Source organism: Carettochelys insculpta, chromosome 23 (genome assembly GCF_033958435.1).
Source record: "Carettochelys insculpta isolate YL-2023 chromosome 23, ASM3395843v1, whole genome shotgun sequence".
Taxonomy (NCBI): Eukaryota; Metazoa; Chordata; order Testudines; family Carettochelyidae; genus Carettochelys; species Carettochelys insculpta.
This window is the reverse complement of record NC_134159.1, coordinates 9,556,479-9,700,657: the sequence shown is the minus strand read 5'-3', so window position 1 is coordinate 9,700,657 and position 144,179 is coordinate 9,556,479. Positions and strand designations below refer to the sequence as shown.

The following is a 144,179-nucleotide window of genomic DNA, read 5'->3' as shown; positions in this document are numbered from 1 at the left end:
TGCACTCAAGCTTGAGTATTCAGATGTTTCCGAAAATGGCAGGCGGTGCCAAGATAACACATTTTAAGAGAAGTTCCAGATTACAAATAATAATAAAAACTTCCAGAGAGAATTGAACCAGTTCTGTTCTGCTAAGCAATACCTGTCTACAGTACTATTAGTAGCATAACACCTGAACAATGGTAAGTCTCAAGACAAACTGGAAAAAAAACAGTTAGCCCCTCTTGAAAACTTGTATGAACATTAGCTCTTTATAAATCTGGCAGATTTACTCAAGAAAAGAATATTCCTGATGCAGCTTTAGTGACTGATTCCCTCTTACTCACAAACTAGAACAATTAGAACCTGTATCTGCGGATAGATTTGAAATCATGGTTTTTTGACCCAATGTGACATTACCAAGGATACAGTCTAGAGCAGGGAATAACTGCATTCCCTCAGTCCTCCACCTGGGTTATCTTTTACACTGCATTGCTGGGATGATTACTACTCCTGGTTTACTCACACACAACCTTCAGCATGTAAGTTACTCCCAGTTGTATTGTATGAGTGCTATGGCCAGCCACTGATATATTACACTGCAATGCAACATGAGCAAAATTCACATTCCCAGGTTTTCCCACAAAATATATGTCATGTACTGCCCAGCTCACTCCTGGACAGTACAAGCTCATATAAAGACTGTCATTTTATTAATAGAAAATTATATGTACAAAGCTTGTTATTCCAAGTGCAGTTTCCCAAACACTTCAGTCTAAACACTTTGGTTTAGACAAAACAATGAAACATTTATTAACTACAAAAATAGATTTTAAGTGACTCCATGTAATGAGGCACAAAAGTCAAAATTGGTTACAAGGAAATAAAAGTGGAATGCAACAAATACCGAACTTAACAACTTAAACAAATTCAGAGATAAAGTTGTTCTCATTCCATGTTTGAGCAATCTTAGGCTACGTCAACACCGAAAAGTTATTTCAAGATAACAGCCATTATTCTGAAATAACTTTGTTAATGTCTACACTATGCAACCACTATTTTGAAATAAATAAATACATTCAAAATAGTAGGTGTGTTCTTTCAAACTCAGTAAACCTCACTGCAGGGGGGATAGTTGCTATTTCAAAATAGATATTTTGAAATAAGTGCTGATAGGAATAGCATTTAGTTTGAAATAGCTGGTTTGAAATAAGAGCTATTCCCTGTCTTAACAGCACCTATTTTGAAATAGATATTTCAAGATATAGGGAGGCCACACACAAAAATATAATTTGAAATAGCACTTAGCTATTTTGAAATACATAGTCTGCACACATAGGTCACACCTACACTACCCCTCCCTTTTGGAAGGGGTATGTAAATGCTGTGGATCAGAAATGCTAATGAGGTGCTGATATGAATATTCATTGTCTCATTTGCCTAAGGGCGGCCACCTGGAGTGTCAAAAGTGCTGCTTTCAAATTGAAAATTAGCTGTGTAGATGGGATTCCTTCAAAAGGAAACCCTAATTTCAAAAGCACCCTTCTTCCCCCACATAAAAAATTGGGAAGAAGGGTGCTTTTGAAATTGGGGTTTCCTTTCGAAGGAACCCCATGTACACAGCTAATTTTCGATACAAAAGCAGCATTTTTGATGCTCTGGGTGGCCACCATTATGCTAATATGAGCTGAATATTCATATCAGTGCCTCATTAGTATTTCCAATCCTCAGCATTTACATACCCCTTCCAAAAGGGAGGGGTAGTGTAGGTGTGACCTATGTGTGCAGACTATGTATTTCGAAATAGCTAAGTGCTATTTCAAATTATATTTTTGTGTGTGGCCTCCCTATTTCAAAAGAGCTATTAGAGAATAGCTTATTTCTGTTTACTCACAAGGCCAAGGCTGGATGGGATCATGGGATTCGCTTCAACACAGAGCCAGTCAGGGATATCTGTACTTTATTGGGCTTGGCTACTCCCAGTTGCAGCAAATTATTCACAAGGTACACATTAACAAGCTTAAGCCCGACAGGATGTATATATCTGGACAAGAAGCTATTTGGCATGTTTACATCCTTTTCTGCCACAAGGAGTTCCAGTCATAAAGTGCCTCACATCAGGGCTGTGGCAGATGTTGCTCCAGCTGGGGGAACAGCTGAGGCACCCCTGAGGTAGACAGTCTGCAATGAAACTCAGCTAGGGACAGGACCTTACAGGGATTTTATCCCTTAGCTGTTTTCTGGGTGCGCTCATACTGGCTTAGCACCATTTTTTAACATTCTCACAGGGCGGAAGCCAAGGTTGCCCTGGTTATTGGTCTCTCTAGGTTCCCACATCTAAACACAGGTGTCAGAAGATGATACGGCTATCTCATGTTTTTGTTTGCAGGGTCCTACCACAGGAATGGAAGTTCCCACTCTTGTTCTCTGAGGCCTGAGGGCTGCTCCTTAAGGTGTGTTACACGACAATTTCTAAATAGACGTAGCCTTACTGTCTGAATTATTTCAATCAGGATCCCTCCCTCATTCCAATGCTTATTTTTTAAGAGTTGTTGATACCATATATGGAAAGGGAGGAAGAATACTCTCCCTTCTTGTAGTTCTTTCTCTTCTTTGAGCAGCATCTCCAGCTGAGGTTCAGGAGACAGAAACACTGTTTCTTTGTCAAAACACAGTCTTCTGCTCACACCCTCTCTCCTGCCAATAAATAGCCTTTTAGTCAGGTGATGGTCCATTTGATTTTGTTAATACGTGGCTGAGACATCGGCTAGCCTTTTGTCTCTGGAGAACTGATCTGTGGCTATTTCCCCAGATTTTGAATATTTTAAGTGACATCATATAACAGAATCTTCTGATTCTCCATACAATGTTGCCATACATATTTTACCATATCAACAATAAGTAGCAAGTTATGACTTTTCAAATGATACTTCAGTAGACATGCTTTGCACAAAATTTGTCATAGTCCTGTAAAAAGGATGACCGTAGTGGTACAGACTATCATATCCTGACTGTGGCATGGAGTCTTTGGTAGCCTTATTCTAGGCAGCCTTATTCTATCTGAGGCCAACATATTTAAAAATGACTGGTGATTTTGGGTGCCTATATTTTGAGTGTCTATGTAAGAGACCTTAAAAGGTGCTTCGCTTTCAGAGGGAGTTTCCCATTCAGCGCCCAAAAATGGAGGCATCCAGATTCACTTGTTGCTTTAGAAATTGTAGGCCCAGGCATTGATGTTTCAGAGAGTTCCAAGGTTGCCCCTTTTTTCTAACACAAATAAATGATCACAAATGATCACAAATAATAATTCCCTGCCACCATTAGTTACAATTTTGTCAAATCAACCAGCCAATTGGGTTCAGGTGGAGTCGGTACTTGCATAGAGAGTGGCTTACTGGAGGCTTGGCAGGCGTTAAAGAACCAGCTCCATCCCAGACTCCACCATACCCTGCCCCTTCCTGCCCCCTGATGCTGAGTGTGTGTCATCCCCATATGCCCATCCTGACAGAATCTCCTGCTGGTTGTGGCAGACCATACTTGCTAGAGGAACAGGGAGAAGTTAATTTGTTGAGCTACTGGCCACTGCTAAGTTTACCTGCTATTTTTACAGGGGAGCACCAGGCACAGAGAAGCCACAGAGTTGGCACCTGTGAGTACTTAGATGGGGACTGTCAAGAAACACCAAGGAGAAGTCCCAGTTTATTAGTAGATAATATTCTGTCTGAGTCAGTATGTCCCAGTCTTGTGCTAGTGCTCGTTGCTCTGTTGGAGATGCTTCTTTTAAATACACAGAGCTCAAAGCAGGACACCTAGTAGGGAGTGGAACATTTCAAATTTGTGCAGAGTGCAAGCTGCTTTAGAAGTAAATATACATGAGTACGACTTCAGTGGGGCTTTGCCCAGGTGCAGGGATCTTCCACAAAGCATCAAATGAAGAACAAGGACCTAAATATCTGAGTTTTAGAGTCTGTTTGCAGTGTTGTTGTAGTTGTGCTGGTTCCAGGGTACAAGAGAGACAAAATAGGTGTGGTAATATCTTTTAGTGGACAAAAAAATGTTTCATTTGCTCCATACTCATGAGAAAAGCCAAGAAATAGATGATGGTACCTGAAAACTATACTATAGAAATTGCCAATCCAAGAGAAAGATATTTAATTTCACAAACTTTCTGCCAGATGAAAATTTAGAGTTTTGCCATTTTTGTGGATACTTTGCTGTTTGAAAATATAATTACCTGCTTCTTCTTGTTCTTGGAGGTCACTCCATAACAAGTAGGATGTCCTCATGTCACCCTCCTCTTTGTGAGTCCATTGATGGCTGATCAGCCCAGTTCTGGAGCTGCAGATCTTATCACAGAAAGGGTAGGTGTTAGTAGCTGTTGGAGGGGCACAGGGAGTTTTTGACACTGTTTTTTCTCCACTTGTCCTCATCTGCATTGTGGTGGAACCTCTCAAATTGCACCACCCCCATGGATTACTGTTCTCCGCTGAGGACAGTCTTCAGCAAGGTTCTCCCAAGTGTCAATACTGATGCTGCACTTTTTCATGTGCGCCTTCAGCATGTCCTTATATCGTTTCTGCTGGCCTCCATCACTCCTCTCTCCTTCCTCCAATTTGGAAAACAGAATCTGTTTTGGGAGGTGTTGATCAAACATCTGAACCACATGACCAGTCCAGTGAAGTTGTTGTTGAATGATAATGGCTTCAATGCTGGTCATGTTTGACTCTTCCAGGATGCTAGTATTCATGCATCTAACCTCCCAAGAGATATTTAAGATTCTATTTACCCCCTGCTTTTTTTTAAAAAAAAAAAAAAGTAACAATAAAAAGGCATGAAAGTAGTAAATTGAGATACGACAAAAGACATATAGACAAACACCCTAGGACTCCCTTTAGAATCTACTAGTTTTAGTAATGTATATGTGCAAGATGTCACCAAGCACTAACAAAATGCTACTGATGAGTACTAGTTCAGTACCACAAAATACTAGTATAGTACTACTGAGTAATGGTACAGTAACATCAAGTAGATTAATATAGTACTTCTGACAAATTCTAGATGAGCACTACTAACAGATGTTAATGTAGCATCGCCAAGTGTATGTGTAGCATCCCTGTAGAGGATATTATGCAAAATTCCTGAATACAAGGGTGCTACTACTGATTACTAGATACTTGGGTAAGTATTCACTGTAACAATTATGAAACCTGGCAATTTTAGCCTTTACAAAGGGGTAACAAAACATTTTAAAAGCAAATCCAGAGGAAGGATTAGAACTCCAAATAGTCCGCTTTTGGGGATTGCTGCATTCAGTGATGTAATTTCTCTTGACATTTCACCCATCTTATTAAGAAGGCGAGTGAAATGTCAGAAAGCATTAAGTCAGAATATGTGGTGTTCCCTGAGGGGTGCTATATTTTTGTGGAGCCAGAGAAACTTGTTCAGAGCACAGAGGGATCATCATTGTGTGAACATACTTGAGTGATTGGCACAGAATGCTGTGCATTGGACAGCTTATAAATTTCAAACTAACCCTAATTAATATTGTCCCCACTCAGCAAACATTCAGATCCTTTCCCCTACACTGGCTATATAGTTCATTTGGTTTCCCTACAACTCTACTCATGTGAGCAAAGTCTGTTTGTTTGGTTATGGATTTATAGAAGCACATCCTAGTCGAGCCAAGTGAGCAATTGATTTGCTTGGTTTGTGGCAAGAAAAAATTCATTTTGTTTCAAAGTAAAACTGATCTTTTTCCCCTTTTTTTTAATTAAAATAGAAAAACTGAAAATTTTGTTTGGCTCAAAGGAATCATTATTTTAAAATGGAAGGTGGATTTAAAACGACAATTTGAAACAAAACAGTGTGTTCTGAAACAAAATGGCAGAAGTGTTCATTTTAACATTCTGGAAAATTTCCCGTGCTTTTTATTTGGCTAAAATGATTTGCTGTATTCAGCCCGATGAGCAAATAATTTCAGTTACCCTGAAACTCCATTTTTCTATGAATTGTACTATTTTCCCCAAAAAATGGCCTATGAGTGATCCACCACTCAGAAAATCAATCACTCCCATGGTCATGAAGGGTCATAAGGGAGAAAATAATGCAAAGAGAAGGGTCTGATGAAAAAAATGACCTTGGAAGTTCATGTCAGGTTAGTGGTCACCAATCCTTTCATCAAATCTATCCAGCCTTACTTCACCATTGGAAGAAGTTCATCCCTGTGTAGAATGCACAAGCCTAGTCATCACTTAATTCCAAATGTGCAGACAGAGGGGAGCAAAGAAGGCAGTTGCCTTGGGATCTGAGGTGTTGGGCTCCCAGACACTGCTACTGCAACCAGAACCATAGGCCCTTTAAATTGCTGCCAGAGCATCAAGGTGAGGGAGGGAGTGGTTCTGGGCCCCAGAAGGAGTGAAGCCTCAGGTGGAAGGGGCAGGGCTGTGGCTAGCCTCCCCCCAGCCAGCTCTTCAGTGCCACCTGGCATGCACTGCCTGGGTTCCAATGGTAATTTAAAGGGCTCAAGGTTCCAGCTGCTGCCATTTTTTTGTAGCAACAGCCAGAAGCCCCAGGACATTTTAAATCACCAGGCCCCAAAGCAGTGACCCCCTTCGCCTTCCTGGTCACCATACATGTTGCCAGCTATCCCTGCATGCACCAGGATCTGTACTATAACTATGGTCTCATACGATTATACAAATTCAGTTATTGGCAGTAATACTGTACTTGATTAAGTGGTTATTTCTGCTGTATTACATAGCACCTGCAGCTCTGATAAGGAATCCAACAGTGTGCCTACAGCACCTGGCTGCAAATCCAAGGCCCAGGTTAGTGCCAGCAATATCCTTCGTAGCTCATCTATAAAGACAGAGATAAAGTTGGCTAGTTGTTTAGTTTTGTTGATGCAGGCACAGAGAAAGTTGTTCTCACTCTTCACATTCCTTCCTCTTTGGAGCTGTCAGTATACAGTTGGTAATAGTATTCCCCATCGTAATAGTTACACTGATTTGCAGTATCTTGTGTATTTATCATTCCTCTCCTTTTTTTTTAAATTTAATTGTATAATTCCAAGTCTATCAGGGAGTTGCGAGGGAAGTTTTTCAAGTGATAGAGTGCTTTCGCACTGTTAAAACATTCTTTTCACTGAGATCCTTAATCCACCGCTTTATGCTAATTTCATGAGGAATTTTGAGATTTTGTCCTACCTGGTCTCTGCTTAATTTCCAACAATCAATATATATTAGATTAGTGTTATCATTTTCACTATTGCATAGTTCTTTGGCTCAAAAACTTTAGTCTAACTCCAGGAGGATGACTGTAAGAATGACAGGCATTTCTCTGGCTGGTGTCCATATTACAGACAGGTATAGTCATGAAAGCACTATATGCAATATGAAATGCCTGTACGTGGATACAATCTAGTTTTATCCAATTTATTTTCATTACTGCCCTTATAACAGCTGGCTCTCACAGCCACACTCAGTCAATGGTCTGAGTTGTATGCTGTATAAATCATTATTTCTTATCTGCTCCACTGGGGGTGCCAGATTTACTGTTAATTAAAACAATTCTTGCTTTGCACTTATTCTGGTATATGATATATTCAATATGGTCCTTCTAGGTCAGAGTTTCTTAAACTGTGTTCTGCAGAACACTGGTGGTCTGTGAACAGCTCTCAGGTGTGCTGCAAGCATTTGGAAAAAAATTCAAAGTTTTTGATATCATACACTGATATTTTCTGTTACTAAAACCAGATGCAATGTTACTTCTTCATTGCTATGACACCTAATTAAATTACTTCATTTTGTTTTTGCTGTATATGTTGCTGCAGGTGGGGGGGTCAGGATTCAGTCTGACAATTTTTTTAAAGAAAATTTTCATAGGTGTTTCTCATTAAAAATATTATTGTTAGGTGTTCCTTAGTCTCAAAGGCTACATCCACTTTAGCATGTGTTTTCAAAAAAGCCGTGGCTCTCTCAAATAATCCCGTGGAGCATCTTCATATAAAATGCTTCTTTCGATATTAAATCGGAAGAATGCAGCACTTTTTCTGGTGGCCTTTTTCCTCTCCCAGATGAGAAAGAGGGTCATTTTCCAAAAGACTCTCTCAGAAAAAAACATGTGTAGACACTTTGGAGTCCTTTTTTTTTTTTTTTTGAAAGACCAGTCCTCATGGCACTGGATATTTCGATCCCTGGAGCATTCATTCAAAAGAGCGGAGGCTGTGCGAACGCTCTCTATTGAAAGAGCGGACTGATTTTTTCAATCTGCTTTTTTGTGCATGGACATGCTCTTTCAAAAGGAGTGTTTTCAGAAGAGATCTTCCGGAAGAACTTCTTTTGAAGGATCTTGGTAGAGCAGACGTAACCAAAAAGTTTAAGGAACGCTGCTCTAAGTGACATTGTTATTACATAACACAGCTAAGACTTTGTACTTTTTCACAATACTTATCTTATGTTCTGAGATTATGGGTATATAGATATAAGTAGTTTTATCTCTTTTTTTTTGTTTATCTTCTGTGTTGTGAAGTTCATTCTCTTAGTTTTGTCATTGGACAACCTGTAGCTCCCACTTGCCTCTCCATTCTGCATGCTTTTGAAGTGAGTCTTTTGTTGGCACTTTCCAGGTTTCTGCTTTTGGGCCATATTTGGACAGTCATCAGAAAATAATATGGTACCTATTTTTGCACTAATTTCCTTTGGAAGCTCATGTCATCCTAATGTTTAAAAATGGGTGAGTTAAGGACATTCCATTTGCAATGGAATATGGAGTAGAAAAGCTTTTCCTTGCCCTTTTGCCTAGGAACTCCCTTATTCATCTACACATTCTTCCTAGAATACTCAGAGTTGTTACTTTATATAATGGTCCCCTTCTCCATTGCAAGTCATGGGTTTTTGCTACATCCAGGAAGATTTTTGTCATGAGTATTTTGGTGCTCAGGCTTTTTTGTGCTTGTGTTCCTATATATACAACATGGTCAGTTATGCTCCTGCCTCTTCTGACCACACTTTTTGTTCCATCTGTGAGCCTGTTTCTTTCTGGGGCTATGTCTACATTACAGAGGTCCTTTGAAAGAGGTTCTTTCAAAAGATCTCTTCCAAAAAACTTCTTCTGAAAGATTGCAACCACACACAAATAAAGCAGATCAAACAATCAATCCACTCTTTCTATAAAGAGCAGCCACAACCCGGCTGCTATTTTGAAAGAATGGACGAGAAAACACCACGGATCAAAAAATCCGGTGCCCTGGGGAACTGCTCTTTCGAAAAAAGGCCCCAACGCAGCTATGCACTTCTTTTCTGAAAGAATCTTTCAGAAAAAGGTGGTCTTCCTCATCCGGAAGTGGAAGAGGGCCACTGGAAAAAGTGTGCATTCTTCCGATTCAATATCAAAAGAACACTGCAGCATTTTTCAAAAGAGCCCTGGGTTTTTCGAAAAAACTCACCAGAGCAGATGTAGCCTTAGTGTGCTGTTAACTCTTCTCTTACCAGTTCTTCCATAGTTTTACTTAAACATTCAGAGAGCAACTGGCCTGCATGCCTCAGGTGCAGAGTGAATTTTGCCTGGTTTCTTCAGTTCCATGCTAATCACATGTTTCCAGTCCTTATGCTTTTCCCCTTTTCGCCATCCGGTACTGTATAATTTTATTATTCTCAGGCTTTTGTCACTTAGCGTTTGGGCATTTCAAAGCTTATTTCATTGTTCTCGGGGGGCTGTGTTTTTCTACCTTATTAGGAGTTTCCTTATACTGAAAACAATCCCTTTCTCCTTTCAGCTTCCTCTCTTTATTGTTCTGTTCCAGAGCTTCCACAGCTTAATTTCATCCTCCGTCAACTTCAACTCCCCTTCCAGGTGCATTCTGGTATATTGGCCTCAGAGGCCATCATTAATCATTTTGGAACCTGTGTAGGGAATACATTTCATCAAACTGTTCTAAATTACTATGCAGTGTCATTTGTTAAATAGCTGCTGTGTTCCACCCCAGAGGTGGATGCATTTTGATGGTGGATAAAGCTAGTGTCTATGTACAGGGTCAAGGTTTTAAAAATAACCTCTGAGGTAGCAGACATACATTGGAGAAGTGTATGCCTGCCTTACCAGTGTGTGCAAACTAAGTGTGCAATTTGGAGGGTGCAGTTTCGGAGGCCAAATATGGTGTGTCATTTTGCTAGTCTGTTAGGCCTGAGCTACACCTAAAACTTTGATCCACTTAGCTATATGGCTCCGGGGTGTGAATTTTTCATACCTCGTGTGAGATGGAGTCAAGCTACCCTAAGCTCCACTATAGACAATGCTACAGAAGAACTATTCTTTTGACTAAAAACATGTCTACATTTGCCACTTAAAGTGGGAAAAGTCTGTTTTTTGTGCAAAAACTGTGAAAGCATCTATACTTGCCAATGACTTTTTCAGGGGAAACTCAGAAGTTCTGCCACAAAAAGACAATCACCTTCATGAGACGCGTACAGCTCTTACTGGTAGTGCTGTTGCATTGATGTGCAAGAGAAGACGTGTTCTTGCTGTATACAGCACGTATAGCTTCCAGAGTATATCTCATCCTTTCTAGGTGATCTCTCTAGCCAGCACCTCTGCTACTCTGATGCCAGGTAAGCAGATGTCCCAACCCCCTCTGTAAAGCCCTGGGAACTTTGAAACTCCCCTTCCCATTATCTTGGCAAATGCTCACCTGGGCAGATAGCAATGCCTGTTTCATAGAGCAAACAATTCCCTGCTTGCAGCAGTGCTGAGCTACTGGAGCTGATCTGTGTTGTGGGAGACGAGGCTCTGCATTGACTCAGGATGCTTTCTGGTTACCCCACCCTGGTCCAATGAGAGCTTCACCGTGGGACAGCTGCCCTCAGGGCACTGCTCTCATCTGTAGTGGAAGTGGTGTAAACACTGATGCCAGTGGCAATAAGTGAATACACAAACCAAGGACTGGTTCCTCATCACCGGTGAAAATGGCAGTGCAAGTGCAGAAATAGCTTAAGCTACCCCCTTATTACAATTGCAGCAGATCACCTTGTGTCATGGTAGTGAGTGTTCACACTGCAGTGGCAGCAGTGTGGCACTTTCACCGTGCCACCCTAACACTTGTAGTGTAGGCATAGCCTTGGTGAAGCTTGCAAAGCCCCCCTGGTGAGAGCCACTGGAGGAACGCAAGGTGATTATTCTCATTAAGTCTCTCAGTCCTCTCATGCATGGGATCCCCACGGACACAAAAAGGCCTCATGCATGTGGAACCAGTGAAGAGTACACACTGGTGAGTCATGTGGTGGATGGGAGAAGAGACTCAGGCTCACAGATTGCTTTCTTCATTTCTATTTACTGGAAGAACCACACTCTTTGCTTATGGTTGTGATTAGGTTGCACCACATCAAATAAGGTGATTTCACATGGCAAAATGTAGCATCTCAGAATGTCTTGTGTTAATGAAGGCCCTTTCTTGCAGCCGAGAGAACTGCCCAAGAACAGCTAAAAAGACCTTGACTTCCAGGTAATTTTCCTGTGTCCTCATTTTGCCTGCAAATATTTTTTTTTCTAGCTGGGCATATAATGCGGCACGTCCTTGCACAAAACCACTACCTTAGTGCACTATCTCCTTCAGTCTTCAAAATGCATTTCAATCCATTAAAATTACAGCATTCAGAGCAAAGTGAATTCAAGCCCTTCGGAAATAAGTTGGAGCCTCTGTGTCAGTGCTATGCTGATTTAAAAGACTGTACATCCTTGGTGATCACAAAGTATAAAGGACTTGCATTTAACCCCAGCAATCATAACATCCACAATCTTCACCCAGCTCAGGGTCTGGGGTTGTGCTCTGCAACCATTTTGTATTCCTCCTTCCTGTGTCAATTGTGCAACTTGTTTGTGCAACTGGATCAGCATCGTTCTGGATCCACTAACCCAGGGGTGTCCAACACATGTCCCATGGGCCAGAATCCAGCCCAGGAAGCCTTTTCATCTGATTTGCAGAGCCAGCAGAGGCACCATTGTGAAAGCCGGCTGAGTGGTTCTGAGCCTCACGTGGCTCTTTAAGGAGCCATTTGTGGCTCCTACTGCTGCCACTGCTCACTCCTTCTCTGGTTCCCTGCCTTGCCACACTGAAAGAGTAAAACTCAATTTAGTTGATTTAACGGCCAGCAGGAGGGATGCAGCTATTAAACCACTTAAATCGAGTCCCATAGTTTCAGCACAGCATTTTAGAGAGCCGTACACGCTGAAGATGGGGAAGGGAGTAGGAGAGCTGGGGGGAGCTATGCAGCTGCAGTGAGGAGGAGATGTTGGCCCAGTGAAGGAGCAGCAGGTGGCAGCAGCATTTGGAGCTCCTGTGTAATCCTGGGTTTGGAGCTATGAGGGGTTTAAGCCTGAGGGAGGATTTGGAGCTGAGAGAGGTTAAGCCTGGGAGCCGGGGGGCAGTTTGGGGCTGTGAGGGGTTTAAGCCTGGGGCAGAGGGTGGTAGATTGGGTCTGCAAGGCATTTAAGCCTGGGGGTGGGCTTGGGGCTGCGAGCGGTTAAGACTGGGGATGGAGTAGGGTGGGTTTGGGGCTATTTTGTGTTCAGCCCCCCGAACATGTAAAAAATTGCCATGTGGCTCCCAATGAAAAAAAGGTTGGACACCCTGCACTAGCCAATAGCTGGGTCTGCCTCCAACATTATCCTCTCTGTAGGCTCTTTCAGGGCCAGGAAGAAGTTCACCGAGAGGCCAACAAGTCCAACCTCCTGCCCCAATGGCAGGACCAAGTACTGTCTAAACCATCCCTGATAGACATCTATCTAACCTGTTCTTAAATAACTCCAGCAATGGAGATTCCACAACCTCCCTTGGCAATTTTTCCACTGTTTGACCACCTGACAGTTAGGAACATTTTCCTAATGTCCAACCTAAACCTCCCTTGCTGCAGTTTAAATCCATTGCCTCTAGTTCTATCCTCTTAGAGGCCACAAAGAACAAGTTTTCTCCTTCCTCCTTATGACACCCTTTTAGATACCTGAAAACCGCTATCATGTCGCCCCTCAATCTTCTCTTTTCCAAACTAAACAAGCCCAATTCTTTCAGCCTTTCTTCATAGATCACATTCTCGAGACCTTTAATCATTCTTGGCACTCTTTTCTGGACCCTCTCTAATTTCTCCACATCTTTCTTGGACTGCGGTGCCCAGAACTGGACACAATACTCCAGCTGAGGCTTAACCAGCTCAGAGTAGAGCAGAAGAATGACTTCTCGTGTCCTGTTCACAACACACCTGTTAATGCATCCCAGAATCATGTTTGCTTTTTTTTTGCAACAGCATCACACTGTTGACTCATATTTAGCTTGTGGTCCACTATAACCCCTAGATCCCTTTCTGCTGAAGTCATTCCTAGACAGTCTCTCCCCATTCTGTATGTGTGAAACTGATTGTTCCTTCCCAAGTGGAGCACTTTGCATTTGTCCTTATTAAACTTCATCCTGTTTACCTCAGACCATTTCTCCAATTATCCAGATCATTTTGAATTATGACCCTATCCTCCAAAGCAGTTGCAACTCCTCCCAGCTTGGTATCATCTGCAAACATAATAAGCATAGTTTCCATGCCAATATCTAAATCGTTGATGAAGATACTGAACAGAACTGGTCCTAAAACAGACCCCTGCAGAACCCCACTTGTTATACTTTTCCAGCAGGATTGAGAACCATTAAGAACTACTCTCTGAGTATGGTTATCCAGCCAGTTATGCACCCACCTTATAGTAGCCTCATCTAAATTGTATTTGCCTATTTTTTTAATGAAAATATCATGTGAGACCATATCAAATGCTTTACTAAAGTCTAGGTGTACCACATCTACCCCCTATCCACAAGGCTCCTTATTCTATCAAAGAAAGCCGTCAGATTGGTTTGACATGATTTGTTCTTTACAAATCCTTGCTGGCTGTTCCCTATCACCTTACCACCTTCCGAGTGCTTGCAGATGATTTCTTCAATTACCTGCTCCATTATCTTTCCTGGCACAGAAATTAAGCTGACTGGCCTGTAGTTTCCTAGGTTATTTTTATTCCCTTTTTTATAGATGGGCACTATATTTGCCCTTTTCCAGTATTCTGGAATCTCTCCTGTCTCCCATGATTTTCCAAAGATGATAGATAAAGGCTCAGATACCTCCTCTATCAGCTCCTTGAGTATTCTTGGGTGCATTTCATCAGGCTCTGGTGACTTGCAGACATCTAATTTTTCTAAGTGATTTTTAATTTCTTCTTTTTTTATTTCAACTTCTAACTCTACCCCTTTCCCACTAGCATTCACTGTTAGCCATTCCTTCATCAGACTTCTTGGTGAAGACCGAAACAAAGAAGTCATTAAGCATCTCTGCCATTTCCAAGTTCCCTGTTAGTGTTTCTCCCTCCTCACTGAGCAATGGCCCTACCCTGTCCCTGGTCTTCGTCTTGTTTCTAATATATTTATAAAAAGCCTTCTTGTTTCCCTTTATGCCTGTAGCTAGTTTGAGCTCATTTTGTGCCTTAGCCTTTCTAATCTTGCTCCTGCATTCTTGTGTTGTTTGCCTATATTCACCCTCTGTAATTTGTCCTTGTTTCCATATTTTATATGATTCCTTTTTTATTTTGAGATAATGCAAGATCTCCTGGTTAAGCCAAGGTGGTCTTTTGCCATATTTTCTATCTTTCCTATGCAGCGGGATAGTTTCCTTTTGGGCCCTTAATAAAGTCCTTTTGAAAAACTGCCAACTCTCCTCAGTTGTTTTTCCCCTCAGTTTTGGTTCCCATGGGACCTTACCTAACAGCTCTCTGAGTTTACCAAAATCTGCTCTCCTGAAATCCATTATCTCTATTTTGCTGTTTTCCCTTCTTCCCTTCCTTAGAATTGTGAACTCTTTGATTTCATGATCACTTTTACCCCAGCTGCCTTCCACTTTCAAGTTCTCTACCAATTCCTCCCTATTTGTTAAAATCAAATCTAGAACAGCTTCCCCCCGGTAGTTTTTCAACCTTCTGGAATAAAAAATTGTCTCCAGTGCAATCCAAGAACTTACTGGATAGTCTGTGCCCTGCTGTATTAGTTTCCCAACATATATCTGGATAGTTAAAGTCCCTCATCGCCATCAAATACGGGGCCCTGCATGACTTTGTTAGTTGTTTAAAAAAAGCCTCATCCACCTCTTCCACCTGGGTAGGTGGCCTGTAGTAGACTCCTAGCAGGACATCACCCTTGTTTTTTACCCCTCTTAGTCTAACCCAGAGACTCTCAACACGTCCATCTCCTACGTTCATATCCACCTCAGTCCAAGTATGTACATTTTTATTATATAAGGCAATACCTCCCCGCTTTCTTCCCTGTCTATCCTTGCTAAGCAGGCTGTACCCTTCAATACCAACATTCCAATCATGTGTATTATCCCACCAAGTTTCCGTGATGCCAACGATGTCATAGTTGTATTTATTTATTAGCGCTTCCAGTTCTTCCTGATTTTTAGTGTCTAGCAAATTTACAAATTTAAGCTCCTGAGCATTGGGAAGGTTTCCTTTGAGCATAAGAATGGATATTTCAAATACAGAGTGATCTCTTGGTGAAAAGTTTACACCTACAAGTGACAGTATGACAAGTTTCAGAGGGGTAACTGTGTTAGTTTGTTTCAGCAAAAACTATGAGGAGTCCTGTGGCACCTTAAAAACTAACTAATTTATTAGGGCATAAGCTTATGATTCTTATTATATTATGCCTTAAATAATTTGATAGTTTTTAGGTGCCACATGACTCCTCATTTTTTTTAAGTGATAGAATTTTTTTTCTCAAATTTTCCTGTGTGAATTCCTGCCTGAGTGTAGCAATTGTCTGGTTTTACCCACTTAGTTGTTGTTGGGGCATTCAATATGTGGATGCTGTATGTTGTCAGGGCACTCACAGCATGGGACGGGTGTCTGTTCGTAGAAAAACACCTTTCCATAAATTCAAATGCGTAAGCAACTAAGTGAAGGGATTCCAGTCTGCATTGATCTTAGCCTCCATTGAGTCAAGGCCCAGTGGCCTACCCAGAGTGTTTTATAAATTGCTCAAAGAGATGATAAACATGAGATATCATCCCCTTGCACAACACAGATTCACTTCCCAAAGCTGTCAGATTCATTTCTTGTTTTCCTTTCTCCAAGAGATTTTTTTGCTGCCTCTGGTTCTCTGAACATAAATGAATTGTCATACTCCATTACTCTCAGCTCGGACGGATTGCAGAGTGACACAGCTGGACTTTGAATGTGTCTAGGAAGTCTTTTGAGATGACTCTTGACAGAAAGGTTAGGCAGAATGAATGAGGAGTTGGAAAGAAACAATTTTACAAAGTCCTTCCAATGCTGTCACTTGGAGCAAACATGATACATTTATATTGGCAACAATGGGTTCAGGTCACCTTTCATTTAGCTTTAAACTAAGTAGCAAGAAACTCAGTGGTTTGGCTTCCTAGGGTTCAGTCGAACTTTTTCTTTTTCATTTTGCTTCTCAACAGTACTCTTCACTTCAGCTTCTCGTCAAGTTTCAGGTTCAAACAAGCCTTACAACTTCAGCAACACTCAACCAGTGTTATCTCTTTTTTTTCACCCAGAAGCAGAATAAATTTTGTTATGTGCACCAAGGCATATGTAGATGTGCACCACCAGTAGAAATACATGCTGCTGGATGTGGGCAGCTGTGGCCTCTCTGTTAATCAGTTGTGTGGCACCTGATTCTATCTTGGATGGCTCCCCAAGCATTCAGCTTAAAGGGAACAATGCACTTGACCCAAGCTGCTGCTTAAAAAACAGTGAGACTGGTATGTTTTCCACTGAAAATAATAAATCACGTTAGAGTCACTCAAAAATTTATCCCCAGCAAGCTCAGAACTCAGGTTTGCTCCAGGTCTTTCATATCTTTATCAGCCCTTCAGTAGGCCCTAATAGCAATTTATAGTTTGTGAAGAAACTTAAAATTGGACTATCAAAGTTTTGCACAGCTTGGTTTTTAATTTCAACAGCAGCTGAGAGACCCAATGCTTAGTTGCAAGCTATTTTTAGTGTCACCCTTTGAGAACTGGTTTTCTCCTTTGTACAGCACAGATCTGAATGGGATCTGTTGATGCTATTACACTATAAAATATAATAATGGAAATTCACTTGAAACAAACAGATTTATCCATACATGTACACTTCACAGTGAAAGTAACTCAGATGTTCAAAGTTAAACATTTATCAATAGCAAAGAAAAATATGCCATTTGTTGCTTTAAAAGAAGCTAACCCAGCTATGTCCATAAGGCAATTTAACATCGTTAGCTAGAAATCAGCTGGAATAGGCAGAGAGCTAAGTTATAAACTGAGCCTTTCTTAGAGCTCTGACAACTTGTCAGCAGACATTTGAATGTACAGGTGGTGGACAAAAGTAAGATTTGCCTTACAAGTTTTGTTTGGAGAAATTGGGTCAGGCAAAACAGAAACTCCTTCCCACCCTAACCTTTTGGTTGTTTTGAGAGTGGAGCCCCAAACCTCAAACTTCATTGAAGGAGGAGGGAGAATAATTATTCTCCTTAACCTCTGAGGATAGAACAAGGAGCAACAGGCTTAAGTGACACCAGAGGAAGTTCAGGTTGGACATTAGGAAAAGCTTCCTTACAATCAGGGTGGTTAAATACTGAAATAAATTCTCTAGGGAGATTGTGGAATCTTCGTCATTGGAGATATTTAAGAGCAGGTTAGATAGACATCTGTCAGAGATGGTCTAGCAGCTGGTGCTTGGTCCTGCCATGAGGGTGGGGGACTGGAGTCAATGATCTCTCGAGGTCTGTTCTAGTGTTCTATGATTCTAAAATATTTAGTCCCCTCCTCTTCCATTATTTGGAATAGTTGCGGTTCTCCATACCTCCCAGTTATGTCCAGGACTACGTAGGGATGCATCATGATCCTCCAAGAAAGCCTCTTCTTGCCATATTCCCAACTTAACTAGATGCTATGTGCTTCAAATCTCATGAGAAGGCCTCTTCTCTTGAGGCAGACTACAGGCATGGTCCTAACTACACGTCCAAACCAATCCTGGAGGTAAGTGATCTTTTTAAAGCTGGAATCCTTAATTTTTCCTCATAGTGCAAAACATCTTTTAATGCAGGGTGTTTCAGAGATACCTTCCCTCTTGCTTGCTATCGTGTGGGTCTTCTCTTTCAGTCACAGTGCCATAGCATCTCTGCAGCAACTGCACTGGAAAAGTCAGAGCAGGACATGTTTAATGTATTTTTAACTATCTCCTAATGCACTTGGGTAGCTGGAAATAAGAAAGAAAGCCTGTCAGCTTTCTTCAGCCACCACATCTTGAGAACTAGTGTTTTGAAGTTCATGCAATCTTTGGGGACCCCATGACAGGCTTTGTATTCAGCCACTGGCAGGCTGGGAAGTTTTGGGAGAGCTGTATGGTTACCTGTGCAGAACGTCATGCACAGTAAAGCTGATAATTCTGTACCTCACAGATTTAATTAACTCTGAGGAATCAGAGGCAAAACAGCTCATTCCTCACAGCGCAGCAGGGACACACATTCATTCCTGTTAGATAATGAGACAATATTTCCCAGGAATGGGCAAGATGCCACTTTTAGGGCACATCCACCCTATGGGGAAGGCCAAATTAAGGTCCCTAATTTCAGCTACATTATTTATGTAGCTTAAGTCAACACACCTTAATTCGGGCTTTTGTGCTGTCTCCATTAAGGGAGGTAGACAGGAACCTGCTCTCCCATAGATTTCCCTTACTTCTAATGGAGTCCAAGAGTACTGTGGTTGCTGGGTGGCACCCTCTGAATTCAATTTAGCACATCACTACTAAACACGCTAAATTGAACTCTGAAAGATCAGCTGCAGTGGGGTTGATCTTCCCTGTAGTGTAGATGTACCTCTAGTTGCCTTTCATTCCCCTTAACCAACAAAAAACAACAAGAAGTTCTGCAGCACCTTATAAACTAACAGATATTTTGGAGCATAAACTTTCATGGGCAAAGACCCGGTCCGTAAGGGTTAACAAGGTTATTGTTATCTGATGAAGCAGGTCTTTGCCCACGAAAGTTTATGCTCCAAAATATATGATAGTCTATAAGGTGCCACAGGACTTCTTGTTGTTTTTGAAGATACAGACTAACACAGCTACCTCTCTGATACTTTCATTCCTCTTGAAACCCTTGTGATACTGGCCCAGCATGTCAAATCACCTTCTACTGCATGTGACAGAGGCTGGCAGTTGTGTACCAACACCTCTCTGTAAGAGAGAAACAATTTACAAGGCCCTTTGCTCTGCGAGTGGTTGTGTAGTTTTTAAAGGACTTGCTAATAACATAGTCACCACATGCCCCTCTAGCCCACATTCCCTGGGGAGCAGATGATGGAATCATTCTGATGTAGATCACTGGACTCATTTGGCTGCTGAACTGCAGTGTCTAAAGTTTTCAGATTCAATCATTGCTACTCTGAAGTTGATTAATTCTGAGCTGTTTTGTCTCCCAGTGGAGCAGCAGTCAAAGCAAGGAAGAACTCTGGGCAGGTACAACGCAAGCTTCAGAACCCTTCACAGTTTCTGACATTCCTTAGAAATGAAGAAGTTTCCCTTTCCCCACCTTTTCTTCTTTCATGTTTTCCTAGGTGTGAGATCAAAAGAAAAATGACCAGTGGTGCTCATGCTAACACAAAGCATTCCTGGCCAGAACTGTTCCACACATTTGTCCTTAGAAGAAAGACTCTGCATCAAAATGTTAGGCAGCTAAATAACAGATTTTCAGAGGTGTGAGCACTTGCAAATACCATTATTTCAAGGCTGAATTAACTAACTGATTAAATAGTGACAAAGAGGTCACTGTGTTAGTCTGTATTCTATTAAAAGGAACAAGCAGTCATGTACACTTTAAAGATCAACAAAATAATTTATTAGGTGATGAGCTTTCCTGGGACAGACCCACTTTTTCAGATCATAGCCTTACCAGAACAGATTCAATGTATAAACCACAGAGGTCCAAAAATTGTTATCAAGGTTGACACATCGGGAAATTTTATCAAGGTTGGCAAATCAGAAGAGCAGAGGGACGGGAGTTTGAGTGGGGGAGGTTAAGAGTTAGATAAAACATAGGAATATTTAAAAGTCGAAGTCCTTATAATGGGTCAGGTAATTGCTGTCCCTGTTCAAACCATGTGTTAATGGCTACGTCTACACGTGAAGCCAACATCGAAATAGCTTATTTCGATGTAGCAACGTCTACACGTCCTCCAGGGCTGGCAACGTCGATGTTCAACTTCGACGTTGCGCGGCACCACATCGAAATAGGTGCTGCGAGGGAACGTCTACATGCCAAAGTAGCACACATCGAAATAAGGGTGCCAGGCACAGCTGCAGACAGGGTCACAGGGCGGACTCAACAGCAAGCCGCTCCCTTAAAGGGCCCCTCCCAGACACAGTTGCACTAAACAACACAAGATCCACAGAGCCGACAACTGGTTGCAGACTCTGTGCCTGCAGCATGGATCCCCAGCTGCCGCAGCAGCAGCCAGAAGCCCTGGGCTAAGGGCTGCTGCCCACGGTGACCATAGAGCCCCGCAGGGGCTGGAGAGAGAGCATCTCTCAGCCCCCCAGCTGATGGCCGCCATGGAGGACCTGGCAATTTCGACATTGCGGGACGCGGATCGTCTACACGGTCCCTACTTCGACGTTGAACGTCGAAGTAGGGCGCTATTCCGATCCCCTCATGAGGTTAGCGATTTCGACGTCTCGCCGCCTAACATCGAAGTTAACTTCGAAATAGCGCCCGACGCGTGTAGCCGCGACAGGCGCTATTTTGAAGTTAGTGCCGCTACTTCGAAGTAGCGTGCACGTGTAGACACAGCTAATGTGTCAGATTTGAATATGAATGTTAGTTCTGAGCATTCTCTCTGTAGCCAGTTGTTACAGTCCCTTTTCAGTAGAACATAAACTCTCAGGTCTGTAACAGAATGGCCCACTCCATGAAAGTGCTGGCAGACAGGTTTGTGTCTTTGGAGATTTCTGAGGTCTGTTCTATGTCCTTCTATATTCTTTGTCAAAGAGTGTTTGCAGTCTGTCCTATATACACCTTAACTTAGAGCATCAAAGTTTGAACATTTGTGCCCCGGCACATGTTGCTGATGGATGATCGTGAAGAGGAAGGGTGCTTGTGATCCTCAAATGCACCTAGTACAGCCGCTCCAGGGCCTGACCCATACCTTAACCCAAAAAACATACGCCAGGAATAACAGCATCTTTTAAAATGATTGCTCCATTAACTTTTTGCAGACTTCAGTTAGGATGGGCAGCTCCCTGCTTCAGTACATAATGGTCTCTTGGTTGAAATATCTGTTCCCCTCAGGCATTTCTGAGACATGGCTGCACTTGCTCTTCGAGTTACTGTAATTGTTTGGGTCTATCCTGGACCTTCCAGGCATAGTCGCTTGTCAGGGGAAGTGAAGCAGCAGAACACAGATAATGTGCTGCCTTCCTGAGGAATGCACAAGTCACTCCTTTCTCTCTGGGGGGCAGTGAAGAAAGGGTATAACATTAGCAGTATCCACATGGATATTTTGCTACTGATTTCATGCAGGAGGAGACAATCCAGGAATGGGGATGGGCAGCAGTCTGAAAGCTCAAGACAGACCAATGGGATAGAAGACAATATAGCATTGGGATAGACTGGTCTGGATAGTCCCTTGCATGGAAAGCAGATTTGCACTCAGGGCCTTATACAAGACCTGCCATGGTGCCAAGCCAGTGCAAGTGGGTGGTGAGGGGTGCTCCTTGTGCCTTCCTTTACTTAGGCACCATATTCCCCTTAATTGTTTTGGAATGCCAGCCCTGGGAACTACACTTGCATGGTGCAGTGCGAGTTTATCACCCCCTGGTATGCTGTACAAAGGCTAATTATATGATGGTAGTGCCTAGAGGTCCCAGTCAGGGATCAGGACCCCACTGTACCAGGTGCTATACTAATGAGTAAAACGAAGACAAACCCTGGCTCAGAGAGCTCTAAGCACAGGACTTTACTGTGGTAACAGTGTCTGTGGTGACCTCTAGACACCCTGCAAGCCCCATCTTTCCCCCTCAACATTTGGCAAGCTTCAGAATGGGTCTCATGGGAAGACATTGAAATGTGATTTGGGGCAGGAGAAGTCTCACCATGTTGTCAAGAGGAATAGCTTGGGACATGTACCTAACTGGAAAATCGGTGGTTTTTCTTTCAAACTTGGATGAACGGAAGTGTGGCCCTGGAAATGTGAGATTTCTAAGGGTGTGACATTGCCTGTTGGCAGGTGCTGGGCAGGCTCACCAATGAGTGGAGGGTTGGGGTAACTGCATAGCGGCCTGGTGCTCATGGCCATTGTCACTGCTGCAGTAGTAGCGGTGTTGGCCAGGAGATTCAGGCGCCTGTGTAATGCTGCAGGAGCATCACCCCGCCACCTTGGATGGCTTCGGAGGACAGTGCCATGCTTTGAACAGCACTAAGGGCTGACTGCTCTTGGCCCCACCCCATCTACCCAAGGCTCTGCCCCTACCAGGGCATGCAACTGGGGCCCCTGATACCTGGCCCCCAAACCTGCAGTGGCTCTCAGCCCCGCTAGTCCTGGGTGGGCACGAGTGAACTTGAAAATAGAACTGACCCGTTACACTCTGAAGAATCATGGAATAGTCATTGATGGACCAATTTTATAGTGTCCTAATTACTGGAAGAAATGCCCAAGAGAGTTATTGAACTAGTCACAGTGGACCAAAGGGAAACCTGGTGTGGATCCAACTCCTTGACTTCAGGGACTGGAGCTGCGCTGTTTTACAGTCAGCCTGAAGTTTAGCTCCTTGTCCTCAGAGCCAGGCTGCTGACAGGGAAGTAGAAGCTGTCATGTACAGGAGACCTTTACTCCCCATCCTGCACAAGTCTGTAAGTGAGATCCAGCTTGTGCACAGGCCATCTCACTGGAGAAATTATGCATTGGCAGGTTAGCTATTTTAGTGTGTTCATCTGCCTGATTATAGCTCCTCCAAAACAGGCAGTTGAAAAGGACACAATTAAATCCCATAGTTCCCTTTTGTAGTGTGTTTTTGGAAGGCGGAAGGAAGAAACCGAGCTCAGAATATAAACTGCACATTAGACTCAAGACCAAGTGTAATATAGGGATATAATTAACTATATAATGGCCAGTGACATATAGATCACAAGAGGGTGGTATTTACTTAGGAGAAAGCTGGCTGCACTCACCATGTAACTAACACAAGGTAACTATGTCTGCATGATATAAATAAAGGACCAGATCAGTTGCTGTCATAACTGTGTCTTGCTGGATTATTAGCTAATTCTGCTGCATCTCTGTCCCCATACCAGGTTTCCTGAGAACGTTTTGGAAAAAAATATTAATGATGAATGAAGTTTCCGTCGAAGGTGAGAGAGACTTTTGGTTCTGAGAGATGGGTGAGATGCAGCAACAGCCAAGGAACGAATGGGGCAAAGCAACAAAACGAAGAGACGCAGAAAGTTTAAAAACAGGTCAGGAGGAAACCAGTAAAAATCAAGGAGATTCAAAGGAGTACAGGAGAGATCACAGACTAGGACTCAAGAAACACAACATCTGCTCCTGTACAACTGAAGAGCGAGTTAGTTATACTCAGGCTTTCTTTGGTTTGGTTGTAAGTTCACTGGGACAGAGGCTGCCAGCTACCCAGTTGCACCACACGAGAACAAGCCACCACACCACAATGTGATCCAATGCCCGATTGCAGTCTCTTGGCCCCTGCTTTCTTTTGCAGACTGAATCTTGTCTTGGACGTGAAATCTGCCTTCAGGCCACACGGCAATCTCATACCCCCTTTTTGTGCATGAGGTACAGAATGAGAAGCTAAGGAAATCTTCTTTAGCCACTGGCAACACCTTCTATGGTAAGTAAAGGAAGTTCTTGATTTACTGACCATCGGCCTGCTAACAATGGGGATAGGCAGAAGGGCCAGTTCCCTGGGGCCTGGCAATTCACAAGAGCCCAGTGCTCCCAGCTGCCACCTGCGTCACTGCAGCAGCAGCAACAGCCAGAGCCTCAGGCACTTTAAATTGCCACTGGGGAGCCCAGCAGTGTGATGCTGAAGGACTGACGGGGGAGGGGGGGGAGTCTAGCCCAGCCCACATCACCATCCCAACCACGTGAGGCCCCTCCCTTCCAGGAGTGCGCAGCCAGCTTCCTCACCTTGCCAGGAGTTCCCAGCAATTTTTTCAGCCCTGCCGAGTGACCGCCAGGGAAGTCTCTTTAGGTGACAGGTCTGTGGAGGGACCTAGGAGAAAGGAGTTCTGTTCCTGGTCCTCTGTTCTTATAAATGTCAGTCTGTACTGGAAATGAGATTGATCTGATGAAGTGAGTCTGTCCCACAAAAGCTCATCACCAAATAAATCATTTTGTCAGTCTTTAAAGTGCTACATTTCTGCTGTTTTGTTTTGCTGGAATACAGACTAACACGGAGACCTCTCTGTTACTATTTCTGCTGGTAATGTACTCTCTGGTAAGTCAGGAGTTAATGTCTCCAAGTTTCCCCTTTGGAAAATACTAATATTACTGAGCTTTCTTTTGAATGAAAAGCATTATGGCTGTGATTTTTCCACTATACAAGTCATATTGACATCAGTGACCACAGGAACAACCTCTGTGTAATGAAATTAATTATTATTACTTACTTTCAGGGACTACATGACCAGGTGTTATTTCAGCTCTGTCTTCTGTACCTGAAGGGAACAGAACAGTATCAGCTCTGACCTAAGCCCATGTGTTGGGCTAAATAGAGAGAGGTACCTATACCTCCCAGGGGGATGACTGACAGCAACTGTTTGCAAGACCGGGCATTTAAAGGTTAAAAGCCTGAAACTCTGCATAAGAAAACATCAGTTGTCGTTACTTTGTGATGTTGATTGTGGATGAATTCCAGGCCAGAATGAATGCGCATTCTGTGGCAAGTAAGCAGCTCTCCCTTTGTGTGTTAATTTGCTTATGGAATTTTTAAAGCCCAGTTTGTTGGACTTCTCTCTGTCTTTAGTGATTGAAAGAAATAACTGAGCCTACTTCACTCTGGGTGGCTTTATCAAGGAAGCTCTAAGGATCAGCCATGAGTGATGGAATAGTTGAGAGGGTGCTACAATGGCTGGGGAGTAGGAATTGCGATAATAGAGGATGTGGTACCTTGACCTTCATTTTTCTGCTCTTCCTTCTTGCAGTTCGGTCTCTCTCCCTATGACCCCTTCATAGGAATAGCCTTTCCCATCTGCAAGGGAGCAGGAGTGGCTCATACAGGAGTCAGCAACCAAAATAGCAAGAAAAGCCATTTTTTCCAGTACAGCAAAAGACCCAATAATTCAAGAGCCGCAATGCCTGGAAATACAAGACAGTCCTTAATAAATAACATCAAACCATACTTTTTGTAACCCCTTTTTAAAGAATAGAGCACACACAATGTGATACATGTTTACTGCAGGACATTCACAAACTTTTTACATATTCTATTTCCTCACACTTTATGTGTGTGTTTGTACCACTTTCTTCCTGACTTTCTCTCCCAAACTTTCTTTCTCTCTGCTAGGGGGAGTTATCCAACATTTCGAGATCACATATTGTTTGCTATTTAGATATGAGCTGGTCATTTTGAGGCTTTTAGTTGTTCATGGTTTATAGAAAATAATTAGGAATTTTGTTGTTGTTGTTGTTGTTGTTGTTGTTGTTTTTTTTTTTTTTTACTTTGCAGTTATAGCGGCGGAAGCCACAAAGAAATCCTTGAAGAGCTGCATGCGGCTCTGGAGCTGCTAGCAGTAGACCGCTGGGTTTGTACCTTCCATTTCCTGGGGCCACTGGGGACCGATATGGCCCCTCATGTGGTCTGGAGCAGCCCAAAATGCCCTAGTTGCACCCTTGCTGTAATAGACACTGAGTAGTTCATATTCAGGAATAGCCAGTGGCTGTGTCTACACTAGCACCTCCTTCGAAGGAAGGATGGTCATTAGGGTGTTGGGAGTTTACTAATGAAGTGCTGCGCTGCATAGGCAGCACTTCGTTAAGCAAATTCCCCTCCCCACCCCACCCCCCGCGGCACCTTCAAAGTTTTAAACTTCAAAGTACCAGCTCGCACCTAGCCCCGGCTCACCCGCCGGGACTTCGAAGTGCTGGGGCAACTTCCAAGTCCCTTTACTTCTAATTTTGAGGAGTAAAGGGACTTTGATGATGCCCTGGAACTTCGAAGTACCAGCGGGTGAGCCGCGGCTAGATGAGAGCTGGTACTTCGAAGTTGAAAACTTTGAAGTTGCCATGGGGGGTGGGAATTTGCTTAATGAAGTGCTGCGTATGCACGGCAGCACTTCATTAGTAAACTCCCAACACTCTAATTACCATCCTTCCTTCAGAGGAGGGTGGTAGTGTAGACAAGCCCAATGTGTTGGGATGTCCAACTCAAGCCCCCTCTCTCCCACAGCCCACCCTTTTCCTGCCCCCAACACTCCTGCTGCATGGATGCACCTGGGGATTGGTGCAAAGCTGCCTGCATGGTCCTCGTTCCCGCCAGAAACATCCCCTTTGCTGAGATATTCTCAAGGCAGGAGAGGCTTTACAGCTGCTTTGCAATCTCATTCACACCAGCTATTCTTGCTTACCAGGACTATTTGACCAGCATAGATTCTCTTCTAGTGCCTTACCCTGACCTCCTTCAAATTTTTGTGGTAAACTCACTTTCTCTGCACTGGTGCACTCAACACCAGCTCTGCTCTCTCAACACAACAGCTAGGGAAAAAAAATCAGAGCTGGCAGAAGTGATATGAAACAAGACAAACCTCCACAATAGGTCAGTGCATCTGTATTATCCATTTGTTGTTGTAAACACCTCATATCATAACCCAAAGCACCTCTCCTCTGCAGCATCCACTAGACAGATCGAGAGGGGCATCACAGAATCCTGCTGCTAGATATTTCACTCTATCTCTTGTACACCAATAACTGGGGAGCCAACAGTCTCCCCAGGTCCCTGGGCAAAGTGGAGGCGGGGGGGGTGGGCGGTGCAGCTGTGCTCCCAGAAGGGGCGTGGCCTTGTGTGGGAGGGATGGGGACAGACTAGCCAGCCCTCAGCACTACCTAGACCATGGCACAAGAGCTGGCCAGGGCCTGCCATGCGGTCTGCCAGTAGCAATTTAAAGGGCCCACAACTCTGGGTGCTGCCAGGAGCCCCAGACCCTTTTAGATTGCCCCCTTTGTCCCCTCCCAGGCCTTCCAGTAACAGTGAGAACTTACATAATAATGCAGAATATGGGAAAACAGAATACTCAAAAACAGCGGGGTGCCTGGAGCAGTGCCAGCTTCGGGTGGTCCTACACAGCGACGTTTTCTTAACTTAAAGGATGGGGGTGTGTACTTGTATAGGACCAGGAGCACAGCCCTGGCAAATACAGATGCTGACACCCACCACCCCACAACTCTGCTCTCCCTGGTCAGGTGCGGCTCTAAGCATCTCACAGGAAGAGACTTACTTCGAGAGAAGGGCCACATGGGCAGCCCGGGGAGGGTAATGACAATGCCAAGAACGTATCTATAATGTGGTGATAGTTGCCAGCTCCCCAGGAGTTTACGGAGAGACTTTCAGAGGCAAAACTGCCATTTAGATGTCCAATTCTGAGCGCGCTCCTGTGGGAGTTAGGTGCCGAATGATCAGTCGTGCTTTTGGCATGTCTCCCCTTTCGCCTTTCAACTGATGATCTAGTGTCGAAGCTACAAACTGGCCTGCTCGTAGGACGCATTGTGCTCCCTGCAGCCAGAGAAGAAGGTGTCTCCTTTGGTGAGCGAAGCTGGGAAAATTGCCAGGAAGACACACATGCTGCTATACAAAGACATGTCTGCTGGGGGGTGGGGATGGGGTGCCTGAGATATTACAAAACCCCTGAGGCCAAATCTCCAGCTCATGTAAATCTGTGTAGCTGCACTGCCTCCAGTTTACTCCAGCAGAGGATCTGGCCCCCAAGCTATGTTTGTATCTGGCCTACTGGAGATGCGACCAGCGCAACATTAAAAAGTCCTCACTGTGGATCACAAAAAAGTAGCTATGTAAAACTCCTAACAGATCCAGTGGCCCTTCTTGCATTAATGGTTTCTGTTCCCTTTGTGGAAAGTAGATTGTATTTAACTGACATTACCCTTGAGCTGAACCAGAAGAAGCCAGACCTCTTAGGACAGGCATGTGGGTAAGACACAGGTTCACTGCCCCAGCTGGTCTTTGCCAGGGAAAAGAAAGGAGACCTCAGCACTACTGATTCCCTCCCGCTCCCCTGCCTGGCTGTCTTTTGGGCTCTGAACACTTAGAACCAAGGACACAGCACAACGTGGGCAGAAAAAAATAACTGGCTTCCTTAGGTTCCATTCTATTCACTGCTAGTCAGACATCAACTGGTTAACTGTTAACTGCTGATTGCAGAGCCACAGCGAGCAGATTTCCCTTTGGCTGGAATAAGCTGTGCACAGGCTGCTTGCTGCCTTTAACCTGAAAAAAACAAAGGAGTCCTTGAAAGCTCATCCCTTCGCCCTGTCATCTCTCTCTTCCCTGCATTCTACAGCTTTATAAATCCCCGACAGTGTAAATCCTCACATTTACCCCCCTCCCTCCCTCCCTCAGTCACACCCTCCCCACTCCCCTTTCCTCCCTAGTTTGCTGCTATCTGATCTATGATGATATGTGATCTCTTGGATACAACCACATGCACACACACAACCGGGCATTGCTACCCAGCTGAGCAAAATGTCTTTCTCCTAGCAGTGGGGCTCAGCATAGCTCTCCAATCCTTGACGATGTGGCCATGCTTTCCTCTCTGCCTTCTACTTTCGCTCTATTTCTGCCTGCTCTTCTTACCTTTGGGGCATCTTTGCCCTCCTCTCTGTAGCTGTATGGACTACCACACTGTAGACTGCAGGGATCAAGGACTCCCGACTGTTCCTAATCCCTTCCCACTGGACGTACGGAAACTCCTCATAGCTGACAACAACATTCAGGCTATACCGGCTGATTTTTTTATATTTTATGGAGATCTAGTCTACTTGGACTTCAGGAATAACTCGATCACCTCCTTAGAAGAGGGCACGTTCAGCAGTTCCACCAAGCTGGTGTTTTTAGACCTAAGCTACAATAATTTAACACAGCTTGATGCCGGGATATTCAAATCGGCCGAGAAGCTGATAAAATTAAGTCTTGGGAACAATAACCTGGTGGATGTGGATGAAGCTGCATTTGAGAACCTGGAGCAGCTTCAAGTGCTGGAACTGAATGACAATAACTTGCAAAGCCTCAGCGTGGCTGCCCTGGATGCACTTCCATCCCTTCGGACTATACGGCTAGAGGGTAACCCTTGGGTCTGTGACTGTGACTTTGCCAGTCTCTTCAGTTGGATACAAGAGAATGCGTCCAAGCTTCAGAAAGGTAAAGCTAAATGACTTGCAAGCAAGCTTTTTTGTGTGTGTTGTGTGTGTGTGTGTGTGCGCGCGCACACGCTTCCACTGTTCCAGCTGATCAGATTGTCTCTCTGGGTGTACAGCCTGCAATGATCCAAACTGTGAATTTTGCTCCTGCCACAATTGCACAGTTGAATCAGGCAGTTCCTTAAAATGAAGCTTGTGACCTTTAGTAGCACCATCCCTTCCCAGTAAATGTGATATATTGGTCCTGAGATTAAACCTATCCAGGCTGAAAAGAGCTTTTCAAACTGGGTAACCCAGCACTGATTCTCCTCCAGGCGTTGGTGACCTTAATAAGCCCTTTGAATGGCTGTATATCCCCATTTTGTGCCAGTGACTGGGGGAATTTGATTTTATCCTGCCTTGATTTTCTGGGAAGCAGCACACAGAGCTCAAGTTGCAAAATCTGAACTCCCTGAAATTACAAAGCACTTGGTTCCAGGTTTTGCTGGTTATTTTAAGACGTGCATTGAAATAACCTTAAAGGTGCCATGTGAAACACCTGCCCAAAGCTCTACTTAATCGTACCAAGCTTTAGCTGAAGATCAACCACAGTTCATGGTTCCCACAAGCATGGGGTCAAATTCATACTACTGAGCCCCCAAGATGCACATGGAAGACAAATTGCTAGGAGTGCAGGTGCTAACAGTGCTACTGAGAGCACACAAAGTAATGCCCCTAATAAGATCATGGCTGCCTAGTCTGCTTCTGAGCAGAACTGTGTTTTACTTAGGGATCGGGGAGTGGGAGGGAGAAGGCTGAGGGCTGATTGCGATTGCCAGGGAGAAGGAGACGAGATGGAGAAAGACAGAGAATCCATTCTCTAAAGAGCATCTCTGGTCTTTCATGCAGTGTCAGAGGCAAAGGGAAGAAAACCCAAAAAGAGCCAACAATTCCCATACCCCTGCTTCCTGTTTCTCACCAGAGAGGCTGTAATTACTTGTGCAAATTCTGCCTGTGCCCGTGACCTTGGGTGGCCTTTCTGAGACATTTTGCTTGCCCTAAATCAGGGGTCTGCAACCTGCAGCTCCAGAGCTACATGCATCTCTTTACAGCCTTCTTTGTGGCTCCTGACACTATAATTGAAAAGTAAAACCAAAAAAAACAAAAACCTCCTGATTATTTTTGATAAACAGTGAATGTCTAAAATCCCAAAAATGAACAACTCAGATCTAAATAGTAAACTAGAAGTGATCTCAAAAGGTTGGATAAATCTCCCTAATATCCTCCAGACAGAGAAAGTTAGGGAGTGAAAGTCAGGAAGACCATGGTACAAACACGCATGTAAAGTGTGAGGAAATAGAATATGTCAAAAGCTTAGGAATGTCCTGCAGTAAACAGGTATCACATTACAAATCATTGTGTGTGCACTGGTCTTAAAATAGGGGTTATAAAAAGGATGGCTTGACATTTATTAAGGACTGTCTTGTATTCACATGCGCTACAGCTCTTGAAATATTGAGCTTTTTATGGAATTGGACAAAATGGGTGATCTTGCCATTTTGGTTGCCAACCCCTGCCCTAGATGCTCAAGGATATAATGAAACCATCTCCTATCAGAGGTGAGTGAAGTGATTGGGGGAGGAAAAACATTGGTCTCCTCACCCCTGCCGGGTTTGAGCCAAATCTCGACCTACTTCTCCCACGATGCCTGAGCCAGCTTTAGCTTGTCTCGGAGCTGAGTGCTGGCCCCCTTCTCCTGCACTACATGAGCCTGTCTCTTAACCAAGGCAAATCCTCATCCCACTGCCCTTCCAACTGAACCTTCTCCCTTTTCTCCCAACAGCTTGTCTGAACAGCATTTTAATTTTTGGCTCCCAATCTTTAACTGATCTCCTCCCCCTCAACCAACTCTTTATTGGAGTCAGCACTTTATTCTTCATTTCCACCCCTTTTTCGTAGCCAGTATTTCACCATCCCCTCCCCCAACCCTTAACCCAACCCAATCCGTTCCATCTTCAACAATACTCCAATAATGAGACCCGGCTTCCCTTCCCCAATCTGCCCCCCAAGTTCCCAGCACATCTACCTCCCTCCTTATGCCCTCCCTGCTCCTGGCTTTCAACCTCCCGTTGCTCCTCTGCCTGCTCCTAAGTTTACCTGTGTTTCTTTCACCTGCAAATCTCTAGAGATCTAGTTTTCGTTCAGGATTACCCCGTACGTCCTGGGCTGAGCCAGGCTAGGAACAATTTGTCACAGTATTTTGTTTCATAGAATCATAGACTCCTAGGGCTGGAAGGGGCCTCAGGAAGTCATTGGGTCCAGCCCCCTGCCTGTTTCCACTGTTTCAGCTATTTCCAAGATGAACCCAAGACTATTGATACATTTGTACTGAGGTCCAGAAGGACAGGAAGGGAAGATCACTTGGAAGTCTCCAGCTCTGGGTAACAATAAAATAGGTAAATAAAAGTGGTAACATCATGGTAGGGATCTACTATGGACCACCAAATTAGAAAGAGGAGGTGGAAGAGTCATTTCTAGAACAGATAACAGACATATACAAAGCATAAGACCTAGAAGTAATGGAGGACTTTAGCTATGCAGACATCTGTTGGAAAAGTAATACAATAAAAGACAAAATTCCCAGTGAGTGGTTGGAATGTATTAGGGACAATTTGTTTGTTTCAGAAAGTAGAAGAAGTAGCCAGACGGTGGCCATTTTTCATTTGATTCTGAATCTCAAGGTGGAAGGAATTTGGGTGAAAGTGGTCATGAAAGCATTGGTTTGTGAAGTAGGGATGCTGTGTTTCCCCCCCAGGTTTTGCACCTAGATCCTCATGCCCAGTTGCTGGCCTTGCTGTTCATCCACTGCTAGCTCAGCCATTCCCATGTCCTGGCCTCCAGGTGGCCTCTCTGGGGTCCAACTGATCCCACCACCCTCAGGTTCCTGCTGACCACTGGCACCTCAGGTGCTACAGCTTGCCAGCCCTGGGTTCTAGGCCATTGGACCCAGAGGCTCTGCTACTGCTCAGGGTCCCACTGTCAGCCTGGGGCTCTGCAGCCACCTCTCGTTGAGGCTCGAATTGTCAACTCTCCCAGAGTGGACAGACCAGATGCCATTTGTAGAAATGTCATCTGGTTCATCTGGTCCTGGAAAGCTGGCAGCTCAATGTGTGACCCCAGCTTGGGGTGGTGAGGCAAACAAGGATAACAGGGGTACAGCTCAGTGGCCCCACCCTAAAAATAGGTCTAGCGCTGCTGCCTGAAATGATAGATATCATTATTCTAAGGCATGGAAGGCATAATATCACCAGACTAAGGATAATGGACTTCTGAAAAGCACACTTTAATAAAGTAAGAGAAGTGGGAAGTAAGATCCCATGCAGAAAAATTCTAAAGGAAAATGGAGTTCAGGAAACATGGGAGTCTTTCAAGGACATAATATTGAAGGCAAAACTACCAACTAGTTCAGCACGAAGGAAAGATAAAAAATATGGCTCCATCTTTAATGGTCTGAAAATCAAGAAGGAATTCTACAAAAAGTGGAAACATGGGCAGATTGCAAGAGAGGAGTACAGAAAGCAGCACAGGCCCATAGGGACAAAATTAGAAAGGCTAAGCAAGGCAAAAAGTGAGTTACACCTATCAAGGGAAGGAAAAGACAAGAAAAGGTTCTCTAACTGCATTAGGAGCTACAGAAAGAAAGGAAAGTGTAGGTCCCCTACTTAACAGTGAAGAAATGCCAATAACTGATGATATCAAGAGGGCTGAAGTATTTAGTGCCTATTTTGCTACAGTTTTCATGAAAATGGAAAACTGACCAGATACATACCATAATTAACATTAACATGAGGAGGGGGGCAAAGCCAAAATAGGGAAAGAACAGTTTGAAGAATATGTTAGGTGTATTCAGGTCAGCAGGATCTGATGGAATTCATTGTAGAGTACTTAAGGAACTAGCTGAAGCAAGTTTGAAACCATTTGCAATTATCTTTGAGAACTCAGGGACCATGGGATCAATAGAACAGCCAGGGTTATGCCTGGAAACAGTTTGGAAAGGAAAGACCAGCACAAATTGTGGAGATTTCAAGGGAGAGATTTAAGTTCAGCAGCACACTTTTCTTTGTCACCTCTATCACAATTGCAGTGTTTGTCTATCACAGTACAGGCTCAAGATCTCTCATCCAGCACCCTCGGACCTGACTGGTCCTGAACGAGAGAATTTGCCAGACCACAGGAGAACAATATTGTCTAGCAGCATTACCAACACTTCCACTGCCTACTAGGTTCTCAGAAGACATTTAGGTATAAATTGCAGCTACATAAGGGCATGTTACACTGAGAGCCGCAGAGAACACTGGTGGCTGAAAACAACTTTGTGGGACAATGAGAAACTTGGCCACGCCCATAATAAGTGGTCATCCGGCCAACTAAAACCATGCCAGATTACAGATGGTGCCAGATGAGAGAGTGCAGACTAGAGAGGTATATCTTACTGGAGAAAGCTGAAAGGGGTGGAAGTGCAAGATTTAAGGGTGGAGGGACTGATTCCTCATTCCCCTTTGCACCATCTATAATGCCCCATTCAATGCACTGGACCCTTGGCAGGCTCAGAGCTGGTTCAGGGTATTAGGGTGGATTGAGAGGAGACAGCCAGCAAGCCCATTCCTGCCATTCTGTAGCAGCTTCTATCGCAACCACAGTGGTATCCTGAGGCCCAAGACTTCAGCTTTCAGATACTACTGTGAACTATGGTGCCTGCGAGGATTAGAGACGAGTAAAAAGGAACAGAAACTAACTGGCCGAGAGACAAAACCTTCAGGATGTGGTACATTTGTCTGGATTGTGATCTTAAAGTGAGACTGTTGAAAATGCAGTGTAGTGTGCTCTGCCTCTCTGGTAGAGCAGAGAATGAGCCAAATTGGAACTGTGTGTTGAATACATCAACCAATGGGGCTGAGAGACTCGTTGGGCCCCTGGGCAAGAAGTGGGTGGGGGTAGAGGGCTCTGTGACCTGGGAAGGGGTGGGGCTTCAGACACAAAGAGTGGGACTGGGTCTAGCCTCCCTCAGGCATCTGTCAGCTCTGCCTTGAGCATGCTACGTTTACCCTAGGCAGCCCTCAGCATGCACCTGAAGCACACCTGAGGCTCCAGTGGCAATGTAAAGGGCCTGGGGGTTCTGGCCACTGCTGCTGTGGCAGTAATATCATCACAACCAAGAGCCCTGGGTCCTTTTGAAAGACAGAGCCTGGGGGGCAGTTGCCCTCTTTCTCCCCGCCAATCTGTGACCCTGCCACAAACCTCCCCCCCCGCACCACTTGAACTTTGGGCATTTCCTGAAAATGGGATCCTGACCCAACAGTGCCTCTAGGGCTTTGACTTTACCAAATAGACACCCAGCTGATGAAGTTCAACCCTTGGTTGATGAGGTTTGAAAAAAACACCAAACCACCCTGCAGCATCAGCCACCAGAGTAGAAATTCCATTCTGCTGCGTCAGATGGGGCCAAACCCCAGAACAATTCACCCCCAAAACCCTTCCTTCACCTACAATTCAAACATTTGGGTCAGTCAGTGACCCCGAAGTGAACCACAATTCAGCCCATGAAGTTTTGCAAAACCTATATCCATTGTGCCTGATTTCTAATTAGTGGAGCAACTACTGGAAAATGCCTGTGACATTACTCTTTCTGCTGATCTGGTTCTGCTTTTGTCCATTAATTCTCTTCCCAGCTGTGTGACTGCTGCCTATGTGGCTCTGTTGCTTCATACAAACAGCTGGCATTTGCTTTCTTCTACAGATCTCACCTTGTATGCACCCAGCCTTTATTTCTAAAGAAAGCATTGCTCAGCATAAGGTGCTGCTTCTCACACCCTAAGTTGGAGGCAGACCTATTACAAAAGTTGCATGCAGTGTTTTGCACTCAAAATGAAGGGCTGCTGATTGCTTTACCAATGTTATGGAAGGCAAGTATATTTTTTAAAAAGGTAAAATGTTGAATTTTCATCTCAATCCAAAACAAAGGGCAATTTTTTTCTTCTCCTAATTGTTCCACTTTTAGTGAACGCTGAATTTGTGTGGTGTCTCAAGCTGTGCAAAGAAGTGAGGATCACTGTAATAATAATATTTGGATTGTATATAGGAGGGGTTCTCCACCATTTTCTTTCTGAGCTGACCCTTCATGTCTTGTTATAAAAACTCCATGGCCCACCTGTGCCACAACAACTGGTTTTCTGTATATAAAAGCCAGGACAGGTGTTAAGGAGTAGCAAACAGGGCAAGTGCCTGGGGCCTCATGCCACAAGGGGTCCTGTGAAGCTTTGGCTGCTGCCCCAGGGGTTTCAGCCCCATGTGGTAGGGTTTTGGTTTTCTGCCTTTAGCTCCAAAAAGTCTATCCCTGGCCCTGCTTAACAGCCCCCGAAATCCTGCTGGCAGCCCCCCTGGCGGCCTCGGACCCTGATTGAGATGCATTGGTAGATAACATCTTTTACCTGAAGGGATCCAAAAAGGGCTCTCCAAAGTATGAATGAAACTCATCCTGATGTGTCACTTTTGTGCAGTCTGTCTGCACCAGCACTGGCGGTGAGCAAGTGGGGTTGAATTTTATTGTATATGCCTGCAGCACAACTGACTTGTAACAACCAGATGGATGAAGACCACACAGAATGCTAAGAACAGTGGGGGAAGGAAACCAGAGTAAAGGACTTCTCATAAAAAAGCACCCATGAGAGCTGTAGAATCCATTAAGAGTCTCTCTTGAAAGGCACCTCCATTCACACATACACTGAAATACATGAGCCAACAGCTGAATAGGCTTGGCCAGAATTTGACCCTGTGGTTTGAGGGAGTCAGGTAAGGTCACGCTTGAGGCTTATACAAGTTGAACCTCTCTACTCTGGCACTCTGGGACCTGACTGGTGGTGGACAAGAGAGTTTGCCTGACCACAGGAGGTCAATATTGTCTAACATATAACCAACACTTCCATTGTTAAATTATTTTGTTAGTCTTTAAAGTGCTACTAGACTTTTTTTTTTTTTGGTTGTTTAGTGGGCTCTTAGAAGGCATTTAGGAGTAAATTACAGCTATATAACAGAGAACACTGAGAGCCAGGACTGGTGTCAGTAAACAAACTTTATGGGACCATGAGAAATATGACCACTCCCATGGTAAGCGGTCATCCAGCTAACTAAAATCCTGCCGGATTACGGATGTTGCCAAACAAGAGAATTCTGGACTAGAGAAGTTCAACCTGTACCATTATGGCATTTCTTCTGCTTCAGTCTAGTGACTCCATAACATATTTTGTTTTTTGCTTGCTGGGTTTTACCAGTGGCGATTGACAAGGTCCAGATTCACCAAAGTGGACCCTTTAAGAGGGAAGGAGCAGAAATGTAGCATTTTAAAGACTAACAAAATGATTTATTCAGTTATGAGCTTTCGTGGGACAGACCCACTTCTTCAAATCAATTTCATTTCCAATACAGACACGGTGATCTGAAGAAGTGGGTCTGTCCCACGAAAGCTCATCACTAAATAAATTATTTTGTTAGTCTTTAAAATGCTACATTTCTGCTGCTTTATTTTGTTGGAGTACAAACTAACATGGCGACCTCTCTGTTACCTTTAAGAGGGAAGCAGCTCACATGGGCTCCTTTAAGGAATCTGAGAGAAGTAGGGCAAGAAAAGGGCTACTAAAAAGTAGGAACTAACACATGGCATTTGGAGTGTTGGTGTGAATGAGTTGCAGAGGCCTGTTCAAACCATTCATGTCTGGTGGATTTGCAGGGCTGGTCTAGAAAGCTCTTGCAACTTGGATGAAATCTTGACACAGCTAAAGTCAAAGGAAATTTTGCCTTAGACCAAGATTTCATCCTTCGTCTCATGAGATTTTTGGCATTTGCAGCTTCATATAGATCTAGGAATATCATGCGGGGGAAAAAACAAAAAAAAATGCTGCTGCTCCTGTGAGCTGCAACAACCTTTCTGTATCTCCAGACCTCGTCTGCTCTCTCCTGGCCCAGCTCAGCTGAAAATGCACATTTCCTCCCTCGCCTAAATGGCTTAATTTCACTCTTCGGTGCTATTACTTATTCCTGCAGGTCCTGACACTGCAATTTGCTGCTTCAAGTGCACCAGGAACTGCAGATTGGGGCTGGAATCTGCCACTTCATCATTTAGACCTGTAAAGCCTTTTGGGCCCGCAGCTTGGATGAAAGAAGCTATTTTAAAAATTAAATGCTGTAAAAGGACCCCGTTGATTCTCCCTATGTGCATGCAAAAGCTGGGTTCACATGTAGCACAGGCTCTGACAGGAATTCAAGCACCCTGGGTCACCTATATTTAATTAAGTGCTTTGTAGAGGTGTCTCTTGCTATTTTATACCTTTCATGGGCATGCTTTGGGTAGCAGTGAGCATTACCTTGTTTACTAATGGCTAATGCATTTTTAACGTGACTTTTAATTAGAGATTAAGTAGTTCTTGAAGTGTGACTATGGTGTCTCCTTTCTGTCGTCTTAGCCTGTTTTTATCCCCCCTCTTACCATGACTTAGAAAAAGCATTCAGGAAGGGTGAGAAAGTTGCTCTGCTATATTGGCCTTGCAAAGAGCAAGCACGGTGCCATTCAAATTAGTGTCAACAGCACTGGTGTTCTCCTCCTGTAGCTGTTTAATGCCTATCCCACTTAAACTCCCCGCTGTGCTTTAAGGGAACAGAAGTTTTGGTGGTTTTATTTGCTAACCTACTGCAGCTGTGGAACTATGTGAAGGATTTGCATCCATTGAAACAGTAGGTAGAGACTGTGAATAACTATGAACAAAGCAACAAGGTGTTAGATAATCCATGTGATGCACCATGTCCTTTCCTGGGACAAGTTGCCCACTGTGTTGGCCACTCACAAGCAGTGTTCCTGGAGAGGTGAACACTTAGGTGGCCACCCAGGAGAGATTGTAGGTGCCACCCCACTGATGAGCAGAGCGCCCATAGCCACCCCCAGGGATCCCCATGTATTTTGTGGATGGTGCACATCCACACATATCTTGGTGCATATAATAAAATTTATTATACCCACAGATGGAAAAAATAGAGCAAACACTGCTCACAGGCTGCCTAACAAATTTTCAGTGGTTATAAATTTAGGAAATTGATGGTTTGGACATTTAGCCAACAGAGGAAGCTCGAGGGCAGATAGGGAACTAGTTTTCCATGTTGTACTATTGATCACTGTTTTGAACACAGTTCAATGGGACAGTGGTTTAAATAATTACACTAGTGCTTCAATGAATGGCCCCACCAATGAGACCTGCTCCAGTAGTAGAGCAACAGTGGGAGATTTCCTGCGTAAGCCTAGTAGAGACACAGGCACATCTCCTGTGTTGAAGTAACCATAGAACCATGTTCCTTTTGAAAATTTTTGGGAGGGACTTCACCAGGGGCATATGAAAATACAAAAGGCCATTGCAAGAGCAATGTCATTCTCTTGTTTGCCAGTAACAGAGAGGTAGCCGTGTTAGTCTGTATTCTAACAAAACAAAACAGCAGTCATGTAGCACTTTAAAGACTAACAAAATGATTTATTAGGTGATGAACTTTCCTGAGACAGACCCACTTTTTCAGATCTATAGCAGTTCCAGTCCAGACCCAGCTACACCATACAGAAGCCCAAAAAACTTGCAATAAAAACTGACAAATCAAATACATGAACTGAAGGCGGGGGTGAAGGCTGGGGGATGTTAAGTGTCTTGCATGAGATCATTACAAACATCAAAGGAAGGGAAGTGTTACCTAGAGGTTTTTAAGTCCTGGCTTTGCAAAGCCCTGACTGGAATGATTTAGTTGGGATTGCTCCTGCTTTGAGCAGGGGTTGGACTTGATGATTCCGGAAGGTCTCTTCCAACCCTATGATTCTAGGATTCGACATCAGCTTAGTACATAATATCGAAGGCCAGGAATGGAACTCGCGCATTCAGCATCTTTTAGTCTGTTCACACAGAATCTCCTAACAGAAATAAGATTCCTCCCAAGCCCCCTGCACTGGGTTGAAACTCTCTCAGCCAACAGTCTTGGGACCTGACTGGTGCTGGATGAGAGAATTTGCCAGATGACAGGAGGTCAATATTTTCCAGTGCATTACCAACATGTCCATGGCTTACTGGGCTCTTAGAAGACATTTAGGGGTAAATTAGAGTTAAATAACAGCACAGAACACTGAGACCCAGGACTGGTGGCTGTAAAAAAAACTTTATGGGACCACAGGAAACTTGGCCACACCCCTAATAAGTGGTTGTCCAGCTGACTAAAATCATGCTGATTTACGGAGTTTGCTGGATGAGAGAGTGCCCGGATTAGAAAAGTTCAACCTGTAGCGCTATTCCGTGTCTCAACTGCGCCTATTTTGAAATAGCATGTTGAAATAGGGGTTATTCCTTCTGCAATGATGATTACAAAATTCAAAATAACGAACCTGCTATTTATTTCAAATTTATTTTAAAATAGTGTATGCACAGTGTAGATGCTTCCAGAGTTATTTTGAAATAACGGCTGTAATTAAAATAGTGTATGCACAGTGTAGATGCTTCCAGAGTTATTTTGAAATAACGGCTGTTATTTCAGAATAACTTTGCTGTGTAGATGTAGTGTAACTGTGGAATTAGGAGCCTAACTGTTGGCACCCAGATTTGAATTTTTTGCCTTTCCTTTTTGGTAGCAAGAGGCAGCAGCCGAAAGGCATTTCAAATCTCTACAGAGCAGAAGTCCCCCTCACTACAGCTAAGACATTAATGACAGTCTTAAGGCAGAAGGAATGGATATATAACTAGAGGCAAAATACCATACAAGGCATACAATGCCACATTTAAACATTTCAAGGCATTTAAACCTCACTAACATCAGCAAACTGTTAAAATGTTACCCAACATGACAAATACCAATTTTACTTTTTTTCTAGAGAAGTTTGGAATATTCAAGTGCTTTTCATTACTCCCTCATTCAGATTAAAGTAGATCTGAGGAAAACGTGTAATAATAAATACATTTAGTAGTTCCTCTTTGTGTTGGCTCATTGCCTGCCACCGCACATTGTCTTTTACAAACTTACCAATTATTCAATAGAAAATTTTCATATAATTTTAATTCTCAGGCACTAGCAATTTTCTGTATTAGGCAATTATAATTATTAGTAGAAGGAGTAGTAAATATTTATGTTATAGAAGTGTCCAAACAACCCAACTGGGATTTGTGTAGGGTGTTGTATAAAGAAAAGTGTTAGGAATAAGCAAGGTCAGAGCATGTACTCAGAAGAGCCTCTGAATCAGAATCCAGTTAACTTGAGGTCAGTTATGTTATTTGCTGCTTATCCCCAGCCAGAGGAACATAAATACAAATCAGAAGTTGCTGTACAATATAGCATCACTCATTACAGATACCTGGGGAAATAGTCACATCGGAGCCAAGTGCAGGCCATTTCAAAGCCAGATGGGATGTAGCTAGAAACCTGTTTGGCTAAAGAGCACCGATAACTAACATGACTGAATGATGGGTCTTGAATGCTGCAAATTTCCTACACGGATTAAATGTACCTGGGTGTTTTGTGTGCTGTTAGGATCCAGCACGTTGAAGGGTCACATCTCTCTGGTTGGTACAATGATTTGAACAGAGCTGTTTTTGAAAAGGAAACAATTTTTCAATGAAAATTTCTTGCTTTTTTCATCCTCCCACCTCCCCCAAATAATCCCTTTCCAGACTGTATCCATTTTCAAAGCGCTTAAGTAAATGCACAGCCCTTCTCCAGCATTCATTATTTAGGTATGACTTAGCTGCAGGGGGAGTGCCTACATCTAATTGTCAGGGCTTTACCCCACTGGAACCAAAACAACCGGCAAGGCTCCTTAACACTTCTCCCTTTGTCATGTGGCCTATCCCAGAATTACGTTCTTCTAATGCTGAGTAAGGAACTTTATTAAAATAAGTACAGCTTCAGCTTCTATCTGGAACCTTCCACAGTCCTATCCTTTCTCTTTTTGTACTATTTAAAGGAACAGCACACATATCCTCATGTGCCTCAGAAGGCATCTTCTTCCAAATATGGGTCTAGAGCTGCATCAGTTCCAACCTTCCCACTTTATTTGGACTGTCAGCTCTTTAAGACACAGAAGAAATGTAGACAAAATCCCTAGCTACTGCCAAGCATGCAATCTCTGCCTGGGGTGCTAAGAGTTATCATAATAACATGAACAAAAATAATAGGCTGCTTGCAACAGTAGTACTTCTGTCTCACTGCAAATGGTACAACAGAAAGACAGAGAATGTACCACCTTGTCCTTGGGGCAGCTGGAGTTGAAAAGACAAAGGGTGACTCTGACCAAAACAACAAGAGTTATAAATATGTTGCTTATCTTACTTCATTTGCGGATGGGTTTGGTATGAAGAAGCGGCTCTTCTCAACACAGTGTCGGAGCATGATGATTTATATAACTATCATCTTTATTAGCCCCAGGTAATATTTAATCCTCACATTTTCACAGCCCCTGTGAGACACCTTTTAGGGGAAAGCCATGTGTCATTTTACAAAGGGTGAAATCAACAGGGCTCTGCAGAAATTATTCCAAAACACCCCATACAAATTAACTGTGACTGAGATCCTCGCTCCAATGAGTTTTAACCATTTGATAGACTTGCATGTGAGGTGGTTGGGCTGCTCAGGATCTTGATTATACTACAGGTTGTACCTCCTAAAACAGTCACTTTCTAGTCCAGCAACATCCCTGGTCTGGCAGGATCTTGCTCCCACACTGTGTTCAGAAGAGACTTTTCTTCATACCAAACCCAAATCTGTATGTTAACATAACATAAGTGACATAACATAAGTGACATATTTATAACATAAGTGACATATTTATAACAGCTGTTGCAAGAAGTCTATTGTTTCTTGTTCATGTTATTATGATAACTCTTAGCCAAAGCAGGAGGGCAAGTCAAGCAGACCTCCCAGCAGTCCCATGATGGGGCAGTGGGGCCAGAGCCAGAGGTGGCACCCCCTTGGCAGCCATTCAGGGACAGGACTGGAGCACCAGCAGCCCCAGAGCACTGGCATCCACAGGCAGTTGCATGGGGGTGGGAAACCATGGTTGGAGGCCAGTGGTGGCAACCAGAGACCAGGAGGAGGAGGAGGAATTAACCTCTCATGTCTGGCAAAATCCCTCAGTGGGGTCCACTGAAGTCCCAAGACTTCTGGACCAGGGAAGTGCAACCTCTCATGAAGATTGCTGGTTGGGGTCTCACTCAATCTCCCACTGGATCACTGTGTTCAGTGCGGTTGGATGTAGTGCTAGCCACACCACTCCTAGGTGTGTCATTGGCCATAAAAACAGATGTGCCTTTGACATATCATCCCAATGAGCCTTTGGCTTTGGTGGGGGAAGGGGCTCACCTTGTACAATTCTGCAGCAGGGATAAAATTCTCTATTAAACTGAATAGGGTGGTTCAAAAGCCTCTAGAAAAGGTAACATTTCTATTAGATCATTTATGGAAATTTTCCTTAAAGGACTTGGACTTACAGAAAGCAGCCATCCTTCTCCTTCTCCTTCTCCTTCTCCTTCCCCTTCAAGCCTTTTCCACTCCGACATTTTGGAGCATAGGCCATTGACAACCATTCTTCATTTTTCCCTATTAACTGGGGTTTATCACCAAGATTCTAAATAAAATCATAGAACACTAGAACTAGAAGGGATCTTGAGAGGTCACCGAGTCCAGTCCCCTGCCCTCATGGCAGGACCAAGTATCATCTAGACCAACCCTGATAGATGTGTACCTAACCTACTCTTAAATATCTCCAGTGATAGAGATTCCACAACCTCCCTAGGCAATTTATTCCGGTGTTTAACCACACTGACAGTTAGGAAGTTTTCCTTAATGTTCAACCTAAACCTCCCTTGCTGCAGTTTAAGCCCACTGCTTCTTGTCCTAGCCTCAGAGGCCAAGGAGAATAATTTTCTTTTATTCTCTTTGTAATGCTGTTTTAGGTACATGAAAACAACTATCGTGTCCACTCTAAGTCTTCTCTTTTCAGTACTAAACAAGCCCAGTTCTTTCAGTCTTCCCTCATAGCTCACGTTCTCTAGACCTTTAATCATTCTTGTTGCTCTTCTCTGGACCTTCTCCAATCTCTCCACATCTTTCTTAAAATGTGGTGCCCAGAATAGGAGGCACTCATGTTCTTCTTGGACCAAAATCTAGTCCTGCAGGCAGTAAAATCTGAGACTGGTGACCCTGTAGTCAGTTGATGTACCTGACTATAGGCTTATTGTTTGAGTCCAGCAGCTAGGGGAGAAAGTCAACCTAAGGTATGCAACTCCAGTTATGAGAATAGTGTAGCTGGAGTGAATGTACCTTAGGCTGAATTTCTTCCATGTCCCCAAAGCAGGAGATTGATGGGAAAAACTCTCCTGTCGACTTCCCTTACTCCTCACAACTGCAAGGAATGCTGGGGTTGATGGGTGTTCCCTCAGCATTTGATTTAGTAGGTGCATACTAGACCTGCTAAATCAAACCCCAGAAGATCAACATCCAGCACATCAACCAGGCACCAAGTGTAAACAAGTCCTAACATAACTGGGGCCTGCTCTTTGTCAGGTTTTAGACAGCAGGGAAGGACTGCAGTGATGCATGTTCTGAAGGGCTCTGGAGCACAAGCAATTCTCTTTGAGCATCTCTGCACCAATTCTGCCCACTTCTGCACAGTGTGTCTTCCAACTCAACTGTTACAATCTGTGAGGAGAATCACAAGGATTCTTATTACTCACCAGAGATGTTAACTCCCATCTGGTGACAAAGACCTGGTCTAAATAAACCATATGTAAAACTGGAGCTTCTTATTATGCAACCCTGTAATTCTAGCTGTGCATTACTTGATTGTCTGTTATCTAATGTGCTTAGTTCAGACACTTCCGTTGTGCACAGGGAAACTGTACAATCTAGGGCAGCGGTGTCCAATAGGAATTCAAAGATTACAACCCCTGTGGGTGTTGTCCTTCCATATTAGCCATAGACTCCACCCCCCACCAAAAAAAAATTCCTTACCCCTCCCCCAAGTCAGGCTTCCCCAGCTCCCCCATTCTAGTTTAATGCAGCTATTCACCAGAGCTGCTGAGGCTGCCGCCATGCACTTCTCCCAGCAAGAGGTAGGCCGCATGCGAAGAGCTGGGGGATGGCATTTCCTGCGTACAGCTCTAGGAGGAGCCGCATTTAAAGACTCCAAGAGCCGCATGCGGCTCCAGAGCCAAATTTGACACACCTCAGGGTCCCGTTCACATGTGGTGAGTGGTGAACGTATTGGACACGGCAGGTCTAGGGTTCATCATTGAACTGTGGCTCGCAGCCAGCGTTTCTCAAATGCAGCCACCACAGCTGCATGCAGCTGCCAGAGACTTTACGTGGCCAAAGCCTCCCAGGAGATGATTTTGTGGGGGGACAGAGCAATTGCCCTTCTGTGGTGGCTGCCAATAGTGGTTGGGCCATGTGCCCCTCTGGAGACACAAAAGCTGGAGGAACAGGCAGTCAGTGAGTTCCCAGTGGCAGCAGAGTCATCAGCAAGGCTGATAGCAGTGGTCCCTGTAAGCTGAGCGCTTGCATGGCCACCCAGGAAAGATTCAGATTAGCAGAGCCCCACAGCCGCCCACAGTGGGCCCCAGGTGTTTCTCTTGGTGGCGCACATCTGCACATGCCTCAGTGCACATAAGAAAATGTATTCTGTCCATGGATGGAAAAAGTTAGAAGAAAGGCTGACCAACAACCGTACTGGGCCCCCAGGCAAGGCGGAGGGACCCTGTTCCATGGCCCTGGAAAGGTACGGGACTGGGGCTAGGCAGCTCACAATGACCTTTGAAGAATGGAGTGTGCACGCGCACACACACACACACACACACACAGGCAGCCCTCAGTGCTGCCCAGAGCATGCCATGTAGTACTCCAGCAGCAATTTAAGGGGCCTTTGGCTCTGACTGCCACCGCTGCTGCAGTAGCAGCAGTCAGGAGCTTCAGGCCTTTTTGTATCACCAGGCCTCAGGGCAGTTGCCCCCTTTCCCCCCATCAGCAGGCCTGGGGAGTCAGGTTTCAACCCTTGGGTGGTGGGTGTTAGGATCCAGCCATGTGGCTTTAGGCTCCCTTCCCCAGGCACAATGACAGTCTGTGGCCCTGAGCTCATCCTGCCCATCACTTCTGCCTCCCTAACCACCTCCCCAGCCAGGGCTTATTTTTCCCCCATGTTTGTCAGGACTGAGCCAGTCATCTGTGAAAAGTGATATTTGTATGTTTGTTTATATCACTTTCCACAGCAAGCTGAGTAGCTAGCAAGTCTTAAAGGAAGCAATCAAAGAAGGAAACAAGAAGAAAAAGGGGCTGTGCTTCTTTTCTGTTTAGGCAGCCCATTCACTGCCTCCCCGACAGGAGCAGTTTCCCCGCTCCTGACAAGGGCAGCAGTGGTGTTAACCTGAGACACACGCAACTGGGTGGTGCATATCTCAGGGGGTTTACTGTATTTGATGGGAAAGTTTAAATAAAAGGTGCTAGACTCTCAGTCAAGACCACGACAATTTTTAAGAGTTTGTTACTGCAGCCCCTGGGAGTTGCATGCACTTAAGTGAAAGTGGCATTGTCTAATAAAAAGGCCCAAATCTTTGTGTGTTGCATTTGCTGGACTAGCTCGGTAGATTAATACCTGTGTGACCAATTGCTGGGAAGTATCTCAGTGTTCCTCTGTTGACAGGATATAATACAGTGGAAGAGGTTAGAATCATAGAACTTGGAAGTATCAGAGGGGTAGCTGTGTTAGCCTGTATCTGCAAAACCAATAAGAACTCCTGTGGCACCTTACAGAGTAACAGATTCATTGGACCATAAGATTTTGTGGGCAAAGACCCGCTGCATCTGACAAAGTGAGTCTTTGTACATCAAAGCTTATGCTCCCATAAATCTAAAACAAAAAAGCAGTCCAGCAGCACTTTAAATACTAACAAAATAATTTATTAGGTGATGTGCCTTCATGGGACAGACCCGCATTTAAGGCACAGAGAACCAAAAACAGTAATCAAGGTTGACAAATCAGACACATTTCTTCAGATCATAGCCATACCAGAACAGACCCAATATTTACGGCACAGAGAACCAAAAATAGTCATCAAGGTTGACAAATCAGAAAAATATTATCAAGGTGAGCAAATCAGAAAGTGGAGGGGCAGAAGAGCAGGCAGGAGTCAAGAGTTAGATAAAGCCAAGTAAGCATAAGAGCCCCTATAATGACCTAAAAAATTCTGTTAATGACCTGAAAGTTTGAATCTTACTGAAGAGGAATTTTCACAACAGTTTGGAAAGAGAGTCTGCTGAACTCTCCTTTATATTCAAATTTGACACATTAACACATGGTTTGAACCAGGATGGGAATTTTTTAAGTCATTATAGGGGTCTTATGCATACTTGGCTTTACCTAATTCTTGATTCCCCTTCCCCTGCACCTTTCTGCCCCTCCACTCACTGATTTGCTCACCTTGATAATATTTTTCTGATTTGTCAACCTTGATTACCACTTTTGGTTCTCCGTACCTTAAATATTGAGTCTGTTCTGGTGTGGCTATGGTCTGAAGAAGTGGGTCTGTCCCATGAAAGCTCACCTAATAAATTATTTTGTTAGTCTTTAAAGTGCTACTGGACTGCTTTTTTGTTTTTGATAGTATATAGACTAGCATGGTTTTCTCTCTGTTACTTCCTATAAATCTGTTAGTCTATAAGGTGCCACAGAATTTGGAAGGAACATCAAAAGGGCATCAACTTCAGTCCTCCGTATGTCAGGACCAAGCACCATCTACATTATCCCCGGCAGGTGTTTGTCTAAATTGCTCATAAATAGCTCCAAAGATGGAGATTCCACAACCTCGCTAGGTAATTTATCCCAGTGCTTAACCAGTTAGGAAGTGTTTCCTAATGTCCAAACTAAACCTCCCTTGCTGCAATTTAAGCCCATCACTTCTTGTTCAATCATCTCTACTGATTTTCACACCAAAGAGGAAGAAAGAAGGAACAAATAATAGACAAGTAGGCAAAACAGCTGTCAAAGGATGAGGAGCTGAGTTTAAATGTCATCATTTTTCTGTCCTCCTGACCCTGGTGGGCAGAGAGAAGATGGACTCCGTGGGGAAGACAATCTGTGTGTCCATCTCCCTGCAAATAAATAACCATTGTAATTAATGCTGACCTCTCTATCACAGGCTATTTTGCCCTCTGTCCTACACAGAACCCCTATGGTCACTTGTGACAGTTCCATGTAGACAGGAGACAGACTAGTGAATTTAAAATCCACTGTGTGGATCTGTTTCTAGATATAAGGTAGGCCTTCTCCTGGAATGTAGAACATCTGTGTTTCCAATATAGTGGACTCATCTTTCATGATAATGAAGATGACTCACATGTAAATAGCAAGAAGGTGTGCCACTAAGCTAGGGAAGGAAGGAAAGGAATTGATATGATCCACAGACGTAACAAAATTCATCGTGTGTGGTCCAAATTTGGCAGCACTTCCAATTAGCAATTAATGGGGGTGATGCAGTGCGTATTGCATTGGTTTTCAACCTGTGGCCCATGGATCCATGGGAATCCAAAGACTTTTGTGTTAGATATTCAAAGGCATCTGCATCTCCATTCAAACAGTTTAGGTGGTCTGAAAACCTCTTGTGTACTGCATTATCTTGGGACCAGTTCATCACCACCCTTAGAAGGAGAAGCACCATGAGCCGTTGGAAACACTGCTATTATGGCAGGTTGAACCCTTCTTGTCCAGCACCCTCAGGACCTGACTGGTGCCGGATGAGAGAATTTGCTGGACCATGGGATGTCAATATTGTCAAGCAGCATTATTGAGGCTTTCACTGCTTACTGAGCTCGTAGGAGATATTTAGGGGTAAATTACAGCTAAATAACAGCACAGAACACTAAGAATCAGGACTGGTGGCTGTAAACAAACATTATGGGATCCTGGGAACCAGGCCACAGTCATGGTAAGTGGTTGTTTTGTTAACTAAAATCATGTCAGATTACAGATGGTGCCAGATGAGAGTTCTGGATTAGAGAGGTTCAGCCTCTACTACTGCTATGAATAAAGGACCAGATCCTAAGCCCCATGAAATCAACAGGAAAACTCCCCTTCATTTTAATGGGCTTTGGAACAGCTGCACAACGCAGAAAATTTAACCTAATTCACCAATGTGAACAGAACAACACATGGTCTCCTCTCCTGCCCCCACCGACTCCAGCTCCCAAAGAGTAATACAGTCACTTTAGGTTATTGCCAAAAGCGCTTGAGCTGGCTGGTTTTATCCCTCCTGTCTCCCCCAGAAGAAGGTACATCCACAGAGTGGGTAAACCACAGCTGGGAGCTACCCAGGCCTGTCACAGGCTGAGCTGTGCCCAGTGGCATCTTTTTGTTTCCATGACTAAGAACTCCGTGAACACTTCAGGCTAAACTAGCACATTGGAGTGCGTGAGAATACAACAAGTAGAAAATTCCAATCTCATCTGGTTTGTTTGAGAGCATGACCTAGATTCTGGGACTCCCAGCTACACAGAGAGGAGAACTCTGTGCACGCACGTGTGTTTTGTTTTATAATCAGGCTGTCCATCACAGCAGCACATTTCAGTTTACATGGCAGGAAATATTCCCCCAGGGCTCAGTAATGGTCTTTGATTTGCACACGTTACATTCTGCAGGAAGGTGAAGACTGAAACGTCACATGGGGAAAAGAACAGAGCTGACATATTTCGCTGGGCCCGATCCTGAGGTCAATGGCAAAACAGCTTGTGATGTCTTTGTGTGTGTGTGTGTGTGTGTATATATATATCTATATACACACACATACATACATACCTGGAGATACACATCTCATAGAACTAGAAGGGACCTCAGAAGGTCATCAAGTCCAGTTCCCTGCCCTCTTGGCAGGACCAAGCACCATCCCTGACAGATTTTCTTTTTAAGTCTATTTGCCCCAGACCCCTAAATATCCTCCTCAAGGATTGAAATCACAACCCTGGGCTTAGCAGGCCAATGTTCAAACCGCTCTCGGTTATGCAGGATTGGGCCCTAATCTTTCCCAGTTCTACACTAAATTGCTTCTTAGGTATGGAGGCACCAGCTACTGAGTTATTCCCAGGGTCCAGGAGGTGATGCACTTAGGAACAAACTCTCTTTCTCCTGTTTCTCTCAATTTTTGCCTCTTCTTTTCCTCTTCCTTTTAATGCAAGAAAATATAGTGCATAACTTGGTTCCAATACACCTGTGCAGGAAGGCTACTCTGTGCCATTCCAGCACACAATACACCCCGAATAGTGGTTGGATCCAGACAGTGAAGGATTCCTCCTGTATAGTGATTGCTACCTGCTAGGTCAGGGAAGCAGCTGGAACGTACCTGTGCCAGGTTGATCTCTGGTTGCTGGAATGGCACCTGCAAGAACACAGCAGACAGCATAAATCAGGCTGTTCCAAGTTACTCTGCAGCCCAAGGCAGTACTCTGAGGACCCCAAGATCAGTGAAGACGAATGACCTAAAGTCACCTTCTCCGCCCCTCCTCTAGGCTTGCACTGAGAATAGCTCAGCTGAACCAGAAAGTAAAAGCCCTCTTTATCATGCCATTTACCATAACACTATATCTCTGACCCCCCTCCCCTTTTTTTGGTCTGCTCACTCTGTATAATATAATTTTCTCTGTGCATCCCCTTAAATATATTGGCCTCCCCTTGCTACCTGTGCAGGAGGCTGCCATTTGGAATTTAGTCCAGCTGCTGAATGTTACTGAAGGCAGGACTGAGTTCTGTCTGCCCTTGGAGATGTATACCTGTTCTGTCGTTTATTCTATCCTTTGTTCTTTGAAACAAATACAGTCTGTGCGATAAGGGTGACAGATAGGAGTGCAGGTGGCAAACGGGTGAATATGCATTGATTCCAGTAGCTGACCCTACTGTTGCACTCTAGGCCAAGAAATACATGAGCTGAATTTTGTAAACAAACAAAGCTGTTTGGAACTAGTTTCTCTGAATGGTATTCCCAAGCTGAATATAGCAATGGAAGCTGAGGGGTGTTCAGCCCAAACTAGAACATTGGTGCTGACCAACTTTGAGGAAGTTTGACTGCAGCTGTGTAGCCCAACTTTATGAGTTTTGTGTGTGCGCATATGCTAAGACTTATTGTTATAACTGGTCAACACTCATTTCATGGCACCAGTAATAGTGCTCTTGATAAGGGTGTATCTGTAAAATGAAAACAGGAAAATCAGCCTTATAAATTTTAAAACAATATATCGGGCAGTCTCTGCGCCAAAAGGATGAATGGACATAAATCCAACAACAGGAACTGGATTACACAAACACCTATAGGGGAACACTTTTACCTCCCTGAACATTCTATAATGGATTTAAAGGAGCCATTCTCCTACAGAAGAATTTTACCACAAGATTGCAGAGGGAGACATCTGAACTGTAATTCATGTATGGAGATACACGTCTCATGGAATTGGAAGGCACATTGGGAATCTAGTCCCCTGCCCTCTTGGCAGGACCAAGCACCATCTTTTTTTTTCAAAGTCTATTTGCCCTAGATTCCTAAATGGCCCCCTCCAGGATTAAACTCACAACCCTTGGGTTCAGCATGCCAATGCTCAAACAACAGAGCTATCCCTACACCTCAAATTTACAAATATGACATTTTTAACTTAGGCCTGGACAGAGATCTTAACTATCTTATGCATTACAAGGGCAATTACCCACCTTTGATATTCACAGTAATGGGACACATCCTACGTCATTTGGTTCATTAACTGGTTATATTAGTAACAGGTAACCCCTTGTTGCAGTAAAAAGTTATCTCCAGTTCCACACTGGGTTCTCTGTGTACAAAATGCGCTGACAAGATACTTGTTATCCACAAGCAGTTTATTGCTCTGACCGGCTTTAGCAACAAACCCTTAACTAAAAAGCAAAAGCATGATAGGAAAGCAGCGTCTCATGTCCCTTCTGCAGCTGGGGATCCCGGTCAGCAGCAGAAAAGTGGGAGTTCTCTAGTTTTCCGTGGCACTGGTGCCGTGGCCCATCGGTGAAGTCCAAGTGGCATTGGTTTCTGTGTTGGTTATAGAAGTTTTTCTGCTTCGTTATACAGTTCCATTAGATCACTCATTACCATCTGCAGTATTTCCTTAGCTGTCAGTTATTGATCTGTTATTGGTTATTTCTTGTTCCTTAACCCTGCTCATGTGTTTACCACACCAAGATTGTTGCATGTTTGTGCCCTTCTTCTTATCTCTGTCGACAAATTTTTCTGCTACAATGCCACCGCTTATCTTGTTTGGTAGTTTTTCCCTGAGACTTGTTCCTGGCCCATTAGACAGGGTGTGTGTGTGTGTCAGGAGGGGTGTGCCTCATCACCCCTAATCTTTCACTTATAAAGTTCTGCCACAACTAAGCGCAACACCCCTTTTTTCCCTTCCCGCCCTCCACTCCCCACTATGTAAACCCTGGATTCTGTTTGTCCATTCCATTCATCTGAGGAAGTGGGTTTTATCCACGAAAGCACATGACCTAATAGATTTGTTAGTCACTAAGGTGCCACATGACTACTTCTTTGTTTTAGCCTAACAGGACATATTTGGCGTTGACCCTCATCAGTGGTTTCAATGGGATTGCGAAGATTTTAGTTAGATTGTTCCTTGGGTCAGGGACTGACTTTTATTCCATTTTTGTACCATGTCTAATGCAATGGAACCCCAGTTTTGATTTGGGACCTGTGGGCACTTCTGGAATACCACTCATAAAAAAGAATCTGTGCAGAATTTGATTCCATGGATGAAATTCACCCTTGCTCAGAGCCTCAACAGCTACTTAAATTGCATTTAAGGCTAGCGGAATTTAAACAGGGAATAACCCTGAGGCTTGTGTAATGCTGACTGACCTTGGTCATCAGTGGGTGGGGCTGAAGCCAGGACTTCAAGGGTTTAGTGTATGAGCCTCTACTGCGTGAGCTAAAAGCCACGTGCATCTTAGCCTTGGCTGTAGAACGCTCATCAAACTCAACATGGTGTAGGTGCCTTGGTGCGGGGAGGGGAGACCCATGCACTTTGGGGTGAATTTAAGCCTCAGTGAATATTTGAAGCTGTTGTCAGGTTTTTGTACTAGTAAAGTCCAAAGGGTCATGACTGGTATTCCCTGTCAGTTGTGTGCTTCTGTGGCTGCTCAGGAGAAATTCACCTGCTGCCCAGCTGTTTAGCAGAGTGCCCACAGCTAGGGGTTTTTTTTTTTTACCGGTGGTGCACATTTGCACAGCCTCAATTCACATAAAATTTATTGCACACATAACTGGGACAATATCCACATATGGATGGAAAAGATTAGAGGGAATACTGGTCATGACCACTGTGGCAGGGTCAGGCCAGAGGGCTCCTTCAGAGCAGAGAAAAGCAGCCCAGGGAGGGAGAAACGACCTGCTAAACAGAAGCAGAAGGCAGCAGGATAATCAATAGCAGCTGGTTCAGGCAGACTGGGGCCAGCTGACTCCACTGCTGACTTAATGAAGGCCTTTAAAAACCCACCACCCCCTGCAGGGTAAGGAGGGGATAGAGTGAGAGGACTGGTGTAGGAGAGGCAGAGCAAGAGAGCAAAAAACTGAGAACAAGGCAGACCAGCTTTGCGTCTGGACAGTAGAGGAGGGAGTCACTGGAGCATGGGCTGGGCTCCCTGCCCTGGAGACCTGCTGCAAGCCCCAGCCCCTGGGGGTGGTGGGAGGATGGGGTGAGAGGCTGAACTGAACAGTGGCCTGGGTAGGAGGGGCCCTTGCCACACCACATTCAGACTGAAATTGCTCTCACGTTCAAGTGCCTATTTGCAGATTCTCTCTCCTCCTCCCCCAGTTTTCTCAGCTGTACTTAGATCTTCCTGTGTCCCTTGGGAGCAGACTCTTCTGTCAGCATGGCAGTGATATCCGCCCCTTAGCAAACATCTTCCTGTTCATTCTAATTGGCAATATGTTACCCTGATTCACTTCTGGCTGCTCCATAATTATGTTCCAATGTGTTTTAACCATTAAGATGTAATCAAGGTTTTAGAAGTAGAGATGAACTAGACTTCATTATTTCTAGTGTCCAGCTTGTATTAAATAATTCATAAGGAAACCGGATGGCTCTGGGGAATTCCGTATGGACATCTTGCTGTCTTGGTCCCTAGTCTATGTTAAAAGTATCCCTAAGTTCTTACTATTTTGGAGGACTGTATGTGATGAGTTGGTGGTCTGAGGAGTAACACCAGGGAGTGGTACTGGGGAGCCCTCTCTAATTTTAACAGCAGAGGGGAAGCTGTGCTCCCCACCCTGCCACTCACCATTAACTTAACCCTTTGGAGTGCAAGACAGCAGATCAAGTGTAACGGTCAGGCCTATAGACTGAGGGTACTGAGCACTCTGCAAGATCACACCCTGTAAACAGCTGCTGAGACTGAATGGTTAAAACAGAGGGAATCGTTGGAAAAGAATATCTGTGACAAATAATTCAAATTAAAAAGTGAAATTTGATTCAGCCCTGTGCCAGGAAGCCGGGTTTTCCTCAGAACATGGGGGAATGCACCCGCCTCTTGGCCAATCAAGAGTTTCAGTCAGCTGGGTTCTGAGGATCAATGTGCGAATGAAGGCACCACACAGGGATCTTACAGGCTGATCTCCTCTGAGAAAGGCCACATTTTGGCAGGATAATTTAGTGGATTTGGGACTAACTTTGAATTTGCAGGGAAAGGCCCAATAGCTCAGATGCCTAGCATTCGCCACTGATTTGCTGCAGTGCCCGTTCTGAGCCTGCCGTACTGTTCAAAGAAGCAGCACTCTCCAACACTCTTCTTTCATTTCAGAACATTTCTTTCTCTCCCATTGTCATTTCCTGGCCATATCGCCTCACGATTTGTGACTTTACATGCTTGCCTTAGTGTGGTGCATCGGCCAAGAAATTTTAAAAGGCTAGATTTTTCTCAAAGGTTCAGATGATGAAAGTCTTCTTTATCAGCATAGCAAGACCAGTCAGGTTCTTTTGATGTTACAAAAGGTGACCGTAGCAGCCTTTCATGAAGCATATTTCGGGATGTAAGCTAACAGCAAGGAAATGCCTCGAAAGGAGGAGGAAAGAAATTGTCCTTTGGCTTTTGAGAGAACAAAACTGGATTTACTATATCTGAGGCCCTCTCTGTAAACTACCAGAGCAGTGTACAGTTAATTTTTAGGTGCAACTTAACGTAAAAGCTTTGCAGGTTTCCAGGCCACAGTTTTTTTCCTTCTCATCTGACACTGACACTCTGGGGTGGTTAAAAGCCAGGAGTTGGTGAACCAGGGTTATAACATTCTAGGGTTGAAAAGACAGTGAAAAAAATGAGCCTTAACCTAACCACATCCCAAATGAGGCAATTAATATATAACAGTGTGGGTGGATCCGGACTGTCTGCCACATCTAGATTCAACCATCTCAACACCCCCATGCAGTCCTGTTGTAATGACTATTCACATCAGGCATAAGAAGCTGCCAACAAAGCGAGTGGGTGAGGGGGAGTGTTTGCCGGCAGAACCACCTTTACACAGCGTTTTTTGTGCCAGCAGCAGCCAGTGAGTGAATATGCAAATGACAGCCATTCACATTTTCGAGACCACCAATTTACATACTGCTGCTGGCAGGTCGGGTCAGTGGAACCACGGCCTGTGTGTATCAAACTTCATTCATACTGATTTCTGAATTTCAATTTCCTAATTTCTTCATAAAGAAACCAAATTTTATGTAGCGCTGGGCAGTCCTCAGTAATGCATGGGGGGATAATAATTTATAAGAAAGTGTGATGGAGAAGGTGAAAGCAGACAATGGAGTTAATCAAGTAATGGCTAATCCAAAGCTGATCAGAAGGGAAAACATCACTATTGTTTTAGCCAGAGGATGGTGGCAAAGAGGAGGCAAAGTTCACAAGAGCAGCACTCAAGGAATTAGTCCTGTGCATCTCTCTGCAAGTCCTTTGGCTTAAAGAAACAATGATTTGTTTCAAACAAGATCATTACACAGGGGGAAATTTACCTCGGTGCAAAGGGTAACACAAGACTGATGCATTCTTCAAGCCTTATTTTAACTCTCAAAATAAAGTGCAATTGGGTGTTAGCATAACACTGTCACCCCTCTGTACAGAAGGGAATTTTACCTTAAATGACCTCCTGTCTGGTTATTGTTATTGAACCCAGGGGGAAAAATCCATTAGAAGACTGCCTAGATATTATTGGGTGGTATGAATATTACTGCAATGTGAAGTTTGAAGTTTGCATTTAAGAAAATGATTTATTTTTATAGGTGAGTACAGGGCACAAGAAACATACCCCAGATGTTCAACCCTGAAGACTGAAGTTCTGTTGTTATTTACAGGACATGTATATTGCAGGCTTTCCCACCCTGACTCACTCATGGTTCTCAAACCTACCTGGTCAGGGTAAAGAAGAGAGCATAATTCAGCCCGCACAGTTCATTCCAGCCTTACCTTCCTTCAGAAGTCAACAGTAATATCATATTTTTGGGGATGTGGACACTTGGCCAGTTACCCCCAAAACTTCTGAGGAAGTGGGTCATACCCATGAAAGCTCTTTACCTAATAAATAAAATTGTTTAAGGTGGTACAGGAGTGCTTGTTTTTTCACACAGGCTGTGTAAGAACAGCCATCCGGTTATACCAGTTTTTAGTCATGGCCTTCCTGGGCTGAATAGAAATTTATGAGACCTAATGGTGATGCCCATACTAATTTCCCCCATTTGTCTGAGTCCCTGCTTTAATCAAGCAAAGGATTCACAGGTGCTCATCTCATCTCCTCCTCTTTTATTTTGTTGCAGGTCTCCATGAAATCCAGTGTTCGCTGCCTGTGGAAAACAGAAGAATCTTTCTGGATGAATTATCCGAGGTCAGCTTTAGTGAATGCAAATTTAGCTTGTCATTAACGGACCTTTTTATCATCATCTTCTCTGGGGTCGTGGTCTCCATCGCTGCCATTCTGTCAAGCTTCCTGTTGGCGACGCTGGTGCACTGCTTCCAGAGATGCGCGCCCAGTAAAGATGATGACGATGATGAAGACGATAGTGAGGACTGACCCTTTCCTCTGTGTAAATATCCCCTGTTTATAAATTGCTGGATCAACAGCCACTGTCCAAGAAGAAGAAGAAGAAGAAAGAAAAGCTCATGTAAATCTCTTGGCCCTGAAGCTGTTTCTGCGGAGCGTAATCAGGCACTGCATTTAAAGTGAGGGTGGGTGATAGGAGAAAGAAAAGAGGAAGGAGACCAAAAGAAGTTCCAGCGTTTGGAAAAGATTGTCCTCATGATAGCATGTAGATGCCCATAAGTGCTAAACAGACTGTTCTAATTGCACTCTGAAAAGGTCACACGTTAGCTATAGAGCATTCAGCTGGAAATAGAAAAATCATTCGGTACAGTCTCTTCCTTCTCCTGGGGAGCGGAAGAGTCAGGTGAACTTATCCAGCTTCTCAAATGACAAAATTCAAATTTCAAGTGGTTCACAGAGCTGTAAAAAAAGTTATTGGAATTTGCCTTTGTAAAGATCCTCCCTCAAGTCCATGACCCAAGTAATGAGCCTGATTCAAGCAAAGAAACATTTTAAAAAAGCCAATATGGTTCTAGGTCTCAACAGCAACAGCAACAACCAGAGCCCTCCTTAAGCATTAGCTGCCATTGAGCAGCTACCTGCAGCATTGAACACCTTTGCCTAGGGTACTCATAGCAATCGATTTCCTTTTAAGTTTTGGGTGCAATGAAGCAAAGACAACCCTTTGCCCTGTAATGCTGGGTACCAGAATCTTTATCTTACTGTATTATTCAAGCCTTGCAACAATACTGGCTTTCATTAGCCACTTGGACAATTTCCTTATAATCAGTAGAGGACCACTGTAACTAGAACTGCAGTCTGTATACAGCAATGTACAGAAATACTTCGGTGCATTCATTCGACAGCAGTATAAACAAGAGCTTCATGACACCCAAGTTCATTACAATGAGACCTGAGCATGGAGCAGAATGCTGCCTCCAAATGTCCCCAAAGACTGAGTGGTTTCTTCTGAGTTTGCATTTTAAAATTGGTTCCCTCAACTGATCTGAAAAAGCCCCAGTCTTGGGCTAGGTCTACACGAGGTAAAGTCAACTGCAGATGCGTAATTCTAGCTACGTAATTGTGTAGCAAGAATCAACATATCTGCACTAGGCTTCTTTGGCTGTTCTGACTGAAAATGACCAAGGGGAGAGTTTCTCCCATCGACCTCCCTTACTCCTCTCATTTCACAAGGAGTACAGAGGTCAACTGAGACTCCCTGAAAAGTCGATTTTGCATGTCCATACCAGACTCATGAAACTGAACCCTAGAAGATCGACCTTAAGCAGGTCTTTCTTCCGCGCTACTGTAGACATAATCTTGGAGCATTTGCCATCTGGGTCACATATGTCTCTGAGTTGTGCTGGTCAAGGCCATGCCCGGCAAAAAACAGGTTCCCATATGCATTGGCAAAGTTCCTATTATGAAATACAATATGCACCACTAAAATATTCAGACTTAGTGCAGTGGCTTATTCTCAGAAAGCTGGGAAATGGTTGGCTCTGGATTTCGAACACCCACAATACTGGAGTATTTCGCAAGGAGGTTTTCGCTTGGCCCAGCATTGAGAAGAAGCCAAGGGTAAAAGAGGGCTCAGGATCATGGTTCAAATCTCTATACACATTTAGTCGCTGTTTCAGGGCAGGATTCAAAGAGGTACTGAAGCCCCAGTGATTTCAGTAGGATTGGAGCACCTGCTTAAGTGCTGTCTTGAATAAGGATACTTTGATGCATTGGGGGGGGGGGGGTGCTCATAGCAGAGATGGCTCCTTGCCCCTCTCTGTCAGAGAACAGTCACCCAACAGAGTTGGCACCGAGGAGGACTTAGGAGGACTATGTGATGATTCCATGAGGCAGGGGTCTCCATGGAGTTTGTTCAGACAAAGTCGTGGGCTTCCTCCTGTCACCAGGATTCTCAAACCCCAATCAGCCCCAGGCCTTTTTCTACTCTACCCCTCCTCCCAAAACCCCATTCCCTGCACACCTCTTCCCACCCATTTGCAACCCTTCCCCATTCCAGCCCCCCAGTGCCCCTTGCACACCGTGGAACAGTCAGTGGTGCCAACAGCTGCTGCAAACCCCAGGGCAAAGGGAGAGGGGGGCTCAGCTCTGCACCCAGAAGGGGTGGGGCCCAGAGCAGTCAGCTCTCAGCACCATCCAGACAAGAGTACTGGGCCTGCCCCTCCCTCCCTCCCAACTGCCAGCAGCTGGAGCAGCACTGCTGTGACACTTCAAAGGTACCCTGAGCTCTGGCTGCCACCACTGCCGTCAACAAACCTGAGAACAGCTGGTGCCAGCACACAGGAGCTGCTGGGAGGGAGCAGGAGGAGTCAATAGTTGAGGCTGCTAGTGGATGGGAGGCGCTGTGGGGTGGGGAGCTGGCTTCCAGGGGGTGCTAAGCACCACTTAACTTTTCTTCTGTGGGAGCTCCAGCCCTGGAGCATGCCCAGGGTCAGCACGTAAGCAAACAAAGGAGACTGATAATTATCAAAGAACGTTTTAAATCATTTATTTCGCAGTGAGTAGATATTTAATAGACATGATGAAAAACTCTGTGACTGTAATGCATAGAACTGGGGAGATATCAGGGGAAGAACTGGGGGATCTTCTCCTGCTTTTGCTCGAGCAGCATGACATAAACCAATGATAATTATTGGCCAGTAAGGCCCTGATCTTGCAAGCAGATCCAAGAAGGCTGACGCTTGCATCCACACACCCCTCATTGACTTCCGTTGAACTTCAGGAAGGCGCAAGGGTCCGCTTGCAGAATCTGACTCTAAATTAAGGGCTATGTTCTGCTCACAGTTACACTAGTATTAATCCAGAATAGCATGAATTAAATCAATGGAATTAATCCAGGTTGGCATCAGTGTAAATAAGCAGAATCTGGCTCTAATCAGTTCTGACTGTACTACAAGGTCTTGTCAAAACTTGATTTCCTCTGTATAAGGGCAGATATTTTTGTTAAAAAGATAAATTAACATTTATTACAGGACATTTTTGGAATAGAAGCTGACAGTTTTTTTGGACAAGTATATTTTTAAAAAATTTGTCATGGAAATATTTTTTTAAAAGTGTACATACTTAAAATATTATTTAGAAAAGTTTTGAAGACTGAGCACCGTACAAACAAAACCCCAAATCCAAACGGAAAAATGTAAGTGCAAGCCAAGAACTATGGTTTGTTGCAGAAGACTGAGCTGTGGCCCTAAGTGGCATCTAACTATAGGTTGAACCTCTCTCATATGGCCTCTTTGGGACCTGACCGGTACCGAATGAGAGAATTTGATGGACCACAGGAGGTCAATATTCTCTAGCACATTACTAGCACTTCCACTGTTTACTGAGCTCTTAGAAGACATTTAGGAGTAATTTACTGCTAAATAACAGCACAGAACACTGAGGGCCAGAGCTGGTGCCCGGAACCAAACTTTATGGGACTGTGGGAAACTTGGTGATACACATGATAAGTGGTCATCCAGCTAACTAAAATCATGCTGGATTATGGATGTTGGTGGCTGAGACAGTTCCGTATTAGAGAGGTTCAAACTGTTCTATAAAAACTGGCATTGTTTCTGGAAAACATTTTTTTTTTGCTATGATTTTGCCTTGAACAATTAATGTGGATTGATTTTTATGGCAATCACCCAAGTCCCTTGTATCTATATTGCATGCAAATTGCTCAGGCAGATGGGAGTGCAATTTAATTTGCCTGTTTAACAGGTCATGTGGATCAGTGGATGGGGAACAAGACCAGGACACAAGAGACCTGCGTTTAGTTTCCAACTCTACCATTGGCCTCCTGTGTGACCTTTGGCGGGTCACTTCCCATCTTTGTGCCTCAATTTCCCTAGCTGTACAAGGGGGATTAATACTTATTTATCTTTACGAAGTGCTCTGTGGGTGAAAAGCACACTCCTGGGCTATGTATTATTATTCCATAAACAAGGCTGGAGCACAAGATACAGAGTAGATCTAATTCTGATTTTACATTGATCTCCATGGGAGTTACTTCTCATGTACACTACAGTGAGATCAGAATAAACCCAGTGTCATTTATTAGTTTCTCATTCCACCCTGTCTCTCCAGCTTCTTCAACCTGATGTGATGTTACAGTTATAAGAGTATTCTTTAAATACAATGGAGCAAAATTAAGTGTTTCAGTCCAAGGATATGCTGCGTCAGTTCTCTCTGACTCTAATCTTGCTCTTTCAAGAAAGTGAAATGACATGATTTTCACAATGTAGTGCCATGGTTACAAATAACACAAATATATTTGTAATGAATATCTTGCTGTTGTTGTTCATTTATATATCAGAATGAAATCCCCACGGCTCCCTCCCTCCCACCGCAATCAGCCACCTGATTCTGTTTTTATGACAAAGATACTTTCCATAATGTAAGTGAAATACACATCTCCTCCTGACTTACCAAGTTAATGGAAAATGCTCCATTTGCAGAATACACAGAAACATGGTGCACAGTTTTATAAGTAGAGCTGTACAAACTGTTTTAATGAAACATGAACAAAGGTGACACTTTTCTGCTTACAAGTTTTATTATGATTCCCAAACTTGGGCCAGATTCAACAGATGTTTTGGTAAGGCAAATTTCCAAGTGAATCTTCAGTAGGTTTGAGGGGGAGAAATCTTACAGGGACCATCTTTTTGCTTGTTTGTACAGTACCTTGTTCAGCAGGATCCTTAGCCATGATAAGGGCTGATAGGTAGGACCCTACGAGGCCCAGCTAAAGAGTTTAGGGGCCCCACAGTGGCACACTGATAGTGGGGCCCAGCCAGTGGCAGTCAATTGGAGCATGGGGCCATATGAAGAACTTGGTTTAACCCACTGCAAGGGTAGAAGTCTTTTGAAACTCTGATCTTGATTCGGGCCTAACCACTACTTGACACTCAAAGGATGAGAACCAACCCAAGCTGAAACCCCAAATAATTTGTAAACCCATTGCCTACTAAATAGCAAAGTTTTCAAAGGTCTGATTATAGCGTTGTCATGTTCTCATGTTTAAGTGACTTGCAAAATATGTTCATAAAAACATAAGAACAGCCATACTGGGCAGACCAAAGATCTAGATAGCCCAGCATTCTGTCTTCCATCAGTGGCCAATGCCAGATGCCCCAGAGGGAGTGAAAAAGAGGAGTGATCCCTCTCCTGTCATGCACTTCCAGCCTTTGACAAACAGAGGCTAGGGACACCATTCCTTCCCATCCTAATAGCCACTGATGGACCTAACCTCCATGAATTTATCTAGTTCTTTTTTGAACCCTGCTAAATTCGTGGTCTTTACAACGTCCTCTGACAAGGAGTTCTACCAGCCTACCATGCATTGCATGAAGAAAAACATCCTTTTGTTAGTTTTAAACCCATTACCCATTAATTTCATTTGGTGACTCCTAGGTCTTACATTATGGGAACAAATAAATGACTTTTTCCATACCAGTCATGATTTTATAGACCTCCGTTATATCCCCTCCTTAAAACATTTCATAACACAGTACACTACTGAATAATATATAATACAGCTGTATTATACTCAGCCTTTTGGAATTGTTTCCAAAAGGTGTGGGGCTGTTACTGGATAAGGGAGGTAACCTGGGGACAGATGATGTGGGAAAGACTTAAGCACTCAATGTCTTTTTTACCTCAGTCTTCATGGACAAAGTCAGCTCCCAGACTATGGCACTAGGCAATGCAGTATGGCAGCGGTTCCCAAACTTTTCCGGTCATGGAACACTTGGACATCATGGTGCTCTCTGTGGAACACTTTATCTTTTTTGCATCATAATACTGACTATGAGGAACATTACTTCCCTGAGAATGGGGAAGAGACCGCCATTACTCAATTTCAATGGTGGAACACTTTGTCGTAGCTTGTGGAACACCAGTGTTCTGTCATAACATAGTTTGGGAACCGCTGCAGTATGGAAAGGAGGTGAGCAGCTCTCAGTGGGGAAAGAACAGGTTAAGAGCTATTTGGAAAAGCTAAATACACACATATCCATGGGTCTGGACTTAATGCATCCAAGGGTAGTGAGGGAATTGGCAGATGTCATTGCAGAGCCTTTGGCTCTTATCGTTGAAAACCCATGGAGATTGAGAGAGATCCCAGATGATTGGAAAAAGGCCTATGTAGTGCCCATCTTTAAAAATGGAAAGAAGGACAATTCAGTGAACTATAGACCAGTCAGCCTTACCTCAGTCCTTAGAAAAATCATGTTGTGGATTCTCAAGGAATCCATTTTGAGGCACCTGGAAGAGGGAAAAGTGATCAAGAATAGTCCATATGGAATCACCAAGGGCAAGTCATGCCTGATCAATCTGATTACCTTCTGTGACAAGGTAACTGGTTCTGTGGGCATGGGGAAGTCAATGGATGTATTATACCTTGACTTTTGCAAAATTTTTGACACCATCTCCCACAACATTCTTCCCCATATGTTAAGGAAGTATGGGTTGGATACATGGATAGAAAGCTGGCTAGATGGTCAGGCCCAAAGGGTACTGACCAATGGCTCAATGTCTGGTTGGCAGTCAGTTTCAAGTGGAGAGGCCCAAGGATTGGTTCTAGGGCCAGTATTGTTCAACATCTTTATTAATTACCTGGATGAGGGTATGGATTGCACCCGCAGCAAATTTGTGGATGATGTTAAGCTAGGGGGGAGCGTTAGATACATTGGAGGGTAGGGATAGGCTCCTGAATGACCTAGATAAATTGGAGGACTGGGCCAAAAGAAATCTGATGAGGTTCAACAAGGGCACATACAGGGTCCTGCACTTGGGACAAAAGAATCCCAAGCATTGTTATAGGCTGGGTACCAACTGGCCAAGTAGCAATGCAGCAGAAAAGGACCTGAGGATTACAGTGGATGAGAGGCTGGATGTGAGTTAACAGTGTGCACTTGTAGCCAAGAAGGCTAACAGCATATTGGGGTGCATTAGGAGAAGTATTTCCAGCAGATCTAGAGAAGTTATTCTAGAACCCCAGGGCAGTGAATCTGGCCATGACATAGTCAAGATCTCCCAGATGGATGATCCTCCCCAACAGGATTGAGTTGATGGCCCTCATGACCTGCAGAGGGAGGTGAATGAACACATGACAGGGAATGAGGGAGGGAGTACCTGGGCCCTTGAGAGGTCCCCATCCCATCTGGTACCCCTCAAGCTCTCCAGGAGCCTTCCCAACCCCCAGAGGCCATTCCTCCAGCACCAGAGCTGTGTGAGGGTGGGACAACACAATCCGCTGGGGACACAGCTTCTCCCCCACCCTCCTCAACCCCTCACATCCCCCAACCCTGCTTCCCAAGGGTCCCACTTTGGCACGATCCCCCACTGCAGGGACTGCAGCCTGAGAGTGTGTTACCTCCATGGGGAGGGCCCTGAGAGTGGACTTCCCCATGCCAAACTGGTTGCCCAATGACTGGTAGCTGTCAGGGGTGGCGAGCTTCCAGAGGGCGATTGTAACCTGCTTTTCCACATGGATGGCAATCCACAGCTGGGTGTCATGTCTCCAGAGGGAGAGGGCAAGCCAGGCACATTGCTCCAAGAAGGTTGCCTTCCAGGTGCAGAAGTTTTGGAGCCAGTGCTGGTTGTCCCACAGTTCTATGGCCAGCTGGTCCCACCAGTCTGAACAGGTGTGGTGCCTCTGGAGCTACCTGTCCACTGTGGGGTGTGGTTGCAAGTATGTAGCTCCTGCAGCCAGGATGATGGTCCTGAAGATGATCTCAGGTTCGACCTTGCTGAGGAATAGGAAGGCAGCTGCCAGAAAGTTCGGCACAAGCCTTAGCATGTCTATGTGGGGCCATCACAAGCCCAGGGGCAGCTCTGGCTGCATGGCACCCAGGAACCAGCTCTGTCACCCAGGGCAAGCACATCGGGCACTGTGCGAGCTCTGCTGTCCCTTGCAGGGGCAGGCAAGCCTGCAGCAGGGGCAGGAATTGGGTCTCTGGAGGGGTCCTTTTAGATGCATGTCTCTGCTTGGCTCCAGCACTGGCTCTCGGAAGGAGCTGGTAACCTGCAGCCCTGGCTGATATAGTTCTGTGTGGCTGTTTTGCCAAGAGAGCGCCCAGACTGTCAGGCCACTCTCTGCCAGGAGAGCGAATTGCTCTTTCAATATGCTTTGGTGTCTGGATGCGCTCTGTCAACAGAAGTTTTGTTGCAAGATATCTTCCAACAAAAGCTTCTGTCAACAAAACCCTGCAGTCTAGACATAGCCTATAGATTTATGTGTATTCCAATTCCTGATGTCAGCTTTACGTCCCTTCTTCCTTTGGTGCAGAGACTGTCCACTTTATCCAATGGACATGGCATAGGGGTATTGCTGGCAGATGATGGCATATGAAACTGATGATGTGATCAGCATACTTGGTGAACGCATGAAACGACAAGTTGGCTTGAGGAAACATGCATCCACCTCTGTAAGGAAGGGTGAATTGATGCAAGCAGATGGCATGCAAGTTAACAAAAGTGTTATCCAAGATATGTCTCAGCATAGCCCCTACAACTGTCTTGGAATCAGAAAACTATCAGAGTTACAACATAAGGACGTCGAAGAAGAGGTGAGGAAAAAATAGTACAGACAAGTAAGAACCACTCTAAGGACAAAACTCAGTTAAAAGGATTTGATGTGAGCCAGTGGTATGTGGGTGATATCAGCAGCACAAAACTCAGTGGGAATGATCAAGTAGACTCAAGGTGGGTGGAAAAAAAAATTGCATCCAAACAAGAAAGCTCCTGATGATGCAAATAATAATGAGCATTGATCAATATGTGGACAAGATCGTGTATATCTGATGATGTGATGAAAGAAAAGGTCTGCTACCTGCGGAAAAAGCAACTGAAAACTGAAGAGTAGAATACACACATGTATATGAAGCCAGACATAAAAGATCACCTGGTCATGATAACAGAGAAGTCAGTGCAATGACAGTGCTGGACAGCTACAAAGCCACTAGTGCTCAAAAACAAATATGCTCATGGCTCGTAGGAGGGTACCTCAAAAGTGAGTCTGAGAAACCTCATCCTGAGTTCCAAGAACAGTCCTTTAGTCTTAATTACACTGCAAACAAAACTAACTGGCAGAACTGCTCCCCAAACTGCAGAATGTGCTCTGGAAAGGAAGAGATGGGGGAGCATGTGCAGATTTGCTACAGGAGCCTGGCTAAGAGACAATATAAAAATAGACTCAATGAGGTCACCAAGTGTCTGCACTGGAGTCTTTGTGGCAAGTACAGATTTAAATGAACCATGCAGTATTATGCCCGCCTAATTGAAACTACTCCAGAGAATGAAGAGGCCAAGATTTTATGGGATCTGGCGATTGTCATAGACTGAATAGGGCTTCAAGCAGGCTGGACATGGTTGTTGTAGCAATGAAGACAAAAAAGACTATATTAATTAAAATCACAAGCCCAGCAGGCAGAAATATTAGAAGAGAAAAGAAAAGAAAATGAAGTATGAAGAACTCTGAAGAACTCTCCCGCCATGTGGAATGATTATTCAAAACTAGAATCAAAACAATTCCAGTGACTGCAGAGCATTTGGAATGGTGCCTCTGGATATGGATGAGCAGCTCAAGAGCTAATTGGAAGTACAAGACGGCAGGATCAAAACAGACAACGGCATGCTTAGACACCATGGGAATTTTAAGGACAGTCAAAGAGCATATAAGCAGCTAAAATACGAGAATTCTGTGAAGGGTTTAAGAAAACTCATGACTATGCAAACCTACTTGATGAGGATTTATCAGTGACTCATGGTGATAAGTTTTAGATAGTAGAGATCCCTTTTATATGCTCAGAGAGCTTGTACTTTGTGAAGGCTATTTCCTTAAAAAAGGTCTGTAATGTAATATCAAGTGATAATGTTTATAGCAATACTGCTGAAGCACACAACCCCAAGCACACAGAGCCTTGTTGTGCTAGGGATTAAACATATACGAAGACCTGGCCCCTGCTCCAAAGATCTTATGATCTATGTTCTTATGAAGACCAGGAGAAAGCGAACAGAGAGGATGACAATCAAATGGTGCAGTTGTACACTGGCCCGTCAACAGAGCTGGGGGCGGAGGGTGGACAGGCAAAGGAGCAGTTGTCCTGAGGCCTGGCATTTCAGAAAGGCCCTGAGCTCCAGCCGCTGCCACTGCTCAATTAAAAGAGCTGTGCAATGCTGCTCCACCACTCCATGTTGCGGTGGGAGGCCCTAGCATTGGGGTCCCAGCAGTGCTAAAAGCTGACTGCCCTTAGCCCCACCTCTTCTGTCCTGGGCCTTGCCCTTTCCAGGGGCATAGAGCTGGGGCCCTCCTCCCACTTTGCCCTAAGCGTCCCCGGTGGCTGTCAGCCCTGCTGGTCATACATATGCACCTATAACATATATTAAATAGCTGCTAAAAATAGGTGAAAACCGACGTGAAATGTACATCTGTGTCATGGAAATGCCTATGCATTTGTGCGTGTGCACATGTGTAAGGCTTTTCCTGTTCACTTGCAATCCTCTCCTGTGTTCTCAACTGCCCTGGGAGGGAGCAATGCGTGCCACAGTGATGCAGCAGCAGTCTGGAGCTGGCACTCAATCCATAGCTCTTCACAGACGCGCGGTGGGAACTTGGGCGAAATTCTGAGCCTCCATTTTCTTGTCTCCCTTCCCTTCCGCGTATGGGAGGTGACAAATTGTTCCCTACCTCCAAGTGAGGCTGTGAGACCTCACATAAAAATGTTTATAAACCACTTTCGAACTATTGGATACAAGCTGCTGTGAAAGGTCAAAACACTCTATTCTTATCAGCACCACTCATTTTTTCAGAACCGTTTGTGCTGTACTAATTGCCAACCAATTACTCTGATTTAGTCCCATAATTGGGATGACTGATTATGCGCTCTATGTCGTACTGACAAAAAAAAAAAAAAAGAGAAGCCTGGGCTGGTGGCTGATTACTCAGTGGAGATGGGTGGCATTTGAGAGTGGGTAGGAAAAACTGCGGAAGTGGACTCAGAGGCATTCATAACTGCAGGTAAAGATAATGGGACCTATTCTATGGTCAGTGCCTGCGGTATGAACCCAGAGTAACTACGTTGACTGTGACACAGAGATAGCCGTGTTAGTCTGTATTCGATCAAAACAAAAAAGCAGTCCAGTAACACATTAACAAAATAATTTACTGGGCGATGAGCTTTCGTGGGACAAACGCACTTCTGGATCTGAAGAAGCGGGTCTGTCCCACGAAAGCTCATCACCTAATACGTTATTTTGTTAGCCTTTAAAGGACTACTTGACTGCATTTTTGTTTTACGTTGATTGTGGTGGGTGTCGGATGCAGGATCAGGAAGCCTCAGATGTCAGTGAGCTGCTTTTACTTTACATCCACATCATACTGGATACAATTGAGTTCAGCATTGAATCAGAGAACCCCTAAGCACTGTACGTCTGCATGTCCCTCTCTACCCTATTTCTTGTTAGATACCCATTGGGTCCACAAGATGGCGCTACGCTGCAGGGGAGGTGCTCTGATCTAGTGACAATGAGAAAATGTCACTGGCTCCATAGGGCCGGATTTTGAGGTTGAGCAGCAGCTCTCACCCTTCAGAACACACCGTAGAGCCCAGCCACCAAATCATGCAGGTTGTTTGGGGTCTGTGCAGAGACTGGAGATCAGAAAGAGGTCAGGGCTATGCCTCTGCTCTGGCATTTGGGGCTCCTTCCCTTCTCTTCCTTTCCATGTTAGTTCAGCTGGAGGGGAGTCTCACAACTAGCAGAAGCCTCGGGGGGCTGCCCCCTCTTTAAGCGGGAATCCTACCGTGAAGAGTGTGACCATGATTAAGGAAACAGTAGTATCTTTGCTCATCCTTTCCTTTCTGTACAGAACTGGGATATTTCTCTCTAGAGGGGGCATGATTAGGCCTTCTCTTCTCTGCTCTACTGATGTTAATCTTAACAGAGAGGAAGCCGTGCTAGTCTACACACTATCAAAACAAAAGGCAGTCAAGTAGCACTTTAAAGACTAGCAAAATAGTTTATTAGGTGAGCTTTCGTGGGACAGACCCACTTCTTCAGACCATAGCCAGACCAGAACAGACTCAATATTTAAGACACAGAGAACCAAAAACAGTAAGCAAGGAGGACAAATCAGAAAAAGATAATCAAGGTGAGCAAACCAGAGAGTGGAGGGGTGGGGGGGAAGATCAAGAATTAGATTGAGCCAAGTATGCAGACGAGCCCGTCTGAGTCACTATAGGGGCTCGTCTGCATACTTGGCTCAATCTAATTCTTGATCTTCCCCCTCACCCCTCCACTCTCTGGTTTGCTCACCTTGATTACCTTTTTCTGATTTGTCCTCCTTGCTTACTGTTTTTGGTTCTCTGTGTCTTAAATATTGAGTCTGGTCTGGTCCGGCTATGGTCTGAAGAAGTGGGTCTGTCCCACGAAAGCTCACCTAATAAACTATTTTGCTAGTCTTTAAAGTGCTACTTGACTGCCTTTTGTTTTGATGATGTTAATCTTGAGTTTAAACCCTATTAAAATCCAGGTTTGTCACCAATGCAACCCCAAGACTTCCAAACAAAGGAAACGCAAAAAAGCTTTATCAGCAGCTTAACACAAACCCTTGTGCAATAGGAAAGCAGAAGCATTCCAGTTTAAAATAAAATGACTTTGGGTCTGCAATAATGTCTCCTGCTGTCACCCTGAAATAAGCAAATATTTTACCTGCTTCAAGGGAAGAAGAGACACTTTGGGTGACCTAGATAAAATGTCACAAGCGAAAGAGCCAGGAAGCAGCTGTTAAATAGCTGGAGGATGTCTCTCCTTAACAAAATGCTGGAACATCACAGGGCTGTACATAAAGGTCCAAAATATGGTGCAGGGAAGCAAATCTTTGAGGGGAAATTGCAAGAAGCTGGGCACTGACTTTTTAGAAAAATGCACATTCAATCTAGAACATATTTACATTAAACATCAGCTGGAATGGCTATATAAGCCCAGCATTTCATCCTCCACCAGACAAGGCTTTTTGAGCTGTGTCCTTCCTTGTGGATCGTATTCAATTAGGATACGAATGGGCCAATTTTCAGAGTAATATAAACATACCTTGGGAGAGTAAGTGAAGTGGATGGTCCTGGAAACTGCTAACGGGCAACATAAAGGCCAAACCTGCTTATCTCTCACAGACATGCAGTACAATTGAAAACAGTGGTAGACAGGTCCTAGGCCACCAGTTTGAACCCCTCCCAGGACAAACTTGTTGCCCACTGTCAGCTGTCCTACATGCAGCAGACTGAGTAGCCTTGCCAGTGACCAACTGGCTGTGCAAAATGCCACTGCAAAATTATTCTGATTGGTGCCAGGTGAACCCTCCAATTCGCCTCTCCCATAATTCAGTACCCTCTGTTGTCAGGCTAGTCTACAGATAAGCTGCATTCACAGAAGGCTGGTATTTGTGCCCAGGCATAACCCTACACTTGTGTTGCCTCAGTGGAAATTCTCATCTTCGCAGTCAGGTGTGGATGGCTGAGCAAGTGTGACTTTATCAGTGACTTCACTCGTGTTTCCATTACTGAATCTGTGCACCGTTCCCACAGGAATACTGGGAAATCAAACGGAATCAACTACTGAACAGAGTCACTTGGTAGAAGCAGCAGCAGCATATAAACCGGCCTTCCCACAGCAGGATGCCACTGAAAATATTGCAGGTCACATTGTTGTAATTGGTCAAATTTCAGTAATGTAGACAAAGAGAAAATTGGACTGCCCCGATGCAAAGAATTTTCTTTTCCTATATGGAATAGCTGATACAATCACCATTTGTGTCTATACAAATATAAGAGGCTGTGTGTATGTTTGAAGCACAGAGTGTAAGAATTCTAACCTGTACACAGAGAGGGCCCAGTCGGGCCTGGCAGTGGGACGGGACAGCTGACAGCTGGTGGATGCTGACATTAATTGGAGTTCAGGGCCAAGAAGACACAGGGCCCAAAGCAACCAACCAGCTTGTGCACTTTGCGCTTAAGGCCAGTCTGCCTGTACATTAGCTAGTCAAATGTTATCTGCACTGAAGCTTTTGCCACACTGGCCTGTCTATGAATAATACACAGAGCCTTGGTCTGATGGCAAAAGAGAAAATCATAGACACCAATAAAACAGATTACAACAACAGCAGTTATTGTGTTTATGGCAAGACAAATATAAAGTAAAAATAAGACATTTCCCAGAGGAATAAATAAGGTCTTTAAATGTACTAGGTCCCAAACTGCTGGAATCAAACAGACACAAGCACTAGGATTGAAAGAAAATGTTTTCTCCCTTATTTTTCCATCTGGATTAGAGAATTCAAATACAATGAAGCCTCTGAAAAAAAGAAAAGAAAAAGGTAACAAAGCTACAGGCCCATGACTAGGCAGAGAAGGTAAAATTGTTAACAGTGATGAAAAAAATACTGAAGTGTTCATGGACAGGAATACGCCTGGACAATAGTTGCATGCTGATGTATTCACATTGCATTAGGATGATGAAGTATGTTCCAACCCACTAATAACTGAAGAGGATGTTAAACAGCACCTGCAAGGGATAAACATTGTAACATCAGCTGACCTAGATAACTTGTACTTCAGCTGCTGGTGTTCTGGCCTGCTGATGGTTAATTTTTAATAAATCCTGGAATACAGAGGAAAATCCAGAAGACTCCTCCTGTAGCAGTAACATCATGCCAATATTGAAACAAGGCAACCAGGGTTACCTGGGAAATGGTAGGTTGGTTAGTCTGACATCAATTCTGGAAAATAAAATAATCATATAGAAAAATAATTTCCAGGAAAAAAAATGGAATAATAATCAATAAAGAATTCACATATGGGAATATAATCAGTGTCATTCTACGTGGCTTTCTAACACAAATCTGATCAATTCTTGGCGAGATTACAAGACTGGTTGATAAAGGGAACTATGCAGATATAATACATTTAGCTGATGACAAGCTGATTTAAAAAATTTTAATTGTTACCTTATTTTACACTGGACACCACCTCAGGGTTATACTCATACATATTTTATTAAATGCCACCACAGTAAACCCTCAGTTTAACAGACTAGTGGGGGGAAGGGGCTGCCGACAAAGTGGGTTTTTCACTGACAGAACTATATTTACACGGTGCTTTTTCTGACGACAGTAGCCTCTGCTGGCAGGGTGATCCCATGTGAGTATGCAAATTATCTGTGCAACTATGCAAATGAGCAGCAATTTACATTTTCGAGAGCCCTCCTTTGCATCACACTGCCGGCAGCACGGCTCCGTGTAGATGTAGCCGAAGTCTTTTCCAGAAAGCTCAGAGACTTGAAATTGGAGCAAACCCTGCTATTTGCAGGCACAGCTTGCCTTGGGGCTAAAAAACTACCTCAGCAGTTGGCAAAGAACTTCCTCTAATTATATCCCCCTTGTAGTATGTCTCAGTGGAACAGCTGAAGCCTCAGCAGACCATGGGAGTGGAAATAGCCATTTGTACCTCCAAATAAGATCCAAGTGATGGACAGAGCCAGATGGGGAAGTTTGTCCTGCTTGCAACTGCTGCCTACCGTTAGTCTACTAATCTGGCATATTTACTGAGCCTGAAATTCACATGCCTGCAAGTCAAGGAAAAGATCACAGAAGTTCAATTTTCCTGCTTGATCTGAATTTGTCTGCTGTCCCTGGCAAAAGTTCTCCCTGAGCAAAAATGTTCTGATTTGTCATGGGGGCCTCTTTTTAGTTGCCTCTTGTGGCAATTGAGGTCCTTTCCTAGGGAATGCTGTGAGTTCATAGTGCAGTTATGAGAGTGACCTGTGGAATACTCATATTCCCTTTGCAGACAGAAAGCCAAACAAATAAATAAATCCACTTGCTTGTGGAACAGGAGCAGCCATGGGTTGTGTGTGTCAGACACTTTGTAATGACCATACGCCAACAAAGACCTCCTGGTTCCTCTTCCCTTCTGAAAAAAGGATGTTATATTTGATGCATTGCAACCCTATCAAGCATGTAAGGAAAAGGATGGTTTGGGGCCCTAAGCATCAGAATATTGCAACACAAGATCTGGGTTCTGTTCCAAACTTAGATACAAACAGGATGAATGCAAAGCATGATTTATGTATGTAATTACCTTCTGGTGTGTCCAATTGCCTGACCTTTTAACATGTTGTGATGTGGTGCAGGGGTGTGCAATCATTATGCAGGGTGGAAATTTCCCAATTTGTCTGTGGTCAGTTGCCTGTGACCAATGTGACTACTTAATTCAGAGGCTCTTTGCTAACTGGGAAGGGGAAAGGACTGGGATTATAGGTCATAAAATGTGATCACTTTGATCACTGTTACTGATCAGCTGCAGATAAGGTGACCGTATTTCCCTACGTAAAATACGGGACACTCAGGGCCGGGGAGGTAGTTCCCTAGCTGCGGCTGCCAAGCAAGTGCAGCTCCCTGGCTGCCCCACGCCACAGACCACAGGAATTGGGAGCTCCCTGGTTAAAGGGGCAGTTGCCCTGAGGAAGGGGGGGCGGGGTTCACCGGCTGCCCCATGCCACCTAGCTCTGAGCGTGCTGCAGGAATGCTCTCCTGTGGGTGGTGAGAGGTACTCCCTGGCTGTGAGGGGTGGCTGCGGCTCCTGGCTGCCCCACACCTCAGGGTGCTGGCAATGGGGCTACTGCCCTGCAGGAGAGCTCCCTGTGAAGGCTCCGCAGGTGGCAGGGGAGGGGGCAGCTACGTGGGAGGCTCTCCTGTGACAGGGATTGGGCTACCTCCCCACAGTGGTCTCCCTGGCTGCAGGGGCACCTGCCCTATGGAGGGCCTGCCCAGCACTGCTTGGGCTCCAGGTCCCTCTTAAAACCTTGGGGGTAGGGCAGTGTGTTTTGTTCCCCCCCCCCGCCCCCCAACATACCCTGCCTTACCTCTGTGGCAGGTCCCCTGGCTCCCTCTCCTGCTGCTGCCTGTACCGGACAGTCAGTACGTGCTGCACATGATGTCTGGCCAGCTCCTGACTGACTTTACCTGCAGCTGCACTGACTTGGGGAAAGGCAGCTCAGCTCAGCCGGGGGGGTGCATATATGGGACAATTAGCTTTTTTGTAAGAAAAAGAAAAAGGTGGGACACCTACCTAAAGTATGGACTGTCCCAGTAAAAATGGGACAGGTGGTCACCTTGCCTACAGATTGTGTACACAGCTAATTTGTGCTAAAACATCCTATTTTACTTCCTACTTCCTACTGCCCTTCTCTCACCTGTTTGCTTTAACTACCTGCTATGTCTTATCTTTCACACGGCAAGGTCTTTTTACACCAGGTACTATTGTTTACTATACTTTTGTCTAGTGCCTTTTTTAAAAAAAAAAAAGGTGCCGGTACTCAGCCAGCTCCCTGCCCGCCCCCCATAGCCAATCCCATGGCTGGGGCTGCTGAGGTACCAGTACGCGGTACCAACAAGTACCAGTACAAAAAAACCACTGCTTTTGTACAGCACAGTGGGGCGCCAACCTGGTTAAAACTGCAAAATGCCGCAGTATATAAATGATAATTTAACCCACAAAGTAACCATTAACCAGAAGACTCAGAAAAGCTCCCCCATAGAACAGGGTTTTGTTTATATCAAATGACCTGCCCATGTATTGAAGCCTGCAAAGAATTTGGAGGGATAACCCATTGCAGCCAAGCTTTTTGAGAGCAACAGCCTGCTAGAAAGCTTTCCTGTTGCAATCCTGAATGTTTATACTGCAGCTGGAGTCTCTCCTGGCTCATGTGCACTTTCATCCAGAGCTCACTCCCGACCCCCAGCCCCGTGAAGCCATGTGGAAATGTGTAACATTGTGTTAGCAGTGCATAATGTGCTTTTTTCTCAGGCTGTCAAAAAAATGTATGAGTAAACACTGCAGAGCAAGCTTTACTTTTAGCATCCTGGGAGGAGGAAAGTTTGCAAGAACAGAAATAGAAGACGAACTGGGCTACCTGAGCAGCTACCGTTTGGTAGATTCAAGATTATCTCACCGGCAGCATTTTACTTGTTCATAGTGTTACTTCCCTTGCACCCTCTGCTATAAAACATGAATATTGCAGGTTAGATTAGCCACATCTGGGTGGGCCAGGCCTTAGTCTTTTAAAAAAGTCTAGTCAGAATAGAAAGTGGCCTGAATTCAAATCCCGGGTGTGAAATGAAACATCTTTGAAATTCCTAGCTCTGAACTGAAACATCTGCCAACATCAGGTGAGTTTGAACTGGGAGCTTAAATGGGATATGCTACCTCTGTAATGATCTGTACAAAAATCCCACATCAGAGCAACCCGAGATCCCAAAGACCTGATGGCTGCTCTGGGTTGCATCAGTGGTCTGTGGGCCTCAAGGCCCATTCTGCTAACCAGGAATCACACTGGTATGAAGAAACCTCAACTACACATCCTTTTTCCAGGTCACACTCCCTGGATCTGTTGCCAGGAGCAGGGATAGTAACACAGGCACTGCTAGGACCACTGGACATCACTCAGAGGTTCGCTGGTCAGGAGGACATTTCCATTGGCCAGCTAAGCCTGTGCAATGAGCAGACCTGTCCAATGGTATGAGAGCTTACAGCCAGTTGGACTCTTACAACTGGATAGTGAACATTCAGTTTCAGGTACATTTGACACGTAGGTAGAAGGTTCATTAATGGGCTTGGGGTGTTTTCTACCTTTTGGGTGGATCCTTGTTGAAAAGTTTTGCAGAAGATATGAGGTTTCGTCCCTTTAATATAGAATGAAAGGACTATATGCAGCCTGGCAATCTATTTTTGCCTACTAATTTTCCTCCTAACTGAGTATCCCTGTCATTCTCTGAAGAGTAGTTTAGGTCACACAATCTGCAGCGGGTTAAAGTATTTACTCCTTATCCTTCAAAGATCTGGCTTCTGACGTGGATTTAAGCCATAAAAGAAAATGATCAGAAAAAAATCCTTCAAAGACATTTAGATCTGGTGAGCAAACACACATTAAGATCTTTAATAAAGATACACATGATGTGCTTGAAGGGTCAGGGAAACTCCTTTGTAACTTGTTCCATCTCCTGTATAAATATGGATTCAGACTGTTTTTGAAAACTCCCTTGTTACATAAAAGCTGAGCCTGCCTTCTGAGCCATCGATCTGTCCAAAAATAAGTAGAATTTTCCCCATTTACATGCAGTGCTGCATTAGGCATTAGCACACTATAACTGCATATTTAAAGTCCATTCGGAAAGCCATTTTCAAAGTTTAAGTATTATTCTTTATTTCCAGTGGTGCTCTTTACAGACTAGGACACTGGACAACTGGTGTGAAATCATACTCCCTGGCCCAAGGACCTTATAATGTATTTCTATTACCTTATGTCAGTGTTTCCCAAATGGTGTTCCACAGAATCCCGGGGTTCTGTGAAGAGAAAATAAGGCTTCCGGGAGAAAATTCCATCACAATAGCTGACGCCTCTGCGGCTCCTTGCCCTGCTGCCTCAAAAACAGCAGAATTAAATTTAATTGGTTTAACAGCTGGCAGGGCAGTGGGAGGCAAGTCTGTTAAACCAACTGAATTTAGTTCCATTATTTCAGCGGCAATGGCAGGGCCAGGAGCTGCAGAGAGCCCCTCACTTACCCTGCTATCTGAAAGGCCACACCCATCTGGTGGGCGTGGCTCGGCATACCTCCACCAGCAGAAAACCTCCACGCTAGCCTTCCTTCCACTTGGCATACATAGCCGCCCAGCATAGGCTCCCCAGCCAGCGCCACGGACGGGTTAGTCCCAGGGGACTGTTTGGGGCTGAGGCGGGTTAATCCTAGAGATGGGGGGCAGGTTTGGGGCTGAGAGGGGTTAAGTCTGGTGATATGGAGGCAAGTTTGTGGGAGAGGGTTAAAGCTTGGGGTTAGGGGGGGAGAATTTGGAGGCTGAGGTAGGTAAAGCCTGGAGGTGGCGGGGGGTGGGTTTGGAGGCCAAGAATGGCGGAGCCTGGGAATGAGGTTCTGCAAAATTCTTTTGAGTTTAAAAGGTTTCTATGGCCAAATAAAATAGGGAAACACTTCCATATGTGATTCCATTTTAAGCAATTACAGAATGTCAATTTATTTCCTTAAAAGGCTGTAACAACATTCATTCATCTGATGAAGCGGGTCTTTGCCCACAAAAGCTTCTGCTCCAAAATATCTGTTAGTCTATAAGGTGCCACAGGACTTCTTGTTGTTTTTGAAGATACAGATTAACATGGCCACCTCTCTGATTCATTTTAAAGTTATCTAGTTTTTTATTGATTCATCATTTTTCTGGAGACAACATATTAAATGTTCCGTTTTACACCTAAATCCATGTCTGCAAAAGTAGGTGCCCTATTTTTGTTATAAATTATTCATATTTTATTAAAGGCATACCTTAGTTAGCTCTGAGTCCACCTATGGGCCCTTCCATCCATAGGTCTCAAGCACTTTACTGAGCAGGTAAAGGTTGGACTTCTTTGGTCTGGCATCCTTAGGGCCAGGCTTGTCCAGAATGAGGGACTTTGTCAGACCAGGGGAGGTCAACACTGCCCTCCTGCCACTGGCCCGGCTGGGCTGCCAGGCAACAGACCCACTGGTGCCACTGCATCAGGACTCCTGGCCCCAGACGGGCTGCTGGCCCCACTGCTGCCAGTTCAGCAGGGCTGACAGGCAGCAGCCCCACTGCCAACATACCCTCAGGGATCCTGGCCCGGCTTCAGCCAGCCTCTCTACTGCTGGCCCAGCAAGGCTGCCAGTCCCAGCTGCTAGCCCTACTGCTGCCAGTCCAGGAGAGCTCTCTGCTGCCAACTGGGCTAGGCTCCCAGCACTGGAAGGGGTCCCTTCCACTGGCCATCCTGCAGCTGGATTCCTAACCATTGGGCAATCTTTTTAGTGGAACATCAGTCATCCTGCCAGATTGCTGATGTTAATGGACCAGAGAGTCCTGGTTTAGAGAAATTCAGCCTGTACCCAATCTATTATTATCCCCATTTTGCATATGGGGAAACTAAGGTACAAAGTGACTTTGGGCCAATAATTTCAAGTCTGGCCAATCTTTTTGAATACCCTGATTTTAGGATGCATCCCAGCTTGGGTACGCAAATATGAAACTCCCCAGGATCAGTGGTCCTGTCTGAAAAAATAGGACCAAAGTGACATCTCCCAAGTCAGGTGTCAAAGCAGTGGCAGAGCTGGGAATAAAATTCATGCATCTTGACTCCAAATCTGTCTACCTTTCCATGCTGTCTTCCCACGCAAGAGGTGAGCTTTTCAGTGTAATTCACCCTTCAGTTTTCATAATCACTACACTCACAACTTTTGTTTTTAAAAATGTGCACTGCATCTTTAAAAAGGGAAGGGACAGAGTGTTACTTTGCACTGAACTGCATTAATTTTTTATTTCTGGGAGATCCAAAGGAGGTTGTGAACAGGTGATTGCAAACAAGCAGGGTTTGAGAGGGGAGCTCTCCAGATGAAGGAGGAGCAATTCACAGCACCTTGAGGTAAGTGTCTGGAGTGTGTGTGTGTTGTGGATTACTTGCTACTGTGTACTGGGCTGTGTACTGTCTGTGTATTTGAAAGACAATGTGCTGAGCTGTTTGTTTGTTTGAAAGACTGTGTGCTGAGGCTGGCAGTTAGGATTTGAAATCTAGAACTCTCTGCTCATTGGTTGAGCTGTAACTAGGGGTGGGGCTACCAAGCAGGAAGGCCAGAGCTATATAAACCCTGCCAGCAAGCAGCCACAGGCCTTTATGAGCTGGGTCATTGCAAACTGGAGGGAGTTTAGAGGGGGGAAGTTGAGAGGCTGCTAGTTACTTGTGACATTCTTTCAAATGTTTGTTAGTCTACATGAAGGGAGATTATAGAGACTAGGGCTTTTCATCTGAGAAAAGAAGAGAGTAAGGGAGGAGATATGATAGAGGTATATAAAATTGAGTGGTGTGGAGAAAGTGAATAAAGAAAAATTATTTCCTTGTTCCCATAATATAAGAACTAGGGGACAAAAGAAATTAATGGGCAGCATGCTTAAAGCAAACAAAAGGAAATTCTTCTTCACACAGTGCACTGTCAACCTGTGGAACTCCTTGCTAGAGGAGGCTGTGAAGGCTAGGACTATAATGGGGTTTGAAAAGTAGCTAAATAAATTCATGGAAGTTAAGTCCATTAATGGCTATTAGCCAGGATGGGTAAGGAATGGTGTCGTTAGCCTCTCTTTGTCAGAAGCTGGAGATGGATGGTAGAAGAGAGATCATTACCTGTTGGGTGCACTCGCTCTGGGGCAGCTAGTGTTGGCCACTGTCAGCAGACAGGATACTGAGCTAGATGGACCTTTGGTCTGACCCAGTATGGCTGTTCTTAAGTCTCATCCTACTTTTTTACCTTGGCTATCAGCTGTCTTGGCCAATGCAACAAGACAAGTAATATCTAAAACACAGTGCTGCCAATGTTTTAGTGTCACATAATATGGGGCTGAAAATTCTTACAATCCAATTGCTGGACAAAATTTAAATGCTGATGTTAGTGTCCAACTATCATAAACATTGTTCATGTCTGTGTGGGTTTTTTTTAAATGTTGATTGAAAATACACCCTGAAAGACTGGGCTTATAAATTAAAGGGTCTAAACCATAGTCTGACATGCAAAACTATGATAGGACAAGAAAATGACTAAAACATTTAGGGTAAGTTTATACTTACTGGAAGATTAACTCAATCAGTGTTGACTGTGTGTGGTTTGATTAGCACACCTGGGGGAAATGTCCTAAATCAAACCATCAGGTCTCTACCATGGACCCTGGTCCCCCTCACTGTTGAGGGAAGTAAGTGAGGTTGATGGGGGAAACTCTCCCATTGATTCTTTCTGTGAGGATGGCCAGAAAAATCAATCTACAATACCGTGATTCCAGCTATGCAGTTGTTTTAGCCAGAGTTGCATATCTTAAATTGATTTTTTGATCTAGTGTAGATCTGGACTTAATAAGGTCTAATTAATTCCATCCCCTAAGAGCACAATACATTTGAACAGAGAGCTTTTTACTATTTCCCAAAGAAAATATAGCATGGGTGCTGATTTCTTTGTAATGTTGCAAGGTGCACATTACTTGCTGAAGTTTGAGCGGGTGTATTTGTACATATGTGGGTGCACACCTGTGTGTGTGTGTGTGTGTGTGTGTGTGTGTGTGGTGAGAGAGAGAGAGACTGGGGGTGAGAGACAAAAAGAACAATTAATTGGTTTCTATTGGTTTTAAAGATAAATTTAGTAGGAAAAGGTCAAATAAGTCTCCCTGATAGGATAATTTACTCACTACGGTTATTAAATTTGACAGATGTTGCCTCTCTCTATCCTTTCATAAACTTCAAAGAGGATTTTTTTTAAAATGTCCAAAAACCAATATTTCATATCTGGCCTCATACAGATATAACTACAGGACCACTTCTTCAGCTAATATAAACAAAAGCGGACCCAGTGACTTCAGGGTTGCAGAGGTATGTTGATTTACCACAATGAGGATATAGGCTGGAAAATGTAAACCCTTACGAAGCTCAGGTGCTTTTATCTCTTCATTTTCCTCTATATATTTTGACTCAGGAAGGAAACGAAAGGCCCACAGCATGCACATTATAAAATGAAAGACAATACATCCTGTCATTTCCATAGTGCCATGAGTATCTGGTTCTGAACTGGGGCATAGTTGCACTTTGTTTGCTTGTTAGTTCATAGCTTTGTCTTAGTTGCCAACAAATCCTTGAGTCACCACCATTTCAAGCACATTATTTGTATCGCAGAATCATTATATCTCCACATACCTTGTTCTGGTTTGAGACAGATTTATTCTGAGCATCTTTAACCTCAGCCTTGCCCAGCTATCTGGTGTGCCAGGTAAACTGATGCATTGAGAGACATTCCTTCAGTTATGTTCACAGTCTGTAAATAAGCCCCTGACTTCAAAATAAATCAAAAATCAAGTTAGTCCCATTTCAGAACAAGGCCTAAACAAGCTAAGTCCTAAAAGAACCCCAGTGGGCTGAGTGACTACATCTCTCAGCATGTGGCCTGGGTTCTGGTACTGTGGTGAGCCCACTGTGCACTTTTGAACTTACTCCCACTTGTCCCTCTGTCAGGGCTGATCCTCACTCTGACAGTCTGAGTGAAGAAAGTGGGTGCCTGCAAAAACCTTAAAAAAAAAAAACTTGCCTCTCTAGGTACCTGATGAAGTGGATCCTGCCAGGAGGGCAGGGGATGGGACTTGATGACTTCTTGAGGTCCCTTCCAGTTCTAGAATTCTATGATTGCCTGACATCTGTGGAAAGATTCTCAAGTGTTAGGTGATTGTAGCTAGCTAGCTAAATCTCTTCTCTGAGCCCTGCAAAGTGTGGCATACAGAGAGGGAAAGTGGTAGCTGTTTCCAGTTTTGCTCCCATTCTCTCTTATGGCAAATTCCCTGGGATATGTATTACTGAACATATGTAACATTAGCGTGATTGGGTGTCAGCCAACTCACAGACAGATGAGACACTAATCCAGCCACAGGATGTGTTAGGTTATGGGATCGGCCAGCTTCTGTGACGTACGAAAGAGAGGGATGTTCGTATGCGGGGCTGATCTCGGATTAAAACAAAAAGCTGAAGATAATTGTTTTGTCCAGCCTAATCTCTCCGAGCAGCAGCTTTGCCATCCTGACTTCATTTATTTCTTCTCTCAATGTTTCATCAGAGGGATTTTTTGTTAAGGATCTGTGACTTGATAGATGGATGTGAAAATGGTTTGTAGCTTGTTTCTCTGGTCTCATTTTCAGGCAGACACCCACGCTGAATTTTGTGGGGGGCGACAGGGCTGTCAGAAAACTCATATTACATCTTTTGTGGATCAGTTGGACCAGGTTAGGACCTGCTAGAACAATGCACTGTGCATTGTTTTATAAAACAAGTTGATCATCACGTATGTTTTGATTTGACAAAACACTGTTCATCTCAGGGTCTCAATATAATTTGTAAATTTGGCCCCATATCCTGCTCCTTTTCACTCACACAAGTGGATTTATGTAGGTCAGGAAGGAAAGTCTGGCCATACCTTGGAAAGCTTTACCAAACCCCTATGGGAGCACGCAAATAACACTGTCACCATATTAGAAATAAGAACACTGAGGCACAAAGCCCTGCCTGTGTCCCACCCAAGGTCGCTCTAACCTAGCAAACACTGAATTAGGCCAGGTGAGTCCAGTCATCTAAGGAGGATGAAAACAGGGGAGCTTTAGATTGGAAGAAGCTAATTCTGAAGAGGCAGGACCTAAAATGTAGCCAGGTAGCTGGCTGCAGGCAGAGGGCTACTGCTGGGAAAGACTGCAGGGAAATAGACTGCCGGCACTCTCTGTGCTGAGTGCATTAAGAGCCTGGCACAACCAGCAAGTGTGGGAACCAGGGATGTAGGATGAAGCCCAGAGAAACATCAGCAAGGGGTGAGACTGCAGAGACTTTGGCTGCTGGACTGGAACCCAGTGTGGAGAACAGGCATGGTTTCCCCTATCTGCTACTGGGAAGTGGCAAGGGTGTTGTAGATAGCAACAGACAGCAGGTCTGGGAGGACTTTGAATTGCCTACAAGGGAAGACTCTGGTGACCTGGCCGCTGGATCAAGCCAAAAATAGAAGACCTCAGTCCCTGGAGAAAGAGGGGACACAGAGAGAGATGGTTTGAGGAAAGACACCACCGGAGGGCGAGTGCAACACCTGGCAGTGCTATTTCCCAGGACATTCAGCAGGGGGTGCTACCAGCAGCGAGTGAACTCCCTGCCAGTCACCCAGCTAGACTTTGTCAGAGCTGGGAATAGATCTGGGGGTTCCGACTTCCATTTTCTCTGGCTCACTTGACCAACATTAGGGCCTGTTCCAAAGCTGGCTGAAACCTTTGACAAGACTCCGATCCACAGCAACAGAATTTGGACTAGGAATGTAGCTGTTAGTGTCTTGGGATGCTTCCAAGGAGGTGTGAGTTATTAATATCTCTTTTGTTCATGTGGGGAAAGTTTCCTGATCTGCTGCCATATCTGTGCTTTGGCTGGATGCAAGCAGAATGCCCATCTCTAGGGCTGTCATTCTAGCACTGTGCTCCAATGCTCCCTCCTCATCTGCCTCCTGCAACTGTGGGGCTTTCCACTCATCCCTTGTTCATGCTCGTATTCAGGCAGAGTTCCTTTGGACAGCAGCCACTGATTCTTTGGACTTCTTAGGCTGCTGTCCAGAACTCTCTGGTTGGTGTTACCTTCCAGATCTTTTGCTTTGACCTTGTGACGTGCAGCCTGTCCCTGTTTTTGCACTCATTATATTCCCATATTTTGTTGAATTCTGGGCTCTGAGGCTCCTCCCTCATCTGAGAGGTTGAAATATTTGTGTCATCTTGGTGCACTCCACACACCAACTCAGAATTCAAATTGGCTGGCACCTTCCTGCAATACTAAACTTATACTGGGTTTTTTGTTTCTTTGCTTTTAATGCAAGTATAAGAATGACATTCAAACAAAAGGAAGTATTTTTTTCACAGAACACACAGTCAACCTGTGGAACTCCTTGCCAGAGAACATTGTGAAGGCCAACACTATAATAGGGTTCAAAAAAGAGCTACATAAGTTCATGGAGGATAGATCCAGGACGGGGGGGAAATGGTGCCACTAGCCTCTGTTTGTCAGAAGCTGGGAATGGGAAACAGGAAATAGATCACCTGGCGATTATCTGTTCTGTTCATTCCCCCTAGGGCACCTGGCATTGGCCATGGTTGGAGGAAAGGATACTGGGATAGACAGACCTTTGGTTTGGCCCAGTATGGCTGTTCTTGTGATGTCTGTTAATGTACAGCTGGGACGCAAAATGGTGTGTGCACGAACACACACACACACACACACACACACACACACACACACACACACACTCTCTCTGCTGCTATTACTGATAGAGCAAATAGGTTACTAGGGGGTTGTCTGTAAATATTTTTTTCTACAACTGTGCTGGAGTAATTGGAAAGTCACAATGTTAAAGGGAAATAGTAAAAATGTTTCATCTCAGTGAGTGCCCCGGCATTGTGTAAAACTGCTGATTTCCCTGTCTGCTGCACTTCAGATGAATGTGACTTAAACTGGCCAACATATTAAACCTCCAAAAGAAGGGTTTCTAATATAAGGCTATCAGAACTTTAATAGCAGCAGCTGTTGTGTCTGACAGCTGCTCACTAGACTTAATCAGGTCAAAGAATCCCACACCCAGAGAATGGTTTGGGGTGTGTATGTGTGGCTGCCCTCTAACCAGGATCACCGGCTTGGCCAGGCCTACGCTATAGGTCTATGTCCTTATGATCACATCGCTCAGGGGGGTGGGTGAAAAATCCCGCCCCCCACACACACACGTCCCGAGTGAGGTCATTATACTGACCCAATACTCATATACAAGCACATTGTTGACCTGAAAGCTTCTCCTTTTGACAGAGCCGGGGCTGGCGACAGACTTCACCAAGCCTAGGGCAGTGTGGGGGAGAGCTTAACTCGGCTCCAGCAGGAAGGGCAGGGTCCCAGGCAGAAGGGCTGGGTGGGGCTAGATTTAGTCATCCTCAGCTAATCCTTAAGGCTGCCCAGACTACTCATACTAAATCTGGCAGTGATTTAAAGGGTCCAGGACTCCAGCTGCTGCTGCTATGTTAGCACCTTCCACTGTCAGTGGCCCTGGACACAGCTATTGCATCTTGGGGAGGCCAATTAACTAGGCCTACAGGAGAAGCTCTCCTGTTGACACAGTAGTGTCTTCACTGATGCACAACAGCTATGACGCTGTAGCACTGTTGGAGAAGAAAGAAGCCCCTAGTCTCAAGCTAAACTCTTTCTTGAGTGCATAGAGGGCAGCTGTACCACAGAGTCCGACAGTCTAGGATTCCTTACTCTCTGTTAATTATACATGTGGAGCAACTTGTTAATGCAGTTCTCAAAACGCATTGACACAACCTAAGACCTCTGTCCTGACTCTCGTTCTTTTGAATTTAACCTCAGGACCAGCAGGAAATAGACAATCTAGCTGAAGACATCTGTAGAACAACCATGGTCAGTAGGCAGACATTCACAATACTGACTTCCTGTGTCGGTGAGAGGGAACAGGAAGTAATGTTACACCTTAACAGACAGCTCATTATGAATAATTTCTGTGAAAGGGCCTGGAGTTACATTTCAGGCTGATTGTTCTTGTAACCTGAACGGCAACTGGTCCTGGGTGGTGTTTTCCCCCAAGGAAATTAGAAGTGGATTGTACCTGTATTTAATTGTACTCAAAAAGTAATTGAATCAGCGCTGGAATTAAGTGTAGGGCCAAATATTCTTCCTTAAATGTAATAGTCAAGAAGCCAGAGGGTGGATTATGGCCAAACAAATTTGCCATTTATATGCCATATGCTCTTCAAAACTTGCCTAGCATCACCAGACTTGGCCAGAAGGGGTGGAGCCACGACAGTCTCCCCTTAGCATTGCCTGGAGCCCTTTGCTGCTCCACCGCAGCCCTCGGATGCCATGCACAACGGCGGAGTGATGCTCCCGCAGTGTGCCAAAGGGGCTTGAAGACCAGGGCCCATTCAAACACTAGACCCTATGCGGTTGCCACCTCCTTGCTTTCCCTCATTGGCAGGCCTGGTTCCCGCCTTTTGAAAGGCAAAGGGTTAACCCCACTTAACTCTCGTTCACCCAGACAGGCTCTGAGTTCTGGGTTTCCTCTGAGTGACGCAACAGACAGAGCGATGTTTACATGATTCCAATGACAGCAGCAGGAAAAGCCTATTTCTGAGAGTGTGGCAAATTCCTATGATGAAAGCCTAGGACATCTGATTGCAGGGTGATTATCAGGAGGGCTTGTGCATAGCAAGGGGTACAAGGAGACTCAATGTCAACAGTGGCCATGCTTACTCAATGGAAATGGCTATCAAGAGCTCTTCACTCCAGAAAGCTGTGGAGCTTTCCAATTTATATAATAGTTTGACAGGTCTAAACAGGAGTGCTGGAACATGTTTTATACTGTAGGGGGTCTGAAAGCTGTTGAACCCAGCTGGAACTCCTGTACATAATGGAAACCACTTCAAGCCAGAGGTACTGCGATAACCTCTCTGCCCTCCCTTCCTGCACACACACACATACCCTTAGTTCCAGCACCTATGAGTCTAAATCCAACTGGGGTATCTTTCTTCTCTGCAGGGAAAATCAGCATCTATTAGGCACTGGCAAAAAATCTATAATCTTTTTTGAGACTTATTTGAGAGCTCAAATATGGAAAGTGTTTGCTAAAGAATTATTCTGAAGAAGCCAACAAACTGAGGCCCTCCCCCAATCTGATGTGTCTGTTACATTATTCCTAAAATAGCTCCGAGAAGTCCCAATCCAGGATCACAACCTCATTGTGCTAGAGTGCATGCAAAGAAGTTAACACTGCAATCCTTGCCCAAGGAGGTTCACCACCTAGGATTATAACAGGAATGCAAAAGACAGAAGAAACAAGCAATTGGTGGCTGAAAATAGGGGGCATAACAGAAACATGTCTTGCAAAAGAAGAAGCAGTCGTAACTCACCCCCTGTTGGGCCATTGCCAACAAGCAAGAGCACTGGGTATTTTATAGAATATAGATCTGGGAAGACACAGTCCCTGCTCCGCAGATCTCACTCTCTTGTTTTGGATGTGATGTAATAAGTGAATGTAAACAGTGGGGATGGACAGAGTAACAGGGCAGGACTCACCTAGCATCTCCTGCTGGCTACCCAGGGAATTAGCTCAGCCCAAAAATGTGCCTTCTACTGGTGTCTCCCTCGCTATCACTTCTCTGCCACCCCTGGGACCCGCACTGCTGTCTGGTGCCTCTTCCAGACTCATGCCTCCAGCTGAGCCCCACTCTGTGTCCTCCCGCACTTGCAGGGGAACTGGCAGTCCACCGACTTGCCACCGTGACCTACTGCAGACTTTGATTCAGTTCCTCATCTCAGGGCAAACTGCAGTCCAAATACTGGCCACCCTCCTCTGTGGCAAGTAGGGGAAAGAGGAACAGGCCCATCCTCTACACTGGACCCAGGGACTCTATGGCCAGCAACCACATGTTCCCTCTCCTCCAGCTCTTGCCATGTGTTTCCCTGCGCCACTTTCCCATAGTCCCAGAACCTTCCCAGCCCTTTGTATCAGTCTCATTCTGGCAGTTCTCAGGCTGGTGTTCCTTGTTGACCCCTGACTCTGCCCAGCACTGCTATAAGATATTCCTCTAAGGCAGCCAGTCCTTCTCCCTTGCGCTCCAGGGAGAGACTATTTCTGCCATGTTGAGCAGCCTTTCTGATATGGCTTATCCTGGCCCTGATTGGGTGCTCCAGCAAGCTTTCTCCTCCCATTGGCTGGAAGTTGCACAGCCTCCCTGACGGATGCTTTAATCCTCCATCTTCCTGAATGGGGCAGCTGCCATTCCACAAGCAGATTTTAAAGTAGAAAGATCATGCAAGTTGTTCATTAGGCGTGTGTATAGCAGTGTGGTGCAGGCAGCTTTTATATTTTATTATATAAACAATAACTATAATACTTGTCTCCTTCTAGGCACCCCTACTTTTCACTTATGATAGTTCCAGGTTAATCCAGAGTGGAATTTCTTGCCTGTGCTAAAGGAATTCATACTCTCCTGCCATCTCTTAGATGAGAAATATAAGACATGTGCAGACTGATTGCAGTAGTTAAAGAGCTCGTAGTACTTTTACCTAAGAGGTGGGATTCTGATTAGCTCTAGACTGGGTAAATTTGAGTGCCCAGAAGTATATTCTGCTTCCCTAAATCCACGGATAAGGCAGTTAGCAACACTGTATGACTGACAGCCAAGAGTGCTTATAAAATAGTTGCTATGCTCCACCCAAAAAGATACAGAAAATATGTCTAGTATAAATTACTATTTATAATCAATTTTGGGTTACTGCGGTGGAAAAGGTACTTCCAACATGGAGAAGACTCTTGCTGTTCTCTGACCTCCCTGATCTTGCATCCTTTACATCCTGGGTTATTAATGGGAGTTCGTGGGTGGATGAGTTCATTTGTAAAGAACAAGAAATAAGCACCTGCAGTTTCTCTGCTGCTCATTGAATGCAGCTGCTAAGTATCTACTACTTTACCCTGTTAGCCTCTTCCACCTTTGCTTAAGCAAACATGTCACATTACAGCAGGTCATGGCAGGTAAGGTTGCATTGGATGGCAGATGCCAAAGAAAGCTTCTTCAGCATTTCCTAGTGTGTATATCTGCTGACTGGAATGCCTCCCCTGTCATGAGAGGGTGTAATGGGTAGAACACTCCCCAGTATGGGCACCTCCTACAGGTCAACCTGGGGATTAGCTGTTTGAGCCCTGCAGTGCCCCCTGTTGGCCAGGGTCTCTCCCTCAGTTACTGTATTATCTGCTACTTCAGGCCCCTTATCCATCCCAGACCACGGTGCCCTTCCCTCATGGCACTACCCTTCAGCAGTGCCCCCGTACTCTGGGGCCCTTCCTTCCCTGGGAGGCCTAACCTCAGAGACCCACTTGATTCTGAGGCAAATTGAATCACAGCCAATGGGAGCTGCGGGTGGGTGGAGGCTGCAAGCAAGGGCGGCACAGGGACAAAGCTCCCTGGTGCAGTGCTTGTCACGGCAACATGGCTCCAGGATAGGGAAAGAACGGCAGCGTGTGGAGCCACTTCTTCCGCCCATGCCCCAGGCACAACCATCCTGGAATGCAGCACCCAGGGGATTTAGTAGCTGCAGCCTGCCCATCCCCTGCCAAGCCCAGGGTTGTAGCCCCTGAAACCCCTTTCTTAATCCAGCCCTGCTTGTGTTATGTAGGCAATGGAGCTTCATTTCACAGTAGCATGGAAGTTCATGCTACAGGCAGATCATGTCCCCTCCATTATTATTGCACAAGTTACATCATGTCCCGGTGGAACCATACCATGTTTGGATGCATACTGCATAGCTATGAAGCAGTGCGAATGTGAATCAGTAAGCCTTACAACATATTTTCTAGACCTTCAGTCATGTACTGCAGAAGGGGATTTAGGGGTCTTGGTGGACCACAAGCTGAGTTTAACCATTTTAGTTGCTCTTCTCTGGACCCTCTCCAATTTCTCTCGTCCCAAAACGTGCTGTCCAGAACTAGACACTGCTACAATTGAGGTTTAATCAGCACAGAGTAGAGCAGCAGAATGACTTCTCGTGTCTTACTCATAACTCTCCTGCTCTTGCATCCCAGAAAAATGTTTGCTTTTATTGCAACAATGTCACACCAATGATAAGGGATTGTCTGGCTAACTAAATTCATGCTGTATCATGGATGTTGCCAGACAAGAGAGTGCCGGACTAGAGAGGTAACATACTGATGGATGAGGCCAAATATTATTTGCTGTGAAGAAAATTCTCTCGGTGTACACTACCATATGGGGGAACAGATCTTTATTGTTCATTTATTTTTACTATTTCTATTGCTGTCTCACCTAAAGTCCCCACCCTCTTGGAGATCTACAGCTGGCTTGCCCCCATGCTACAATGCCAGGACACCTGGATGAGGCTGGCCCTCTCCCCAGAGAAGCGCATAGCCATCACCATATGGAAATTGGCCACCCTGGACAGTTACCGATTCATCGGGCAGCAGTTTGGGGCAGGCACATCCACCGTTGTTAGCCGATGGCCAAGGATGTTTGGTGAGGTGCCAGCTATGCCCATTTCACACCATCCGTGACTTTAACCGCTAGGACTTACTGTCCCTTTGTGGCGGGCAGTCAGGATTGACTGACAGGCGCCCCAAGAGTTTGCCCCGTGGAGGCGGCACAACTCAACGCTAGGCTCTTAGTACTCTCACCTAATGGCCAGGCTTTATAGCCAAAACGGCTGAGGTTCTTTAATTGTGTTGGCTGCTTTACAGTAACCCAGGGAAACAAGTCAGGCTTATGCACAAATGGTTACCAAAATTTATTAAACTAGATTTTAATCATGTGGTTACAAAATTGCTAGTGCCTACTTATTCAAATGTATAGATGTTACACACACAAACACAATCTCTGCTTTTAGGGTATCTACTCATATTCAGGGGAACAATTGTGGCATTATATATTCTAAAAAGGGGTCTATGTTTAAGTGTGCCATTGATGGGACCTTTTCAACATTTTAAAGTTCTTTTGTTGTTTATGGGTGGGTAGGTAGTTTAATCCCCACTTCTTTTATCAAATACAATTGTATAGGCACATTGCTGCTTATCTAGACTACCCATTTGTATGTTGTCCTGAGTTTTAAAACAAATAAGGTATACTTTTTTTAGATGATCCCTTTACATATTCCACAGGACGTCCCCAAACAGTGCGATGCCATTGTCCCACCCCCCCGAGTCAATGCGAGGGTTGTTGGTGTACCACGCTGGTCCCCACCGAAAGATGTCGCTTTTGTTCCACCAATCATTTAGGCTGAGTGGTACAAATTCAATTCCCAGTCCATTGGTTGAATTTAGCAAGGTGCACATCCAGCAATTCATAGCACCAGCAGCTGAGGCGATGGTTTGGATTGCTCCCCGAAGAGGATGTTCTGGTATTGCCAAGGTGACTGGAGCCAACAGAAGGATCATGAGGGTTTGCAGGAACATATCTTTGGTGGGTCGGGTTTTAGCTAAAAAACTTATTTTAAAACCAAAAGCAATAATTATACCTGCTATTATAAGCAATGGCAAATATATCAACAGTTCATAGTAGTCTCTAGTGATCAAACAGGTCTGCTGCACGGTCCATTTCGCTGACAGGTTAGCTGGCAGGTTGCTCGGAACCATGGGACCATTCCTGCAATAAATCACATGGTCAGCCGGTCTTGGATGTGATCCAAGCCTCTGTAATGGTTATTAGCCTTTTATCAGCATTTAAGGCACTCCATACGCCTTTCTCTTTAAAGGCATGCAAAACACAGGTAAAGGTTCCCAAGGCTGGGTGTTTAATCACAACAGTGTCTCCAGGAGCATACTTGGAACTGTGCAGTGGTGTTCTGGCAGGGGAGATAGCTTTCCCTGTAGGGAAGAATCCCCTGCTGATTGGACTTCCTGTAGGAGTCTGTCTATTGTTTAGTCTCTGCACCACTTTGTCCAGTTTGTCTCCCCATGTGCCATCAGTAGGCTTCAAGTGATTCTTTAGCAACCCATTCCAGCGCTCGACCATGCCATTAGATTGAGGTCGATATGGAAGGTGGAAGGTCCATTGGACTCCATGGTTAAGGGTCCATTCCCTTACAAGTTTATTCTTAAAATGCGAACCATTATCTCATTGGATTTCTTGAGGCATTGGGACAATTGCTGTTAAGCAGTTTAGTCCCATAACTGTGGACAACCCTGTTGCCAATCGGGTTGGATATGCAAAACCAATCCCTGAAACAATTTCTACCCCAGTTAAGATGTATTTCCACCTCTGCCTTGTAGTGGGTAGTGGTCCGACATAGTCGACCTGCCAGGTTGCCCATAGTGTTGTTCCATCTCTCAGCCTGGCAAACCTTTGTCCTTCTGCTATATGTTTTCTAGTCTCAGCACAAATAGCGCAGGCTTGCACCAGGTTTCTAGCCTGTCTGTGGGTGATAGGCCACCCCCTGATATGTGCTTGCCGCACCAACTCATCACTTACTGTGTGTTTTAAATTATCATGTAACCATGAATATAAGCGTTCCCATTCTACTTGTGTGGTAAAGAGCTGGGCAGCTGCATCGGCTAAATTGTTTAACTGTGCAGCTGGGGTATTATTCCTCTGATGAGCTGAGACATGTCCTATAGACAGGGGTTGTTGCAGGACATGCTGATATAACCACTTCCAGTATTCCAGTCCCCATACTGGTTTTCCTCCTATTTCCCAGTGGTTATTTTTCCAGTTAGTGATCCACTGAGTGGCACCTGCCCACACCGCATAGGAATCCGTATAGACTGTGGTGGCTTCTGCTTCACAGGCCAGTTTAATTGCAGCCAATTCTGCAAGTTGTGCTGACCCATCAATTTCAGCAGTTAGGGGTGCTGCAGAGGTGTCTGCAGGCACTGCTGCAGCTTTCTCCTTCCATTTTCCTTTAACCAGCCTGGCACTGCCATCAGTGAACCATACTCCCTCAGGTTGAGAAGGATCAAATGGGGCAGCATCCTTAATGGGAGACTGCTGTGGAGGTAGGCGGTATTCATCAGGCATTTCCACTTTCCAAAGGGATTCCTGAATCATAGTGGGGTTTTGTGCAGTGTTTGCACCACCTACCCTGTGGTAGCAACGAAGGGTCCTGTGGCACCTTATAGACTAACAGAAAAGTTTAGAGCATGAGCTTTCGTGAGTTAACTCACTTCTTCAGATGCTGGTCCTGGAAATCTGCAAGGCCAGGTATAAATAGGCCAGAGCAAGGCTGGGGATAACGAGGTTAGCTCAGTCAGGAAGGCTGAGTTGTATTGTCATCGGTAGATCTGGAGGTGTGAACTCCAAGAGAGGGGAAGCTGCTTTTGTATTTAGCCAGCCATTCACAGTCTTTGTTTAATCCTGAGCTGAGGGTATTGAATTTGCAGATGAATTGTAGCTCAGCAATTTCTCTTTGGAGTCTGGTCTTGAAATTTCTTTGCTGCAGGATAGCTACTTTTAAATCTGCTACTGTGTGTCCTGGGAGATTGAAGTGCTCTCCTATGGGTTTTTGTATATTGCCATTTCTGATGTCTGATTTGTGTGCATTTATTCTTTTACGTAGAGACTGTCCAGTTTGTCCAATGTATATGGCAGAGGGGCATTGCTGGCACATGATGGCATAAATTACATTGGTAGATGTGCAGCTGAATGAACCCACAATGGTGTGGCTGATCCGGTTAGGTCCTGTAATGATGTTGCTGGTGTGTATATGTGGGCAGAGCTGGCAATGAGGTTTGTTGCATGGATGGGTCCCTGAGGTAGAGTGACTGTGGTGCGGTATATAGTTGCTTGTTAGGATTTGTTTTAGGTTGGCAGGTTGTCTGTGAGCAATGATAGGTCTGCCTCCCAAGGCCTGTGAAAGTGTGGGATCATTGTCCAGGATGGGTTGTAGATCCCTGATGATGCGCTGTAGAGGTTTTAGCTGAGGACTGTAGGTGATGGCTAGTGGTGTTCTGTTGGTTTCTCTCTTGGGCTTGTCCTGTAGCAGGAGGCTTCGTGGCACACATCTGGCTCGGTTGATTTGTTTTCTCACTTCCTCAGGTGGGTATTGCAGTCTCAAGAATGCTTGGTGCAGATCCTGTAGGTGTTTGTCTCTGTCGGAGGGGTTGGAACAAATGCAGTTAAATCTAAGTGCTTGGCTGTAAGCGATGGATTGTGTGGTGTGTCTGGGATGGAAGCTGGAGGCATGAAGGTAGGCGTGTAGCGGTCAGTGGGTTTACGGTACAGGGTGGTACTGATGTGTCCATTTTATATAAACACGGTAGTGTCAAGGAAGTGGATCTCCTGTGTAGATTGGTCCAGGCTGAGGTTGATGTTGGGGTGGAAGTTGTTGAAGTCCCGGTGGAATTCCTCCAGAGTCTCTTTCCCATGGGTCCAGATGATGAAGATGTCGTCAATGTAGCGTAAATAGAGCCGGGGTGTTAGTGGACGAGAGTTGAGGAAGCGTTGTTCTAGGTCAGCCATGAAAATATTGGCATATTGAGGGGCCATGTGGGTACCCATAGCTGTGCCGCTGATTTGAAGGTATATATTGTCACCGAATCTGAAATAGTTGTGTGTGAGTATAAAGTTACAGAGCTCAGCCACCAGATGTGCTGTAGCATCATCAGGGATACTGTTCCGGACAGCATTTATTCCATCTTTGTGTGGGATGTTGGTATACAGAGCCTCTACATCCATGGTTGCTAGGATAGTGTTTTCTGGTAGGTCACCAACGTATTGCAGTCTTCTCAGGAAGTCAGTGGTGTCACGGAGGTGTATGTAAAGTGCCCATCTTTGAATAGTCATTTTCTGTGTTACACCAGGTGGTAACTCTTTCCCTTCCAATATAGGTTTAATGATTGGAAGAGGAGTGTGAATTGTGATGTCCTTATCCTGAGTTAATTCCTCAGTTTCTCTCAAGGCTGCGTAAGCTGCCAGAAGTACCTTCTCATAAGGAGTGTAGTTAGCTTGTGACTGTTGCCATGACTTGGAACCAAACTGAATTGGTCATCTGGGAGCAGTGTCACTTTCTTGCCAGAGAACATAAGACATTCCAGTGGCTCCCACAGTTAGGTACAAATGGAATGGGGCTTCAGGATGTATGGGACCCAGAGCCTGATAGGTGTGTATCTCCCCTATCAGTTGCCTGGGGGCTTCCTTATGGGCAGGAGCCCATTCCCAGGCAGCACTTTTCTTTAACAAATTGTACAATGGTCTGGCTACAATGGCAAAGCCAGGTACATGTTTTCTCCAAAACCCCAGGGTTCCCAAAATCTGTCTTAATCGATCTTTACTTTCAGGGGAGGGTGCCTGATTTAGCTCTTGCACAGTGTCATTAGGCACAGACTTTCTACCTCCCACCCATACAGTACCTAAGAATTTTATCTCTTGGGAGGGACCTTGGCATTTCTCAGCTGGTAAATCTAAATTAAGGGCTTCTAGTGCTCCTTTGATTTGATTTATAGCCTCCTGTACCTCTTCTGAGGTTTTCCCACCTATTAAGATGTCATCAATGTATTGCACAGTTTGTACATTGGGTGGCAGTATAAGGTAATCTAGGCCCTTTGCCAGTGCCCCATGGCAAATAGTGGGTGAGTGCTTAAACCCTTGTGGCATTCGGGTAAAAGTGTATTGTACACCTCTCCAAGTAAAAGCAAATCTTTCCTGGTCAGCTGGTTGCAAAGGGACCATGAAGAACATGTCCTTTACATCTAATGCTGCTAGCCAGGGTTTATCCCAGGTTTGTATGGTGTTTACAATATCTGTTATGCTAGGGACTGCTGCAGTTAATGGTCCAGTGTTACTGTTTAGCTTCCTATAGTTTATAGTGAGTCTCCATTTGCCATTTGGTTTCTTGACTGGCCACACAGGAGAGTTATAGCGAGAGCGTGTCCAAATTAAAATTCCTCGCTGTTCCAAATCTTTGATCAGGTCAGTAACAGGGCTTATAGCCTCATCTGGGACATTATACTGCTTTATGTTTGTTACTGTTGAGGGCGGGAGAGCAGGCGCACTGCTAAGTAAGTTTACAGAATAGTGAGGAGGGCTTTCCTCTTCCGGGTGGGTGGCATGAGGAACAGAACTGACTCCAAAAGCCCATCTTTCCCCATTAATTCTTCCCTCCTTTCCTCTTAAAATGTCCATGCCCAGTATGTTGGCGTTGCCCAAAATCACCTCATATTTTCAGGGCTGATGGTGGGGTTGCAATGGGATATGCAGTTTTATTTTAACTAATGGGTAAGTTATGGTACTGCCATTTACTCCTGTAACAAGTACCTGCTTTCGGCCAGTAGGTGGCGGGCCCTGAAAACTTTCTTGCTTAATCATGGACATTTGAGCTCTTGTATCCATTAAAAAAGGTATAATGTGTTTGTCATTTACAGTTACATGTATCCGGGGGTCTTTTGCTGTTGTTTTCTCCTCTTTGGATTTAAGCTGGTTTATTAGGAGAGGAGATTGACCCCCGCAAGCTAGTTCCCTGCTCTGGTAACTCTTGCAGTTGCTGCCGCAATGGTGTGTACAGGGTGTCTGCAGGAGGAGGAGGAGGTGAGAGATGCGGAGGTGCACTGGGAGTAGCATTAGTTTTCTCCCAGTCAGCTCTTTTAAAGGTGGTTAATAATTTTAGCCGCTCTGTGGGCAGTCCATTTATCACATATTTGGGATAACCTAAAGCCAGACATTGTCTCCACAACTTGGCTCTAAGCTCCTTTTCCTCCTGGGCTGGCTCTCGCTTGTTTTTATGTCCTTTAGATGGTGCCCCCTTGTTTCCCTGAAGGGAACGCATCTTAGCTTTGCCTGTCAGTGCTCTGATGTCTCCGAATTCTCTAAAGTATGACACCAGACGGTTTAGCAGTGCCCGAAAGGTTGTGTTATGTGCTGCAGCATCTGATCTAAGGGACAGTGCCATAGCCCTATGGTTACTCGGAGCTTCCTTAAGCAGGGGTCTGAGATCACCTACATCTACCTGACCCTCCCATGGACTTTCAAAGGCTAAATCTTGAGGGTTTTGGCCAAGCATGCTAATGACAGCCACAGTTAGTAGAGCTGTTTTTACCTCATCTATTGTTGGTCCAGTGCATTACTGTGGGTTCATCTCGGTCTGCTGGGTAAATTCCTCTTGCCCATCGACAAGCCAGAGACCAAAGTGTTTTAGGAGTTCCCCTCTGAATGTTACAGGAATATTCCTGCACCTAAGTTAAGGCGCTCAGTTTCTTGGGCTGTCAGGCGTATATATCCACCCCCAGTGTCCCAGAGGCGGACCAGCCACTCTATTATACCTTCCTCAGGCTTTTTAACAAAGTCCCCCTGGATTGTTTTTAACTCCATGGGAGTATATTGGTGGGTGGTAATTTTGGTAAAGTGTGTTGGAGCTTTACTGCCTTTTCCCTTTTTACCTCCCTTCTTTATTTTTGAAAAGGCGGATGGATCATTGTCATCCCCTTCTTCATCCAGCTCTGCCCCACTCAAATTTCCCTCATGTTCTTCTGATTTGTGATGTGTGATAGCTGGTCTTAATTTTACAGAGGCACCTTCCTCCTCAGAGGAGGGGGACTCATCTGCTGAGTCCCAGATGTCTCCATCCCATTCCTCAGGGTCTACTTTAGCCCGGTTGATTCTGCATGTTTTAGTCTCCAGCTTTTCCCTTCGTTCTGTCCCTTCTTTCTCAATTAAGGGAAGTAATCTTTTCTGAAGATGCTCCATATCCCTATTCAGTGTTTTTACTCGGGTGGCTAAATTCTGGCATTCCTTGCGCAGTGTGTCCCTTTCCTGTTGTAACCTATTAAATTCTATTGCCAGACTATGATAATCCTTACAGGCAGCTTGCCAAATGTTAGTAAGCAGCCATACACAAGCACCTTTCCCTTTCCCTTTCTTAATCTTGCAGGCAGTTCTCCAGTTACAGAAATGCTGCCAGATCTCTGCTGGGTTTCCCCAATATTTCTCTAGCAGTTCTTTGCTCCACAGAGGATTTTCCCATCCCTCTTGGGTCAAACTTTTCTCTAGCTCAGGGAATTCTGTGGTGTTTATCATGACTGGTTTCATTGTGTTACTGTAGTGCAGCCTATATCACAACCCTGCTTACTGCGCCAAATCTGTTAGCCGATGGCCAAGGATGTTTGGTGAGGTGCCAGCTATGCCCATTTCACACCATCCGTGACTTTAACCGCTAGGACTTACTGTCCCTTTGTGGCGGGCAGTCAGGATTGACTGACAGGCGCCCCAAGAGTTTGCCCCGTGGAGGCGGCACAACTCAACGCTAGGCTCTTAGTACTCTCACCTAATGGCCAGGCTTTATAGCCAAAACGGCTGAGGTTCTTTAATTGTGTTGGCTGCTTTACAGTAACCCAGGGAAACAAGTCAGGCTTATGCACAAATGGTTACCAAAATTTATTAAACTAGATTTTAATCATGTGGTTACAAAATTGCTAGTGCCTACTTATTCAAATGTATAGATGTTACACACACAAACAAGTTACAAAACTGAAGCCACGATCCCAAAGAAAGAAAACAAAGTATAGAGCTTCATTTCAAAAATATGTGTACACTAAAGATAGGAGGTCAGGTGTGGGCGCTTCTTACCCTCCTTGCATCTCTTGATTCCAGCGGTGCCAAGCCAGGATCGGTCACTCAATTCCGCGGAAAGACGAATAAGAGACAAGGCTTAGGGGCCCTTTTAGCTGCAGAAGCCTTGGGAGGCTGTCACTTATCTGACCAGCAGATAGATAGTGAAAAGCACTCAAAAATCATGGTGCTGTTGGTCCCATACTTATACCTCTGTAGTCCTTTATTCTCTTTCTCCTTTCTTATGCCAAATTGGGGCTGGTCTGTCTGGGTGACGCCAGCTCTTGCAAGAGTAGTGTGAACTTAATTTACACTTGCAAGGGAGAGGAACAATAAGTTTTGACTACTGGACATTCCTTTTTATTAGGGTAAATATTTCCCACCTGGGATGTTAGTGTGTGTGCATCAAGTTATTAGTAGGGGCTAAGAGCCATGTTTGTTACAGCTCCTCTGTCTACTGTGAGCCTAATCGTTGTATATGTTCCCAGAGGCACATTGTAGCAGCACACCTGTGCTTTCTCACAGCCTCAAAGGCTGTGCTGGAATTTACGTTAAGTGCCCTGTTGTTTTGGCTCCCTTGTTTTCAAAGCAATGCTGGTCTGAGAGGGGGCTGGCTGTCTGGCTACAACCGTCGAAGCCGTTATCCTCCAGGTAAGCTCTACCCCAGACCCTGCCCCACTGGTGGGAGGGAGGGGGGGCCAGCAGGCTCGGGGGACCCCAGGCACCGATTGGGAGGGGGCAGGGCCAGGGAGGCAGGCAGGCTTAGCCCAGAAGGAATACCACATGGCCGCTGCCAGTGGGGGGGCCTGGTAGGGAGGGAGGGAGTGGAATGGGAAGGGGGCAGGGACCCCTCTGTGTACATCCACGAGTGTGTCCGCTCCCATTCCCCTGCAGGTCATGAGGGCCATCAACCACGTTCTGGTGCAGCGGCTGGTGCGCCTTGGGGACCTCGATGCAGTTGTCGATGGCTTCACTGCGCTCGGGTTCCCCCAGTGCTTCGGCGCATATTGACGCATATCCCCATCAGGGCCCCAGACCACAGTGGTGGCCGATACATCAACCACAAGTGGCGCCACTCCATTATGCTCCAGGAGGTGGTGGATGCCCATGGTAAGTTCACACACATTTATGTCGGCTGGCCGGGCAGGGCCCATGATGCACAGATCCTGCAGAAATCTGCCCTTTTCCACAGGATGGGGGCCAGGACGTTCGTGCCCCAGCAGGAGCATGCCATCGAGGACGTCATGGTGCCTCTCTGCCTTGTGGGAGACCCAGCCTACCCACTGCAGCCCTGGATGACGCACCCATACACAGGCCTTCTCGCACACCCCCCAGGAGCTTAAGGAGACGTGTTGTGTTTTGTTTAGGTAGCTCGTGAAATCCCTCACATAAGAGAAACGCCATTAGCTAAGACAGAGAACTAGTCGCTATTTCAGTTGTGAAGGGAAAGCGAAGTGCATGAGGCCAGGTCTGTTGAATAGAGGTATGGAGATCATCTTATTCTATTGCTCCCATTGGCCAATCTTCCCTCATTCCACCATTGCAGTGGGGACCCATGGTGCTTACAAGACAATGAACACCTGCCATAAAGCCTTGTAGCATGAACAGCAACAGTGTTAACCTGACGCCGAGGTTGGCGGGTTGTTTCATGTTATTTACCCTATAACAGGGAAAATCACACTGGTTTCAGCATGCTGCCATTTTAAAAAGTATTCATTTAAGAGCTGCTATTGTTGCCCTCCATCTGATAAATACGTAGGTTTGCTTTGGCTTTGCCATGTGTATGTTCTCCGAGGGCTTGCCTACAAATGCCCAGGACTACCTGGAAGATTGACACAGTCAGGGTTGATCTTCTGGAGTTCGATTTCATGTGCCTGGTAGAGATGAACAAAATCAAACGATCTGGGATCGACAGTCAATCCCTGTACTCTTTGATATTGCAAGGAATAAAGGCGGTGGATGGGAGAGTTCCCCTGTCCCTCTGTGTGGACAGCCTGGTAAGTCAATTGTAGATAAGTCAGTTCTAGCTAGGTAATTGCTATAGCTAGAATTGTGTGTCTTCAATCAGCTTATTTCCCTAGCGTAAACCAATCCCTAGCTCAGGGCAAAAGCAGAGGACTTTGGTCTCCACAGTTGTCAAATGAGAGCTTTAAACCAGTGCTACCTTCACTTTCCAAAAAAAGTAGAGCACTTATTCCAACTTGGCAGTGTGACGGGCCATTAATTTAGTTTTGTGGTGCCAACATTCTGTGATTAAAAAAAGGCCATTTCAAGCCTCCTGGGCATTTTTGACATTTCTCCCTGCAAAGAGGCCTGATATTTTTTGTGTTTGTTTTTGTTTTAAGCTTGAACTTTTAACAGCTTGGTGTTGCCTATCGCATTCTGGGAGATGCTATTTTGATTTTGCTCATTAGCAGCTGCAAAAGAGAAAAATAACGCATCCCTCGTTTGGTATTAATTAGAACATATTTTCGCCTGTAGCCAATTTCCTGATCATGGGACGTACGTGCTGCTAAGGTGTCTTTGCAAGTCTTTCCCTATAAATAGGAAATAGTGATCCCTGTTTGTACAGAGTGACCAGCATGCAAAAAAAGAAGCCTGTTAATCAGGCTAACAGGTGTAGGATGACAGCAGTGTCTGAAGAACCAAGCAGAGTCATTTATTACATATGCCAATGTTTTGTGCGAAGTAGAATTTTGGTCAAGTGGCTGAAGAATGGGACTTGTGGTCATAACTCATCACCTGACTTGCTTTTCGAGAATCACCTTGACTCTCTGTGCCTCAGGGTGTGCCTACGCACCGAGCTAATAGGGGGGAGAAGGGGAGATGTCCCCTCAAGCAGACATATGCTTGCAAGTTTTGATCCATCTTGCATGCTAAAAATACAGGTAGCCATGGCAGCATGAATGGTAGTAGGCCCTAGCAGCCTCACATAGAGGCATCAGAGCATATTCAGGAAACTAGCCCCTCTCACCCTTGTGACTATGCTCTATTTTTAGCATACAAGCTCAGTCAGAGCTAGCTCGTGTATATCTCGTCAAGATGGGAATTTGGAAGTTTTGAGCCTCTCAGAAATGTTCTGCAGTTTAATCTCTCTCTCCTCATTATCTGGTCTGCTCGTGAAACCAAGATCCTATGTTAATCGTGGCTTCACCTTTCCCAAGATCTCTAGGGAGGGTAATGACTATATCCCCATATCCATCCTGAGGCTTTCAACAGCCTAAAGCTCATTTCAGAAATGAGTGAACTGAGCTTGGAGCCGTCTGGCAGAATAGAACACACGGGTTTCAGAAAAACTTTTAAATCACTTGTACAGGACCACAGCACAGTGTTATCAGTTCGGGAGCATAAATACCCAGACTGCCTGCTTCAAGCAATAACCCATTAAAAGATCCAGGGGCTGAAGTACATCTGATCAGAGCTTGAACTGAGGCAGTCTGTGACCACATATGTAGAGAGACAACACAGCTAGCCACACATTAGTAGAATGGAGAACAGGGTGCAAAAAAAAAAAAAAAAATCCCACAAACCTCCATCTGCTCAGCCTGAGGAGCAGCAGTTGCCCTAGGTCCACTAGTAGAGAGAGTCTGTAACAGGCCACATGTTGGACACATTGCGACTAGTAGCTATCAGAGACAGTACTGCATCAGCCCATTCCCGCAGGCTCAGTCCGTCTAACACATGAGCACATTGTACAAATCTAGAAGTCATTCTAACTTTCCTAAAGTGGTACATTGGAGGAGGCGGGACTATGAGCCCCAAGGCCAGCTTGTAGAACTGCATTTATGTTAGAAGCACATACGTTGCACTGTTTGAAAGGGTGTTTGTTGGGTGCCATTCCAGCGTGAGCTCTTTTGTAGCTCAAGAGGAATACCAGCAGTATCCCTCCTGGGAACCCCTTACATATCTGCCAGCCCAAATGTGGCCAAGGAGTTGAAAGCTACAGATTGGTCCATGTTATCTTCAAATTAAGCACTTACTAAATCAGCTGTGAAAGATGTATCACTTGTCATGTTTATCTGACCGTTATCCAGACCCACTTGACCAAATATGCAACCCCTTAAATTAGGCCCAAAATATCATCTGAGGCACCAGCCTAAATTACATATTTACCCAATGAACAAGCACAGCTCTCAGGCAGAAAATGATGTGTTTATGCAACTAGTTCCCACTTCTTATTTGAGAGACTGTGCTGGCTTGTCCAAACATGTATTTAAAACACTGGCAGTGTATTTAGGACATCCCAGATTGGGAGCTTTCTAGCCCAGAGACTGCCTTTCTGGTGTTTGCACACTAAACTGAACAATGAGGGTGGGGACTTTAGGTGAGACAGCAATAGAAATAGTAAATAGAAATGAACAATAAAGATCTGTTCCCCAGTGTGGTAAATACATCAAGAAAATTTTCTTGACAGCAAAAGATATTTGCCCTCATCCATCCAGCATGTTATTTATATACAGGTTGAACCTCTCTAGCCCGGTACTCTCTCATCTGGCAACATCCATAATGTGGCATGATTTTAGTTGGCCGGATGACCATTTATCATGGGTGTGGTCAGTTTTCCCATAGTCCCATAAAGTTTGTTTACAACCACCAGTCCTGGCTTGCAGTGTTCTGTGTTACTGTTTAGATCTAATTTCCTCCTAAATGTCTTCTAAGAGCCCAGTAAGCAGTGGAAGTGATGGTAATGCTGCTAGATAATATTGATCTCCCGTAATCTGGTAAATTCTCTCATTCAGCACCAGTCAGGTCCTGAGGGTGCCAGACTAAGGAGATTCAACCTGTGTATGAACCACCTCTGCCTTTTACAATTGCTTATTAAAAAATGGAGCCAGGGATTTTTAACACCAGAATTACAAGTGCCTAGTGCAGGAACTAAAGGAAGTAGTAGGCTCTAATGCAACCTGTTCAGTAGATCAAATGTGATCACACTTATCCAGCTGCTATGGATAGATGTATATGTATGTACATAAAGGTCTATTCTACAGCCCATCCTCCATACCCCCAAGTTGTTCATTTGAGGTGTGTTTTGCATGCACTCTTCTTCTTTTAGCTTGTGTGGATCATGTGTTAAAGTAAGGGAAAGCAAGAAAGAACAAAGGTAAATCTTCAATAAGAAAGAGAGCACAGTGTGTCTCTCCATTGTAACAGGTAACATTATCTCTCTCACAAAATAGCAACCACCTCTGCAAACTGACAAGCTCCTTTGAAAAGTAAATTTCCACTGTAAGTTTAATAAAAATATGAGCATTTCCAGTGCTGCGTACTTTACATTTTGGGTTAGATTGTACAATACTTAAACAAGTTGGTAAGTGATTATTCACTCAAGTAGCTCCATTTAAGTAAAGGTTGCACCATGAGTTTAGGGTATCTGTGATGTTACTAAACCCCTGTGGGAGCTTAGTTACTGCTCATGTGAAGACATATTGCAAAGGTTTAATATCCAGTCCATGAGGATCAAAAACTAACTCTTACTCAAACAAACAAAAACAAATGAGAAGGAGGTTTACAAAATGTGCCCCTGCAGTGGTGGAATCCCAGCTCACAACAGCACGGCCCTAGACCTGCCGTCTCCTGTTGCATAGATTGTGCCAAGGTACCACCAAAGTGATTAGAAAGCCAGTGAAACTGACCGGGCTGATTGGTTTGTCCACTCGCATTGAAAAACAAAAGTGCCAATGGGAAAAGAAAAATTAGTTTTTAAAATATTCTTTCCGTGTTCATAATGTGTTTCCATGAGCAGGAGAACGTTGTATTGAGTTAAATATATAGGGCAACAGTGTCAAACATGGAAGCTGAAAGTTAGCCATCTAAATCCATCTAAATTGGTGGCCTGATTTTTCAGGTGTACTGAAATCAAAGAAAGCTTTCCTATTTCTCTGGCAGGAGCAGCATAGGGCTCCCTGGGAGCATATACTTGGAAGTATTGCTTTGACATCGAAGTCAGTGGGACTTGCATGTGCACATTTTAAGGGCAGAATCTGGCTGTGCCCCCTACGAAGGTGTTGGTAATGTTCAGACTAGAGAAAATGTTTATCAGGAAATACACTTTGGGATTCTCTTTTCGGAGAACTACAAGGAATATTTAGTGCTTCCAATAAGGAGACTTCCTGGCCATACTAACAACCACCTTGTTTCTCTCTGGGCTTCTCTCTGAAATCCTGTCCTTTTTCTCTTTAACCACCCTAACCTCCCAGTTGGCATGCACAGTTCCTCTTATTGCTGAGCCAGCCTGCATCGCAGTTCCTCAATCAGCCCTGACTCTCTCTGTGAGTCTCAGTCCAGCAAATGCAGCCTCTGGTTTGCACAGCTCATCTGGGCTGACACCAGTCTCCTTCGGGGCAAGAAATATGCCAACTTTGAGAGGTGAGTCTCCATCCTAACTACCTGCGTGTCTCTCTGGCGTCAAAGCGATTTCAAGTGAGAGCCAGATTTCCCTGTGCAAAGCTCCATTGTCCTTTTGTCATGAGGGATTTCCTAGGCAAACATATCTACAGACCCCGCTGTAATATGTCTGGAGGAACTGTTATAAACCAGACTGCAGCCAGTTCTGGTGTACAGGATGCAAACAGCGTGCTCCTCCCCTGTATACCTTTGCACCCAAGTTGGCTGCAATTGCAGGTGTTACATCTCTCAACAGCCTCTTCTCCGGCCCCTTTGGGAGAGGCTGTCCTCCCACGCTGTGTTAGCGCTGCATGCTGTACTCATCCAAGAGATGGGCCAGAGGCCATGCTCCCCAGAATTCCTTATGCATCTTTTTTAACATTGTGTGTAGGAGGCAAGGGAACAATTGCACCAGGGTCCAGAAAGTCATAGGGATCTGGAGCACCCAGCTGCTGCTGCTGTAGCAGTGGTGACAGCCAGATCTCCAGGCCATTTTGAATTGCTACTGGAGCACTGGGGCACCTCTCCCTGCAACTCTGAGGGCTGTTGGAAGGGGGTAGGCATGCCATTCTCTAGGCAGTGCTATGGGTTGACTGAATGAGACCCCGCCCCCTCCACCTGAGGCCACACCCCTTCCAGGTCCCTCCCACAGTCACACCCACACCTGGCCCAGATAAGCATGGGCCTTGAGGTTCTATGCAACACCACAGTTAAACAGGTGTGACACATGTCTGGTGTTTATATTGTTAAAGTAAAAGGAAAATGGCTGACAATTGGCAGTGACTTTGTTATAAAAGCAAGCGTTTTGATACAGGTTGCACTGCCTGGATCCAGCACTCTCGGGACTTGAGCAGTCCCTGCTCCCAGGCAGCTCTGTCAGACACCAGTCCCAGCCATTTCCCAGAAACCATCTATGGCTTTCCCGCCCCAGCTGCCAGGCCACTGGCTGCCCATTCTGGTCCTGGCTATGGACTGCCAGCTTCTCAGCCCCAGTCCCAGCCATAGCCACAGAACCACCAGCTTCCCAGCCCCATCTGCCAGGCCATTGGCTTCTTATTCTGGTCCTGGTCCTGGCTCCAGCCCCAGGTCATAGGCCACTGTCTACTGGCTTCCGGGACCCTGCTCCCCAGCCCTGTGTCATGGGCCACTGGCCACTACAGTTTCCTGGCCCTAGCCACAGGTTCCCAACCCTGGCTGTGGCTCCCCAGCTGCTACCAGTCCCCTTGTTGGCAGCCTAGGTGTGGCTTCCTGGCCCATGCCGAGTCTCCTTGATGCTGTACTCCAAGCTGACCCCCCACTCCTGGCCACCAGTGCTTCTCTGGTCCAGAAACATCCACAGTCCTACTGGACCGTGGATGTTGCCAGACCAGAGAGTCTCAGATTTCAGAGGCTCAACTTGTACTGTCTAGTTCCAACCACAGCTAGCACCTCCTGATTTTTTTTTTATTTATTTAATTTATTTTGCTTGTAAGCAGATTTTTTTGATGAGATGTCACATGCAGTCCAACCAGTGTGACTTGGTTCTCTTGGGTTTTCCGGATCTACACTTTGATTTTGCAAGAGTCAGTCATTGCATTAGCTCAGATCTGTGTAGCAGGAAGTGCAGCCCTCTCTGCTCATAGGTTGTGAATGAATTTCTTCATGCAAGTTTCATAGGGCTCTACTTCTGGCTTTTGATCTTGCCCAGGCTGGCCATTTCTCCCGGTGCATTAGATTTGGCTTTATAGGTACTACAGATAATACTCATCAAAGTTTCATTCAACATAAATATTTCTGATGTGTAAATAATTAAAGCCCAGATTCCCAAGCAAATAGGTAGGACAGTGCTAGTGAAGAATATATTTGCATTCGGAATCGGTGCATTCAGTTTTGTTGTCAAGATGCACGCCTACTGCACCATCATTAATGGGAGTTGCATGTGTGTGTCCAATGGGATGCATTACTTGCGTTGCAGGTCAAAACATGGTTTTGGATATAGGAACCCCACACCTGACATGTTTCGCTCCTTTGCAGGAGACTAGCTGATTCTGGATTCCTTTTAAGGTGCTTTTATGGTGCAGCGGGTTGCTGCGTGTGCTTCAGTGACCACTTTAATCTCATTCTTATGTCTTGATTCTCATTCTTTAAAATTGTTCTCATTTGACACTCTTGGGACTCAGAAGGATGCTCAATGCTTCATGTATTTATTGAGACTTCTAGATTTCATTAGCAATGCTGCTGTCTGATTTGCGGATGTGTGACTGGTGCTGAGATCATATGCACTTTACCATTAGATGTCACCATTGCACTGCTCAGCTGAGACTAAAACATGAGTGTAGCCATATCTGTCAGTCAGTTAGCTGAGAAATTGATCTGAGTCTGAAATCACATTCAACTAGAAAAAACAAAACTCTACCTTATAACGGGCAAAATTCATCCCTTTGCAGAGGCCCAGCCCAAGTCTTAGCACCACTCATGCTGTCCTAAGGCTTTGATCCTGCAGAGACTTGGGCATGTGCTCAACTTTTTTGAGCCCTTGAGCTGCACATTTTAGGCTTTTTTGCCAGAAACATGAGGGCTAGAGACTTAATTTATTTTTTAAATGAAACCTCAGTCTATCATGTGATTCATGTCTCCAGGAGCTGGGGCTTTAAGGAAAAATATCAACTATCCTAAGAGTCGCAATAAATTTTCAGGAATTGGATATACTGCCTTTCACGGGACTACTCCTGCATCTTAGCAGATAAATGACTGCTGTGGATTCTTCACACCCCATGATTCTATTGATGGGATTAAAGTCAAGTTCATATATGTCTGTAGGACCAGGGCCTTATTGTGATGCAGAAGATTAAAATAAGTTTTTAAGTAATGGAATTTTTTGCAAGGTATCGGCTTTGCCACGCACAGGGTCCTTAAAGTAGAAGCCCAGTATTCAGGAATCCTGGGTTCTCATCCTGATTGATTATGTGCACTTGTGCAAGTTACTGGATTAGCATTCCTGCCTACAAAGTGAGTATAATGTTAAGCTATGTGACATGGTTTTGTGCAAAGTTATGAATGCTTGGAAAGTGCTATGAGAGCCTTTTTGGAAAAGGTGCTAAAATCCTATTAATTATCGGTATTGTTCCCATACTGAAAATCGCAGTCTTTTCATCAGCTCCTGATGAATCTAGCAAGAGAGGGACAATCATCTCATTCTGGCTAGCTGTTCAAACCTCATTCTGAAACTCAATTTAAACTTATGAGGTCCAAATATATTCTTAAATGAAACCAAGAAAGTCATGGTGTGAACAGGTGCTTCTCTCCTTAATATTGTCACATAGCTGTGTCAGCTCTGTGTTTGTTTTACCTAATCCCCTAAAACATGGGGTTCCATGCACACCACATGGAGTGACCTTTTAACAGCACTAACCAGAAGAAGTAAGATTTAATCGTTCCTTGAAGTCCATGGGAAGATCTGGAGGAAGTAGAACACCAGACATCACCAGGGCAGGTTTAATAGAGAAAACGGTTGAAATCCATTCACTTTTAGTTATTATGACTGCATTTGAAGTATCATAAAGCAGTGTTTCTCAAGCTTTTTTAAATACAGTATCCCTTTTTCAAAAAAAAAATATAGAAGTACCCCCAGACTTCTCTTGCATACCCATAAAGGTACATGTTCCACCAGTTGAGAAACATGGTCCTAAGGTAATCTGAGGTCTTGAAACAAGTGCCATTCAACCTTTCCAGATGACTGTACCCTTTGCAGGAGTCAGATGTGTTTTGCATCCCATCAAGTTACACCTCACTGAAAAACTACTTACTTACAAAAATATGCAAAAATATCACAGAAGACTCCTACTGAAAACTTGCTGACTTTCTACCATCTTCTTATCAAATAAATGAATTGGAATAGAAATATTTGATTTATATTTCAGTGTAAGGCATATGAAGCATTAGAAACAAGTCATTGTCTGAATGAACTTTTACATTGTACTGACTTTACTAGTGGTTTTTATGTAGGCTGTTATAAAACTAGGAAATGTCTAGCTGAGTTGGTGTACCCCATGGAAGACCTCGGTGTACCCTAAAGTGTACACATACCCCTGGTTGAGAAACACTGTCTTAGAGCACAGTAAACCTCTCCAGTGGTCTATCTGACTTTTGCGATGTGTAACAGCAATGGCAAAAAAAAATTGCAATAAACAAGATCTTCCAGAGAAAGGACACGCTAGCATGGAAGGATGGGTAAATAATTGATCAGCAACCCTAACGTGTGAGTTCAAGGCAGATATTTGCAGCACTTGGAAGAGGGGAAAGTGATCAGGAATAATATGGATTCACCAAGGGCAAGTCCTGCCTGACCAATCTGATTAGCTTCTATGAGGAGGTAACTAGCTCTGTGGACATAAGGTCAATGGATATGATATACCTTGATTTTAGCACAGTTTTGATAGAGTCTCTCATAATATTCTTGCCTGCAAGCTAAGGAACTATGGATTGGATAAATGGACTGTAAGGTGGATAGAAAGCTGACTAGATTGTCAGGACCTGTGGATGGTGATCAACAACTCAATGTCTTTTTGGCAGTCGGTTTCAAGTGGAATGTCCCAAGAATCAGTTCTAGGGCCAGTATTTTTCAATATCTTTATTAATGACCTAGATGGGAGATGGACTTGCAAGTGTGCAGAAGGTGTTAAGCTAGGAGGACAGGCAGATATGTTGGAAGGTAGGAATAAGATCCGGAGTGACTGAGACACATTAGAGGATTGGTCCAAAAGAAATCTGCTGGGGTTCAACAAGGATAAGTGCAGAGTCCCGAACTTGGGATGGAGGAATTCCAAGCATTGCTAAAGGCTGGGGCCTGATTGGCTAAGTAGCAGTGCAGCAGAAAAGGACCTGTGGATTATAATGGATAAGAAGCTGGATATAAGTCAACAGTGTGCCCTTACAGCCAAGAAAGCTAATGGGATCTTGGAGTGCATTAGGAGCATTGCCAGCAGATCTAGAGAAGTTATTATTCCCTTCTATTTGGCACTCGTGAGGCCACATCTGGAATATTGCATCCAGTTCTGGGCCCCTAGTATAGAAAGCATGTGGATGCATTGGAGAGGGTCCAGTGGAGGGCAACAAAAATTATTAAGGAACTGGAGCACATGACGACCTGTGAGGAGAAGCTGAGGGATTTGGGCTTATTTAGATTGCAGTAGAGAAGAGTGAGGGGTGATTTGAGAGCAGCCTTCAACTTCCTGAAGGGGGACTCTAAAGGGGATGGAGAGAGGCTGTTCACAGTGGTGACAGACAGAAGAACAGGGACCGATGGTCTCAAGTTACAGAGCCGGAGGTGGAGGCTGTATATTAGGGAAACCTATTTCACCAGGAGGGTGATGAAGCAATGGAATGTGTTACCTAGAGAGGTGGTGGAATCTCCATCCATAGAGGTTTTAAGTTTTGGCTTGACAAAGCCCTGGCTGGGATGATTTAGTTGAGGTTGACCTTGCTTTGGGCAGGGGGCTGGACTCAATGCCCTCCTGAGGTCTCTTCCAGCCCTAGGATTGTATGATTCTATTTGATGTTTCAGAGCTCATCTAGCATTTCACTTTGCTAGTGCATCAGTGGGTCCCAGGTAGATAGCAGCTTGTGTCTGAACTGAATCTCAGCAGGGGCTAATTTCTGTCCTCAGGGCAAGCATGATTTAAATGCACATCTGCAGAATGACAGGTGTTTGCATTATATCATTAGTCCGCCTCCAGCTCATTCATATACTTAGCAGCAACTGAAAACAGTAGAAGGTGCCTTGTGCAGCAGCATAAAGGCCCCTGCCTGTTATGTCTTCTACAGTTACAGTATTTGGTAACTTAAGGCCAGGCAGCATAGCTTACTCTGCAGCTTATCTCTGCAGGTCATGAGGCATTTAGTAAGCTAACGCCAAGGGCGCATAGATGTTTGCTTGCATATTGTGCTGAGAACGACCTTGGTTCACCTTGTGCCCAACCATCTCACATACTTATACTTACTTGCAGGGAGGATGGGGCTGAGAAAAAACAGATTTCTTGCCAGTGGTTTGGAAGCAATATGCAGAAAACAGGGTACACAGAGAGCTATGAGGAAAAAGAAGAGGTCAGCCCAGGGGAGACATGCATATGCTTCCAGGTAACACCCATGCTGTGCTGTGCCTTTCTATTGCAGCCACTCCAGTAACTGGTCTAGAGACTGTGGCACTATTTGTACACTAAATGTGCTTTCTTGGTGGGAGCCAGTGTTCCCTGTAAGCTGAGCACTTGGCAGCCACCCAGGGGAGATTCAGGTGCCACCCAGCTGATCAGCAGACTGCCCAGAGCCAGTAGCATGTGTTTCTATTGGAGGGGCACATCTGCACCTTTCTTGATGCACATAAAATTTATTCTGCCCATGGATGGAAAAAAATTAGAGGGAACCCTGGTGGTAGTTTCGGTCCTGGGTCTGTGCCAGGATCTGAACACCTCTGGACTTTGGGAGACTTCAGATGGGGTGGCTTTGGCCCATCGCTTCTTGTTACCCTTTCCTTTCGTGCCCCATGCATGCTCCTGGAAGAAATGGTAATAGGAGAGCTCAGAGACCACATCTCCCTCTATACTCCAGACATGTAAACTTCCCAGCCCCCACATCTGATCACGCCCTAACAAACCAAGAAGAGAAGTCAGATTCCATCCTGGGCCCTGATCCTAATGTTGTAGCTCACCTACTTTTCTATACGGGACCCAGCAAAGCCAAGTCCACCATGGGCCCCAAGGCAAAGTGGCCAGGGGAGCCACTTCTATGCCTCCCAGAAGAGATGGGGCCGAGGGCAGAAAGGGTGGGGCTAAGGGCAGTTGCCCTTAGCACAGCTGAGACAGCAGCACTGGGCCCCCCGAGTCACGTCAAGTAGTGCTACTGGCACTGCAAAGGGGCCCTGGGGCAACTGTGCCCTTGACCCCTCTTGTTGGTGGGCCTGATGGGACCCCTCCAATATCCCCAAACTTTAAGGTTTCAAATTCTGAACTAAGATTTTGCTATATGGGCCTATCTCTGAGGTAAATGTAAAAATTCATTGGTGAAAAACATGCACACAGAACTTAGCTTTAAAAATAGGTCAGTAAAATAAACTAGTCTCATTAACTTTAATAATAATAATAATTAACAATAAATATTATTCACAGTCTGTAACAGCGAGCCCCCTAATCTGAAATGAGCAGTAGTGAGAAATGGATGTACTGTATAAAATTATTACCATTGTGAAACCTCTCCTTGATAAAGATGCCTGACTTCATTACAACTTTGATCTGCACTAAACTCTCTCATATCCGGCATTCTATCATCCGGAACTCTCAAATAACTGGCATTTTAATCATAAGTAAATTTTAGTTATGTTTTCCAGAAGTACAATATAGTGAAAGTAAATACAAATAAATACAACAAATACAGTACAAGTTTACAGTGTACAATGCCATTGTTGTTGGTAAATAAAGTACTCTGCATAGATTTTTGTTTGTTTCTTAATATCAAATCTTGTTTTTCTTTAGTGTTATGAATTGCTAGATATACCTCTCTATTATCTAGAATATTTGAATATTCAGCAACCTCCCCCATCCCAAGGCTGCCAGGTATGAAAGCGTTTACTGTAACTTGTCATAACTATGAAGATGTTGACACTGTAATTTCCATATAGCCAATTACCCAAACACACTTAAATCAGCACCTTTCAAGGAAGAGAGTCTTCTCCTCCGTCTCTGGTTTTCTCATTGTTGTTAAATTTGCTTTTGTGGGTTTCCTGTGAAAAAGGAGCTGGGAGCATTATTTCTGCTTTTATAAAGTGACTAAATTTTGTTTTTATGCAAACCAAACCCTGCATGCACTCAAGTTATATGAACCTTGTAAGTCAGGTTATAGAAACAAAGTTACTTTGTGTGATCTGCCCCGCTTAAGGGCCCATCTAAACAAATGCAGTTTTGCTGCAACAAGTTTCTCTCTTTAGACGTTATCACTGTATTTGAGTGCAAAGGGCAAATGAAGACAGATCGATTCCGCACACTTTATTTAAAATGAGTACCGCTTCACTTGGCAGTGGAACGATTGGCACATCTTCATCTTAGAGTCAGATTGCTCAACCCTTACTCAATGGGCAAGCGCTTAAACCGGTAATTGTGTAGCTGTGACTTTCGATGCGGTCAGCCTGGCTTTGAGAGATCAGGTTGCATTTCCAGTGTAGATGGCTGTACAAAATGTAATCAGAACAGGTCTGACTAAGAGTTAGTCAAATTCCATTTATCCTGAAAGACTAAAATGTTATTCACCCAAATCACGTTACTCCACCATTACCACTGAGGCTATGTCCACACTAGGCAAAGTAAGTTGACCACAAATACGAAGTTCTAGCTATGGCAACTGTGTAGCTAGAATCATCCCGTCTGTGCTCGGCTTACTTAGCTGTCCCTACTGAACAAGGTCGCTGGGAAAGTTTCTCCTCCCATCAACCTCCCTTAATCCTTGCATTTTGCAAGGAGTACAGGGATCGACTGCAACCCGAGAGGTCAATTTCATGCATCCCTACTAGATGCACAAAATCGAACCCCAGAAGATCAACCCTCGGGGTCAATCTTCCCAGCTAATTTGGATGTAACCTCCAAAGAATTCCTCGTAAGCATCAGTCAAACTCATTACAAATTGCAAACCAGTTCAGTCACAACCAAGCACCCCCAGCTTCTTCCTAGCCTATAGATTCCTTTGTTTTGAACTTTTTGCTACTAAGCAATAATACCTTTCCAGGCTTAGGATCTCAAAGCAATTCACGAACATTATTCAGCAAGTCTTGCCCACACCCACAAATAAAACAAAAATGTGTAAACTAGGACCATGCCACGGAAGTAACATATGTTTTACCTATTGCGCTCATGAGCTATCTTGTATTCACCCTAATATATAAAGTGTCATATATGATAGTCTGTCTGGGTAGTGCATGTAAATATATAGGGTAGTCTCACCATAATCTGTGTCCTACTGCTCTTCCCCCAAGGAGAGGCATAAAAGCTTCATAGTCACCCTTTGAATAATGTCACTTGCTCAGAAGAGGCAGTGAATGCCGGTGACTTTGTAAGTGGGTAGGCACAGCTGAGCCATTCGCAGTAGTACGGGAAGATCATGCAGGTGTCTCCTTCAAGTAGGAAGCAAAGTCTAGCCTGAGGCATGACCCTTGGTCAAAGGCAGAGCTGGGGATGTAACCCAATCAACCTACAATGCAGTGCTTTGCTCCAACCGCTAGACAGCATTCCACCAATAGCACATGGACCAGAATAGTCTTGGTGTTTGGGCAACACGCTGTATTTGAATAGCAGTTATATTATCGTAATGAACACGTTACAGTGCTGTACTGATCGCTGCTGTGTCTCTGACGAGCTGCTCAAGAGCTTGACAGCATTTTGGTGCTCCATCACATTCTAGACTTGCGTTGAGGCCATGGGGAAGACGCTGCCCATCGCGGGGGGACGGGTGGAGATTTGTGACCGGAAGTCGTCGAATGGCAAAAGCAGAAACAGGTGGCTTCTCATAAGAAACAGTGTAGACGCTTTTCATCACTCCAGCCTCTTTTTGGGTCCATTTTTTCACTAGTTGCTCAAAAAGGCCATAGTTGGTGGGTGGTTCTGGAACAGAAAAGGATTAAATGTCATAGCGGTAGAAACAAATTCATGGCCATGAGGGTTTCTGTTACACAGTACACAACATGGAGCAAATTCAGAAATTCGTGCGGACACAATTCCGACCCTAATCCTCTCAAACCAGAGACCTTTACTCCTCAACTGGAAGAGAAGTACTGCTAAATGTTGACAGTGTAGGAGCTATGACACACAGGTGAGCAGTTCCAACTCCATCCCATCAAGAGCAGTGGTGTATATGCAACCCTCAGGTGCACAGAGACGTTAGCAGAATTACTTTGACATTTAAATCCGTAGTTCACAATATTTCTGGGGAACTGAACCAATTTACTAGAATATGGATAAAATTTGCCATAGCACCTAAATGACTGAGGAGCCGAAGTAACTTAAGCACTCAACGAGAATTAGGCTTCTAAGATTCAGAGCCTGAAAGGTATTTAGCCACCTACTTCCCGTTCCTATGTCAAAATGGGACTTAAATTCCTGGGTCACTTAGCACAATGTTTCTTAAACTTTCTGAGATCCGGGAACACCAAACAATAGTATTTTTAATGTGGAACACCTATGAAAATTATGTTTAAAAAAATGTTGTCAGACCAAAAACAAACAAACAAACAAAAAAAAAACCAAAACAGCAACATAGACAGTGAAAACAAAATGAAGTTATTTAATCGGTTATCATAGCAATGAAGAAGTAACATTGGATCTGGTTTTAATAACAGAAAATATATCCATGTGAAACATTGTTGCTAGTTGCTACGCTGCCATGATGCACCTGTGAGTGTTCCGTGGAACGTAGTTTATGAAATACTGACTTAGAGACTTGAAATTTTGCCCTGAAGCCACAAGCATATTAAGCAGGGACCCATTCAGCCCTAAGCAATTAAACTCAGAAGGGAGTGGGGGTACTTCAACCCCCGAAATTCAGAAGTTTCCTGCATTTTGTAACCACAAGACATGACTTTATGCTTACACAATAAGAAATTAACAGGGAGCCTTAGTCTGTTCATAGCACCTAGCACTCAGTTTGAGGCACTTTTAATCTTGAAAGAATCTTATGAACAATAGGCCAAATTGACCTAGCAGGTTCAACAGCACTGTTTTCTTTGGAAGTTGCACTGTTGCACATGGGAGGAAAGCTTGGCCTGTTAATTAAATTTCCCTGCTCTCCTCTGTGGTGGTTACATATTATTATTTATTATTTCCATTTTACAGTTGGGAAAGTTAAGGCACAAAGTAAGTAAGTGAGCGGCCTTAGGGATACAGCAAGCCATTTGGATAAGAAAGATTAGAATTTATTGTCTGGCTTTTAAGGTTTGAATGCTGACCACTAGACCACACTGTCTCTCTGTGAGCGACCACCAGGCTAACACTAAAAAAGTACCAGAAATGGGAAAGTCCGATTTCTCTGGGAGCCAGGCTAGCTTTTGTCCATTCCACCTGCGGAGTGGGGGCAACACAGGATTATAGCCATGTCTGTTGTAATGATCGTCATACTGGGTGACTAAATTTCGCTTCCTCGGCTCTTCATGATGGATAAATAGGTGCTGCTTTGGCAGGCCCTGTAAAGAGAGGGGCAGAAAATTGTATTGCTGCAAGAACTGTACAGACAGAGTGTTCAGAAGTTGCTGGAGCCTTTTAGGTTAGATTGTATCCCAGGGGATCTGGCAAAAACGGGGCAAACCCTGATGACCAGCAAACCTCTGGTTCTGCACCTGTAGAACAGGTACGTATTCAGCAGCCTTGCATACAACACACATTCAGGCATTTGCAGGTGCAGCAGGACACTCAATTGCAAAAGTGATTCTCATGTGGTACTAAGGCATTTTGAGGCATTAACATATGTATGCAGGCAGGCCTATGCTGAGGGTAGCCCGGGGCCTGAGGCAGCCCACCCCCCACCATCAGGCCCTGCTCTGCCTCCCCCTCCTTCCCTTCTTCCAAGCCCCACCAGCTGCTTTGCCCCAGCCCCTCCCACCCTGCTCGGTTCCTGTGCCCATCCCCCAAGCAGAGGAGCCAAGCACAGTGGCAGAGGGCGGCAAGGCAGAGCAAAGCAGGCTGCCAGGCTACTCCAGCTCCCACCACTGTGGTGAATGCAGTGTGGAGATTCCTGCTGCCTCCCTGTGCCAGAGCCCTGGGTAATCTCCTGGGTCCCATCCAGAGGGTGGCTGAGGCCACTTGCAGCACAGCAAGCCCCGGTGTAAATCTACAGCCCTCTGACCTGCGGGTTCAAACCGCAGAGACCAAGAGATATTGCCAAACTTTTGGCAGATAGTAGCAGAGTCCATGAGGCGCTTCGGTTCAGGGCCATCCTGAGGCAGTAGGCCCAGAGCAACCCCTCCTCCAGTGCCCCATGTGCGGGCACCCAGCCAGTCCTCCTGCACCCCACGTGCTTCCAGCCCTGCCCCTCTCCTGCTGCGCACCTACCCTGATCCCCAGACCCCTCCCCAGCCAGCCTGGCCAGGGATTACCTGAGGCAGGGGACTGGCAGTGGCAGTAGCAGCAGCCACAAAAGCTCATCTCCACGCAGCCAACCCCTGTCCCCGCCACTCACCACGTGGTGCTTCACTGCACCCTTGCAGCCCACCAAGCCCCACTTCTCCACAGGCAGCTGGAGGCCTCCCAGCCACCCACAGAGCAGTGGGGTTCCACGGGTGGGGAGGCCAGTGCCAGAGCACCACGCAGTGAGTGTGGGGCAGAGGAGGCTAGGGGAGAGGCGATCCCCTGTGGCTGCTGCTGTCAACACCTGCCCACACCCACTCCCCCGACCCTCGGTAATCCTCCTGCCCACAGGACTTGTGGGGCAGCTGCCACGGGGCCCCAAAAGCAAAGGGCCCAAGGCTGCTGTCCCACCTCGTCCTGTGGATGGGATGGCTCTGCTTCAGCTCACAGTAGCCTGATGCAGTGTAGATTCCCACTCCAGTTTGCCATGCACTAAATCTCTGTACCATTGAGCCTTGAGATGCCCGGTATTACTTACATCGAGCTTCTTCATAATGGTTCTCCTTACTGTTTGATCTGTTCTGTAGCCAGGGAAGTGAATAAAGTCAGAGCCATAGATGCTGTTGCTGGATTTCCCGATGTCTTTTACAAACTAAAAGAGATCCAAAAAGAGACACTCACTACCTAGTGATTATTAACACTGAAACAACTGAGCCTGTTGTTGGGTCTGCAGCAAAACAATTGTTCATTGGGAGAGATTTCCAAAGGCTCAAAGTGCAACGAGGTGCCTTTTGAATGGGGACCTCTCACTGTACTTCAGGACTGAGCAAACTTTTCACGTCGGGCCCAAATTTTCATCCCTGCAATTGACCATCCCCGACCCCCAACCCATCTAATGTAATTCAGACCAGTGGAAATTTCAGGTATGTTCATACGAGGCCGGGGGGCGGGGGAAACGTTTTGGCATGTGTAAGAAAGTAGGTCTGTAGAATCTAAAAACTTTATTAATGGGTACATAAATGTAAACACCCATATATAAAAACAAAACAAAAAAGCAGGCCAGTAGCACTTTAAAGACTAACAAAATAATTTGTTATGAGCATTCTTATGTGTGTTTTATGCCCATTTATTCTTTGTCTAAGAGAGTTTGCAGTCTGTCCAATATATGAAGCATGTGGGCATTGTTGGCACATGATGGCATATAAGATGTTCGTTGAGGAACATGAGAATGTTAGGTCTAATGATCACCAGGTTATTCACAGAATCACGGGCACATTCTCATGTTCATCAGCTAAAATCATATATGCCATCATGTGCCAACAATGCCCACATGCTTTGTATATTGGACAGACTTCAGACTCTCTTAGACAAAGAATTAATGGGTGTAAAACAGACATAAAAACACTCCTGATTCACAAACCTGTCAGCCAGCACTTTAACGGAGTGAGCCATTCTGTTAAGGACCTGAAAGTCTTCGTTTTACTGAAAAGGAACTTTCACAGCCATTTGGAAAGAGAGACTGCTGACCTCTCTTTTTTATATTCAAATTCGACACATTAACACGTGGTTTGAACCAGATGGCAATTTTCTATCTCATTATAGGGGCTCTTTTACATACTTTGCTTTATCTAATTCTTGACTCCCCGCCCCCCCACCAACACTCCTTCTGCCCCTCTGCTCTCTCATTTGTTCACCATAATACGTATTTTTCTGATCTGTCAACCCTGATTACTGTTTTTGGTTCTCTGTGCCTTAAATATTGAGTCTGTTCTGGTATGGCTATGGTCTGAAGAAGTGGGTCTGTCCCACGAAAGCTCATCACCTAATAGATTATTTTGTTCATCTTTAAAGTGCTACTGGACTGCTTTTTTTTTTTTTGATAGTATATAGACTCGCACGGCTTTCTGTCTGTCACTATACACAAAAACAGTACCAGTAACGTATTTCAACAATTTTATTTAAATGGATGAGCTTGAAACCCAGCAGCTGATCATGTTGCACCCTCCTTAGGAAATGTCACGTCCCCCACCCCGCAGGAGGCCCACCCTCCACTTTGCACACCCCTGCTGTAATTAACACCCTTTGCTTACAGTTCTACAGGTGAGGATCATGCTGCTTCATTTGACTATCTGCAGAGTCGTGCAAAACCCACACTAACTAACTAAACAGGAAGGGTGGGGTAGAACTTGCCTCCAACCCATAATAGCCTTATAATCTAATTAGTCTCTTAATGAACACTTTAATAGAGTGTCAAACTCCTGTTGAGTGGGATGACTTCTGCACATTTAAAACATCTCCCTTTGGCTTCTGAAGATCAACAAAGCCTCAGTGCCAACGACTTCCTGGTTTGCACTTAGGACACTCCTGTTGCTTACAACAGCCTGCCCCAAAGGCCCTGGCTCTGATATTGCAATGAATCAACCAGTAACACCAGCCATTGTGAAAAGCCCTTGTGTGATGCTTATGAATGGGCATTTACAAGCTCACCAATGATTTTTGCCATACTTTTTCACCTAGTGTAGGCTTCACTCCTGGGAGAAAAAGATCAACAGATCTGGCCTTAGGGACAGGCATGCAAGGCAGTGGCCTTGGGCCCCATGCCTTCAGGGACCCATGCTCCTTTTCGTTATGCACAGTCCACCAGCCAGGACCCACTGTCAGTGTGCCACTTTGGTCCCCTCAAACTCTTTGGCCAGGTCTGAGAATCAAATTTCTTTTCGATCCTTGAGCTCTCTCCCACCCAGTGCAGGATTCCCTACAGTATAGCTTCTAGGATCTTGTCCCATCCTTTTTTAAACATCCCAAGTGGCGGGACCTCTTCCCTAATACATCTCATGTTCAGGCAGCATTTCTTTACCTGCAACTTAAGTTTTCCCTTTTTTTCATTTCCTCCTATTTCATACTTCGGTGCAACATCCTAAGTAATTCCTCTCCTTGTGTTATATCTACACCCTTCAAATATCTCTCCGCTCACTGTGAACCTGTCAGATCTTGTAAGATAAGTGATGTCCGTCTGAGTTGCAGTTTGGTTGTGATTCGATGAAATAGCAGAGGACTGACAGAAGGGGTTAGAACGATTTAAAATTACCAGGATTTTCCAGATATGTGGGTCTGTCCCTTGAAAGCTCATCACCTAATAAATTATATTGTTAGTTTTTAAAGGGCTACAGGACTGCTTTTTTGTTTTAAAAGGAGGTAGTTCTATTTGAATCAATACTGAACCAGTATTAGGATCTACGTGGTCTGTTGGATGGCTTTGCTGCTGGAGTTGCTGTTCTTTGCTTGACATGACATTCAGAACAATGGCCGTCATTTCAGTCCCACTGGCATTCCAGTCGCACCCCACCCCCCAACTCCCCTGGCATCTGACAAAGCAGGTCTTTACCCACAAAAAATCTGTTAGTCTATAAGGTGCCATGGGAATTCTCACTGTTTTTTCCAGCCCCATCCCCCACCCAGCATTTTGTATAAAGAGATTGGGTGTTACTTGTAGCAGTTTGTGGAGGAGAAAGTGTAGCAGATCTTTGATCAAAAGTATTTTTGTGTGCTGTTAAACAGCTGTTGTGTTCCCACTCTGAAGTGGCCGCAATTCATTGGTGGGTATATATCATTTTTATGGATGACAGCCATGTGTAGGGACCCCAGCAAACATTAGGATCTCACTGTGCTATGTGCTCTACAAATACAGACTAAGAGACAAATCCTTGTCTCAAAGAGCTTCCAGTGTAGGCATTACTTTGAGCTACTTTGGTATAAAAAGTGCCACCTAAAAAAAATTTGTACAGCCCATGTGTGGAGAGAGCCTGACAGAGAAGAATATAAGTGATGCTAGTATCCTAACATAAAAGGATTTTAGGCACCCAGTAAAACTTTAACATGTTTGCTATCTTAATTAAAAAATAAGGCATAGTTTGTCCCTCAGGAAGAACACTTCTGAAATGCCATTATGACAGAAGCTGTTTTCCTTATCCAAGAAAAGAGGATGCAGGGGTTGGCTGTCTCACTGTGAGGAACAGAGCTTTGCTAAAGCCAAACTCAGTAAAAATGAATAATTAAAATAATGAATAAGCGCTTGATAGATTTTAGAAGCAGGTTACCAAGTGTATGGGCTAGTACAGGATTGTCTGTACCCACTACGGAAATACAGCTGCTCCTGTCTGGGATGGAAATCAGGCAGTCTTTACACAACACCCAGTGACAGTCCAAGACATAAAGAGAATGTCCAATCCACCTTGAAACCACTGGGGAATCTGAGGTAGACACATAAACCAAAAAACTGGAATGAACTTCCCCGGTCTTGGGAGAAACACCAGGGGATTTTTAATGATCCAAAGTTGTCACTTTATGTGTTATCTGTAAGACTCTCTGCATTTACACCACAACCTTTGGCCTCATGCTTGGGCACTGTTTTACTATTGGCTCCCAGGAAAGAGCACCACCTCCAGGCCAGAATGCATGGAAGCATTTTTTTGAGATGGGCCTGGAACCAAATGTCCCAAAAGTTTGGAGGTTGAGTATCTCCAGAGCATCAGGTCTGACCCTCTCTATTCTCATTCTCCCTTTTCTTTTATCCAATCTTACCCTCTTCCTCTCTTCCAACCAGTTTCCAATGAGCACTTTCGTGGAGTACTTTGGTTTTATTTGCCAGCTGGGAAGGTACCATTCCTGCACATCCCTCTGAGATGTATGCATGTTTTTTAGTATCAGCAGCACCTCTTCCACACCACTCTCATAGAATCCAGGGCTCCTCTGCCCTTCCCCTGCTGGGAGGTGAATGAGGTTCTGTGTTCATATAGTAGAGACTAGGCAGCACGGGGTCTACGTGTCCCTCTGCCTTGTTAATGTGTGGAACTCGCCTGTCTTGGAATCTCCATTGTTTGCTGTCTCCATGGTGACTGTCCATGGATGCAAACACTCTCCAAGCAACAGTGGATCCTACTGCTAACAAAAAGAGGCTCCTGCCACATTGACAACAATGGAATTTTGATTCTGATTTCCATGGGAGCAGCACTAGATCTACACACTCCCCACAAGATCATTTGAAAAGGTAGTCCAACGGTGCTTACAAAGTGAGAGCAACATAATTAGTGGAGCTGAAATTTGGACAGGACTAGCTTTAAGGAATGCTGATAGAATTTAATAGGGATCTAGCCAATAGGATTACTACAGAAATGAAGCAGGGCTCTGTACAAATTACGCTGGAACCCTAAAGTGAAATTTAGCCTTTCAACAGAGTTCTTTCAACCATCTTGTCAAATTTGAGTAGCAGAAATGTAATTAACTAAATACTACAGGGTGGTTCCCAAAAAGATTGTAATTTCTGATAAGTCTATAGAATATTTCCATACGGAGGAATTCTTTGCCTCAAAGAAGTAAAAGACAAAACAGTGCTAGTAAATCACCAAGTACATTTCACTGTAAAGCAAGATTGTAGTTCCCTAACAGAAGATGGAGATTAAACAGATGCAACACTGGATTTTATTCAACACTGATGGAATATTGTTAAATGGAAGAGCAGAAGTGTCTCTGCTGTCCCTTTACTTCATTTCAACACGACTGTTTTACTCTCTTTACAAGTGAAGCACACTGGACAAAATTAAAAGATGGACTCCTAAGATGTGTGGCTAATTGTTGTTGAATGCAACATAAGTAATATTCTGGACTGAGATGAAAAATATTCCATGGTCCATAATCACCCCTTAAATTTGCAGAACACAAAAGACCAAGTACTTTAAAAGGATTTCACTAAGATGTAAGTTGGATGCGCTCCAAAATCACTGCAGTGGACAGGCTTTATTTCATAAAGTTGTGATAGAGGTGATGTGTGCCTTTATTTAGATAAACATGTGAATACACAGACAAATTCACACACACACCTGGCATATCTCTCCATGAAAAGATTAGTGGTCAGGCCTTAATTGAATCAAATGAGACTGTCAGGGCTGACTCCCACTCTGACACTCTAGCCGCGTCTACACGTGCACGCTACTTTGAAGTAGCGGCGCCAACGTCGAAATAGCGCCCGTCACGGCTACACGTGTTGGGCACTATTTCGAAGTTAACTTCGACGTTAGACGGCGAGACATCGAAGTCGCTAACCCCATGAGGGGATGGGAATAGCGCCCTACTTCGACGTTCAACATCGAAGTAGGGAACGTGTAGACGATCCACGTCCCGCAACATCGAAATAGCGGAGTCCTCCATGGCGGCCATCAGCTGAGGGGTTGAGAGACGCTCTCTCTCCAGCCCCTGTGGGGCTCTATGGTCACCGTGTGCAGCAGCCCTTAGCCCAGGGCTTCTGGCTGCTGCTGCTGCAGCTGGGGATCCATGCTGCATGCACAGGGTCTGCAACTAGTTGTCGGCTCTGTGTATCTTGTGCTGCTTAGTGCAAGTGTGTCTGGGAGGGGCCCTTTAAGGGAGCGGCTTGCTGTTGAGTCTGCCCTGTGACCCTGTCTGCAGCTGTTCCTGGCACCCTTATTTCGATGTGTGCTACTTTGGCGTGTAGACGTTCCCTCGCAGCGCCTATTTCGATGTGGTGCTGCCCAACGTCGACGTTCAACGTCGACGTTGCCAGCCCTGGAGGACGTGTAGACGCTATTCATCGAAATAGCTTATTTCGATGTAGCGTGCACGTGTAGACGTAGCCTCTGAGTGCAGAAGGTGGGGGCCCACAAAAGACTTTAAAAATACTTTGCCTCTATAGGTGCTGCTCAAAAAAGTTCCCCAAAGTCACTGATTCCCTGAGCCTGGGCGGTAGCTGCCACCACCAAGGGGAGGGAAAAAAAACCATGAAGACACACTTGGGATGTCTCTCTGTGAGGTAACCCCAAGCTCTTAACCCTCCCTTCAGAAAGAGCTTGGAAACAAAGAAAAGAAGTTAAGCTGCAACCTGACAGCTGACCTTTCAGTCTAGTCATGAATCTAGTCACAAACACTTCTCTAGGACACAGGGACCAAAACATTGTCTTAAAAAGTAATTTATTAGCAAACCGGAAAAATAAAGTATATTTGGTTGCTAGGTTTTACAAAGCAACTGAAAAAAAAGCATCAAGGTTAGAGCACAGAGAATTACTTCCCTGGGATTCTGTTTAGAAGTTACTGAGTGCAGGGCAAATATATCAACCAGCCTATAAAGTCCCACACCAAACCCAACATAAAAATAACCTGATTGTGTCTAATTAAACATTTCCTTTCTATTTACATATCTATACACGCAGCTTAGAATGTGCCCTGGATATTTAGTGGATTCATTAGGCCTGGTTAGCATTAAGCATATTGGTCTCTCACTACTCCAGCCACAGAACAAAGACACTCAGCCTGAAAGGGTTTCAGTTCAAAAATCATCCCTCTCTCTCTCCCCATTGGCTCACCTAGCTGTGTGCCAAAAGAGAACCCCCTCACTCTGGGCTCAACCCTTTACAGGCATTCATTTATGACCAGGTCTAACCAGAAAATCACTTAAAATAGCATTTTTTAATCTTTACTGATATTTCTAAGAAGCTAGCTGACAGCATGATACAAAGACATCATTAAAAATAGGTAAGTGTGCAATCAACATTCCAACTAGTAACAGTGGATTTCACACAAGTCTGTTAACTTCATCACCAATGGAAACCATGTCAAGGCAGCCCATCATGTGACATAAATTACTGGTCCTGTAGATCTCTTCCAAGACTTTGGGCCATATATGAAGACCAAAGGAAATATAAGACTCAGGACTTGAGATGATTGTTCTCATAAGCTTCTTAGAAAGTTAACAATATTGTCCAGTCCCTTTTTTCCAGCTGGAAATGACAACATGCCATAATCAAACAGGCTTATGATTCCATGGAATCCGTTCACAATGTGGTACCAGGTCACTGGAACACCATTGTCTGCCAATCTCTTCTTGTATAACAGACCATCATCCCTAAGCACGTCATACTCACAGGTCAAGATGAACGACTCCGGGAGCTGGCGAACAACAGCGTCTTCGGCTAAAAGCGGGGAAAAGGCTGGCTCACAAAACTGTTTAACTGCCTCATAAACTTCATCTGAGCATTCCATGGGCACCTTGGGTTTGTACCCTCGGACCTTGAATTCCTTAGCGATATTGTCTGCATTTAGCCACTTTCTAAATTTCAATTTTACGTCTACAGGCATATGGGACCCCTCCAGGACATCTTCCAAAAATGATACATCCCCCTTCAGGTACTGCAGAACATAGAAAGCAGTGCGTTCCCTGAACAAGATGGGGACTCCGCAGTTTTGCTGATAGGATGGCAAGTTGAAGTCTATTGCCTGGAGGCAGGGATAGACCAAGACTTGAGCACGCACCTTTGGGAGGTCTGGTCGACTCACTAGTGTTTGGCAAACAGCAGCAGCAAGGTTGCCTCCAGCACTGTCTCCACTAACAATAATACAGGCAGGATCCACTCCATAGTCTTCTGCTGTCTTCAGAAAGTGTGTGGTAGCCGTGAGGCAGTCCTCATATTGTGCTGGGTACGTGTGCTCAGGTGCTAGGCGATACCTAATATATCAGGGAGAGTGAGCATGAAAGTGGGGAAAATTCATTGTTACTTGTTGGAAGTTTATTTGCTACCAACTCCTCCACTTTCAGACCTCCTGTTATTATGCAGCCAGGATATCAATATTACCTCATACACATGTACCCGCCCTCCAAACAATCAGTACTAAATTTGCAGATCACAGGTAAATTGTAACCAGCAGAACCAAACACTGAGCAGTATCCTCTGGTTAAGGTTTTAGAATGAAAATAAGCAAGCTGCATTTGAGCTCTGCCACAGACTGTCTGAGGGACCTTGACTTAGTCATTTAATATCTTTTTGAAACCCCTATTTCCTGTTCATACAATGTGGATTAATAATACTTGTTTTGTCCATGTTATCTATTTAAATTGTGAGATCTTTGGTCTCATGACAACCTCTTAACTATGTGTTTATAGAGGTCAGGATCATGCAAATCCTGTCTGGTTAATCTCTATATTGACAACAGCTAGCACTTATAAGTGTTGCTGTTATAAACTGTATTTTTGGTGGTGGTGCTGTGGAAACACAAACATTTCTTGTTTTTATTTTCTTAATCAGGAAAAATTCTCATGATGAACGAAAATGCTCAAGATGAATTTAGATGAAGCTGTGACTTGGTGTCTGACAGCTCCGTTAGTTATGGGTGCAAGATGGGGTTTGTTTGTTTTTTTAATTAAAATGATCTGTTAATCCCCCGCCTCCTCCGCAGACAGCAAACTGTGCTCATGCACAAAATTGTTAGGCCAGGTCTACACTCGGAGGGAAAATCGATTTTAGACACGCAAATCCAGCTATGACAATGGTGTAGCTGGAGTCGATGTATCTAAAATTGATTTTTGCCACTGTCCACACTGCAGAAGATCGATAGGAAGAACTCTCCCGTCGACTTCCCTTACTCCTAATGGGGAGGCAGGAGTACTGAGGTCAGTGGAGGCACCCTCCAAGTTCAATTTAGCGTGTCCCCATTAGGTGCACTAAATCAAACTTTGGAAGATCAGCCTTGGTAGGGTTGATCTTCCCTGCAGCAAAGGCATACCGTTAGTCAGGGTCTATTCCGTCTAGCTCTCCACAATCACAGTGAAAAGCCGCAAAATCGTACAAGTCAACCTGAGCATCTTGTTGAGACACCTGGATTCTTGAAACACGGCCCTCTGAGAAGGAAGTCACCCTAGAAGCAGCACAGCTCTAAAGCAGTTATCAAAATAAAGAGCGACTAGCTCCAGGATGGACTGGATGGAGCTCACTTACTCAACAGACACAACCACGGATTCACTTTCTCTGGCAATGTAGCGGCAAACAGCTTCATAGGTATCTGCAAAACAAGTGTTTTCATTTGTGCCTTCCTAGAGCTGAAAGGAGTGCCAGTTCTACACCATTACCTTGTGCTGCATTTAAGAACAATTACACTTCTCACCTTTCCCCCATCTAATTCTCACTCTTCTTTGCCCTTGCAATACCACCCCTTCGTGGCCTATGCTCATCACAGTATCTGATCGCTTTCCCAGTGGCCCAGAAGTCTGAACAGCCAACACCTGCCAGACTATGTGGTGTAATTGTCAGTAAAGACTACAATTCCCTCTATTGTTTCCATCCATGGGCAAAATATATTTTCTTCTGTGCACCAAGGCATGTGCACACGTGTACCACCAATAGAAACACATAATGGCAGCTTTGGGTGCTCTGCTAATCAGCGAAGTGACACCTGAATCTCTCCTGGGCAGTGCCCAAACACTCATCCTACAGGGAACACTGGTGAAGACTCATGTGCTCTCAGCTCTCAGGCCCAGACTAACTTCCCTTTGATGTTTGTAAAAATCAGGGACTTTTTAGCTTTAATTCTGTTTGTTTTTTTTGTTAAATAACTTACCAATGCTACCAAATACCCAGCCACCTCCATGAAAGTAGACGACCCCTCTCCTTCTGCCAGCAGAAGGTGCTCGAGGCTGGTAAACCCGCACTGGCACCTTCTCAAACTGCAGGTCTTTGATGAAGAGCTTGGGGTCCTCTCCTAATTTCTTTCCTCGTCGCATGTAGCGGACAAAGCCAACTTGACTGCACAGGCCCAGCTTCTCCAAAATCTTTCCCTGTTTAGAGCAAAGGAGGCTGGGGATTAGCAAAAAGAAACTCCATTCTCCCTAGCCTGCAAGAAAGTGTATGAGAGAGGTTAGCTGGTTAAGTGTGGTGACATTATCTGACTAAAATATGATCCTATAGTTCAGGGTTGGTAACCCCCGGCACGTGTGCTGATTTTCATTGGCACTCCAGGTGGGATGACGCAGTGGCCTGGCTGCAGGGAGCACATGTGTTCTGAGCTGCTGCCTGTGCTTGAGGGGCAGAGGACGCGTGAGTACCTGTGGCTGGCGGGTGGTGCCAGCTGCCCAGGGTGTGGAGCACACTGGCGGCTCGGCGCAGGCTCTCTGGCAGCTCCCAGTGTAGCAGCCCCATCTCCGTCAAAGGGCCTGGCACTCTGGGGAGATTTCTGTGGGTGCAGCCCCAGCCCTGCTGCCTGCGCTCTGGGCAGAGTGCCTCTGACTTGCTCAGTGCAGCTCAGGCGGCCTCCCCAGCTACCACTCCTGCTGCCCAGCTCCTGCCCGGCTCCTTGGGGGGACCCAGCCCTCCGCAGCCGCTGCAGCCAAGGAAGAGTGTCCCAGTCCCCTCCCCATCCTGGCTCTCCTCCCCACAGCTGAACCACTGCTGCACTCCCCAGCTACCTGCCCCACCATGGCAGTGAAAGTCCTCGGCTCGTTTCTAGCAAACTCTCCTCCCTCCCTTTGGTCCAGGGGAGCCCCTACCTCCTCCGGGGACAACGACTGAGCCCCTCTGCCACCCACCTCTTCCATTTCCCCTTATCTGCCCTGGGGACAGGGACAGAGCCGCTCTGTCCGCTCATGCCTTTCATCTGCCCCACTATCCCTGGAAACAGGAATTGAGCCCCTTTGCTAGCCCCTTGCCATCTGCCCTGGGGCAGGGATTTTTTAGTCCATCTGCCCCTGCGTCTGCCTACTGTCTGGGATGGGGTCCGAGCCCTCTTGCTGTTCTGCCCTGTCTTGCTACCTTGCCAACTGCTGCCACCTTCCTTCAGGCAGGCAGTTAATTCCAGGGAGGCGTTTGGAGGTCTGGCTGCCCACTTCCACTCCCCCTCAGTTCGCTTTTCCCCGGCACAGGCCAGCCCCACTTCTGCATGCCAGAGCGCTCCCTCCTGCCACCAGCCACAGCTAAACGGCAAAGCTCTGTCTTTATTTATTAACCAAGCTGTTGTAAGTAGAACAATTAGACTCTTTAAAAAGGATCGCTGGCACTCACACCATACACAAAGGTCAAAAGATCAAATGTCAGGACTCTGCCTTAGGAAATGTTGCTGACCCTGATACAGTTCATTGTTGCAACCACTCTTTGATGTTTGCAAGAAACCTTGTGCAATATGTGGCATGTTGGATGTCTAAAGTGTTAACATCACTTTAAAAATCTGACACAGCTGATTGGCCATATTGATTCTGCACTCACATTTTCAGTGATGTCTCATCAGGCATCAGTCTAGCTTTTTCCTCCCCGTAATTCAGTTTTTAGTTGACAATAGTGATAAAGTGATGATATAAAGTAATGTGACAGACTTTACCTCTATGTTCACCACTTTCACAAGGCTGTGATAAATTATGTACATGTTTTGCCTTGTGGGGTATTATTTCAAAACTCATAATCTGCTGAACATTATTGCCCAGCTAAAATATGTGAATAAACAATGTATGTAAAGTTACACATTTCTACTCTCTAATATACTTCAAGTTTAGCAGAGCAGGCACAAACCAGTTCTTCAGAGACAAAAAAATGAACCAATGGAAGGCGTCTCCAAAGTCAAGTGGACCATCATCTAGTTAAGTGGCCATTCTTTGGCAGGCACGTATGCAAGAACTTTACATATTGACAACGGAACAACTGGGGGTTACTGTGTAAACGGATTCTGTGTGAACAGATGTTGTGTAAGTTATTTATTTGCATCATGCCCAGAGATTTTCTAGTCACCTCAAAGACCAAAGCATTCATAAGCTAGAACTGAAATTGGGAAGTAGAAGCCAATTGGGATGGATGACATGGAGGTAGTTTCTGCACTCTTCATGGCCAACCACCTGATCCAAAGGCCAGGACAGTCAATAAAAGTCTTCCATTGGACTTTACACTGAGCTGCAAGTTTGTTTGCTTTTGTAAATTTTGTTTTAATAACTTCACTTCCTGTGGGCTTCACAAGCAAGTCTTTAAGAGGGACTTATATGAAGTAAAAGGGTTGGCTAGATGTATAAGTTTGGAATAGGCATTACTGGCATTAGAGATATGGAAAAAAGGCTGGAGACAAGTTTGTGAAAAGAAGATAAAGGGGATGTTCAGTTCTGGATGCCACACTAAAGGAAGGTGGTGGATAAATAGGAAAGAGTCCAGAAAAAATCAATAAAAATTATGGAAAGTTTAGAAAACGTGATCTATGCAGGAAAGTTTTAAACACTGGGTATATTTAGTCTTGAGAAAAGAAGACTGGCAGAGGGTACCTGATAGAACCTGGTAACAGTCTTCAGGTATGTTAAGGGCTGTTATAAAGAGGTTGATGATCAATGGTTCTCCAAATCTGCTTAAGGTAGATCAGGAAGTAATGGACTTAATCTGCAGCAAATGAGATTGTTTAATTCTCTGACTAAACTCAGAAATAAAGATAATTTTGCCTGCTGCAAAACAAAAAAAGCCAAGATCTGGAGCCAATAAAATATTTTGTTGCATCATGGTTGTTTTAAATCCTGTTTTTAAAAAGCAAATTTAGCCAAATTTTCACGCAAAAGTCATTTTGTAATGAAAATATTGTGCCATTTAATTTTGGAAATGTTGAAATGAAGTATTTTGACTTTTCCTATTTTATTTGGCTAAAAATATTCTGCAACTCTGACGAAGCGGATTTTTGCCCACGAAAGCTTATGCTCCAAAATATCTGTTAGTCTATAAGATACCACAGGACTTCTTGTTGTTTCTGCAAATTTGTCACTAATTCATGGATGTGAATCAAAACATCATTATTCAAAAAATAACATTCAACTAAAAAATTTTGACTTGCTCTAACCAGGGGTAGATTGAAGGGGTAAAGTTAAAAATTAAAGATGATCAGGCAGATGTACTGATGGAAAGAAGTGAAAACAAGGTGCGGGGGAGGAATCTCATGTTTGCTACATAAAGAGATGAGGAATTAGGAGAGTCCTAATGCACTGCCTACAAAAAAATCAAGGAGCATAAGATGTAAAGAAAAACAGATGAATGAGAATGTGAGCTCAGTACTCTGGGTGGCTGTCTAATCTAGATCCAATGGGATTTTGTACCACAGATAACGTCAGCAGCGGGGGCTCACATCAGTGCAGTTGTCCTTGAGCCTGGCAAGGTGACATTTTCTAGGAGCAAGAAGCTAGTGACACCAGAACTGGCAAATGTACAATCTGTTGTTGACTCAAAATCATAACATGTGGCAGGGTCAGCCTCACTCCTCAGCCCCAGCCCCTTGTTCTGCTCACAGTCCAGCAGGTAGCTCAGGCCCCACATGTTCTAGTTGCAGTTTGCCCCTATGTCCTGGGGCTCATAGGGTTCCCCCTTGTCGCCTGGTAGGAGAGGAGTCCGGACACTCCTTGTGGGAACTCTCCACCCTCTCTGCTGTCTCTGGCAATGCTGGTCTGGTTTTTCCGTTCTCTAACTCTGTCTCACTGTCACCTTCCCTGTTCTTATATTGTCCGGGGTTCTCTGCTTGGTATTCCTCTCCGATTCCCTTATTTTGAACCTTTGACCTCCACACCCATGCCTGTTTTTCTCTTTAGTTGTCCCCCATAATTATTTGGGGCCCATGTTATTTTAATGGATCCCCCCTCTTGAGGGGGACCCCAATAGGACCTTCTCTGTTCTCACCTCCCTCCACCTTCCTCTTCCACTCTCCTACCCATCTCCCCGCAGGTGAGGCATTTTAAACCATCCTGTGGCAGCCTCAGATGAGCTCAGCTGGCCCTAACTGATTTATAGCAGCCTCTCCTTGGCTGCTTCCCTAGGTCAGCTGTTCCACACTGCCCTTGAGGTATCCTTTTGTTTATTTAGCCAGGCCATTCTTCCCCTTCTCAGCTAGCCCTCTGGCCTGAGTCTGTCACATGTTACTTGGAATTTTTATTTCAGTCATAACCCATGAAACACATTTCTTCCAAAAAAGGTCATGTGGCATATATTATTTTTCCCCTCCATGCCCCTCTCAGAGCCTATCATAGATGTTGAGCATATCACAGCAACCACTTACTGTCCCATACTTCATTTTTTGTTTCTATGAAAACTGACTCAGTTGGTAACACCTGAGTGTTCTCACATGGAGGCCCACCAACAGGGTGGTGGGAGACACAGGGGTGTGAATGCACTGGGCCCATTTGAATTGCCGCTGGAGCACCGCTCCACACAGCTCTGACAGTGCGGGGGGAGGCGCACCACAATCTAGGTGGTGCTAAGGGCTGATTATCCTCAGCCTCACCTCTTCTGGAGGCACAGAGTGCCCCTCCATTCCCCCACCCCCCCACACATACATAGGGGCTGTCGGCCTCATTGGTCAATTCAGTCAGAAGGTTGTTAGCTCAACAGAATTTGGGCTCATCCCCAGTGTTAATACTGCCATGTGTTAAAGGAAATAGGAATTAATAAGCAGCCAGTTTTAAAACAAATATAATAAGTACGTCTCCACACAGCACCCATTCCTGTGAAGGAAAGCTGAAGAACTGGGCTTGTTTAGTTTGGAAAAGAGAAGATTGATGGGGGACATGATAGCAGTTCTCAGGTATCTAAAAGGGAGTCATAAGGAGGAGGGAGAGAGCTTGTTTCTAAAAAGGTGTCATAAGGAGGAACAAGGAACAATGGGCTTAAACTGCAGCAAGGGAGATTTAGGTTGGACATTAGGAAAAAATTCCTATCTGTCAGGGTGGTCAAACACTGGAATAAATTGCCTAGGGAGGTTGTGGAGTCTCCATCTCTGGAGATATTTAAGTACTGGTTAGATAAATGTCTATCAGGGATGGTCTAGACAGTTCTTGGTCCTGCCATGAGAGCAGGGGGCTGGACTCAATGACCTCTCAAGGTCCCTTCCCGTCCATGTGATATTGTGAAGGCCAAAAGTATAACCAGTCTCAAAAAGTGTTGGATAAATTCATAGAGGAGAGGTCCATCAATGTATGTCAGCCAAGAAGATCTGGAACTCAATCCCATACACTGGGTGCAGGCCTGAAAGGGGGCAACTGCCCCAAGGCCAGACAATTCAAAAGGGACCTGGGCTTCTGGCCACTGCAACTGCTACTGCGGCAGTGGATGGAACCCAAGATGCTTTAAACCATCGCTGGAGCTGCACACACTCTGGGTGGCTCTGAGGGCTGCCTGAGGTGGGGGAGTGACACAGTGCCCCCATCTCCACCCCTTCTACCCAGGGCCCTGCCCCTTCCAGAAACATGGAGCTGTTCCCCCCTCCCTTACCCCGCTCCCATACACCTTGCCCAGCGGCCCAGTAAGTCTGTCAGTTTCTGGGAAACCCTAAATCTCCAACTGCCGGAAGGTGCGGCTGGACAACAGGGGATGGATCACTCAAAATCGCCTGATTTGCTCACTCCCTCTGAAGCATCTGGCATTGGCCACTGTTGAAAGACAAGATACATGGCTCAATGCACAATTGAACTGACCCAGTATGGCCATTCTTATGTTCCCATGCAAGGCACTGCACCACTCAAAAACCCTTGCTTCAGACTCCATTTCTACTTCACGTCTCAGGCATCTGAACACCGGAGCTTGGGTGGTGGGAAAGGTCAACTCAGAGCTGACTAGACATTTCATGAAAAAAGAGTCTGGGGTAGCCCTGGTGCCCCAAACTCATTGTTCCCTCTCTGAACAGGTTGTAGGGTCTGAGCTAACGCTCTTGGAAGTCAAGGGGAGCCCTTCTACTGACGTCACTGGGCTTTGAATCCATATACTATTGCTCATGTTTATTCTCAGCAAAAAATGGCTGACGCATTTGCTTTGACCATCATTTCATTACCATGGAATGAAGCTAGGAGAGGTGGTATCTTTTGCTGGACCAGCTTCTGCTGGTGAAAAAGACAAGCTGGTGAGCTTCCACAGTGCTTTTAAAGAAAAGAATCCTAGTATGTTTGATTATATATAAGCAAAGAATGAATTGATTTATATGGTTGTACTGTCTAAGTAGTAAAGCAATATAAATAAAACAACTGCAAACCATATTTTTGCCTTGGGTTTTTAAATTACTCCCTTTTCAAAATGTTCTAAACCCCATTACTTACATTGCAATATATAAACCTGACACATTACACAGCAGCCAGCGTGTGGTGAGTAAAAGAGAAGAAGAACTGGATGATCTCGTTTGGGAAGCTGACAAATCCAGAACCTAAGTTGTTAAAAATTCAAAGTGACTCATTACATTCTTGTCATGAATTGTCAGCGTGCACTGTGTTACAGAATTCCATGCAGTCTGGGTTATTGTAGCTCTGGATATTTCCAGCTGAGGTTTGGTTTTGCTTTTATTTTAAAATAATCTGATGAGTTTAAATATCTGGATTTGAATATATAGGCAGAGTGATGGAGCCATTTCCTATTTTAAGTGCTCCTAGTGCTTCCATCACCATGGTTGTGTGGATCAGGAGTGTCTCTGCTCACCAAGAGCTGCTGCCAGCAGAGTTCCCCAGAAGTCACACATTGGAGAGGTTATTGCTGGGGAGCAGGGGGCACAGAGAGATGCCTCATGTTCCTGGGAGCTGTGCATTACTGAGTTCTTTCCACCCCTCTCCTCAGCCTTTTCCTGCCCTTGTTCCAATCAGCTGATGAGCCTGCAAAGTGCTCCAGAACTGTCCCTTCAGAAGCAAGCGGGGAGAACAAGTTGTGTGTGAGTGACGCTGCCTGCCAGCAGGGCCAAAAATACACTTCAGAACAGAAACTAGGCAGTGGGTCCCATCCCATCTCCTGTATCTGCTCACACATTAGATTTCTGCCTGAGCCCCACCATCTGGATCCCAAGCCAAACATTGAGCCCCCAACCCAGGACCTCAGCCCCATCGCATAGGGCCCTCTATAGCATAGAGGCCAGGGCAATTGCCCTATTTGCTACTGCCTTAACACCAGCCCTCCCTGTAGGGCAAGTGTTTCTGGTAGGCAGGACTCTTCCAGGCACTGTTGAGTATGCATGGCTGTTACCGCACCTAGTTCTGGGGTGCCTTTCACCCCCTCCACACAACCAGCTGGCTAACAGAAGGGGCAGAGCCATGGCTCTGGTACCCACTTGTCCCCTTTGCTGAGCCATGAAGGATAGTAGGGCTGGGAGGTATCCTGTATTCCCCACAGTGCTGAGGCAGCATTTCTGCCTGGCCCTTTGGCGGGCTACAGACGTCGAGCAGAACAAGGCAAGTTTCCTCATCCAGTGTTGCCAAACATGATTTTATCATGACTCTCATAACACATTTTTTTTGCCCAAAGCCCCTTCTCCTGGCAATCTGTGATTTCATGAGAATCTGGGGCTTTCGTCAAAAACATAATTTCTAGCCATCATGGTTGCAAAGAGAATTGTAAATATGACCCAGCCAGAGCCTAAAGGCTCTGGGACTGTGGAGGAGAGGAATAAAAGCAGCCCAACATGTACCACCTTTTTAAAAAAAAAAAATTCATGCTTTGTAGGTTTCGTGTAACAGGCTGGCAGACCCATCTGCAGGCCCAGAGGCCTTAGCGAGTAGTCTACAAACTGTAGAGAACAGAAGTAGAAATTCCCATGCTTGCTATGCACAGCTGAGCGCAGCCTTGAATCTACCAGCATAAACAAGCCGTCCTTGGCTGGTCTTACCAGAACTGGCCCATAGCTACTTGTGTAAGCCAAGCACTGAGGCAATTAGCCTTAGCACCTGCATTTGAACATGGGAACCCAGGGAAACCAGCAACCAGGGCAATCCTAGCTTCAACTCCTCTGAGAACATTACAAGTGGCATTCAGCCAGTGCATTCACACCCAGTAAATAGCCAAGGGATAAAACCACTGTAAGGTCCTACCCCTAGCAGAGTTTTGACTGGGGCATCCTAAACATTATCCCCCAGGTGGAACAACATCCATCACAGCCCTGATATGAGGCACTTCAGGACCAGAACTCCCCCATGGCAGAAAGGAATGTAAGCATGCCAAATAACTTCTTGTCCAGACATATACATTCCTGTGTACTTTGCTTGCTAATTTGTACCCTGTGAACAATTGGCAATAATTTGGAGTAGATAATCTTAATAAAGTACTATTATTCCTAATCAGCTCTGCGTTGAAGCAAATCTCATAAATCCTATCTGGCCTTGGCCTTGTAAGTTGACAGTACGGCCTGACCCATGGGTTTTGAATCATTTGGGTTTTGCTAATACTGCTAGGTATCCCTTATGAGACAAGAACATGTACAGGCTGAATCTCTCTCATCTGGCATCCTTGAGACCTGACCTGTGCCAAATCAGAGAATTCGTGGGACCATGGGAGGTCAATATTATCTAGAACATTACCAATGCTTCCACTGTTTACTGGTCTCTTAGAAGACACTGAGGGGTAAATTGCAGCTAAATAACAGCACAGAACACAGAGAGCCAGGACTGGTGGCTGTAAACAACTTTATGGGACTGCAGGAAACTTGGCCACGCCCATGATAAGTGATCATCCGACTAACTAAAATCATGCCAGGTTACAGATGTTGCCAGATGAGAGAGTTCCAGATTAGAGAGGTTCAACCTGTAGCACACATACTACAAAGGTAAAGTGTCTTACCGAGACTTAGAGAAACTGCTTCCTAAGTACAGCCAGAAAGCATAAAACTAGCATCTAGCCTTCAGAAGTAAATGCAGCCGGCATGGTTACCATGTCCAGTATTTGCATTATGCTTAGAGTGACATTTACTGGCTCCTCTAAGCACCCCACCTGTCAGACTCCGTCACCTCAGACAAGGTATACTCACCAGAACTGCTGTACCAATCAAAACACTGTGGATGATTCGGAGCTTTACAGGCTGCTCAACTCCAGGAGGGATTTCTGAGTTGGAGAGATCAAAATAAATTGTCCCCACAACCAGCAGGATGAAAGCAGCAGCGAAAACAGCCAGTACTAACACCAGCAGTGCATAAGTAAACTCCATTTCAAGGCCCTTCTAGCCAGAGATCTGACTTTCACTTGACTCCTTTGCTCTTTTTTGATTCCTTACTTCCTGTTTCTGGAGCACTCTGCACGCAATCAAGCTGCACTAGGACAAACGCTTTCCTTCCTCAATTGCACGTGCTGGAACTGCCTCTCTGGTTAGTTTGCAAAAATGCTGCGGAGTCATCAAGTTCAGAACAATAAATCAGTGAAATTCACAGCTCTACCTACGCAGTGTTAGAACACTCCGAAACACCGTGCAAGCTGCCAGCTGCTAATGCGCTGGAACTGCACTTAAACTTGCATTGACTGTGGGAAAGAGAAAGGTGTAGGCCAGGGCAAATTGCCTCTATAGATCAGTCTCATATCTCCATGGTGATAGAGGAGACTGTGATATTTATCTCAGACTGGATAAAGAGCTGGTCGTTCCAGTTTGTGATATGCAGAGTCATTTAATAGCAAACAGAAAAAACGACAGTAATGAAGGCTGTGGACTGTAAATTGTGTGTGGTCTGCATCCATAATTCATTCATTTCAAAGTGCACTGGGATTATGTCATTTTTTTTTTGAAATATCAAAATGGGATCTTTAGAAAGGTGTTAGCCACTTTTAGCAAAAGAAGAGCCGCCAATCCCATGTTATCTAACAGACAGAAATGGGTGCAGCCTAACTCCTGCAGCCAAAAGTGAAAGGCATGGGACCTGGCAAGACACAGGAGTACCTTGCCACACTATTCATGCATATCAAAACAAAAAAGCAATCAAGTAGCACTTTAAAGACTAACAAAATAATTCATGCATAGAATGCAAGGGTTCCCTAAGATACTATGTAGAGATGCAGTATCTGTCACAGACTTTCCTTGTCAGTCGTCTCCATCTGCAGAAGGTTAACCACTGATTCGCAGTCTCTAGAAATATAGCAGCACACTTGTCTTAGGAATCTGTTTCCAATGGCATAAAATTAGTGTCTTAAAATCCCACGACCCCTGGCTGGACATTTGTTTCTTGAGTCAGAACCTGATCCCAAATTTTCCACCCCATATAGTGTGGGGGTGAATTCATGATTTTGTTTGGACCTATTTCTAGTCATCATGAATTTGTTAGTTTTTGCCAATTAAACATTTATTAGCTCACAAAGTGTATTTTCACTTGTTTGCACTACACACAAAAGCTTTGTATGCATGTTTCTAAGCAGTTGGGGTGTTGAATTTTCAGCCTATCACTGCAAACAACCAACATGCACCTCCAGTTGCTAATTTAATGGTAGGTAGAGGTTCTCTGTACACTAAGGAAGAGTTCTAAAAATTCTCTACTGTTTAGCTCCACCAGTATTGGAAGCCTTAATTTAGATGGCCCATCTACATCTTTAACACAATATCACATAATGATGCTCTAGGGCACTCCAATCATTATTAATATATAGTTTGTGACATAGCTTACATGCTTAGGTTATTATTCCCCTCTATTTGGGACTGGTGAGGCCACATTTGGAGTATTGCATCCACTTCTGGGCCCCCTGATATAGATGTGGATGCATTGGAGCAGATCAAGCAGAGGGCAACAAAAATTATTAGGGGGTTGAAGCACATGATCTATGAGGACAGGCTGAGGGATCTAGGTTTATTTAGTATGCAGAAGAAAAGAGTGAGGGGTGATTTGATAGCAGGCTTCAACTTCCTGAAGTGGGGCTCTAAAGAGGATGGAGAGAGGCTGTTCTGAGTAGTGAGTGACAGCAGAACAAGGAGCAATGGTCTCAACTGTGGCAGAGGTCTAGATTGGATATTAGGGAAAACTGTCTCACCAGGAGGGTAGTGAAGCACTGGAATGGGTTACCTATGGAGATGGTAGAATCCCCATGCCTAGAGGTTTTTACATCCAAGCTTGACAAAGTCCTGGCTGGGATGATTTAGTTAGGGTTGACACAGCTTTGGGCAAGGGCCTAGACTAGATGACTTCCTGAGGTCCCTTTCAGCCCTAGGATTCTATGAGTCTATGATTGGGCTCAATCAGCATTCAGTTGTACTTGTCTAACCATTTTGTTGCTCTGTGAGGGCTAGGGAACTGACAGGCAGAAAGAGTGTGGGATTTGGTCACTTATATCGCAACAAAAGGATATTGATGGCTCCATCTTCTTAAAGTGGACCTGAAATTTGCACCCACGACATTAAACCTGCAATTGAAAATGGGTGCAAAATTGGAGACTGGCTTGAAGGTGCTTCAAAAATTGTTAGAGCAGAGCAAAAATTTCAGATATGCAGTTTTGTTCCACCAGAAGCTATTTACCAGTATGATAGAAATACACCAAATAGTTTTGGCCAAAAACATTTCTGGGGGGTAGGCTAAGTTCACAAAAGGAGGAACAGCTGTCTGGCTGCCCTTCTTAGCTCAGTGGTTTGGGTCCTCATTTCAATGTGGGAGATGCAGGTTAGAATCATGGCTCCAGAGCAGTAGTTTGACCCTAGTCTCACTTGCTTTTTCCTGGCCACTGGCTAGTCTCTGTCATTCATATTGGATCTTCACAGGCATTCATAATGTGCAACCCCGACGTTCAATCTATTCTTCACATCAGACAGGAGCAGAAATTGAATGCTGCAGTGAGCATCCTATCCTAACCACAGGACTACAAGTTAAAAGGAGAACACCATCACTTGCTATTCCCCATGCTATTCCCCATGCTTCCACCAGAATAAAAGAAACAATCATCAATCATCAAATCATTTCTATTGCAATTGCGAACACAGAGTAAGCAAACTCTGTGTCTCTTGATTGGGGATTATGTAGACAGGGAACTGACTTTGACTTGATGTTCCTTCCAGTTTCTGAAGTGTCTTAGTAAAATAACCAGGTTAATTACATTCCACAAACAGTGGGTTGTAGTCCCAAGGTGAAATAACAACGCAGAAGTTTTATAGCACCCAATATTTCAATTTAGGCTTTCTCATGCATAGCAGCATAAAATTCTGTTGGTGGTTAGTTTGGCAAGCACACCCGACGTGTAGATTTGTTCATAGAAAGACAGAGTCAGCCAAAGTACAGTAGCAAAACCTAAACTGTACATATGCAATGTTAACAGTGCTACAGGCAGTTCATAGCACAGTCCTGAATCTACAACGTATTCATTGTATGTAAGTTATGCATTTAATTGTTGATGCTGCTGGTAATTTTGGAACTTTCCAAGCATCCCACTATTTTCAGAAAGTAGGAAAGAGAGAGAAAGTGACAGTCTTGAACCTTTCAGAAATTTGATTCAGACAAATATCGAAAAGTTCAGATGCTCTTCAGACATGTAAACATTTCTCTGTATATTTGGTAGTACACAGCTTGGGTTAATCCACAGCCTCATTCTTTCACTTGTTAACAGGTGCCAGAAGGATCAGCCATAATACAGCAGGAATTTATTATACCTATTTTAGGAATTAAAGGAGAAAACTGTTTAGTTCTTCAGTAGTGGTTCTGCATTTAGACTGTGGGGTGAATGCCAAATGGGCCAGATTGTCAGTAGATGTAGCTTGGTATCTCTTCATTGAATTCAAACAGAGCTAGATCAATTGGCCTCAATTTAGTTTAGCCCTTGGTATTTGGAAGCAATCCTCACAGCAGCAAAGACGACTTAGTTCATCTCTTTCCATCCTGCCCAACTTCACTCTGATTTGGTCAAAATTTGTAAGAGATGACATGAGATTCTTCTCCTTCTACCAGTATGTTGGGGCCACCTTTACTGAAATCCTCATCAGTCCCTATAACGCCTCGCACTTGGCTTGCCTTAGCTCCCAGCTCTTTGAGATGCAGCATACGCAGAATGCTGACTACTGCCTGCCAACATGCAAAGAAAAGTTCCCCCACATCAATCCCACTTCCAGGCAATTACCTTGGTACCTTCCCTTAAAGACCCCCTTCATTTCCAAAGCACTCTATGGTCTTGCTGCAGCCTGTCTCTTTGGTCACAGTCTGCTCCTCCTTCACATTCCCTACTTTTTTCTAGTGTTTTCCTTCTTCCTGTGCCTCTACACTCACCACTGTAGGTGCAAGGAAGTCTCATTTCTGCAGTTGTTGAGAGCTTTGTTGGCAGGGGAAACGTTGTTATATTCTGTTCTCATAGAAACATTGTTTTGTAAATGCATGCTTACTGATGTTCCCATGAGGTTCAATATTGTATTTAGCATTGTTAGTGAATCCTCCTTAATTTTCTCATGAAATTCCGCATTGTTTTGTTACTGAAATCCTGCTCATGTTCTATACGACTGAATAACTCTACCTCCCTGTAACTTACATTCTGTTAATAATCTATTGGTACTTTACCTCCTGCTCAATAGGGAATTACCAGAGCGGAATGTCATATGAGCAGTAGGAATTCAGTTTGAGCTGGAGGAATGGATAAAGGGAGTATGAGAAACTCTTCCCTGGTTTGTTGGGAGGGGCGTGAACAAAGGAGGAGAGAGGTATAAGTATTGCTCACTTCTTGTTGCAAGGTGTGCAGGCTTTGAGGAGAGATCCCCCTGCGCCTTACTTGGCATGCCAAATAAAGATTCTTCTTCCACTCTCGGTGTGTTGTTGGGCCAGCGTTGCACACTGGGCACGAACTGCCACTGTGCCACCTTAAGAAGGAGGCAACAGCTTGACCTGTCTTCCTGCATTTCTGTGCCTCAGTAATGGAGATACACATCCCACAGAACTAGAAGGGACCTTGGGAGGTCATCACATGCAGTCTCCTGCCCCTTTGGCAGGACCAAGCACCACCCCAATTTTTTTTTTACTCCGATCCCTAAATGGCCCCATTGAGGATTGGGCTGGGTTTAGCAGGCCAGTGCTCAAACCACTGAGCTTTTCTTCCGCCATGTACTGTCTTATTTGGAAACTCAGCTGAAAAATATATTGCTTCCCTCTTAGGAACATTTCTTTATTTCTCCCATATCCTGATTTTCTTTAGCTCTGTAACTGCACTAGCAGTAATGTAGCACTTTAAAGACTGACAAAATGATTAATCAGTTGATGAGCTTTTGTAGGACAGACCCACTTCATCAGATCAATCACATTTCCAGTAGACTGACATCTATATAATACAAAGTTCAAAAAAAATTGCAAGAAAAACTGACAAATCAAGTACATAGGACTGAAGGAGGTGGTGGTGAGGGGGAGTTTTAAGTGTCTTGCCTGAGATAATTACAAACATCAAAGGAAGGGAACCAGTCCTTGTAATGGGTGTGGTAATTGCTGCCTTTGTTCATAACAAGTGTTAATGTGTCAGATTTGAATATGAACCCCAGTTCCCAAATCTCCCAATACAATCTGTTTTTAAAGTCTCTTTGTTGTAGGACGCATATTCTCAGGTCTTTAACAGAATGGCCAGCTCCATTGAAATGTCAGTGATAATGGGTATTGAGATTCCTGACGTCTGCTCTGCGTCCATTCATTCTTTGGCGCAGTGTTTGCCCATAGTAGAGGGGCATTGCTGGCACATAATGGCATATATAATATTAGTCAAGGTACACGAGAATGAGCCCTTGATCTTATAACTAACACGGCTGCCTCTCTGTTGCCATTTATAGAAACAAAAGTATAGTTGGGATGCAGATTCTAGAAGACAGCATGCAGCTCATTTTCAGAGGTGCTGCATGCTCAGGCTCTAACACAAGCAAGTATGAATTCAGCATGTCCAAAATGAGGCCCAGTATGAAACTGGTCCTAATTATTTAGTGTTAAATAGTAATCTTAAAAGCAAACTATGACATAGTCCCCCGGTTCTATAGGCAGAGCTCAGCGACAAAGATACCAAGCAGAGCTGTTGGGGAAAGGGAGAGATTTCCTGTCAGTGAAAATTTTGATGAACATGGAGTGGGGAGAATCCTTTTCGTTTACATTTGTGTTGTAAATTTAAACTTTTGTTAGAAAACTGGAAACTTCAGTTTTCTCGTGAAAACTGACAACTTTTATTCAGGAAAACAGGCAGGCTCTGAAAAAGGTTGTGAGCAAGAAATCCAATTTTTATCACAAATAAATGTAGATGGAAAATTTTTACCAACCCTAGTCCAAAGTTACTGTGCAGCTCCTGTTCGTTCTCTTTGGTTCCTCAGTGACACCTGCTGGCCAATTATATACCTAATAAGTCTGCACTCCCACCCCCGATTTCCTGAGGCCGCCTTATCTACATAGTTTAAAATTGAACCTGGGATTCAGCTATAATGGTTTGCTGAAGTAGTAACAGTGGATGTTGAGATTTCCTATCTGTCTGTCCTTGGTCAAGTCCATACGAGATCTTAAAGTCACAGCTACCTTAGCCTTTGCTTGTGACAGAAAGTACAACTTTTCCAATGGAAAGGTGGTTTTTTTCCACTGACAGAGCCTCTCATATAGTCAATTATCTTGTTACTCTTTCAAGGCTGTTCCCTCTTTTTTCATTTCTATTTGTGTGCCTTGGCATTAAACCTTGGGAATAAGTTTTTGCCTTGTTAATCTATTTACCTACTTGTGGAAATCCACTTTGTTTGAGCTAATAGCCACATAAAAAAGGAGAAAAGGAGTATAACATGTTTGTGCCCACTAATGGGGGAGGCAAGAAGGCATTTGCATAGAGCCCCAGTGTTTCAAAGGGGCCTGGATCTCTGGCAGTCACCGCTGGTACTCTGGACCCCTTTGCTACACTGCAGCACCACTGCTCTGCTGCCCCACACAGATCGAGGGGGGAACGGTGTGGTGGCACTATGGGCTGACTGCTCTAGGCCCTCTCCCTTCTGCCCTTGACCCTGCCACGCTAAACGTGATTGCTTTTGAGGCAGGTTACCAAGTACCACAGTCAGCTCTAAGGATCCGTCATGTGAGCTAGAGCTAGTTTAACCTGCCTCTCTCACCACTCTTTCCCTCCAACATATACCTGCAGACTGGGTTTTCTCTCCCATCCACACGTCCTACTATATTTCAGAGTTGATGCTGAGTTTTAACCCTCCATCGTTTTGTTTTGCTGCCTGTTTCGGGTAGGGAGACGTTGAAGTCAAATGAATACTGAGAGACAAATGTTTAGCAGATCCAGATTTCACAGAGTGGAATGAGGGTGGTGGGGGGCAGTCCACAGGAGCTGGAGAGAAAGGAAGTAGCCCCTTCCCAACCATACAGCTCCCTGACCCAAGGTTTTGTCCCCATAAATTGTAGTAGTTTGGGATAGGCTGAGTTCGATAGACAGAGCTCCCCACCCTAGGTCCAGGTTCCTATGAGCAGGCTTTCCCACCCTCAGGTACGCAGTGTTGCTGCTTTGGTACGTCCAAGTCTCAAGTTGCCTCTCTGAAACTTTTACCTCAAAGCTGTGAGGGGCTTGTTGCTGCTGGGGTCATGTAACTATAGAACACATTAAAGGTCCATCTACACTACTGAGTGGAATTACTTTGCAACTTTACGTTGTACTCCAATCATCTGAAGAAGTGGGTCTTACCCACCACTGCTCATGACCTAATAGATTTGTTAGTCTCTAGGGTGCTACAGGACTGCTTGTTCTTTGCGAAGCTACAGGCTAACATGGCTACCCCCTCTGAGACTACTGTAACACGAGAATGAATATGCTGTGGATGAGCTCTTGGATATGGGGATATTTGCCACACAAACTGCTCTTCTTCAAGAGAGGTTTCTGTTACAGGAGCAGAATCCGGCTAAGCAGGTACCTGTCTGTGCACACCTGCAGTGAGCTCCATCCTCGTTAGCAATGCAGGCAATGCACAGTAATAAATCTATTCACAGTGTCTAGTTCTGTGTGTGGATACAAAGTGAGTCCTTGGTATTCTCCCTTGAGTAGTGCCCTGCCAGCCCGGAAGGAGCAGCCACCCTGGCTCAGAACTGGTGCAACCTTCTCTCTACAGAGCCTCTGGGTGAAAGTGATTGGAATATTTTATTAACAACGACCATTTTCAGTATGCATAATGCTACCTTCCCATGCAAAATGCATAACAAAGAATTTCCTGGCCACAATAGTAATGGGTATCTAATGCACAGAAGGTGAACAGTGTTGTTAAATATTTATATAGGGCTGTGTTATGTATTTATATAGGGCTGTGAATATTCATAGTGTTATACAAAGATCAGTTACAGGGCAGCTATGATCCCATGAGCTGATCATGGGGCTGGGAGCCAGGACAAGCAGATTGTATTATTGTCTCTTTCCTTACGAGTTCTCTTTGTCCCTTACATCATCTGCAAAAATAACAATTGTGGTTACCCACCTTGGCTGAAGTGTGTTGAGGTCTAGAGACTAAAACTATGGACATGATTATAGGCAATTCCTGGACCTGAATATTTCATAATTGGATCAAATCAAACAAAGAAGCAAATAGCCAACATCTCCTTTGTGGGGAATATCGATGGAAAGGAGAATAGAAGTAGGGTTGGTGGAAAACAGGTTTGAAAGCAAGAGAATAGAGGGTGTTGGGTAGGTGAGGAAAAAGACATGGTTCCAGCAGCATGAGAATGGAACAGCCGGATGGAAGGGGAAAAGTCTGTTATAGCAGAAGCAGGAAGGTGTCGGGTTTGCAAAAGGACAATGGTCCTGCAGTGACATCTGGTGGCTGCATTTGATCAATCTCAAAATTTCAGTAGCACTTCAAAGACTAAGAAAATAATTTATTAGCTGATGAGCTTTTGTGGGTCTGACCCACATGGGACAGACCCACGAAAGCTAATCACCTAATAAATTATTTTCTTAGTCTTTAAAGTGCTAGTTGACTGCTTTTTTGTTT

General features: G+C 44.7%; 3 protein-coding genes across 4 annotated transcripts; 1 reads left to right on the top strand and 2 right to left on the bottom strand.

The window, feature by feature from the left end:
• The first annotated feature begins 28,688 nt into the window (after positions 1-28,688).
• Positions 28,689-60,823, top strand: LRRC38 (leucine rich repeat containing 38). Its single transcript, XM_074975630.1, has 2 exons — positions 28,689-29,436; positions 56,328-60,823. The coding sequence occupies exons 1-2, from the start codon at positions 28,689-28,691 to the stop codon at positions 56,579-56,581; spliced, it is 1,002 nt and encodes a 333-aa protein (XP_074831731.1). The 3' UTR covers positions 56,582-60,823.
• Positions 60,824-110,835: 50,012 nt separating this feature from the next.
• On the bottom strand, positions 110,836-120,443 carry CFAP107 (cilia and flagella associated protein 107). Its single transcript, XM_074975725.1, has 4 exons — positions 120,333-120,443; positions 116,290-116,403; positions 114,694-114,871; positions 110,836-113,297 (listed from the first exon to the last, which is right to left on the bottom strand). The coding sequence occupies exons 1-4, from the start codon at positions 120,441-120,443 to the stop codon at positions 113,014-113,016; spliced, it is 687 nt and encodes a 228-aa protein (XP_074831826.1). The 3' UTR covers positions 110,836-113,013.
• A 2,275-nt stretch (positions 120,444-122,718) lies between these two features.
• On the bottom strand, positions 122,719-135,598 carry LOC142000911 (arylacetamide deacetylase-like 4). 2 transcript variants are annotated; one of them, XM_074975595.1, is made up of 5 exons: positions 135,291-135,598; positions 126,147-126,363; positions 125,528-125,591; positions 124,068-124,260; positions 123,605-123,727 (listed from the first exon to the last, which is right to left on the bottom strand). In XM_074975595.1, exons 1-5 carry the CDS (start codon positions 135,465-135,467, stop codon positions 123,683-123,685), a joined length of 696 nt encoding a protein of 231 aa, XP_074831696.1. In that variant the 5' UTR covers positions 135,468-135,598; the 3' UTR covers positions 123,605-123,682. The 2 variants fall into 2 exon arrangements, with proteins under 2 accessions (XP_074831695.1, XP_074831696.1); XM_074975594.1 differs by having other exon boundaries at positions 122,719-124,260; positions 135,291-135,591.
• Positions 135,599-144,179: the final 8,581 nt, after the last annotated feature.

Excerpts from the sequence above, each read along its gene's own strand:
- LRRC38 (XM_074975630.1), top strand. The coding sequence starts at position 28,689 with ATGATGATATGTGATCTCTTGGATACAACCACATGCACACACACAACC. Across the intron at positions 29,437-56,327 it reads TGCGTCCAAGCTTCAGAAAG|GTCTCCATGAAATCCAGTGT; the intron begins GTAAAGCTAAAT and ends ATTTTGTTGCAG.
- CFAP107 (XM_074975725.1), bottom strand. The coding sequence starts at position 120,443 with ATGCATACATCTCAGAGGGATGTGCAGGAATGGTACCTTCCCAGCTGG. Across the intron at positions 116,404-120,332 it reads GGTTGGAAGAGAGGAAGAGG|TTTGTAAAAGACATCGGGAA; the intron begins GTAAGATTGGAT and ends GATCTCTTTTAG. Across the intron at positions 114,872-116,289 it reads CCATTATGAAGAAGCTCGAT|GGCCTGCCAAAGCAGCACCT; the intron begins GTAAGTAATACC and ends CTCTCTTTACAG.
- LOC142000911 (XM_074975594.1), bottom strand. The coding sequence starts at position 135,467 with ATGGAGTTTACTTATGCACTGCTGGTGTTAGTACTGGCTGTTTTCGCT. Across the intron at positions 126,364-135,290 it reads TGATTGGTACAGCAGTTCTG|GGAAAGATTTTGGAGAAGCT; the intron begins GTGAGTATACCT and ends TGCTCTAAACAG. Across the intron at positions 125,592-126,146 it reads CTGGGTATTTGGTAGCATTG|ATACCTATGAAGCTGTTTGC; the intron begins GTAAGTTATTTA and ends CTTGTTTTGCAG.